Source organism: Aotus nancymaae, unplaced genomic scaffold (assembly GCF_030222135.1).
Source record: "Aotus nancymaae isolate 86718 unplaced genomic scaffold, 86718_ANA_hifiasm-v0.15.2.pri h1tg000017l, whole genome shotgun sequence".
Taxonomy (NCBI): domain Eukaryota; kingdom Metazoa; phylum Chordata; class Mammalia; order Primates; family Aotidae; genus Aotus; species Aotus nancymaae.
In genome coordinates this window covers 16,058,533-16,202,711 of record NW_026988429.1, presented here as the reverse complement: position 1 = coordinate 16,202,711, position 144,179 = coordinate 16,058,533, and the positions used below count along the sequence as shown (strand labels likewise).

The following is a 144,179-nucleotide window of genomic DNA, read 5'->3' as shown; positions in this document are numbered from 1 at the left end:
CTATATACCTTGATCAGAGGTGTCCTGCATTCACTGTCGAGGAGGTTAAGCTGGCAATTGTTGGTCACCAGGAGTTCTACCACTTCATATTGGCCAGTGGCACAGGCCAAATGTAGAGCAGTCCTGTGAGAATGAAAGGACTTTTTAAAACATGTAATTGACAGGGTGATGGATGCAGCCAACCACCATTGCATGTGTATACCTATGTAACAAGCCTGCATGTCCTGCACATGTATCCCAGAACTTAATTCACGTGTTATTTCTCTGTCTTCAAAAAAATATATTTAATTTTCTTGTAAAGAAAGTACAGTCTTTGTTAGCCCTTAATACTCACCATATTAATAAAAGAGCAGGCTATTTAACACAAAAAGCTTGGCCTTTGGATTCAGTTTAATTGGGGGCCTGAATTTTACTTTAAGCTCTTTTTAATAAATTTTACTTTATTTTAGCTAAAATTTAGCCTTTCTTTGCTTCAATTTCCTCATCAAGAAAATATATAAGAGAATAGTAGTTATCCCACAGAACAACACTGTGATGCTTACATGAGAATCTATGTATGGCATTTAGAACAGTTCCTCACACAAATGACAGCTCAATAATTTTTAGATATTACTACTTACAAAGACATTTTATTTAGGTAAGATGATACAATCATAACTACATTGAGGTACGTATTAAAGATTAGAAGTATCACTGCATTTCAATCATTTTCAGATGTTCATGTTCTCATTATTCTCTTATATAAGCTACTATTCTCTTATATATTAACATCTCCTGAAACTGGAATACCATTTACAATTCATTATTTATTACAATTATAACTGGCAACATTTTAAACATTCTCTTAATGATATATAAAATAATGTGGTATCACCCAATCCATAGTGCCTTACATTAAATGGGATACAGTACACAGAACAGGCAGTTCTACTCATGTAATTAGCACCTAAATAAAGTACTATGAAAAAAGAAGACCAAAATAAAAACAACAAATTAACACATCTTAGATATGTAATCAAAACAACAAATTCTTAAAACGAAGTAATTCTTACTTCAATTTTCAAAAAAAAAAATTAACCCAAAGAAAACTCAGGATTCAAATGAATAGGTGTGGCTCATTTTTTTCAATACTTAGATTTATAGACTGTTACGTAAATTAGGTATTTGCAATGATTAATAGTTGAGACTGTCATAGTTTTTGAAAAGGCAGTTAGTTACCTTTTACTATTTTCTAACTTCAGAAGTGCTTTTGTTTCAAAAAAAAAAAAGGAATAAAAGATTCAGCTGGGATTCAGTCCTAATACTTCCATTTTAAATCTCTCAGCTTGCTCAGGCTGGGAAGGTAAACATGAAGTTGTTCAACAAGAAGTTGAACAGTCCTGAGAGACAGTAGAATGAGTCTGCTACACAATAGGTATCAGATTATGTTTGATGAATAACTGGATTGAAAGAATGCACACATCAGTTGGGGAGTTTATTATGAAAGAAAACTATAAATTAAAGCAGTGGTTATGGAATAGTAATAATCACTTATATTTGCTCATTTTCATGAGGACACTGGTAAATGAACTTAAAATTGTTTGCATATATGTAATAAAACTATAATAAAAAACATTTATATACTAAAATCTATGCATAATAAATGAGCACAAATAAAAATATTCTCTCTACCTCTGAAGAGGCTAAAAGTTCACAAAAGATACCAATAAACAAAAATAAAAATGAGGCCAGGCACGGTGGCTCACCCCTGTAATCCCAGCCCTCTGGGAGGCCAAGGCGGGGGGAATCACTTGAGGTCAGGAGTTTGAGACCAGCCTGACCAACATGGTGAAACCCCGTCTCTACTAAAATATACAAAAATTAGCCAGGCATGGTGTGTGCAAACCTATAATCCCAACTACTCAGGAGGCAGAGCTGGGAAAATTGCTTGAACGTGGGAGTGGAGGTTGTAGTGAGCTGAGATCATGCCACTGCACTCCAGGCTGGGTGACAGGGCAAGACTCCACCTCAAAGTAAGTAAATAAACAAATAAATAAATAAAAATAAAATAAAATAGAAAGTGAGAATTATTTTTCTTCTGTGCAAGATTTATATTTCTTCTCTTCCCAAGGATAATTTCCTTAATAAAAAAACATTTACTAGAAGTTTTATACATGGTCATCATTTATACATCATAACAAGAAAAAATCACAATATACCTGCCAGAAAAGAAAAAATGTTATATTTTGTACACATACTTGGCTTACAAACACCATAGACTGTGTATATGTATAATCAAACCAATTTTTTTTGATTATACATATACACAGTCTTTGAGCCTGGGTGCTCACCCCTGCCGAGGTTTCCACATCCCAGGTGCAGCTGAGCCGGCCAGGGAAGAAAGTCCAGCCCCTTTGGTGAGAGGACTCGCCACCACCCTCACCCCTACACCCCCCCAACCCATCCACCCCCACCCTTCACCCCCAGCCCCAGTCCTCTACCCCAATGAACCCTCACCCCATCTCCCCACCCCACACCGTCCTTGCCCCTACCCCAAGCCTTCATTCCATCCATCTAAGTCCATTCAACCCCCCATCTCATCCCCTACTCCCCACTCTCATTCCCCAACTCACTCCCCACCCCGCCCACCCAATTTACCCCCACTCCCCAGGTCCCACTCCACTCATTCCCACCCCTGTCAGGCACCCCCTCTCCCCCAAATCCATACCTCGAGCCCCAGACCATCCATCCCGCAGCCCTCAGCCTGGAAGGGGCACTTGGCCCACATCCAAAGGCCTCCTCCCGCAGCCCCAGCTCCCAGCCCCCTTACCTGTTCTTCTTATCTTTTATATCTATGCAATCCTCCGTGATCAGAAGGGTATCCGTTTCTCTAGCTTACCGTAGACGGCAGCTCTGTGGATCCTTTTCAGATCACGTCGTTTAATATTGTTTTCAGCACATGAGAAGCCGTCGCCCCACAAGTGCCGCAAGGGATGGTTCTTCCGCTGCCAGATCGAACAGTCATTACTAGTCTGTAGGCGGTTCCTCGGCAGCAAGTTGTGGATGATGAAACCGCCTATGTTAAAGTGTCTGTCTTTAGCCATGTCTTCGATCGCCGCCTCCAAAGTGCACAACAACGCTCTCGGGCCACGGACCTTCGCACAGACGCTCAGCGACTTCCGCGTCTCCACTGAAACGGCCCAACAGAACCGTTAGGACCAGCGTGCGCGCGCACCTCAGCCGTCTCGGCAGAGAAACGGTGAAAAACGGCTCTCTAGCGGGCCACGTGCAGGCGGCAGTTGCTGCCGAGGCGCCTCAGGCTGGCTGGGCTCCTTGGAGCGCGAGGCTCCTCGCTGCCCCAGGGCCCGTCTGACTGTCGCCCCGCGCCCCCCTTACCTTCCTCCACCGGCTCCCGACACGCGGACCCCCCTGCGCTGGGCCCTCTGCAGCCCAGAGATGGGGCTGAGTGGCTTTTGCGTGGTGCAGCCGCCCAGGCCACAGCCCGACTTTGTGCTGCGTCGTCCCGGGGTCCGTGCTGATGGGCGCTCGGCTGGAGGGCGGGATCCGGGGTTGCCACCGCTGCAGCCTGCACCCCACTTGCAGGTGGCGGGCTGCAGCTCCGGCTCCGTCGCGGGCCGGCGGGGCTCCTGGTCGCTGAGCGTGCGGCCCACCCGGCCGAGGGTGTTTGCCTCCTGCACCAGGGGCTGAAGTCCAGGCCCTGCGCTCCTGCCGCTGACTGCCTGACGTGCCGCTCGCTGCCCAGCTGGCTCCGGGGTCCACCGCAGTCCTGGTGGGGGATTCCCAATCCGCGGCGACCGCTGGTCCATGTGCTGGTGGCGGCTGGGCACTCTGCAGGCTCTGGCGGCGGCGCCGGGTCCCGCAAGTCTGACTCCGACTGCCCCGTGGACCCCGGGACCTACAGCCCCACGGCTCTCCCCTGCCCTCAGGTACCTCCCAGGAACTTCAGGATGGAGCTCAGTCCCCAGGGCCCTAAGAGGCTGGGAGCAACCCCAGATTTGAGGCTGGAGCTCAGCATTTCAACTGTGGACATCAGGCCAGTCCTCAGTGCCTTGAGGGAGGGACTCCAACGCCCCCAACCCCCATTCCCCATCCTTTCCCGACTGCCCCACTGTACCTCCAGGCCACCTGCCCCTCGGTTCCCCAAGACCTGAACCAGCAGAAAGGAAGGATGCTGCATTGACCCTCCCAGCGGCTAGGCACCCTGACCATACCCATCTTGGACCTCAGAGATGCCACTTTGTGTCCAATGCTTAGGGTCACTTCTGCCAGCCAGGGGCTGCTTGGCCTGCCCTGTGCCACCGAGGGCACTACCAGCCCTCCCTGGGCTCGGATGCCTGCCTCCCACGTCCACCAGGCTTTTACTGCCTACATCCCGGCACCAGCACGCCCAGACTCTGCCCAGCACATGCCTATTGCCCAGCTGGTATGTCAGGAGCCCTCAACTCCACACATGTCCCAGGCCCTCTTCCTCCTCCCAACACCCCTGCCTGCCTGCCTTTCATTCATTTACTTACACCCTATGGACTGCCTACTGTGTGTCAGACACTGAGCTCACACCAGGACTATCAGAGGTAAAGCACACCAGCCTCCAGCCTCCCCTCACCTTGGCCCAAGTCTCCCACTCCCCCCAACCCTGTTTCTCTTCTTCTCTTCGTCTGACTTTGAGTCCAAGTGCCCTGCATGGACTTGGACACTGTGCATGAGCCACACTCACACACATGCTCACACACACATGCTCAGACACACACGCTCACACACACACACGCACATGTGCACCCACACACATTTTTATGCACATGCACACATTCATGCACACAGATGCTGTCCCCAGGCAGCGGAACAGACAAATAGGTGTCCACAAGAGTTCATAATGCTTGTCACATCTTAGGTAAACCTAGGAGGAAATCCTCCTGCTGGTTGTACATAGCCTTTGTGAGCATTTGATCTGTGGGAGATGTACATGCGTGCTCCCCCCATGACCATGGTGTTAGAGGTGTGTGTGCCCCTTTCAAGGGAGTGGGCTTTTACCCCAGAATGCTTAGAACATCCCAAGTTCAAGGAAGCTGGTTCATTGTCCCCAGGAGTCCCTGTTTTACTAGTTGGCCCCACTACTGACACCATGAACAGCTGGGAAAAGAGGGTGGCCCTGTTGAAGAAGTGGGGACTCCTCATTCTCAGCCTCCCCTAACCCCACATTCCCCTTCCAGTTTCTTACCTCCTTTCCTGGTCAGACTTTTTTTTTTAGTAGATTGAGCTGTGCCCTTTAAAACTTTTTCCCTGTCAGGGGCTTTCTTTTCCTGGCAATGTGTAGTTAGTGTGCATAGCCAGCCACAGGCACCGAGACAATGCTGAGGCTGTCAAAGCCCCACTCCCAGGGAGCAGAGCCACAGATGTGACAGGAGGAGCAGGGGCAGCACAGGCACATCCCTCCCTCCAAGTCCCTTGGCAGGCCCGAAGGAGGAGGGAGGAGGGCTAAAGGCAGCTCCCAAGTGAGACCCACTTACTTGAGGACCTACCAGCAAGGCTCCACCCTGTCCCAGAGAGCCCGCAGGGGTCCAGTGCACAGTGAGCTCCTCACTGAGCCTGGCTAGATACAGGGCCCCTCACCCCAAACCAGTTTTGCTGCTGTTTAAAAATCCTCCACTAGAGTTACCTCTCTGTGACAGGCACAGTTTTGTCCTCTTCCACTTGTAAAGGACAGTCATCCTAGGGGGAGAGATCGAAGTCCCCTGGCAGTGATTTCATTCATATCATTTGCCCTGAGAAAGCAGCACAAAAACCTAGCACCTCCTGGTGCAGTGAGATGCTGGGGACGGTGGGGGCCCGTCGTGGGTCAGACTGTGCGTGGAGGTGGCCAGTCCACACACGCTGATGTGACCTGAACCCCTGGAGGCCATCTTCACTCAATGTCCCCCCTCTTCTCCAGGGACGTGGTCTCCACCACAGTGTCCTCCAGGGACCTTCACTCTCCAGGATGCATCAGGTCTCCGGGAAGAGGGTGACTGTTCCATCTGTCCCCAGGGTCACTACTGCAGGTTAGTCACTGCCCAGAGCCATTCACCTCCTGCCACCGGGTCAGACTAGAGTGTGGGTGGGAGAGCAGGCTCGATGCTCTAGTTCAGGTGTAGGGGGTGGGGGTTGAGACCACTGCCCTGCCTGGCCACCCAGGCCTGAGTGGGGAGAGAAAACCTGACCATTAGGTAAAGGAGAGACAGGACAATTAGCACAGGACAAGTTTGAAAAAAAAAAACCACAGGAAAAAAAAAAAGACAAATGCATTCAAACTGAGAAAGGATCCGCATAAGGTGGAAAAGCTCTGCCCAGTTTCTGCCTTAACATGGGGAAGCTCCTTGCAGGCAGAAGTCTGGGCCTCCAGGGGACACCAGTGTACTGTATGCACATTCAGGGGACAGATGGACAGTTCTTCCTTCTCCTACTTCCAAATTTTCTTCCATATGCAAAGCACTTGTGGTTACTTGGCCAGGGAGAAACAATAAATGGTACCTTTAAACAGGATGATCAGACATTAGGCCTGAGGGCACCCAAATTCCACCTGAACACCCTATGCCCACTCAGTGTGGCCTGGCTTCTGCATCTGGATGGTAGGGACATTCTCATGGAGTAGAAGTCACTGGAGAACTCTAGACCTGGGTCAGAAACTGACAGCCTCTAGGGCTGGATGGATGGGGCAGGGCAGTTCCCTGACTCTCAAAATGACACTGGGCTCACACCCAGAGGGAGCCACAGCACGGGGGTCTTGGTCTAGGAAAGTCCCCAGCACTGGCTGAAGGCAAACACCTGCAACTCCATAGATGGTGTAGGGCTCATCCACAGAAGAGTTGCTTGATATTTCATGCAGAAGTGGACCTGCTGCAAAGCATATTTTTTTCTGCTTAAAAGCTGATTGCAGAGGATTCCTCAGGCTCTGTCTGGAGGTTGGTCTCCCTCGGCTCAGGAAGTCTGTCCCTAGGTCTAGCCTGCTCTCTCCTGCTGCAGAGCTGGAGATCAGACTCAGGTTGCCTTGAAGCCTAGGATTAAGCCCTTGGGGACCCAGCAGACCCCAGACATTCCAGGAACAATGCAGGATGCAGGTGCAATGCCTGCCAGTGCCCTCTGTCCCCATTTTTACCGCAGGTCTAGCAAGGCCACTGAGCTCTCCAGGAGCTGTCCGCTGCTGGCAGCCCTGAGTCCTGCTCCTGGTCCATGGAGCTCCATATACTCCAAAGAGGAAAAATGCGCAGGAAGCTACTGCTTGCTGGTGGAAGCACACAGTGGGGCTGTGAGCCTCGTGCTGGGCCTGGCCAGGGGTCAGCCTCCCGCCCCACTGTGCTGCGCACACATTCAAGGAATATTTGAGATTCCAAATATGAAAAAATGACCCTTATATGCTAAAATAAATGCATTTCAGGTAGTCTGAAAATAACATTGGTTGATCTATACCTTGCTGCTTCTTTCAATATCTGTACCATGTGAAAGTAGTCTTTCTATCATGTCTGTATCTTCATTGTACACAGCGTAGTGTAGAGCAGTCGTGCCATAGTAATCTGTAATATTTGGATTGGCGCCTTTTTCCAGCAGAATAGTTGCACAAAACACCTGCTTAAGTTGTATAGCCTGTCAATATTAGACCAAGAAAATGATTGTAAATACTGGAAAATAAAAATAAACACTCCACAGGATTTACCAACTAGTTACATAGTGGTATTACAATGAGACAAATTCATTTTATTCTATGTACTTAAACCAAATCCATCTCATGCTCAGAGTTGGCTTCTATATACCTTGATCAGAGGTGTCCTGCATTCACTGTCGAGGAGGTTAAGCTGGCAATTGTTGGTCACCAGGAGTTCTACCACTTCATATTGGCCAGTGGCACAGGCCAAATGTAGAGCAGTCCTGTGAGAATGAAAGGACTTTTTAAAACATGTAATTGACAGGGTGATGGATGCAGCCAACCACCATTGCATGTGTATACCTATGTAACAAGCCTGCATGTCCTGCACATGTATCCCAGAACTTAATTCACGTGTTATTTCTCTGTCTTCAAAAAAATATATTTAATTTTCTTGTAAAGAAAGTACAGTCTTTGTTAGCCCTTAATACTCACCATATTAATAAAAGAGCAGGCTATTTAACACAAAAAGCTTGGCCTTTGGATTCAGTTTAATTGGGGGCCTGAATTTTACTTTAAGCTCTTTTTAATAAATTTTACTTTATTTTAGCTAAAATTTAGCCTTTCTTTGCTTCAATTTCCTCATCAAGAAAATATATAAGAGAATAGTAGTTATCCCACAGAACAACACTGTGATGCTTACATGAGAATCTATGTATGGCATTTAGAACAGTTCCTCACACAAATGACAGCTCAATAATTTTTAGATATTACTACTTACAAAGACATTTTATTTAGGTAAGATGATACAATCATAACTACATTGAGGTACGTATTAAAGATTAGAAGTATCACTGCATTTCAATCATTTTCAGATGTTCATGTTCTCATTATTCTCTTATATAAGCTACTATTCTCTTATATATTAACATCTCCTGAAACTGGAATACCATTTACAATTCATTATTTATTACAATTATAACTGGCAACATTTTAAACATTCTCTTAATGATATATAAAATAATGTGGTATCACCCAATCCATAGTGCCTTACATTAAATGGGATACAGTACACAGAACAGGCAGTTCTACTCATGTAATTAGCACCTAAATAAAGTACTATGAAAAAAGAAGACCAAAATAAAAACAACAAATTAACACATCTTAGATATGTAATCAAAACAACAAATTCTTAAAACGAAGTAATTCTTACTTCAATTTTCAAAAAAAAAAATTAACCCAAAGAAAACTCAGGATTCAAATGAATAGGTGTGGCTCATTTTTTTCAATACTTAGATTTATAGACTGTTACGTAAATTAGGTATTTGCAATGATTAATAGTTGAGACTGTCATAGTTTTTGAAAAGGCAGTTAGTTACCTTTTACTATTTTCTAACTTCAGAAGTGCTTTTGTTTCAAAAAAAAAAAAGGAATAAAAGATTCAGCTGGGATTCAGTCCTAATACTTCCATTTTAAATCTCTCAGCTTGCTCAGGCTGGGAAGGTAAACATGAAGTTGTTCAACAAGAAGTTGAACAGTCCTGAGAGACAGTAGAATGAGTCTGCTACACAATAGGTATCAGATTATGTTTGATGAATAACTGGATTGAAAGAATGCACACATCAGTTGGGGAGTTTATTATGAAAGAAAACTATAAATTAAAGCAGTGGTTATGGAATAGTAATAATCACTTATATTTGCTCATTTTCATGAGGACACTGGTAAATGAACTTAAAATTGTTTGCATATATGTAATAAAACTATAATAAAAAACATTTATATACTAAAATCTATGCATAATAAATGAGCACAAATAAAAATATTCTCTCTACCTCTGAAGAGGCTAAAAGTTCACAAAAGATACCAATAAACAAAAATAAAAATGAGGCCAGGCACGGTGGCTCACCCCTGTAATCCCAGCCCTCTGGGAGGCCAAGGCGGGGGGAATCACTTGAGGTCAGGAGTTTGAGACCAGCCTGACCAACATGGTGAAACCCCGTCTCTACTAAAATATACAAAAATTAGCCAGGCATGGTGGTGCAAACCTATAATCCCAACTACTCAGGAGGCAGAGCTGGGAAAATTGCTTGAACGTGGGAGGTGGAGGTTGTAGTGAGCTGAGATCATGCCACTGCACTCCAGGCTGGGTGACAGGGCAAGACTCCACCTCAAAGTAAGTAAATAAACAAATAAATAAATAAAAATAAAATAAAATAGAAAGTGAGAATTATTTTTCTTCTGTGCAAGATTTATATTTCTTCTCTTCCCAAGGATAATTTCCTTAATAAAAAAACATTTACTAGAAGTTTTATACATGGTCATCATTTATACATCATAACAAGAAAAAATCACAATATACCTGCCAGAAAAGAAAAAATGTTATATTTTGTACACATACTTGGCTTACAAACACCATAGACTGTGTATATGTATAATCAAACCAATTTTTTTTGATTATACATATACACAGTCTTTGAGCCTGGGTGCTCACCCCTGCCGAGGTTTCCACATCCCAGGTGCAGCTGAGCCGGCCAGGGAAGAAAGTCCAGCCCCTTTGGTGAGAGGACTCGCCACCACCCTCACCCCTACACCCCCCCAACCCATCCACCCCCACCCTTCACCCCCAGCCCCAGTCCTCTACCCCAATGAACCCTCACCCCATCTCCCCACCCCACACCGTCCTTGCCCCTACCCCCAAGCCTTCATTCCATCCATCTAAGTCCATTCAACCCCCCATCTCATCCCCTACTCCCCACTCTCATTCCCCAACTCACTCCCCACCCCGCCACCCAATTTACCCCCACTCCCCAGGTCCCACTCCACTCATTCCCACCCCTGTCAGGCACCCCCTCTCCCCCAAATCCATACCTCGAGCCCCAGACCATCCATCCCGCAGCCCTCAGCCTGGAAGGGGCACTTGGCCCACATCCAAAGGCCTCCTCCCGCAGCCCCAGCTCCCAGCCCCCTTACCTGTTCTTCTTATCTTTTATATCTATGCAATCCTCCGTGATCAGAAGGGTATCCAGTTTCTCTAGCTTACCGTAGACGGCAGCTCTGTGGATCCTTTTCAGATCACGTCGTTTAATATTGTTTTCAGCACATGAGAAGCCGTCGCCCCACAAGTGCCGCAAGGGATGGTTCTTCCGCTGCCAGATCGAACAGTCATTACTAGTCTGTAGGCGGTTCCTCGGCAGCAAGTTGTGGATGATGAAACCGCCTATGTTAAAGTGTCTGTCTTTAGCCATGTCTTCGATCGCCGCCTCCAAAGTGCAACAACAACGCTCTCGGGCCACGGACCTTCGCACAGACGCTCAGCGACTTCCGCGTCTCCACTGAAACGGCCCAACAGAACCGTTAGGACCAGCGTGCGCGCGCACCTCAGCCGTCTCGGCAGAGAAACGGTGAAAACGGCTCTCTAGCGGGCCACGTGCAGGCGGCAGTTGCTGCCGAGGCGCCTCAGGCTGGCTGGGCTCCTTGGAGCGCGAGGCTCCTCGCTGCCCCAGGGCCCGTCTGACTGTCGCCCGCGCCCCCTTACCTTCCTCCACCGGCTCCCGACACGCGGACCCCCCTGCGCTGGGCCCTCTGCAGCCCAGAGATGGGGCTGAGTGGCTTTTGCGTGGTGCAGCCGCCCAGGCCACAGCCCGACTTTGTGCTGCGTCGTCCCGGGGTCCGTGCTGATGGGCGCTCGGCTGGAGGGCGGGATCCGGGGTTGCCACCGCTGCAGCCTGCACCCCACTTGCAGGTGGCGGCTGCAGCTCCGGCTCCGTCGCGGGCCGGCGGGGCTCCTGGTCGCTGAGCGTGCGGCCCACCCGGCCGAGGGTGTTTGCCTCCTGCACCAGGGGCTGAAGTCCAGGCCCTGCGCTCCTGCCGCTGACTGCCTGACGTGCCGCTCGCTGCCCAGCTGGCTCCGGGGTCCACGCAGTCCTGGTGGGGGATTCCCAATCCGCGGCGACCGCTGGTCCATGTGCTGGTGGCGGCTGGGCACTCTGCAGGCTCTGGCGGCGGCGCCGGTCCCGCAAGTCTGACTCCGACTGCCCCGTGGACCCCGGGACCTACAGCCCCACGGCTCTCCCCTGCCCTCAGGTACCTCCCAGGAACTTCAGGATGGAGCTCAGTCCCCAGGGCCCTAAGAGGCTGGGAGCAACCCCAGATTTGAGGCTGGAGCTCAGCATTTCAACTGTGGACATCAGGCCAGTCCTCAGTGCCTTGAGGGAGGGACTCCAACGCCCCCAACCCCCATTCCCCATCCTTTCCCGACTGCCCCACTGTACCTCCAGGCCACCTGCCCCTCGGTTCCCCAAGACCTGAACCAGCAGAAAGGAAGGATGCTGCATTGACCCTCCCAGCGGCTAGGCACCCTGACCATACCCATCTTGGACCTCAGAGATGCCACTTTGTGTCCAATGCTTAGGGTCACTTCTGCCAGCCAGGGGCTGCTTGGCCTGCCCTGTGCCACCGAGGGCACTACCAGCCCTCCCTGGGCTCGGATGCCTGCCTCCCACGTCCACCAGGCTTTTACTGCCTACATCCCGGCACCAGCACGCCCAGACTCTGCCCAGCACATGCCTATTGCCCAGCTGGTATGTCAGGAGCCCTCAACTCCACACATGTCCCAGGCCCTCTTCCTCCTCCCAACACCCCTGCCTGCCTGCCTTTCATTCATTTACTTACACCCTATGGACTGCCTACTGTGTGTCAGACACTGAGCTCACACCAGGACTATCAGAGGTAAAGCACACCAGCCTCCAGCCTCCCCTCACCTTGGCCCAAGTCTCCCACTCCCCCCAACCCTGTTTCTCTTCTTCTCTTCGTCTGACTTTGAGTCCAAGTGCCCTGCATGGACTTGGACACTGTGCATGAGCCACACTCACACACATGCTCACACACACATGCTCAGACACACACGCTCACACACACACACGCACATGTGCACCCACACACATTTTTATGCACATGCACACATTCATGCACACAGATGCTGTCCCCAGGCAGCGGAACAGACAAATAGGTGTCCACAAGAGTTCATAATGCTTGTCACATCTTAGGTAAACCTAGGAGGAAATCCTCCTGCTGGTTGTACATAGCCTTTGTGAGCATTTGATCTGTGGGAGATGTACATGCGTGCTCCCCCCATGACCATGGTGTTAGAGGTGTGTGTGCCCCTTTCAAGGGAGTGGGCTTTTACCCCAGAATGCTTAGAACATCCCAAGTTCAAGGAAGCTGGTTCATTGTCCCCAGGAGTCCCTGTTTTACTAGTTGGCCCCACTACTGACACCATGAACAGCTGGGAAAAGAGGGTGGCCCTGTTGAAGAAGTGGGGACTCCTCATTCTCAGCCTCCCCTAACCCCACATTCCCCTTCCAGTTTCTTACCTCCTTTCCTGGTCAGACTTTTTTTTTTAGTAGATTGAGCTGTGCCCTTTAAAACTTTTTCCCTGTCAGGGGCTTTCTTTTCCTGGCAATGTGTAGTTAGTGTGCATAGCCAGCCACAGGCACCGAGACAATGCTGAGGCTGTCAAAGCCCCACTCCCAGGGAGCAGAGCCACAGATGTGACAGGAGGAGCAGGGGCAGCACAGGCACATCCCTCCCTCCAAGTCCCTTGGCAGGCCCGAAGGAGGAGGGAGGAGGGCTAAAGGCAGCTCCCAAGTGAGACCCACTTACTTGAGGACCTACCAGCAAGGCTCCACCCTGTCCCAGAGAGCCCGCAGGGGTCCAGTGCACAGTGAGCTCCTCACTGAGCCTGGCTAGATACAGGGCCCCTCACCCCAAACCAGTTTTGCTGCTGTTTAAAAATCCTCCACTAGAGTTACCTCTCTGTGACAGGCACAGTTTTGTCCTCTTCCACTTGTAAAGGACAGTCATCCTAGGGGGAGAGATCGAAGTCCCCTGGCAGTGATTTCATTCATATCATTTGCCCTGAGAAAGCAGCACAAAAACCTAGCACCTCCTGGTGCAGTGAGATGCTGGGGACGGTGGGGGCCCGTCGTGGGTCAGACTGTGCGTGGAGGTGGCCAGTCCACACACGCTGATGTGACCTGAACCCCTGGAGGCCATCTTCACTCAATGTCCCCCCTCTTCTCCAGGGACGTGGTCTCCACCACAGTGTCCTCCAGGGACCTTCACTCTCCAGGATGCATCAGGTCTCCGGGAAGAGGGTGACTGTTCCATCTGTCCCCAGGGTCACTACTGCAGGTTAGTCACTGCCCAGAGCCATTCACCTCCTGCCACCGGGTCAGACTAGAGTGTGGGTGGGAGAGCAGGCTCGATGCTCTAGTTCAGGTGTAGGGGGTGGGGGTTGAGACCACTGCCCTGCCTGGCCACCCAGGCCTGAGTGGGGAGAGAAAACCTGACCATTAGGTAAAGGAGAGACAGGACAATTAGCACAGGACAAGTTTGAAAAAAAAAAACCACAGGAAAAAAAAAAAGACAAATGCATTCAAACTGAGAAAGGATCCGCATAAGGTGGAAAAGCTCTGCCCAGTTTCTGCCTTAACATGGGGAAGCTCCTTGCAGGCAGAAGTCTGGGCCTCCAGGGGACACCAGTGTACTGTATGCACATTCAGGGGACAGATGGACAGTTCTTCCTTCTCCTACTTCCAAATTTTCTTCCATATGCAAAGCACTTGTGGTTACTTGGCCAGGGAGAAACAATAAATGGTACCTTTAAACAGGATGATCAGACATTAGGCCTGAGGGCACCCAAATTCCACCTGAACACCCTATGCCCACTCAGTGTGGCCTGGCTTCTGCATCTGGATGGTAGGGACATTCTCATGGAGTAGAAGTCACTGGAGAACTCTAGACCTGGGTCAGAAACTGACAGCCTCTAGGGCTGGATGGATGGGGCAGGGCAGTTCCCTGACTCTCAAAATGACACTGGGTTCACACCCAGAGGGAGCCACAGCACGGGGGTCTTGGTCTAGGAAAGTCCCCAGCACTGGCTGAAGGCAAACACCTGCAACTCCATAGATGGTGTAGGGCTCATCCACAGAAGAGTTGCTTGATATTTCATGCAGAAGTGGACCTGCTGCAAAGCATATTTTTTTCTGCTTAAAAGCTGATCGCAGAGGATTCCTCAGGCTCTGTCTGGAGGTTGGTCTCCCTCGGCTCAGGAAGTCTGTCCCTAGGTCTAGCCTGCTCTCTCCTGCTGCAGAGCTGGAGATCAGACTCAGGTTGCCTTGAAGCCTAGGATTAAGCCCTTGGGGACCCAGCAGACCCCAGACATTCCAGGAACAATGCAGGATGCAGGTGCAATGCCTGCCAGTGCCCTCTGTCCCCATTTTTACCGCAGGTCTAGCAAGGCCACTGAGCTCTCCAGGAGCTGTCCGCTGCTGGCAGCCCTGAGTCCTGCTCCTGGTCCATGGAGCTCCATATACTCCAAAGAGGAAAAATGCGCAGGAAGCTACTGCTTGCTGGTGGAAGCACACAGTGGGGCTGTGAGCCTCGTGCTGGGCCTGGCCAGGGTCAGCCTCCCGCCCCACTGTGCTGCGCACACATTCAAGGAATATTTGAGATTCCAAATATGAAAAAATGACCCTTATATGCTAAAATAAATGCATTTCAGGTAGTCTGAAAATAACATTGGTTGATCTATACCTTGCTGCTTCTTTCAATATCTGTACCATGTGAAAGTAGTCTTTCTATCATGTCTGTATCTTCATTGTACACAGCGTAGTGTAGAGCAGTCGTGCCATAGTAATCTGTAATATTTGGATTGGCGCCTTTTTCCAGCAGAATAGTTGCACAAAACACCTGCTTAAGTTGTATAGCCTGTCAATATTAGACCAAGAAAATGATTGTAAATACTGGAAAATAAAAATAAACACTCCACAGGATTTACCAACTAGTTACATAGTGGTATTACAATGAGACAAATTCATTTTATTCTATGTACTTAAACCAAATCCATCTCATGCTCAGAGTTGGCTTCTATATACCTTGATCAGAGGTGTCCTGCATTCACTGTCGAGGAGGTTAAGCTGGCAATTGTTGGTCACCAGGAGTTCTACCACTTCATATTGGCCAGTGGCACAGGCCAAATGTAGAGCAGTCCTGTGAGAATGAAAGGACTTTTTAAAACATGTAATTGACAGGGTGATGGATGCAGCCAACCACCATTGCATGTGTATACCTATGTAACAAGCCTGCATGTCCTGCACATGTATCCCAGAACTTAATTCACGTGTTATTTCTCTGTCTTCAAAAAAATATATTTAATTTTCTTGTAAAGAAAGTACAGTCTTTGTTAGCCCTTAATACTCACCATATTAATAAAAGAGCAGGCTATTTAACACAAAAAGCTTGGCCTTTGGATTCAGTTTAATTGGGGGCCTGAATTTTACTTTAAGCTCTTTTTAATAAATTTTACTTTATTTTAGCTAAAATTTAGCCTTTCTTTGCTTCAATTTCCTCATCAAGAAAATATATAAGAGAATAGTAGTTATCCCACAGAACAACACTGTGATGCTTACATGAGAATCTATGTATGGCATTTAGAACAGTTCCTCACACAAATGACAGCTCAATAATTTTTAGATATTACTACTTACAAAGACATTTTATTTAGGTAAGATGATACAATCATAACTACATTGAGGTACGTATTAAAGATTAGAAGTATCACTGCATTTCAATCATTTTCAGATGTTCATGTTCTCATTATTCTCTTATATAAGCTACTATTCTCTTATATATTAACATCTCCTGAAACTGGAATACCATTTACAATTCATTATTTATTACAATTATAACTGGCAACATTTTAAACATTCTCTTAATGATATATAAAATAATGTGGTATCACCCAATCCATAGTGCCTTACATTAAATGGGATACAGTACACAGAACAGGCAGTTCTACTCATGTAATTAGCACCTAAATAAAGTACTATGAAAAAAGAAGACCAAAATAAAAACAACAAATTAACACATCTTAGATATGTAATCAAAACAACAAATTCTTAAAACGAAGTAATTCTTACTTCAATTTTCAAAAAAAAAAATTAACCCAAAGAAAACTCAGGATTCAAATGAATAGGTGTGGCTCATTTTTTTCAATACTTAGATTTATAGACTGTTACGTAAATTAGGTATTTGCAATGATTAATAGTTGAGACTGTCATAGTTTTTGAAAAGGCAGTTAGTTACCTTTTACTATTTTCTAACTTCAGAAGTGCTTTTGTTTCAAAAAAAAAAAAGGAATAAAAGATTCAGCTGGGATTCAGTCCTAATACTTCCATTTTAAATCTCTCAGCTTGCTCAGGCTGGGAAGGTAAACATGAAGTTGTTCAACAAGAAGTTGAACAGTCCTGAGAGACAGTAGAATGAGTCTGCTACACAATAGGTATCAGATTATGTTTGATGAATAACTGGATTGAAAGAATGCACACATCAGTTGGGGAGTTTATTATGAAAGAAAACTATAAATTAAAGCAGTGGTTATGGAATAGTAATAATCACTTATATTTGCTCATTTTCATGAGGACACTGGTAAATGAACTTAAAATTGTTTGCATATATGTAATAAAACTATAATAAAAAAACATTTATATACTAAAATCTATGCATAATAAATGAGCACAAATAAAAATATTCTCTCTACCTCTGAAGAGGCTAAAAGTTCACAAAAGATACCAATAAACAAAAATAAAAATGAGGCCAGGCACGGTGGCTCACCCCTGTAATCCCAGCCCTCTGGGAGGCCAAGGCGGGGGGAATCACTTGAGGTCAGGAGTTTGAGACCAGCCTGACCAACATGGTGAAACCCCGTCTCTACTAAAATATACAAAAATTAGCCAGGCATGGTGGTGCAAACCTATAATCCCAACTACTCAGGAGGCAGAGCTGGGAAAATTGCTTGAACCTGGGAGGTGGAGGTTGTAGTGAGCTGAGATCATGCCACTGCACTCCAGGCTGGGTGACAGGGCAAGACTCCACCTCAAAGTAAGTAAATAAACAAATAAATAAATAAAAATAAAATAAAATAGAAAGTGAGAATTATTTTTCTTCTGTGCAAGATTTATATTTCTTCTCTTCCCAAGGATAATTTCCTTAATAAAAAAACATTTACTAGAAGTTTTATACATGGTCATCATTTATACATCATAACAAGAAAAAATCACAATATACCTGCCAGAAAAGAAAAAATGTTATATTTTGTACACATACTTGGCTTACAAACACCATAGACTGTGTATATGTATAATCAAACCAATTTTTTTTGATTATACATATACACAGTCTTTGAGCCTGGGTGCTCACCCCTGCCGAGGTTTCCACATCCCAGGTGCAGCTGAGCCGGCCAGGGAAGAAAGTCCAGCCCCTTTGGTGAGAGGACTCGCCACCACCCTCACCCCTACACCCCCCCAACCCATCCACCCCCACCCTTCACCCCCAGCCCCAGTCCTCTACCCCAATGAACCCTCACCCCATCTCCCCACCCCACACCGTCCTTGCCCCTACCCCCAAGCCTTCATTCCATCCATCTAAGTCCATTCAACCCCCCATCTCATCCCCTACTCCCCACTCTCATTCCCCAACTCACTCCCCACCCCGCCACCCAATTTACCCCCACTCCCCAGGTCCCACTCCACTCATTCCCACCCCTGTCAGGCTCCCCCTCTCCCCCAAATCCATACCTCGAGCCCCAGACCATCCATCCCGCAGCCCTCAGCCTGGAAGGGGCACTTGGCCCACATCCAAAGGCCTCCTCCCGCAGCCCCAGCTCCCAGCCCCCTTACCTGTTCTTCTTATCTTTTATATCTATGCAATCCTCCGTGATCAGAAGGGTATCCAGTTTCTCTAGCTTACCGTAGACGGCAGCTCTGTGGATCCTTTTCAGATCACGTCGTTTAATATTGTTTTCAGCACATGAGAAGCCGTCGCCCCACAAGTGCCGCAAGGGATGGTTCTTCCGCTGCCAGATCGAACAGTCATTACTAGTCTGTAGGCGGTTCCTCGGCAGCAAGTTGTGGATGATGAAACCGCCTATGTTAAAGTGTCTGTCTTTAGCCATGTCTTCGATCGCCGCCTCCAAAGTGCAACAACAACGCTCTCGGGCCACGGACCTTCGCACAGACGCTCAGCGACTTCCGCGTCTCCACTGAAACGGCCCAACAGAACCGTTAGGACCAGCGTGCGCGCGCACCTCAGCCGTCTCGGCAGAGAAACGGTGAAAACGGCTCTCTAGCGGGCCACGTGCAGGCGGCAGTTGCTGCCGAGGCGCCTCAGGCTGGCTGGGCTCCTTGGAGCGCGAGGCTCCTCGCTGCCCCAGGGCCCGTCTGACTGTCGCCCGCGCCCCCTTACCTTCCTCCACCGGCTCCCGACACGCGGACCCCCCTGCGCTGGGCCCTCTGCAGCCCAGAGATGGGGCTGAGTGGCTTTTGCGTGGTGCAGCCGCCCAGGCCACAGCCCGACTTTGTGCTGCGTCGTCCCGGGGTCCGTGCTGATGGGCGCTCGGCTGGAGGGCGGGATCCGGGGTTGCCACCGCTGCAGCCTGCACCCCACTTGCAGGTGGCGGCTGCAGCTCCGGCTCCGTCGCGGGCCGGCGGGGCTCCTGGTCGCTGAGCGTGCGGCCCACCCGGCCGAGGGTGTTTGCCTCCTGCACCAGGGGCTGAAGTCCAAGCCCTGCGCTCCTGCCGCTGACTGCCTGACGTGCCGCTCGCTGCCCAGCTGGCTCCGGGGTCCACGCAGTCCTGGTGGGGGATTCCCAATCCGCGGCGACCGCTGGTCCATGTGCTGGTGGCGGCTGGGCACTCTGCAGGCTCTGGCGGCGGCGCCGGTCCCGCAAGTCTGACTCCGACTGCCCCGTGGACCCCGGGACCTACAGCCCCACGGCTCTCCCCTGCCCTCAGGTACCTCCCAGGAACTTCAGGATGGAGCTCAGTCCCCAGGGCCCTAAGAGGCTGGGAGCAACCCCAGATTTGAGGCTGGAGCTCAGCATTTCAACTGTGGACATCAGGCCAGTCCTCAGTGCCTTGAGGGAGGGACTCCAACGCCCCCAACCCCCATTCCCCATCCTTTCCCGACTGCCCCACTGTACCTCCAGGCCACCTGCCCCTCGGTTCCCCAAGACCTGAACCAGCAGAAAGGAAGGATGCTGCATTGACCCTCCCAGCGGCTAGGCACCCTGACCATACCCATCTTGGACCTCAGAGATGCCACTTTGTGTCCAATGCTTAGGGTCACTTCTGCCAGCCAGGGGCTGCTTGGCCTGCCCTGTGCCACCGAGGGCACTACCAGCCCTCCCTGGGCTCGGATGCCTGCCTCCCACGTCCACCAGGCTTTTACTGCCTACATCCCGGCACCAGCACGCCCAGACTCTGCCCAGCACATGCCTATTGCCCAGCTGGTATGTCAGGAGCCCTCAACTCCACACATGTCCCAGGCCCTCTTCCTCCTCCCAACACCCCTGCCTGCCTGCCTTTCATTCATTTACTTACACCCTATGGACTGCCTACTGTGTGTCAGACACTGAGCTCACACCAGGACTATCAGAGGTAAAGCACACCAGCCTCCAGCCTCCCCTCACCTTGGCCCAAGTCTCCCACTCCCCCCAACCCTGTTTCTCTTCTTCTCTTCGTCTGACTTTGAGTCCAAGTGCCCTGCATGGACTTGGACACTGTGCATGAGCCACACTCACACACATGCTCACACACACATGCTCAGACACACACGCTCACACACACACACGCACATGTGCACCCACACACATTTTTATGCACATGCACACATTCATGCACACAGATGCTGTCCCCAGGCAGCGGAACAGACAAATAGGTGTCCACAAGAGTTCATAATGCTTGTCACATCTTAGGTAAACCTAGGAGGAAATCCTCCTGCTGGTTGTACATAGCCTTTGTGAGCATTTGATCTGTGGGAGATGTACATGCGTGCTCCCCCCATGACCATGGTGTTAGAGGTGTGTGTGCCCCTTTCAAGGGAGTGGGCTTTTACCCCAGAATGCTTAGAACATCCCAAGTTCAAGGAAGCTGGTTCATTGTCCCCAGGAGTCCCTGTTTTACTAGTTGGCCCCACTACTGACACCATGAACAGCTGGGAAAAGAGGGTGGCCCTGTTGAAGAAGTGGGGACTCCTCATTCTCAGCCTCCCCTAACCCCACATTCCCCTTCCAGTTTCTTACCTCCTTTCCTGGTCAGACTTTTTTTTTTAGTAGATTGAGCTGTGCCCTTTAAAACTTTTTCCCTGTCAGGGGCTTTCTTTTCCTGGCAATGTGTAGTTAGTGTGCATAGCCAGCCACAGGCACCGAGACAATGCTGAGGCTGTCAAAGCCCCACTCCCAGGGAGCAGAGCCACAGATGTGACAGGAGGAGCAGGGGCAGCACAGGCACATCCCTCCCTCCAAGTCCCTTGGCAGGCCCGAAGGAGGAGGGAGGAGGGCTAAAGGCAGCTCCCAAGTGAGACCCACTTACTTGAGGACCTACCAGCAAGGCTCCACCCTGTCCCAGAGAGCCCGCAGGGGTCCAGTGCACAGTGAGCTCCTCACTGAGCCTGGCTAGATACAGGGCCCCTCACCCCAAACCAGTTTTGCTGCTGTTTAAAAATCCTCCACTAGAGTTACCTCTCTGTGACAGGCACAGTTTTGTCCTCTTCCACTTGTAAAGGACAGTCATCCTAGGGGGAGAGATCGAAGTCCCCTGGCAGTGATTTCATTCATATCATTTGCCCTGAGAAAGCAGCACAAAAACCTAGCACCTCCTGGTGCAGTGAGATGCTGGGGACGGTGGGGGCCCGTCGTGGGTCAGACTGTGCGTGGAGGTGGCCAGTCCACACACGCTGATGTGACCTGAACCCCTGGAGGCCATCTTCACTCAATGTCCCCCCTCTTCTCCAGGGACGTGGTCTCCACCACAGTGTCCTCCAGGGACCTTCACTCTCCAGGATGCATCAGGTCTCCGGGAAGAGGGTGACTGTTCCATCTGTCCCCAGGGTCACTACTGCAGGTTAGTCACTGCCCAGAGCCATTCACCTCCTGCCACCGGGTCAGACTAGAGTGTGGGTGGGAGAGCAGGCTCGATGCTCTAGTTCAGGTGTAGGGGGTGGGGGTTGAGACCACTGCCCTGCCTGGCCACCCAGGCCTGAGTGGGGAGAGAAAACCTGACCATTAGGTAAAGGAGAGACAGGACAATTAGCACAGGACAAGTTTGAAAAAAAAAAACCACAGGAAAAAAAAAAAGACAAATGCATTCAAACTGAGAAAGGATCCGCATAAGGTGGAAAAGCTCTGCCCAGTTTCTGCCTTAACATGGGGAAGCTCCTTGCAGGCAGAAGTCTGGGCCTCCAGGGGACACCAGTGTACTGTATGCACATTCAGGGGACAGATGGACAGTTCTTCCTTCTCCTACTTCCAAATTTTCTTCCATATGCAAAGCACTTGTGGTTACTTGGCCAGGGAGAAACAATAAATGGTACCTTTAAACAGGATGATCAGACATTAGGCCTGAGGGCACCCAAATTCCACCTGAACACCCTATGCCCACTCAGTGTGGCCTGGCTTCTGCATCTGGATGGTAGGGACATTCTCATGGAGTAGAAGTCACTGGAGAACTCTAGACCTGGGTCAGAAACTGACAGCCTCTAGGGCTGGATGGATGGGGCAGGGCAGTTCCCTGACTCTCAAAATGACACTGGGCTCACACCCAGAGGGAGCCACAGCACGGGGGTCTTGGTCTAGGAAAGTCCCCAGCACTGGCTGAAGGCAAACACCTGCAACTCCATAGATGGTGTAGGGCTCATCCACAGAAGAGTTGCTTGATATTTCATGCAGAAGTGGACCTGCTGCAAAGCATATTTTTTTCTGCTTAAAAGCTGATCGCAGAGGATTCCTCAGGCTCTGTCTGGAGGTTGGTCTCCCTCGGCTCAGGAAGTCTGTCCCTAGGTCTAGCCTGCTCTCTCCTGCTGCAGAGCTGGAGATCAGACTCAGGTTGCCTTGAAGCCTAGGATTAAGCCCTTGGGGACCCAGCAGACCCCAGACATTCCAGGAACAATGCAGGATGCAGGTGCAATGCCTGCCAGTGCCCTCTGTCCCCATTTTTACCGCAGGTCTAGCAAGGCCACTGAGCTCTCCAGGAGCTGTCCGCTGCTGGCAGCCCTGAGTCCTGCTCCTGGTCCATGGAGCTCCATATACTCCAAAGAGGAAAAATGCGCAGGAAGCTACTGCTTGCTGGTGGAAGCACACAGTGGGGCTGTGAGCCTCGTGCTGGGCCTGGCCAGGGGTCAGCCTCCCGCCCCACTGTGCTGCGCACACATTCAAGGAATATTTGAGATTCCAAATATGAAAAAATGACCCTTATATGCTAAAATAAATGCATTTCAGGTAGTCTGAAAATAACATTGGTTGATCTATACCTTGCTGCTTCTTTCAATATCTGTACCATGTGAAAGTAGTCTTTCTATCATGTCTGTATCTTCATTGTACACAGCGTAGTGTAGAGCAGTCGTGCCATAGTAATCTGTAATATTTGGATTGGCGCCTTTTTCCAGCAGAATAGTTGCACAAAACACCTGCTTAAGTTGTATAGCCTGTCAATATTAGACCAAGAAAATGATTGTAAATACTGGAAAATAAAAATAAACACTCCACAGGATTTACCAACTAGTTACATAGTGGTATTACAATGAGACAAATTCATTTTGTTCTATGTACTTAAACCAAATCCATCTCATGCTCAGAGTTGGCTTCTATATACCTTGATCAGAGGTGTCCTGCATTCACTGTCGAGGAGGTTAAGCTGGCAATTGTTGGTCACCAGGAGTTCTACCACTTCATATTGGCCAGTGGCACAGGCCAAATGTAGAGCAGTCCTGTGAGAATGAAAGGACTTTTTAAAACATGTAATTGACAGGGTGATGGATGCAGCCAACCACCATTGCATGTGTATACCTATGTAACAAGCCTGCATGTCCTGCACATGTATCCCAGAACTTAATTCACGTGTTATTTCTCTGTCTTCAAAAAAATATATTTAATTTTCTTGTAAAGAAAGTACAGTCTTTGTTAGCCCTTAATACTCACCATATTAATAAAAGAGCAGGCTATTTAACACAAAAAGCTTGGCCTTTGGATTCAGTTTAATTGGGGGCCTGAATTTTACTTTAAGCTCTTTTTAATAAATTTTACTTTATTTTAGCTAAAATTTAGCCTTTCTTTGCTTCAATTTCCTCATCAAGAAAATATATAAGAGAATAGTGGTTATCCCACAGAACAACACTGTGATGCTTACATGAGAATCTATGTATGGCATTTAGAACAGTTCCTCACACAAATGACAGCTCAATAATTTTTAGATATTACTACTTACAAAGACATTTTATTTAGGTAAGATGATACAATCATAACTACATTGAGGTACGTATTAAAGATTAGAAGTATCACTGCATTTCAATCATTTTCAGATGTTCATGTTCTCATTATTCTCTTATATAAGCTACTATTCTCTTATATATTAACATCTCCTGAAACTGGAATACCATTTACAATTCATTATTTATTACAATTATAACTGGCAACATTTTAAACATTCTCTTAATGATATATAAAATAATGTGGTATCACCCAATCCATAGTGCCTTACATTAAATGGGATACAGTACACAGAACAGGCAGTTCTACTCATGTAATTAGCACCTAAATAAAGTACTATGAAAAAAGAAGACCAAAATAAAAACAACAAATTAACACATCTTAGATATGTAATCAAAACAACAAATTCTTAAAACGAAGTAATTCTTACTTCAATTTTCAAAAAAAAAAATTAACCCAAAGAAAACTCAGGATTCAAATGAATAGGTGTGGCTCATTTTTTTCAATACTTAGATTTATAGACTGTTACGTAAATTAGGTATTTGCAATGATTAATAGTTGAGACTGTCATAGTTTTTGAAAAGGCAGTTAGTTACCTTTTACTATTTTCTAACTTCAGAAGTGCTTTTGTTTCAAAAAAAAAAAAGGAATAAAAGATTCAGCTGGGATTCAGTCCTAATACTTCCATTTTAAATCTCTCAGCTTGCTCAGGCTGGGAAGGTAAACATGAAGTTGTTCAACAAGAAGTTGAACAGTCCTGAGAGACAGTAGAATGAGTCTGCTACACAATAGGTATCAGATTATGTTTGATGAATAACTGGATTGAAAGAATGCACACATCAGTTGGGGAGTTTATTATGAAAGAAAACTATAAATTAAAGCAGTGGTTATGGAATAGTAATAATCACTTATATTTGCTCATTTTCATGAGGACACTGGTAAATGAACTTAAAATTGTTTGCATATATGTAATAAAACTATAATAAAAAACATTTATATACTAAAATCTATGCATAATAAATGAGCACAAATAAAAATATTCTCTCTACCTCTGAAGAGGCTAAAAGTTCACAAAAGATACCAATAAACAAAAATAAAAATGAGGCCAGGCACGGTGGCTCACCCCTGTAATCCCAGCCCTCTGGGAGGCCAAGGCGGGGGGAATCACTTGAGGTCAGGAGTTTGAGACCAGCCTGACCAACATGGTGAAACCCCGTCTCTACTAAAATATACAAAAATTAGCCAGGCATGGTGGTGCAAACCTATAATCCCAACTACTCAGGAGGCAGAGCTGGGAAAATTGCTTGAACGTGGGAGGTGGAGGTTGTAGTGAGCTGAGATCATGCCACTGCACTCCAGGCTGGGTGACAGGGCAAGACTCCACCTCAAAGTAAGTAAATAAACAAATAAATAAATAAAAATAAAATAAAATAGAAAGTGAGAATTATTTTTCTTCTGTGCAAGATTTATATTTCTTCTCTTCCCAAGGATAATTTCCTTAATAAAAAAACATTTACTAGAAGTTTTATACATGGTCATCATTTATACATCATAACAAGAAAAAATCACAATATACCTGCCAGAAAAGAAAAAATGTTATATTTTGTACACATACTTGGCTTACAAACACCATAGACTGTGTATATGTATAATCAAACCAATTTTTTTTGATTATACATATACACAGTCTTTGAGCCTGGGTGCTCACCCCTGCCGAGGTTTCCACATCCCAGGTGCAGCTGAGCCGGCCAGGGAAGAAAGTCCAGCCCCTTTGGTGAGAGGACTCGCCACCACCCTCACCCCTACACCCCCCCAACCCATCCACCCCCACCCTTCACCCCCAGCCCCAGTCCTCTACCCCAATGAACCCTCACCCCATCTCCCCACCCCACACCGTCCTTGCCCCTACCCCCAAGCCTTCATTCCATCCATCTAAGTCCATTCAACCCCCCATCTCATCCCCTACTCCCCACTCTCATTCCCCAACTCACTCCCCACCCCGCCACCCAATTTACCCCCACTCCCCAGGTCCCACTCCACTCATTCCCACCCCTGTCAGGCACCCCCTCTCCCCCAAATCCATACCTCGAGCCCCAGACCATCCATCCCGCAGCCCTCAGCCTGGAAGGGGCACTTGGCCCACATCCAAAGGCCTCCTCCCGCAGCCCCAGCTCCCAGCCCCCTTACCTGTTCTTCTTATCTTTTATATCTATGCAATCCTCCGTGATCAGAAGGGTATCCAGTTTCTCTAGCTTACCGTAGACGGCAGCTCTGTGGATCCTTTTCAGATCACGTCGTTTAATATTGTTTTCAGCACATGAGAAGCCGTCGCCCCACAAGTGCCGCAAGGGATGGTTCTTCCGCTGCCAGATCGAACAGTCATTACTAGTCTGTAGGCGGTTCCTCGGCAGCAAGTTGTGGATGATGAAACCGCCTATGTTAAAGTGTCTGTCTTTAGCCATGTCTTCGATCGCCGCCTCCAAAGTGCAACAACAACGCTCTCGGGCCACGGACCTTCGCACAGACGCTCAGCGACTTCCGCGTCTCCACTGAAACGGCCCAACAGAACCGTTAGGACCAGCGTGCGCGCGCACCTCAGCCGTCTCGGCAGAGAAACGGTGAAAACGGCTCTCTAGCGGGCCACGTGCAGGCGGCAGTTGCTGCCGAGGCGCCTCAGGCTGGCTGGGCTCCTTGGAGCGCGAGGCTCCTCGCTGCCCCAGGGCCCGTCTGACTGTCGCCCGCGCCCCCTTACCTTCCTCCACCGGCTCCCGACACGCGGACCCCCCTGCGCTGGGCCCTCTGCAGCCCAGAGATGGGGCTGAGTGGCTTTTGCGTGGTGCAGCCGCCCAGGCCACAGCCCGACTTTGTGCTGCGTCGTCCCGGGGTCCGTGCTGATGGGCGCTCGGCTGGAGGGCGGGATCCGGGGTTGCCACCGCTGCAGCCTGCACCCCACTTGCAGGTGGCGGCTGCAGCTCCGGCTCCGTCGCGGGCCGGCGGGGCTCCTGGTCGCTGAGCGTGCGGCCCACCCGGCCGAGGGTGTTTGCCTCCTGCACCAGGGGCTGAAGTCCAGGCCCTGCGCTCCTGCCGCTGACTGCCTGACGTGCCGCTCGCTGCCCAGCTGGCTCCGGGGTCCACGCAGTCCTGGTGGGGGATTCCCAATCCGCGGCGACCGCTGGTCCATGTGCTGGTGGCGGCCGGTCCTGCAAGTCTGACTCCGACTGCCCCGTGGACCCCGGGACCTACAGCCCCACGGCTCTCCCCTGCCCTCAGGTACCTCCCAGGAACTTCAGGATGGAGCTCAGTCCCCAGGGCCCTAAGAGGCTGGGAGCAACCCCAGATTTGAGGCTGGAGCTCAGCATTTCAACTGTGGACATCAGGCCAGTCCTCAGTGCCTTGAGGGAGGGACTCCAACGCCCCCAACCCCCATTCCCCATCCTTTCCCGACTGCCCCACTGTACCTCCAGGCCACCTGCCCCTCGGTTCCCCAAGACCTGAACCAGCAGAAAGGAAGGATGCTGCATTGACCCTCCCAGCGGCTAGGCACCCTGACCATACCCATCTTGGACCTCAGAGATGCCACTTTGTGTCCAATGCTTAGGGTCACTTCTGCCAGCCAGGGGCTGCTTGGCCTGCCCTGTGCCACCGAGGGCACTACCAGCCCTCCCTGGGCTCGGATGCCTGCCTCCCACGTCCACCAGGCTTTTACTGCCTACATCCCGGCACCAGCACGCCCAGACTCTGCCCAGCACATGCCTATTGCCCAGCTGGTATGTCAGGAGCCCTCAACTCCACACATGTCCCAGGCCCTCTTCCTCCTCCCAACACCCCTGCCTGCCTGCCTTTCATTCATTTACTTACACCCTATGGACTGCCTACTGTGTGTCAGACACTGAGCTCACACCAGGACTATCAGAGGTAAAGCACACCAGCCTCCAGCCTCCCCTCACCTTGGCCCAAGTCTCCCACTCCCCCCAACCCTGTTTCTCTTCTTCTCTTCGTCTGACTTTGAGTCCAAGTGCCCTGCATGGACTTGGACACTGTGCATGAGCCACACTCACACACATGCTCACACACACATGCTCAGACACACACGCTCACACACACACACGCACATGTGCACCCACACACATTTTTATGCACATGCACACATTCATGCACACAGATGCTGTCCCCAGGCAGCGGAACAGACAAATAGGTGTCCACAAGAGTTCATAATGCTTGTCACATCTTAGGTAAACCTAGGAGGAAATCCTCCTGCTGGTTGTACATAGCCTTTGTGAGCATTTGATCTGTGGGAGATGTACATGCGTGCTCCCCCCATGACCATGGTGTTAGAGGTGTGTGTGCCCCTTTCAAGGGAGTGGGCTTTTACCCCAGAATGCTTAGAACATCCCAAGTTCAAGGAAGCTGGTTCATTGTCCCCAGGAGTCCCTGTTTTACTAGTTGGCCCCACTACTGACACCATGAACAGCTGGGAAAAGAGGGTGGCCCTGTTGAAGAAGTGGGGACTCCTCATTCTCAGCCTCCCCTAACCCCACATTCCCCTTCCAGTTTCTTACCTCCTTTCCTGGTCAGACTTTTTTTTTTAGTAGATTGAGCTGTGCCCTTTAAAACTTTTTCCCTGTCAGGGGCTTTCTTTTCCTGGCAATGTGTAGTTAGTGTGCATAGCCAGCCACAGGCACCGAGACAATGCTGAGGCTGTCAAAGCCCCACTCCCAGGGAGCAGAGCCACAGATGTGACAGGAGGAGCAGGGGCAGCACAGGCACATCCCTCCCTCCAAGTCCCTTGGCAGGCCCGAAGGAGGAGGGAGGAGGGCTAAAGGCAGCTCCCAAGTGAGACCCACTTACTTGAGGACCTACCAGCAAGGCTCCACCCTGTCCCAGAGAGCCCGCAGGGGTCCAGTGCACAGTGAGCTCCTCACTGAGCCTGGCTAGATACAGGGCCCCTCACCCCAAACCAGTTTTGCTGCTGTTTAAAAATCCTCCACTAGAGTTACCTCTCTGTGACAGGCACAGTTTTGTCCTCTTCCACTTGTAAAGGACAGTCATCCTAGGGGGAGAGATCGAAGTCCCCTGGCAGTGATTTCATTCATATCATTTGCCCTGAGAAAGCAGCACAAAAACCTAGCACCTCCTGGTGCAGTGAGATGCTGGGGACGGTGGGGGCCCGTCGTGGGTCAGACTGTGCGTGGAGGTGGCCAGTCCACACACGCTGATGTGACCTGAACCCCTGGAGGCCATCTTCACTCAATGTCCCCCCTCTTCTCCAGGGACGTGGTCTCCACCACAGTGTCCTCCAGGGACCTTCACTCTCCAGGATGCATCAGGTCTCCGGGAAGAGGGTGACTGTTCCATCTGTCCCCAGGGTCACTACTGCAGGTTAGTCACTGCCCAGAGCCATTCACCTCCTGCCACCGGGTCAGACTAGAGTGTGGGTGGGAGAGCAGGCTTGATGCTCTAGTTCAGGTGTAGGGGGTGGGGGTTGAGACCACTGCCCTGCCTGGCCACCCAGGCCTGAGTGGGGAGAGAAAACCTGACCATTAGGTAAAGGAGAGACAGGACAATTAGCACAGGACAAGTTTGAAAAAAAAAACCACAGGAAAAAAAAAAAGACAAATGCATTCAAACTGAGAAAGGATCCGCATAAGGTGGAAAAGCTCTGCCCAGTTTCTGCCTTAACATGGGGAAGCTCCTTGCAGGCAGAAGTCTGGGCCTCCAGGGGACACCAGTGTACTGTATGCACATTCAGGGGACAGATGGACAGTTCTTCCTTCTCCTACTTCCAAATTTTCTTCCATATGCAAAGCACTTGTGGTTACTTGGCCAGGGAGAAACAATAAATGGTACCTTTAAACAGGATGATCAGACATTAGGCCTGAGGGCACCCAAATTCCACCTGAACACCCTATGCCCACTCAGTGTGGCCTGGCTTCTGCATCTGGATGGTAGGGACATTCTCATGGAGTAGAAGTCACTGGAGAACTCTAGACCTGGGTCAGAAACTGACAGCCTCTAGGGCTGGATGGATGGGGCAGGGCAGTTCCCTGACTCTCAAAATGACACTGGGTTCACACCCAGAGGGAGCCACAGCACGGGGGTCTTGGTCTAGGAAAGTCCCCAGCACTGGCTGAAGGCAAACACCTGCAACTCCATAGATGGTGTAGGGCTCATCCACAGAAGAGTTGCTTGATATTTCATGCAGAAGTGGACCTGCTGCAAAGCATATTTTTTTCTGCTTAAAAGCTGATCGCAGAGGATTCCTCAGGCTCTGTCTGGAGGTTGGTCTCCCTCGGCTCAGGAAGTCTGTCCCTAGGTCTAGCCTGCTCTCTCCTGCTGCAGAGCTGGAGATCAGACTCAGGTTGCCTTGAAGCCTAGGATTAAGCCCTTGGGGACCCAGCAGGCCCCAGACATTCCAGGAACAATGCAGGATGCAGGTGCAATGCCTGCCAGTGCCCTCTGTCCCCATTTTTACCGCAGGTCTAGCAAGGCCACTGAGCTCTCCAGGAGCTGTCCGCTGCTGGCAGCCCTGAGTCCTGCTCCTGGTCCATGGAGCTCCATATACTCCAAAGAGGAAAAATGCGCAGGAAGCTACTGCTTGCTGGTGGAAGCACACAGTGGGGCTGTGAGCCTCGTGCTGGGCCTGGCCAGGGGTCAGCCTCCCGCCCCACTGTGCTGCGCACACATTCAAGGAATATTTGAGATTCCAAATATGAAAAAATGACCCTTATATGCTAAAATAAATGCATTTCAGGTAGTCTGAAAATAACATTGGTTGATCTATACCTTGCTGCTTCTTTCAATATCTGTACCATGTGAAAGTAGTCTTTCTATCATGTCTGTATCTTCATTGTACACAGCGTAGTGTAGAGCAGTCCTGCCATAGTAATCTGTAATATTTGGATTGGCGCCTTTTTCCAGCAGAATAGTTGCACAAAACACCTGCTTAAGTTGTATAGCCTGTCAATATTAGACCAAGAAAATGATTGTAAATACTGGAAAATAAAAATAAACACTCCACAGGATTTACCAACTAGTTACATAGTGGTATTACAATGAGACAAATTCATTTTGTTCTATGTACTTAAACCAAATCCATCTCATGCTCAGAGTTGGCTTCTATATACCTTGATCAGAGGTGTCCTGCATTCACTGTCGAGGAGGTTAAGCTGGCAATTGTTGGTCACCAGGAGTTCTACCACTTCATATTGGCCAGTGGCACAGGCCAAATGTAGAGCAGTCCTGTGAGAATGAAAGGACTTTTTAAAACATGTAATTGACAGGGTGATGGATGCAGCCAACCACCATTGCATGTGTATACCTATGTAACAAGCCTGCATGTCCTGCACATGTATCCCAGAACTTAATTCACGTGTTATTTCTCTGTCTTCAAAAAAATATATTTAATTTTCTTGTAAAGAAAGTACAGTCTTTGTTAGCCCTTAATACTCACCATATTAATAAAAGAGCAGGCTATTTAACACAAAAAGCTTGGCCTTTGGATTCAGTTTAATTGGGGGCCTGAATTTTACTTTAAGCTCTTTTTAATAAATTTTACTTTATTTTAGCTAAAATTTAGCCTTTCTTTGCTTCAATTTCCTCATCAAGAAAATATATAAGAGAATAGTGGTTATCCCACAGAACAACACTGTGATGCTTACATGAGAATCTATGTATGGCATTTAGAACAGTTCCTCACACAAATGACAGCTCAATAATTTTTAGATATTACTACTTACAAAGACATTTTATTTAGGTAAGATGATACAATCATAACTACATTGAGGTACGTATTAAAGATTAGAAGTATCACTGCATTTCAATCATTTTCAGATGTTCATGTTCTCATTATTCTCTTATATAAGCTACTATTCTCTTATATATTAACATCTCCTGAAACTGGAATACCATTTACAATTCATTATTTATTACAATTATAACTGGCAACATTTTAAACATTCTCTTAATGATATATAAAATAATGTGGTATCACCCAATCCATAGTGCCTTACATTAAATGGGATACAGTACATAGAACAGGCAGTTCTACTCATGTAATTAGCACCTAAATAAAGTACTATGAAAAAAGAAGACCAAAATAAAAACAACAAATTAACACATCTTAGATATGTAATCAAAACAACAAATTCTTAAAACGAAGTAATTCTTACTTCAATTTTCAAAAAAAAAATTAACCCAAAGAAAACTCAGGATTCAAATGAATAGGTGTGGCTCATTTTTTTCAATACTTAGATTTATAGACTGTTACGTAAATTAGGTATTTGCAATGATTAATAGTTGAGACTGTCATAGTTTTTGAAAAGGCAGTTAGTTACCTTTTACTATTTTCTAACTTCAGAAGTGCTTTTGTTTCAAAAAAAAAAAAAAGGAATAAAAGATTCAGCTGGGATTCAGTCCTAATACTTCCATTTTAAATCTCTCAGCTTGCTCAGGCTGGGAAGGTAAACATGAAGTTGTTCAACAAGAAGTTGAACAGTCCTGAGAGACAGTAGAATGAGTCTGCTACACAATAGGTATCAGATTATGTTTGATGAATAACTGGATTGAAAGAATGCACACATCAGTTGGGGAGTTTATTATGAAAGAAAACTATAAATTAAAGCAGTGGTTATGGAATAGTAATAATCACTTATATTTGCTCATTTTCATGAGGACACTGGTAAATGAACTTAAAATTGTTTGCATATATGTAATAAAACTATAATAAAAACATTTATATACTAAAATCTATGCATAATAAATGAGCACAAATAAAAATATTCTCTCTACCTCTGAAGAGGCTAAAAGTTCACAAAAGATACCAATAAACAAAAATAAAAATGAGGCCAGGCACGGTGGCTCACCCCTGTAATCCCAGCCCTCTGGGAGGCCAAGGCGGGGGAAATCACTTGAGGTCAGGAGTTTGAGACCAGCCTGGCCAACATGGTGAAACCCCGTCTCTACTAAAATATACAAAAATTAGCCAGGCATGGTGGTGCAAACCTATAATCCCAACTACTCAGGAGGCAGAGCTGGGGAAATTGCTTGAACGTGGGAGGTGGAGGTTGTAGTGAGCTGAGATCATGCCACTGCACTCCAGGCTGGGTGACAGGGCAAGACTCCACCTCAAAGTAAGTAAATAAACAAATAAATAAAAATAAAATAAAATAGAAAGTGAGAATTATTTTCTTCTGTGCAAGATTTATATTTCTTCTCTTCCCAAGGATAATTTCCTTAATAAAAAAACATTTACTAGAAGTTTTATACATGGTCATCATTTATACATCATAACAAGAAAAAATCACAATATACCTGCCAGAAAAGAAAAAATGTTATATTTTGTACACATACTTGGCTTACAAACACCATAGACTGTGTATATGTATAATCAAATCTCCACTGAAACGGCCCAACAGAACCGTTAGGACCAGCGTGAGCGCGCACCTCAGCCGTCCCGCGTCACAGGCCCGAGGCGGAGAAACGGTGAAAACGGCTCTCTAGCGGGCCACGTGCAGGCGGCGGTTGCTGCCGAGGCGCCTCAGGCTGGCTGGGCTCCTTGGAGCGCGAGGCTCCTCGCTGCCCCAAGGCCCGTCTGACTGTCGCCCGCGCCCCCTTACCTTCCTCCACCGACTCCCGACATGCGGACCCCCCTGCGCTGGGCCCTCTGCAGCCCAGAGATGGGGCTGAGTGGCTTTTGCGTGGTGCAGCCGCCCAGGCCACAGCCCGACTTTGTGCTGCGTCGTCCCGGGGTCCGTGCTGATGGGCGCTCGGCTGGAGGGCGGGATCCGGGGTTGCCACCGCTGCAGCCTGCACCCCACTTGCAGGTGGCGGCTGCAGCTCCGGCTCCGTCGCGGGCCGGCGGGGCTCCTGGTCGCTGAGCGTGCGGCCCACCCGGCCGAGGGTGTTTCCCTCCTGCACCAGGGGCTGAAGTCCAGGCCCTGCGCTCCTGCCGCTGACTGCCTGACGTGCCGCTCGCTGCCCAGCTGGCTCCGGGGTCCACGCAGTCCTGGTGGGGGATTCCCAATCCGCGGCGACCGCTGGTCCTTGTGCTGGTGGCGGCTGGGCACTCTGCAGGCTCTGGCGGCGGCGGCGGCGCTGGCGGCGGCGGCGCAGGCGGCGGGGGCGGCGGCGCAGGCGGCGGGGGCGGCGGCGCAGGCGGCGGGGGCGCAGGCGGCGGCGGCGGCGCTGGCGGCGGCGGCGGCGGCGGCGGCGGCGCTGACGCTGGCGGCGGCGGCGGCGCTGACGCTGACGCTGACGCTGACGCTGACGCTGACGCTGACGCTGACGCTGACGGCGGCGGCGGCGCTGACGCTGGCGCTGACGCTGACGCTGACGGCGGCGGCGGCGCTGACGCTGGCGGCGGCGGCGGCGCTGACGCTGACGCTGACGCTGACGCTGACGCTGACGCTGACGGCGGCGGCGGCGCTGACGCTGGCGCTGACGCTGACGCTGACGGCGGCGGCGGCGGCGCTGACGCTGGCGCTGACGCTGACTCTGACGGCGGCGGCGGCGCTGACGCTGGCGCTGACGCTGACGCTGACGGCGGCGGCGGCGGCGGCGCTGACGCTGACGGCGGCGGCGGCGCTGACGCTGGCGCTGACGCTGACGGCGGCGCTGGCGGCGGCGCTGGCGCTGGCGCTGACGGCGGCGCCGGCGGCGGCGCTGGCGCTGGCGCTGGCGCTGACGGCGGCGCTGGCGGCGGCGCTGGCGCTGGCGCTGACGACGGCGGCGGCGGCCCTGCAAGTCTGACTCCGACTGCCCCGTGGACCCCGGGACCTACAGCCCCACGGCTCTCCCCTGCCCTCAGGTACCTCCCAGGAACTTCAGGATGGAGCTCAGTCCCCAGGGCCCTAAGAGGCTGGGAGCAACCCCAGATTTGAGGCTGGAGCTCAGCATTTCAACTGTGGACATCAGGCCAGTCCTCAGTGCCTTGAGGGAGGGACTCCAACGCCCCCAACCCCCATTCCCCATCCTTTCCCGACTGCCCCACTGTACCTCCAGGCCACCTGCCCCTCGGTTCCCCAAGACCTGAACCAGCAGAAAGGAAGGATGCTGCATTGACCCTCCCAGCGGCTAGGCACCCTGACCATACCCATCTTGGACCTCAGAGATGCCACTTTGTGTCCAATGCTTAGGGTCACTTCTGCCAGCCAGGGGCTGCTTGGCCTGCCCTGTGCCACCGAGGGCACTACCAGCCCTCCCTGGGCTCGTACAGTTTCAAGAGATGAATACACAGCTCAGAGGGGGCGGACGGGATTGCTGCCTCATTTTAATGCCTTTCTGGGCCTGATCATCTAAAAGGACTCACATTCCTCAGATAAAATTCTTTTCTTTTCTCAGGGCCCATTCAAAGTTCTCTTAGGGCACAGGCAAAAGCACGTCACCCTGTGGGCACGGAGAAAACTAAGACCCGGGGCAGGCTCCCCCCAGCCCAGGGCCCGGGCTCCAGGACTCATAGGGGGCCCTCCTTCCTGGCTTCTCACTCTTCGCCCTCTCCTGGTCTATTAGAGTTGGACAGGTGTTGGGGAAATGTCCTGCTGGTTACTTCTGTCCACCTGGGACCTCTGAGGTGAGGATGCCAGGACCCAGGCAGCCCCAGATGCTGTGTCCCCAGAGACAGTGGTGCACAGAGCTGTGTCCGACAGGTGACCACCCTCGCATCTCACCTGTGGGTGTGAAAGAAGCCCAGGACCACCTGTGCAGGGAGTTCTTTAATTGTCACTGACAGACTAAAAGCAGGTGACCCCAGTCTTCCTACATTTACCGTGTGTGCACACGTGTGTGCACGTAACATGAATCTGCTCCCAATGCAATTTGGATGGTGGCTGATTTGACAAACATACAAAGCAAGTTGGGGCAGGACTAATGCCCAACCCTCTCGGCTCCAGGCCGCCCCTGGACAGGGTCCCCCACAGTCCTGGCACTGTGCCCTGCCTGCCTTCACAGGCACCAGCATGTCCCCTTTGTTCTCTAGGATTTTACTGCCCTGAGGGCAGTGAAGAGCCCATTCCTTGTCCACCTCACACACCAGCGGCTGACCCTGGAACCAAGCAGAAAGAATACTGTGGGCCTTGCCCCCCTGGGCGCTGGTGCAAAGCAGGTGAGGCGGAGGGCAGTGGGATCTGTGTCACAGCCCGGAATGTGCTGCTTCCTGAGGGGAGCCTGGGGAAGCCACATCTGGGGAGGGAAGTGAGGGCAGCCCTTGCTCTGCAGGCACCCCAGCCACTCAGGCCTGCCCCTCTGGCCACTACTGCCCTGGAGGGAGTGAGACCCACCCAGGAGCCCCCCAGGCCTGCCCTGAGCATACCTACCTGGCAGGAGAAGGAGGCCAGAGTCAGGCGGAGTGCTTCCCCTGCCCTGCCGGGTACCACTGCCCATGGCCAGGTGAGAGCCTGTCTGCAGGCTGGATGTGTGGGGGCCTTGGGGAGGAGAGGGAAGAGCCTATTGGGGGCCCCATCAGGCAGCCTTCTTAGCCTGATGCTTTTGCTCCCAGGTCTCTCTTCCTTTGAAGACCACCCATGTCCTCCGGGCCACTGGTGTCTAGGTGACCAGGGTGCCCTTCTCTGCCCACCTGGCACCTTTCAGTCAGAGCCAGGGGCATCAGCACAGGAAGACTGTGAGCTCTGCCCTCCAGGCTACCACTGCCCAGACCCTGAGCTTCAGGGCCATGCAAATGTGTTTTCCATCCCCTTCCGAGCCGGATCTGAGTGTCCAGCAGGTGAGGCTGCAGGATGACCCCAGCCCCTTGCCATCACTCCCCTCATCCCTGAGACTCAGGCCTGGGCTCAGCAAGAAGCCCTGATTGAGCTCAGGCCACAGATATGGACCAACCCCCACAAGGCCCGCACAGTCTCTGGTGGCATCCACATCACCTGGATGTCCCCAGACCAAGGTGCCTTCAAGCCCCCTCTTGCTCCTCATTTGAGTCAAGGAGGAGGCTGGCCAGAGGTTTAACTAGAAATAGCATGCCCAGTACAGAGTGTCCAGTGCCTGCCACAACTCAAGGCACAACCAAAGTCACCCTCCTGTCGGCTGCCTTCAGGGGAGCTGTGGCCTCAGTGCCACCTGCCCTATGCGTCCTCACCAGAGCTCCCACCCCCACCTCATGAAATATATCCTCCTTCCTGCCCCGGCCACTGGCTCAACAAGGACAAAGGAACTGCCTGCCATTGATTACTGTTTGTGACGTCACCACCCGCAGGCGTTGCCTTCCCTGACCACATGAGACTCCTTTCACCCACAACTTCCCACTCCTTCCTGCTTCCCACACTGCTCCCCAGCACCTCAGAGGCCTTACACCACTGCTGTCCTCCCTGCCCAGGCCCCACCTGGGGAGCCCAGGGACCCTCTTGGGTTCTCCTTCAGCTCTGGACCTCCCCTGGCTTCCAAGTGCTGCTGATAGGTGAAGAGGGGGCTCGGTGTGTTTTCCCAACCACGCCCACATTGTGGCCTGCTCTCCCGCATCCCGGCCCTGTCTCCTCAGGTGCTGTGACTGAGGTCCCATGCAGACCCAGCTCCTACTGCGGGCCTCAGACGGGGGTGCCCCCGCTCTGTCCGGGGGGCTGTGCCTGCCCAGCCAGCTCCTCCACCTACAGTGGCCCAGGACAGCGGTGAGTTCCCTCCCCCATCCCCCGAGAGCCTGAGCCCCAACCCCAGCCCCTGGAACTGCTGTCAGCATCCTACATGAGGCCCCACCTTGACAAACCTGTGTGCCTCAGAAATCCAGCCAAGGGGCAGGGTCCAGAGGCAAGCCCCTGTGACCCACTGCCTGGGCTTCCCAGCTAGGGCCAGCCTCTGCCTGCCCCAGGAAAGGGGGTCGGGGGGAAGCACATTGCCCTGGGATGCCCCTGTCAGAGTGCAGGCCCATTCTGTGTGAGGCAGCCAGATGGAGCTCACAAAAATACAGCAGCCCAGTTACATTTGAATTGCAGGTAAAGGATAATACATGTTTACTATAAGTATGGCCCATGCAGTATTCAGGGTGCACTTCTACTAAATCATGCCTCTCTTGTTTATCTGAAATTTGAATAGGACTGGGCATGGAGTATTTCATCCAGTAAGGGCCATCCCATGTCTGGGACTGAAACTCTGACATGATATCCACTCCACAACACCACTCTGCCCAGGGTGAAATGGGCAGGCAGGGCCGGCCTGGCCACCTGGGCATGGCTTATCCACCAACAGGAAGGCAGCTTGGTGCTGTGGCCCCACCAAACTCAAGGCAATCCCAGGACCCCTGACTGGGACAGAGTCCCCCTCCCCCAGCAGCTGAGGCCCCAGGCTAGGGAAATTTGGCCCCTGCTAGTGAGAGGAGAAACCACTGCACACACTGGCCTGGCTCTGTCTCTGCAGCTGTGTCTTTCCCCACTACTGCCCCCCGGGCAGTACCCAACCTCGTGCCTGCCCCGGGGGCTCTGAGGCCCTAAACGGGAGCGGCCTCAGGGTCTCTGAGGAGATGGGCTGCCGCCTCTGTGAAGTGGGCACCTACCAAAGCTGGGTTCTGGATGCCCTGCCCTGCCAGCCCTGCCCACCTGGATTCAGCTGCTCCCAGGGTGAGTCCCAGATTCCAAATTGTATATATTTTATGGATTCAATTCATTCAGTAATTCGGCAAATAACAAACAAGCAGACATAAAGTGAAAATATGTCAGTTAGTGATAAGTGCTGTGAATAGACAAACTAAAGGTGGAATGGTAGAGGAATATTGATGTGTGTGAACATGTATGTATTTGCACTTGGGCAAGCCTGCTGTGGAAGACTTTCAGCAGAGTGCTCAGGGAGGACCTGTACATTATAACTTCATGTCAGCAAACTATAAGGGAAATACAGTACTATTTAAGTGACAATAAAGAAGTAATTAGTAGCTCTCTGAGGAAAGTAAGTTTAGTCACACTCTATCTTCGTGTCAAACAAGAAAATTAATTGTTTGTGGATAAAAAAAGTTAAACGTAAAAACAAAACAGAACAATATTGAGCCATAAAATTGAGGACAATATATAAGCATCTATTTGACCACCGAGAGGAAAGGATATTCTACACTTAAAAGTAATGAAAAAATCATGGCTGGGCACGGTGGCTCATACCTGTAATCAGGCAAAAGAATGATGGGTTTGACTACATCAATATAAATATTTTCATCTATTAGCATAACAAAAGAAAGTAAACAACAAGTTAGACAAACATCTGAGAACTGGACAAAAGACAAGAGATGGTTCATAAACATGAAAATAAAATGACTGATAATAAGTGATTAATATGTGTCTCATTTATACCCAAATAAATGCAAATTCAGAAAACAACGAGATAACATTTTTCTATTTTGGCTGTCTAATTAGATTTTAAAAGTAAAGTTCCTCAGTGATCTCCTGGGTGTGGTTGATAGCTACTGTCTTGTGCTATTGAGTGAGAGAATATGAATTATTGCAGCACTTCTGGAATGCAGTTTGGGAGCATGCATTTGCCGGGTTTAAATGTAGTCTTCAATCACTGTTCTGCCATCAAGTAACACCCAGGAAATAATAAGAAATGTAGACAACATTTAAGTGGTATTCACAATTCACCAGACACTTGCAATAGTAACTCATTTAACCTTCACATCAGCTCCAGGAGATGGTATTATTATCCCTTTCTGTGGATAAGGAAATTGAGGCACAGAGCAGGTAAGTCAGTTGCCCACAGTTGTTCAGCTGGTAGAGGGTAGAATGGAGATTCAAATCCAGCCAGGCTGGCACCTGAGCCCATGTTGCAAAAAAACCGAGCCATCCTGCCTTACCCATGAAGATGATCATAGGATTATCTCATAATACAATGCATCTGGTAAATGATAATATATCCACACGAAATAATATTAGGTGGCAATTAGAATGGTTTTAACAAAGAGTTTTATGACACAGGAAAGATGCTTATTATATCATAGTAAGTGGAAATGCAGGATATGCAATCATTTAAACATCTTAATTATGTGACATTTATAAAAAGTTCAAGAAAACATGCTAAAATATTATGCATGTTGAGAATATTTTCTTCTTCCAGTCTTCATTTTGTAAATGTCCTACATTGTATTTAAATTGCTTTAGAAATCAGAAAAATTAAAAAAAAAGAAAGAAACTTGAGTTATTATGTAAGAGCAAAAATATTGATATTAAACATAACAATCAAAAAACCCTTAAAATTCTTACATGTAAGGCACTTAATATTTATATTCTTCTGTATCTATTTTATTAATACTTGCTAGAGTACCTTTACATTTATTAGAATAGTTCTTTTTCTGGAAATGAATTTATTATTTAATATAACCTTAATCTTTTAAATTCACACGTAAAACTTAAGTACATTAAAAATTTTATATACACACATCCACATTTGCAGAATGCTGTGTAAATACCAACTATTTTTTGTATACTGGGATCCTATTTTTCGTATACTGAAATCTTAATATGTTTCATATTGAAACTCAGAGTTAACTTAGTTTGCTGACACATCTTCTAATTTTAACTTTGTATCTTGGTAGATATTGAATTTTTTTTAAAGTGATGCTTTTTTATAAGGTTATATCAGCCTTAACCAGAGTAGTGACATAAAGGAAATAACATTTTTTATTCTATCCAAGATAAAAGAAAAGGCAGAGTTAATAATAAAACGTGTGTGGAGGTAGTGGGGGAGGTTTCAAACCATAGAACTGGTCTAATTTGATTATGCACAGTTGGTACTTTCCATTCATACTTGTCCCTTTTGTCTTTACATTATTGATTATTATCTCTTGGAAATTCCACCAAATATTTGATGATTTTCCCATAAGTCTGGACGTGAATGTTTTGGCAGCTTAGCCATTAAGCTTTATCCTGGATTTAGGCATTGATAACACTTTTTTTTTTTAGGATGGAAGGTGAGTAGTCATTGGTGAGAGGAAACTATTCTGGGCTGAGAGGCTGCCATGCACTCAGGAAGTCTGCATAAGCCTTAGATGGTTTAATCACTGGATAATTCCAGAGGCAGGCCTTCTTATTATCTCTGGTTTGGTAATGAGCAAACAGGCTCTAAGACTTGCCCAAAGTTGTGCAGCTTGTCAGGACTCAAACTGGAGTGGCAGCCCAGGTTTGTGTGTTTCTGAAACCAGACTCTGCCATCAGGCTGTGCTCCCTGCACTCAGGATGGTTAAACGAGGAACATGGTATTATTTATGCAGTATTTAGACTCTGAATCATCTCCACTGTGGGAGATCCTTCCTCCAATGGGCTCTCAAAATTGTAATCAGAAGTGTGAAGGCAAGGTTGTAGTAAGATCAAATTTTAATGCAGATCTTTGTTCCAAGGGTTATGGTCAATGTAAAGGAGGGGTCTGGAGTGTAGGAGACTGTAATTTTGTTTTTCCATTTCCCTGAAGTAAACTCATATGGGCAGCCACAGACACATGGACACACATACACACACCTATGCTTCAGTGACACGTTAGCGAGTGCTGGCGATGTGCTAGGTGTCATGTTGGATTTTAGTGATACAATGAAGAACAAAATAGACTTAGTTACTAGACTTATGAAACCTACGTTCTGAACAAGGAAGATAGAGTTTTAAAAATTCAACCCCTGAATGAAGATCTCATTACAAGTCATGATGAGCATTTTGATGTGAAAACACACGCACATTCTCTTACGTGGGCAGAACTGCCATACATAGCTCAGCATGTCACAAATTTTTTATTCATAGTATGGTAATATTTTTAACAGTACTATTGTATTCAACTTTGACCTTGGAGGCAGGATTTAATAGACCAGGGCAGAAATTCATCAGGTTCTGTTGTGTCAGAAAAATGAATTATTAAGGATATCTTCCAGAAGCAAAAATTCATTGCCTTGAAATTTTATTTATTTTATATGGCTGAAAGTTCTGAGAATTGGTTACTATGAAAATCTTCTAAGTTGATTTTCAAAAAATATGTGTGCCAGAAGATTTTTAAACCTTCATAAGATAGGTATGCTTTTGTCTGAAAGCTTTGGCTGAATCTGTTTTATTCTATTTTCTAGAGAAGCCATTTGAAGCAGAATCCAAACCATGAATTGTAGAGAATTAACGTTGACCCTTTGGGTGCTTATATTTGTAAGCACCACAGGTAAGTGATTATAAATACTCACAAACATATTTTATTAGTAATTGAGAAATGATGCTCAAGTTTTTTCTTTTAATATAAAGATGGCTACTGAAGATGCTGAATTTATTAAGATTAGTGACCTAATTTATTAAGATTGGTGACGTTGCCAACCATTTGGTATCCCAGACTTAGAGATAAGAGTCACAGGAATGGGATCAAGTAAAAAAGACGTACATGGTGTTATCAGAAAAGAAAAGATTCTGCAGTCCAAGTTTATGTAGTGAGAGCAGAGTGAAAAACTTGCATCTTGAAGTAAATTACATTTGTCTGAGGTGAAAATTTCTTTCATGTTACTTGAAATTGAGGAGGTGATAGCCATCTTTGTTATTGGGTTTTAGAAAGTTTGAAACACTCTCCTTCCTGAGAGGAGGCAAATATTCATCTCATTATTTAAGTAATAATGAAAAATGTAAATGAAAAATATATTAGAGAGGTTTAAAAAAATAAAATGAGAAGGCATATACAAAAAAGAGTCTGGCTAGACCAGGGAGTTCAAGTAGGCTTCACAGTAGATGTCAAATACCAATTTTAATTTATTAGCAGTGATTGTCTAGAGTTCTTTTTTTTTTATTGAGAAGGATTCCGAGACTCCATTCTTTAGAGTTCCATAATTGAATAGCAAGACATTCCTTAGGCTTTGGGAAAGAAAATGGGAGCACAAATATTAATTTGCCTTGCTGTATTATCTGGGAGAGGGAAGCACATGGGCCTGTGTTCCCTGCTTTGAGAATTACTGCTGAAGAGATAGCAGAATTAAGCTTTTAGTACTTTCAAATAACACAGGTCCAATCTCAGGGTATATTTACTTATGTGGATCCAATTATTGTTGAGATACCTGCAATACAATCCTACCCAGATGATAAAGGAATGAGGTAGATATTTGTTTTTTCATATGCAATGATCTGTCAGAAATAAGTGGAAAAGCAAGGTGAAGGAAAATGTGTCATGAGTCCCATGTCCTGTGGACATACACTAACAGCCTTGCACCTCGTTACAATGACAGCATGATTCAGGCACAGAAACAGCCATGTAGCCTATTGTGCAAGGTTGCCAAATTCCTCGCTGTCTGCCCTGGAGAGCACTTTTCATGAATGGTTTCCTCTAGGGAGACATGACAATGTTCTACATATAGGATTCACTGAACCTAGTTGAGTTTAAGTGACAAAATTTTATGATTGTTCAAACTGAAGACAGTTTCAAACACAGACTTTATTGTTGTTGGCCCTGCTGGGTTCTTATACTGTGTTCAAAGAAAAATAGGAGTGCCTATTTTGGCACTTGGAACTCTGCACACCTTGAACTCCTCTCATTTATCCCAACAAGGACCATTTCCAACAAGCATTATGGTAATCAAAAAGTCTCTAATGGTAAACACATAATTAGATATCCAAAGCTACTAGCTGCCCAGGGGATGAGGTGTGGACTTTTGACTATCAACCTCCCACCTCTGGAGAGTGTGTAATTCAGATTAGGTTTTTTCAAATGATAATACTTCCAGAGAGCACATGTCCATCCAACACAGTCATGTGTTTATAGAAGCTTTTTAAGACCCGCCAAAACCTGGAAACCCAGAAATAACCCAATATGCAATAGACATTTGTTTAATAAACCAAATCCCCAAAATGTATCCCTCTATAAAATGGATAAATTGCCAAATAATGACACAATTAGATACTACATGACAATGAGAAAGGAACACATCACTGCTATAGCATGAATGCCTTTATAACTTAATCATGTCAAAATAACACAGACATAAAGGAGCACATATTGTATGGTCTATACATTTTATCATATTAAGTCTAAAACAGGAAAATAAATGAACTGTTAATGACTCATCATGGTTTTCAGTGTCAATTGAAATTGACACCCACATATACAAATGTATCACACCTTCTATGTTAAAGTATTAATGTAAAATAGCGATTGCATAGCAACCAGAAAACATAAAGTTGGCGCTCCATAACTCTTGTTCTTTGAGTTAGATTTGACATCCATGTCTTCAAAGAATGTGTATTAGTTCATTCTCATGCTGCTAATAAAAACATACCTGAGACTGGGTGATTTATAAAGAAAAACAGTTTTATTGGCTCACAGTTCTGTATGGCTGGGGTGGCCTCAGGAAACTTACAATCATGGTGGAAGGGGAAACAAACACATCCTTCTTCACATGGTGGCATCAAGGAGAAGTGCTTAGCAAAAGGGGAAAAACCCCTTATAAAAACATCAGATCTCATGAGAACCCACTCACTATCAGAAAAGCATTAGGGTAATTACCCCAATGAATAAATTACCTTTCACCAGGTCCCTCCTATGACACATGGGGCCTATGGGAACTACAATTCAAGGTGATTTGGGTGGGGAGACAGCCAAATCATATCATTCCACCCTTGGCCTCTCCAAAATCTCATGTCCTCACATTTCAAAACACAATTATGCCTTTCCAACAGTCCCCTAAGGCCTTCACTCTTTCCAGCATTAACTCAAAAATCCAAGTCCAAAGTCTCATCTGAGACAAGTCAAGCACCTTCCTCCTATGAGTCTATAAAATCAAAAGCAAAGTAGTTACTTCCTAGATACAATGGAAGTACAGGCATTGAGTAAATACACCCTTCGAAATGAGAGAAGTTGACTAAAATGAAGGGGCTACAGGCCCCATGCAAGTTCTAAATTTAATAGGGCAGTCATTAAACCTTCAAGTTCCAAAATGATCTCCTTTGACTCTATGTCTCATATCCAGGTCATGCTGCTGCAAGAGGTAGGATCTCATGGCCTTGGGCAGCTGTGTTCCTGTGTCTTTGCAGGGTACAGCTCCCCTTCTGGCTTCTTTCATGGGCTAGTGTTGAGTTTCTGGGCTTTTCCAGGTGCATGGTGCAAGCTATCAGTGAATCTATCATTCTGGGGCCTGGAGGATGGTGGCCCTCTTCTTTTAGCTCCACTAGCAGGGTCCCAATGGGGACTTTGTGTGGGATCCCCAACACCACATTTCCCTTCCATAGTACTCTAGCAGAGGTTCTCCATGAGGGCTCCACCCCTATGGCAAACTTTTGCCTGTACATCCAGCATTTCTATACATTCTCTGAAATCTAGGCATAGGTTCCCAAACATCAATTCTTGACTTCTGTGCACTTGCCGACTCAACCCCATGTAGAAGTCCAGGCTCAACACCATGTAGAAGCTGCCAAGGTTTGAGGCTTGCACCCTCTGAAGTCACAGCCCGATCTGGTATCTTGGCCTGTTTTAGCAATGGCTAGAGGGCTGGGATGCAGGGCACCAAGTCCCTAGGCTGCACACATCAGAGGGCCCTGTGCTCAGCCCAGGAAACCATTTTTTCCTCCTAGGCCTCTGGGCTTGTAATGGGAGGGGCTGCTGTGAAGATCTCCGACATGCCTTAGAAACATTTTCCCCATTGTCTTGGCAATTAACATTTGAGTCCTGCATAAGAACATTTCTTATGCAAAATTATGCAACCAGCTTTAATTTCTTTCCAGAAAATGGGTTTTTTTCTTCAACCACATCCTCAGGCTGCAAATTTTCCAAACTTTTAAGCTCTGTCACCTCTTGAATGCTTTGCTCTTAAGAAATTTCTTTTGCCAGATAATCATCTCTCAAGTTCAAAGTTCCATAGATCTCTAGGGCAAGGGCAAAATGCAACCAATCACTTTGCTAAAGCATAACAAGAGTCACCTATGCTCCAGTTTCCAACAAGTTCCTCATCTCCATCTGAGAACACCTCAGCCTATACTTTATTGTCCATGTAATTATCAGCATTTTGGTCAAAGCCATTCAACAAGTCTCTAGGAAGTTCCAAACTTTTCCATATTTTCTTATCTTCTGAGCCCTCTGAACTGTTCCAACCTCTGCCTGTTACCTAGTTCCAAAGTCACTTCCGCATTTTTGGGTGTTTTTACAGTAGTGCTCCACTCCTGGTACCAGTTTACTGTATTAGCCCATTCTCACACTGCTAATAAAGACACACCTGAGACTGGGTAATTTATAAGGGAAAGAGATTCAATGGGCTTACAGTTCCGCAGGGCTGGGGAGGCCTCAGGAAACTTACAAAAGGGGGAAAAGCACCTTATAGAACCATCAGATCTAGTGAGAACTTATTACCTTCCACTGGGTACCTCCAGTGACATGTGGAGATTATGGGAATTACAATTCAAGTTGAGATTTGGGTGGGGCCACAGCCAAACCATATCAGAATGCTTCTGCCACAACACTTCCTCTTTATGCTGTGGTTAACAATTTTGAGTTAAAACCAGATTGCTGCTTTGAGAAATAAACCCTGACTACACAGAGGGCATTCTGTTCATGTCTGAGAGAAAATGTTTCATTCAATTTAAATATTCTCATCCTCAAAATGTGATAAAAGTGCACCCAAGAGCCATCAGAAGATTGATTATGAGAAAGACCCATTAATGCTGACCTTGAAGTACCAGAGCACAGAAAGAGGGGAAGGAGCACCTATCCTGTGTAGATGAGGGTCAGGTATATTTTCAAAGCCAGACAATCTGGGTCAATCGAGAAAGAGGGAAAGTGACACATATGCAAATTTGGATTGATATTATATAAATGAACTCTTGATTATCCACATGGTGACCTACAGCAATAACAAATGTACACACACCCTAAGTTACATAGGCACGCCTTTAACCACACTTACACGTGCTGGGGAATGTTAGATAGGCAGGGTGAATGCAAGGTGTGTGAGATTTCTGATGATGCAGAGGAAGAACGCCAAATTGCTAGGTTTCTTGTTTTTCACTGAGACTCCTCAGCTGGGTATGTTTTGAGGTAGGTATGAAAACGCTGTGACTTCTGAGGCTTTCCTTATGAAGAAGTTAAAATGTGTAATATTTTCTTTTAAAAGATGACACATTTATCAGTCTTCTAGCTACGATTATTTAAATTCTGATACCCTCCTGTTGGGGAGAAGCTGTCAGAAGTTGTGTTTTCATCTATGTTCTGAAAGTGCCTTATCCCTTCTAGTGTTGAAAAGGTTGATGAAAAAATAAAAGAACCCACAAGAAAGTGACACCAAGATTTCTCAGGGCTTTCTTACTGACTTTGCTTCTTCACCTAATACATTAGGAGACAGAAAGTTACCTTTGTCATTTTGGTTTTTGTTTTTATTTCTTTTTACTTTACTAATCTTTTGAAGAGTCTTCTTGTACTTCACGTCCCCACATTACTGCGGTTGAAGGGGAGCCTTTCTATCTGAAATATTGCTCGTCTTCACATGAACATAAGATTGAAGCAAACACCAGAAGATGGCAAAAAAGCAGTGGATCACAGAAACGTGTGGAGCTGAACCCAAGCAGTTCACCAAGAATTGGTTTGCAAGATCATGCTTTGGAGTTTTGGCCTGTTGAGTTGAATGACACGGGATCTTACTTTTTCCAAATGGGGTGAGTAACGGTTTCTTTTTAGAGTGTATTTTATAGCCCTCTTGTCCTTTGTTCAGCAACTCAAATATGCATTAATCTGAAAGGTCAAATAATCAGCACATCTTTTTCTTTCCTACTCTTCCTACAACATGAAATACGTTCTTTGTTATAGAACAAAATAAATTTATCTCTCTCTGTTTATTTTCTTAATGACCTTAGTAAAAGGAGGTTACCTTAATAGGATTTCTTTTTAGGGGATCCTTGTCAATAAGAAGTCGCAATTGCATGAAAGTCAGTTTTAAAATTCAGCTGCTCCTATTGTCTAGATGCCCCCAGTCAAATGAAATCAGTGGCTCAGACTTCACAGTAATATTAATGTATTGTGAAGGGGACAGTGTCAGCTTCCTGGGTGGCATCCTTGGTGGGGAACAGACATGGGGTTGATGCAGACACACATGAGTCCAGTCTGCAGTGGTTCAATGGGAGCCAGAAGGCAGTGCTAGTGGAGCGTGTGCATCTGGCAGCCAATCACAACCCACAGCTTGGGGCAGTGAGAGAGTGCAACATGGAAATGCTTTGAAGTTTACTCATGGGGTGTCCCTAGATTTTGCCAGGATACTCATAATTTAGTTGCGTAACTTCCATGAAATGAGTGCAGTCAACTGAAAGCATCACCTACACTTACTGAATGCGTTTCTCTTTAGATGTACCTACCTACATATGTAGGTATTGTTATAGAGACTTGAGACTGACCTGCAGGAAATAGCTCAGGGCCAGCTGAAGGATGATGGTGTGCAGATTTCATATGTAGCAGATTTCTTTTAGAAGCACTTCTAGACTGAGTCTTGATCATTATCAACCATGCTGTTGAGAGCAGAGTGAGCTATCACTATGAAAGCTTGGTAGCAGTCCTGTGGTTTTGCACCAAATTAGGTCATTTTTGTTTGTTTTTATACATAGGAAATCCCAGGCCTTAGAAAAAATTAAATAGATCTTTTGATAAACACCAATACATCTTCAGGTGACCTTTGAAAAACAATAATTACAGAAATGGGTCACAACTGGGATTTTTCATAACTCTAAGGACGAATGAATACTCACAAATGGGGTAAAGGAAAAAGAACAACAAACACATCTGCCCCCGCTTTTGACTCCTGATTGAATGAAATTTATTTAAAGGAATAAAGTATTCTGGACAGGGCATAGAGAGCACATTGAAAGGAACAGCCAGGCATCTATGATCATCACTTGGAAATAACAGAAGTATTGGTCATCTTTCTGACATAGGGAGTAGAGAATACAGCCTGACTTAGGAAACAACAATGGAAGCAAAAGATTGAGGTAGGATTTCAGAGAGGTGTGGAGAGACAGGGTAGCAGACAGGAGATGCTGAGAAAAATGAGGTGTCCCAGAGTGGATATTGGAGACTGATCACTGTGAGAGTGAAGTGATGAGGAGAGAAGCAGCTTTGACGATGGCTTTGACGATAAATGGGATTCTACATGGAAGCAGGTTGTTTTAGACACCTAGGAGCATAGAAGATACAGACATCTTCAAATATAGTGCAATTGGTAAGCAGTATTTACTGCAGATGTGTGTGTGTGTGTGTGCACATGCATGTACAGACACGTGTGTTGTGCAATTGGTAAGCAGTATTTACTGCAGATGTGTGTGTGTGTATGTACACATGTGTGTTCTAACTTAGGTGTGTAAGCCTTTGTAGTTTGATGTGGAATCTATCACTGAACAGACTTTACACCTGAAATTTTCCCATTAGAACAGTAATTCTTTAATTCTTAGGAGTCCATTGCTAATGATCAAATGCCACTAAAGACTGATAATTCAGTCCTGCAGTGAAAATCACTTTGTCTCACCAAATTTTAAGAAAAAAAACAACTAAGAAGGAAGGGGATATAGGAGTTTTCAATGATAGAGGTGAAGAAATGAAGGTGTAGAGAAATGCACACACAGAAATGTAATAATCAGATCCTAGGCTGACAGGCAGCAAGTTCAGCTTGGTGAGCAGCCTCAGAAGAGGGGGCTGGTGCTTATCCCCTGGTGTGTGTGGACAAAAATGAGTGGCCTTCATAACCAGGATGGGCTGGGCCTGTGGCAGGAAAGTGTGGTCACAGCCTTGGGCCAGTTGGCCTAAGTGTTCACCAGCCTTGGAGTTCCTGGATGGCAGGTGCAGTGTGATGTTGCTTGTTTCAGCATTCCCATTGCAGTGTCCTGCACATGGAGTATAATCAGTCCTCTAGCATTTGTTGAGCATTAGGAATTGAGGATTACAGAGGTAGAGAACAATGCAATCTGACAAGATGGGAATATTCATGTACTCTATTCCTTTTAAGCAACAGGTCAGAGAGATCCAGAAATCTCTGTCTCTCCAGTTCATCAAGGCTGGGGAGACTTTACAAAAATACACTGGAGAAGAAGATTCTGCCAATGGGATTCTGAATCCATTTCAAGGACCAGATAGCTCTATCATGTCCCATGGCTGCTGACCCATTGTCTCTAACCATGACAACAGTCTGCCACCTTCTCCAGTCATGGCCAATCTTTCATAAAGTCATGCCCAAGGTGAAGGGGCCAGATTCATTGGATTGTGAAAGTGATTAGAATTGTGCAAAGCACTTCTGGCCTTTGGGGCCAAATAGATGTGCATTTGCATCCTGGCCCCATCTTGTAGCAAGTGTGTGCCCTGAGCAAGTTGTTTAACCTCTCTGAGATTTAGCATTCTCATTGGAGCCTAAGGAAAATAGTCATCTCCCTTGCACTTACATAGTCTAACACTTGGAACTCAGTAAGTGCTAGTCCTGTTTTCCTTCTATCCTATTGAAGGGGAACTGGAAGAGCCTAAAGTGAGCACACATGTGTCAGGCATATAGGATAACTTAACAACAAGTGTCTGCTGTGTTTAGTAAACGAATCTACATATCCCAGGTGCAGGGTAAGCTAACATCAAATTGGAAACATTTTCTTTTTAAGAACTTCATTTAAAAAATACTGTATCTTTTTCCAATTCTAGATCACTAATTTATTTCTTCCTTCCCTTCCCTCCCTCCCTCCCTCCCTCCCTCCCTCCCTCCCTTCCTTCCCTCCTTCCCTCTCTTCTTTCTTTCTTCTTTTTCTTTCTTTTCCTTCCTTCCTTCCTTCCTTCCTTCCTTCCTTCCTTCCTTCCTTCCTTCCTTCCTTCCTTCCTTCCTTTCCTTCTGTCTGTCTTCCTCTCTTTCAACAGAGTTTTGCTGTTGTTACCCAAGCTGGAGTGCAACAGCACAATCTCGGCTTGCTGCCACCTCCGCCTCCTGCCTCAGCCTCCCAAGTAGCTGGGATTACAGGCACCCACCACTACACCCAGCTAAGTTTTGTATCTTTAGTAGAGACGGGGTTTTACCATATTAGTCAGGCTGGTCTCAAACTCCTGACCTCAGGTGATCCACCTGTCTCAGCCTCCCAAAGTGCTGGGATTACAGGAGTGAGCCACTGCACCTGGCCTAGTGATAGTCCTGATCACTAATTTCTGATCAGGAGGAAAAACAACTATAAAATCTACTCATACTCACTTTTGGTCAGTAAGGCATTTAAAGAGCTAATTCAATTACACTGAGGGCAGCAACTCCAGACTTTGGTTTATTCAACAGTAAGAGAAGGGGATTGGAACAAATTGCCTTGAGAAACATGAAACCTAACGCATATACACACACATTTAGAAAACAACATCAGGAGTTTATAGACTTGGTGAAACCAAAGCCAACCTCCAATCCTGGACTAAGACTCTCTAAACTTATCCATCACCAAAGATCATTGACATTGTAAACATCTCCTGTTCTGACATCCATAATATATTGTCTGCAGTAGGATATGTACGTGTGTGTGTGTTTGTGTGTTTGCGTGCATGTGTGTGTTTCTCTGTGTGTGTAGACTGCTCAGGTTTTCATTTTTTACCTCCTGCTCCCATGACAGTTGTTAAATTTCTTGCTCCTCTGAACCAAAAGGAGGCAGAGCAGGGTTTGCACATCAATGAATCGATCTCTTTAAAAAAATAAAGGAAAAATATAGCATTGGTTACTAAAGGGAAGAGGGTGACATTTGCAAAGTTTCTGTAGCATTATAAAATACATTTACATCTTTATTCCATAGAAATCATACTCAGGAATGGAACTTAAGTGTCATCAGAAGAAATAAACACAGCTGTTTCACTGAGAAACAAGTAACTAGTAAAGCTGTGAGAGTTAAAAAATTTTTGCAGATAACCTGTGAAAACAGTTACTATCAAAAACTGGTCAACAGCACATCATTGTATAAGGTAATGCTTTTTATAATATTTTAACTTTAAGACTTGATGGAAAAGATAAAATTCCCAAATCAGGGGCTGAGGGCTACCATTTTGGTCTCATAACAAAGAAGCTGCCTGACCCCACATGGCCTACTGGCCCTGTTTGAGCCAAGTTCCTCACTGGTTTGTTGCCAAGAGCTGATACATAGTATTGATATGTGTTCCACAGTAGTTTCCCTGGATTTGGTGTTCAATAAATGATCACAGCTTCCTCTCCCACACCCTTCCTTCATTTTCCTTCTCTTTCAATAAGTTAATTTTTAGGAATGCTAATTTAAGGATTTCCATTTCTCCTGTCACACATACTTAATATTTAAAACTCGATTGTATATGTTTTTCTGAATATATTAGTTTATTTTATAAAATTAGAAGATGGAAAACTGAAAAATGAAGAAAGCAAAAATCACTCATAATTTCATCAGTTAGAGACTTTGTGGTTTTTTTCTGTGAAGCATCTGGTTTTTAAAAGCGGTCTTTTTTTTTTTATTGCTTTTTTCTTCTAAAAATCATGTTGTGACTATCCCTTCACATCTTTAAATAATCTTCGAAGCATGGGCTTTCATTTTGCATGTGCCTGGTTTCATCTAACTTATCCCATTGTTATTGGACATTTGTGAATTTCCTATTTTTCACCATTATTTAAAGATGAAAATGATTACCATTTCCACAAATCCTTGGGTGTTTATGTAATTTGTCGTTCAATCAAATCCCTAAATGTAGAATTATTGGATCAAAGGCTGAGAGCATGTTAGCATGTTTATGTGGCTTTTTCTCCACACAATCAAATTCATCTCCAGGGAGTTATGCCAATTTTACCCACACTTGATAAAAGAATTCCAATTTTCTGTCACCTCCACAACACTGGGAAATAATACTCCTAGAATGTTTAAAATTTGATATGAGGCCGGGCGCGGTGGCTCAAGCCTGTAATCCCAGCACTTTGGGAGGCCGAGGCAGGTGGATCACGAGGTCAAGAGATCGAGACCATCCTGGTCAACATAGTGAAACCCCGTCTCTACTAATACAAAAAATTAGCTGGGCATGGTGGCACGTGCCTGTAATCCCAGCTACTCAGGAGGCTGAGGCAGGAGAATTGCCTGAACCCAGGAGGCGGAGGTTGCGGTGAGCTGAGATCGTGCCATTGCACTCCAGCCTGGGTAACGAGCGAAACTCCGTCTCAAAAAAAAAAAAAAAAATTGATATGAAAAATTTCTAAACCTCCTAGTGGTTTTTCACTTTTCTTAGTAATAAATTAAACTTTTGTATATATTTATTAGATCTTAACCACAATAAGGCAATTTTGTGGATTGTCTGTTTATTTTCTCTGTTTTCTTCAGTTGAATTTTTAAAGCTCTTATACACCATTAAAAAGCATACCTCTTACTTGTTGAATTTTAAAAGCTCTTATACACCATGGAATACTGTATAGCCATAAAAATTGATGAGTTCATGTCCTTTGCAGGGTCATGGAGGAAGCTGGAAACCATCATTCTCAGCAAACTAACACAGGAACAGAAAACCAAACACAACATGTTCTCACTCATAACTGGGAGTTGAACAATGAGAACACATGGACACAGGGAGGGGAACATCACACTCTGGGGGACTAGGGGAAGGATAGTATTAGGAGAAATACCTAACATAATAATGGGTTGATGGCACGTGTATACCTATGTAACAAACCTGCACGTTCTGCACATGTATTCCAGAACTTAAAGTAAATAATAAATAAAAGCTGTTTTAGACCATGCTATAGGAATTATATATACACATATATATAGTGTGTGTGTGTATAGAGTGTGTATATGCATAAAAAACATACACATTCCTATCCATGCACACACACAACACGAATTGTGTAGTTCAGGGATCCGCAATCCCCGGGCCACCCCACCATCACTCACATTGCCACCTCCTGTCAGATCAGCAGTGGCATTAGACTCTCATAGGAGTGCAAACCCTATTGTGAACCAGGCATGAGAGGAATCTAGGTTGCACACTCCTTGTGAGAATCTAATGCCTGATGATCTGTCACTGTCTCCCTTCAACCCTAGATAGGACCATCTAGTTGCAGGAAAACATGCTCAGGGCTCCACTGATTCCACATTATGGTGAGTCATATAATTATTTCATTATATATTACAATATAATAATAATAGAAATAAAGTGCACAATAAAAGCAATACACTTGCATCATCCCCAAACCAACCATATCCCTTCAACCCCCCCACCCTCGGTCATGGAAAAATTGCCATCCATGAAACCAGTCTCTCTGTCAAGACGGTTGGGGACAGCTGATGTAGTTTATATTGAATAACAAGTATGAATCATGTGCTTCTGTCATGGAAACTTTAAAGAGCTGTAAGAGAGAGTGGTCTGAACAGAACTCAGGAAAGCTGAAACAAGTGATGATGATTTCCCTGAAACCTTTGTTTGTACCTTATGCTTGAGCACTGTTTACTTGTGGTTTTCAAAAACAGCTCTTATTCTGAAATGTTTTCTAAACATTTGAGTCAGTCCTGAGTTGACTTGACTCTATGTCCCATCAATGTACTAATGCATTACAGTACATTTAAATTAGTGAGGCTTGGTGTGCCAAGTTTTAAGAAATTCCAAAATACAGATATTTAAATTAAGAACATTGGTGCATCAAGGATGTTTAGCTAAACAATTGACTACAGGGCTAAGTATTCTAAGCCTGTTGACTGACCATGACTTTACCTGAGAGCAAGGAGGGTAAATCAGTAAACCATTAACTGGAAAAGAAAATGAAGAGTCTTTCATCTTTTCCACAGCTTGGAAAAATTAGTCTGGTTTTATAAAACTTTGACTTATACATAAATAAGTTACTGATGTGAGGTACACATGTGGGTGCTTCATGGGCACATTCTATGCACAATGGGGTCTAGCCCCAGTGGCTGCCAGCTCTGAGGAAGAAGTCTGTGGGCAGTAGATTCTCTTTGCCTGGTGTTTGCAGAAACAGTGTCCATTGCTCAAGGATGGTCATTCAGCCCTCAGCCCTCCTATGTGGTCCTTGGATGGCTCCGGGACCTACGTCTGGATATCAGATGTGCTGGATTGAAGAAAGTGATTTTATTTATTACAATTAGTATTAATTCCTGTGACATGTATGGAAATGTGTGTGTGTGAAATAGAGATGTTTGGGTGTACCTATGGATTTGAATATTGTTGATGCATTTCTAATCAGCTTGCTGGCTTCTGGCGAAGGGTGTTAAGGGCATGGGTGGTCTGCTAGCTACTCAGTTCTCTGAGTAATTCTCCTCCCACCCCACTACCCACCTCTGGGACGTGTAGGGTGGAATACACAAAATTGGACTGAACATGTGGGAAACAGAGATGTCACTCAAGCAAGGATTTTTGTTGTAGTGTTTTCTCTGTCTCTGTCTCTCTGTTTGTATCTCTGCATGCGTTTAAAGGAGAGGTGAAAGGAAATTGACAAAAGCAGCTACAATGCTTCTATTTCCTCATGCTGTACTTCCCAGTATGTATTAATAACGACAATCATAACAACAGCAATGGGACTGCTTTTAATTCTTTCAGTAAAAGTAGTATCAAGTAACAGACATATACGCAGGAATTGCTTCTTTCCATTCTTTTTTCCTTTTTCTCTAAAGATATTTAACTCAAAAATTTGGATAATTGTAATATGAATTCGGCTTTTACTTAAAGTATTTTAACTTGCTTTCTTAAAAACAGAACTGTAAAAAACTACTGGAGCACAAGGAAAACCCAATGATAAAGAAGAATGCTGAGTTTGAAGATCAAGGGTATTACTCCTGCGTGCATTTCCTTCATCACAATGGAAAACTATTTAACATCACCAAAACCTTCAATATAACAATATTGGGAGGTAAGGGAAATCTTAGAATTGGGAAGAAACAGATGTATTTTAGTAAAGTGGAATTTTTTTTATTCTTGAAAACTGCGTAGGAATTGAGAAACCACTTAGTTGGGGTTATGACCACATCACTAGTTCAAATATAAGGGTCAAAATCTTCATTTTGGTGAATCTCTACTTGGCTGAAAAACAACCTCTTTTTGGGAAGGAAATGAAAATCTATATAAATAAACCACACGTAAGTCAGCTCTTTCTCATATATTTGAGTAAATTCTGGAATCTTTTGTTGTTAAATTTACATTTTCACGCCATAAATATTTATTGAAGACATCTGTAGTCAATAAACTGTACTCAGCACAACGAGGCAGGGAAGCAAGGAAATATGAGATGAAGTGAGCACTGTACTATTCTCAAGGGATTTGATTGTAATCAGGAGAGGCAATAAGCTACATGAAGGTGCCACCGTATCAAACAGCATCACCTGTGAGGCTGCAAGAGTGCAAGGGGAAGCTGGAGGAAGGACAGATGCAGGAGACTCAATTTGACCTTGGTCTTGGAGGGGGAGCTTCATGAATGAGGGAAGACCTGCTGAGGAAAGGGCTGTCGGCTGAGAGAGTGTAAGGAACACTGATGTGCTGATGGGAAGGGAGCCATGCTGGGCCCAGGCTGTGTGTGATGGAAGAACAGAATCCTGGGACATTAAAGGTATTTAATTAAACCTCACCCAGTGAAGATATTCATCATAAAGCACAGTCATTAATTGATCATCCAGTCCCTTCTTAAAAACTACCAAGGAAATGACCAAATCACACAGCAGCGTAATCCAGATTTTAGTATCTGATTGTCGAAGTCTTTTTTTCTGTTGAGTCCAAATATTCCCTTCTCGTAGCTTCCAACCACTGATTTTGGTTTGCCTTCAAGAATTTCATAGATTAAGTCTGGCCCCTTCTTAAAATGACAGCTCCTTTGATGATTTGAAGACAATGGTTTATCCAGCCTAGACTTCCCCCCGCCATCATCCTGAGGAACTGGAAACTGTAACACCTGTGTGGGTGGCTTGTTTAGCAAAATCTGTGGGCTCGCATTCGGTACAGCCTTTGCTTTAGCAGCATCTTTCCTCTTCACTACAACTGTGTAGCGATATACACCCACGTATTGCCAGGGTAACAAATTGCCCCAAGTTTAGGGACTTTGCTAAAATCAAAGTTTTGGCAGGATTCGCTACTTCCAGAGACTCTAGGGGAAAATACATTTTTTTTGCCTTTGCCTTTTCCCATTTCTAAGAGGCCACCTGCAGTTCTTGGCTTGTGCCACTTCATTTCAGAGTCAAACACATTTGATTCCCTCATCCCATCTCCTTTTTGACTCTGACCTTTCTGTCTCCCTGATGACCTTGAGACTACATTGTGCCCACCTAGATAACCCAGGGTGATCCCCTTGTCTCAAGATCTTTAATTTAATCACATCTAGAGGTTCCTTTTGCCATGTAACGTATCTTATTCACAGGAACTCGGGAGTAGGATATGGGAAACTTTGGGGTCTATTATTCTGCCTGCCACAGCCCAGAGCCTAGGAAACCCAAAACTGAATTTTTAAACTCAAAAACTTAAATTCTATGTATAATCATCTACCTTGGGCCGGGCCAGTGGCTCATGCCTGTAATCCCAGCACTTTGGAAGGCTGAGGCAGGTGGATCACAAGGTCAGGGGTTCAAGACCAGCCTGGCCAACATGGTGAAACCCTGTCTCTTGTAAAAATACAAAAATTATCCAGGCATGGTGGCAGGTGCCTGTAATCTCAGCTACTCAGGAGGCTGAGGCAGAGAATTGCTAAAACCCAGGAGGCAGAGGTTTCAGTGAACCAAGATCACGCCACTGCATTCCAGCCTGGGTGACAGAGTGAGATTGAATCTTAAAAAAAAAAAAAAAAAATCATCTACCCTAAAATCTCCAATTTTACTTTCTTACATGTATTTTTATCTTATATGAATCTCTGTTCCTTTGATTCTTTCAGAACCTACACCCTCTTTCCCACCATCTTTGCTTTTGCTTTCCACCCATCAGCAACTCTTTCCTTCCTTCTTTGACGAAGCCATAAGAGTATCCATTATTAAAAGGGTACTTGCTATGGGCCAGGGATTGTGCCAAGTACTTGAGTTGAATCATCTCATATCATCCTCACCACAGTTCTGTGAGGCTGTGGCCTTGGATGAGTTAATTTCCTTAGTTCCTCTCTGCCTCAGCTTCCTCATGATGAAATGGGACAGTAATAGTTCATCCCTTGTAGGGCTGGTTGATGACGACCAAGTGAGTGAGTGTGTGTACAGCTCTAGGATGGCTCCAGGGACAGGAAGAGCTCTGCTGTAATGACCATATCCCACTGCTGGGTTCCCATACCTCACCTGCAGCACAAGATATTCTTCTCCCATAATTTTCCCTCTTATTTTTCTTGTCTCCTTGGAGAATGTCAGCTGAGTCTCTAAGGACTCCACTAAAATGTCCCTCCTCCTTCATGCCCCCATGACCTCTTGTTTGTATTTCTGATTGCTGTCAGAGTTGCATTACATGTGTGTCTCAGTCAATAACTTTATAAGTGTCTGGAAAGGTTTGCACTGAGTTCTGTTCCTCATCTTTGCATCTTGAATACCTATGACTGGCACTTGGCACATAATAGGTGCTCATTACATGTCTGTTGTGTGCATTATTGAGAGAGCAACAACTCCTTCGATGCTACATACAACAAAAGGTCTAGACACTTCACCATCCTAGCTATGTTTTTGGATTTGGTAAAGTTGCCATCAGTTTACAGAAATTAGAGCTTGTAGTTGGAGAGGACCGTCAGGGGGTGTTCTGGCCTGTATTGAGGACAGTGGGGCTCTGAACTCCTGCCTTCTCCATGTTGTGTCTTTATTATGGTACACTTGCCATCACAGATGGAGATCTCTTACCTGCCACATGGTGACCGCTGTAGTGGTGGAAAAGTGTGATACCTCTCCTCCCCATGATAAGGGTCATGACAATGCTCCCATAAAAAAGACAGATTAACAAGAAGCAAGCAAAACGAGTTTATTTAATCAAACTTTTCTGTGACATGGAAGCCTTCAGAAATGAAGACGCCAGGGCCGGGCGCTGTGGTTCATGCCTGTAATCCTAGCACTTTGGGAGGCTGAAGTGGGCGGATCACCTGAGGCCAGGAGTTTGAGACTAGCCTGACCAACATGATGAAACCCAATCTCTACTAAAAATATAAAAATTAGCTTGGCATGGTGACAGAACCTATAATCCCTGCCTCTTGGGAGGCTGAGGCAGGGAGAATTGCTTGAACCCAGGAGGCGGAGGTTGCAGTAAGCTGATAGTATGCAAGCCTGGGTGACACAGTGGGACTCAATCAAAAAAAAAGAAAAAAGAAAAGAAAGGGAGGAAGAAAGCAAGGAAGGGAGGGAGGAAAGGAAGGAAGGGAGGGAGGAAAGGAAGGAAGGAAGGAAGGAAGGCACACCCCAAGACTCAGGGAAAACTGTTTTTTAAGTCCTTAGGCTCTAGAAGCATGGACAGCCACATAGAAATATGATTGGACAAAAGGGTATGACCTAATGCTAATAGACTCAGTGGGGAAACCCACCAAGACCTGTCTGCTCAGATTCTTCTTGGCCTCTCTGTTGCATTTCTTTTTCCTGGGTAATAGACTGAGTGGCAAAACCCAGCAAGACCTGTCTGCTCAGATTCTTCTTGGCCTCTCCGTTATATTTCTTTTTCCTGGATAGAGGGCAGAGGGTATTAAGATCTACTGTCAGACCAAAGAAGGTCAAAGAATTTTTGACCAGCTCCTAGACAGAAAGGCAGAAGGTTAGAGTCATGCTTCTAGGTTCTATGGCTTATTTTGGGGAAAGGATTTTAGTTTTTATGATCTGCTTTGGGAAGAAGTCTGGTTTCTATGACTTGCTTTGGGGAGAATGGGGGCATGAAGCAGAAGGGCAGGAGAAGGTCACAGAGATCTTGATTTTGAGGCTGCTTTGAGGCCTTCCAATGTCCTTTAGTTTAAAGTACTCAACCTGCCAAAACGCCATACTTTGGGCACTGTTTTTGGAACCCAGGAGTACCATTGCCTTCAGCTCATGCCCGTGAATCACAGTCACCCGAATTTCCACCGGGCATCTGCCACTTTCCTGGTCTCATGCTATGGCTGATCTGGTGGCGTCTCCTCCTACTGCTGACGACCTCTGTGCCATTTTGATTCTGATGCTAGCCTCCTAGGTAGACTGGTCACGTCAAGGGTATGCACTAAGGTGCTGTCTTCCTTTTGTGACCTACATGGGACTGCTTTCTTCACTTTATACCAGTTGTACAAACTCAGGGCTGATCTGGATTTCCTATGATTTCATTTGAGTGTTAGTAGACAGCACCCTTTGCTTAAGATGTTCTTCACAATTCCCCTTCTCAAATCTTCCATGCAAGTTTTTTTGGGGAAAAAAAAATCGATCCAGAGAAAGGTAGTCAGTAGCAGTTTTCCCCTTCATACGGAAATTGCTTCCTGCCTCTTTGTCTTTGAATTCAAGTCCATGTTGCTTCATGCTGCCAGATCTGAAAGTTAGTTCCTTCCCTAGATACATCTCAGCTCCTCTTGCCTGTCTGCCAGAATTTCAGGCTTGCCCAGAGACTCTGAATCCCGGGGAACCCAGTCCTGACTGTCAACCCCAGGGTCTACTGTGCTGGTTTCATTCTCCTGTTCCTGCTCACATATCTGCCCACTGCATTCTCCACTGCTCACTCTGTGGCACTGCACTTTCTGAGAGGGCTCAGGGAGGTGTGGAAGCTGCAGGAAAGCTTTTGAGTCCCACTATACTCCACTTGACCAGGCATTCTGCTTGCTGAGCACCCGCAAGTCCCAGAAGCGCTGCTCTGGACATTGCTTGGAAACGCCCCCAAAGCACCGTGGTTACTAGAAGGGAACAGTCCTGGTCATGAGGATCATTACCAATGCAGATATCAGGGTCAACAATAACTTAATTATGTACCAGTTTAAATTTATGACCACAGCTGCTCTTAGGGCTTGCAGTTGTCAGCTGCCTTAGGCAAGAGCCTGCTGAGTGATGATTTACTTCCCAAGCATCACCAGATGGGGACTGAGAAGACAGGATTTATGTGCAATCCTTCCAATCGAGGTCAGAAGCCACTCAGGAGCAAAAGTAGAACTTGGCCTATAGGCATGGACTTAACCAACAGGGCCAGGGCTGAGGTGAGGTCCCTGGGGCACAATATGGAAGGGACACTGCTCTTAGCATCCTGCCAAGGAACAGTGGGCACCTAGAAGGATTTGCTTTTTTTACCCTGTCTTGGCCCCATGCCCTGTAAATCCATCACAGGCCAGCTGAGGAGGACAGATGGAGGGAATCACGACAGAGCAGAAAGGCTCTTCCCAGTGATTTTGCATGGTCCAAGTCCTGCTTGTTTGATCATCTGGGAGTCAGGCAGCAGTGGAGGGGCATCTTCCTCTGCCTTTTAGTTAAAGTGAGCAGAAGCTGCAGATCTGAGTGAGAGGAAACCACGTATAAGGTGCTTTAAGCATCTCTGTGAGTAGGGAGTTGATGGAAAATGAAACAACAAACAACATATCTACAACCTTTAGTTAATGCAAATAGGACTCAAGTGAATGCAAACTGCTGACTACTGGAATCTTTGTTACATGAAATGAGCACATTCTAATAGATGCTTGTCTTAGAGAAGCTCAAGGCAACACTAATATATTTGTCTTTTCTTTTGTCACTTCTAGATAGCGGTTATATAGTTCCGGTTCTTCTTGGATCAAAGCTTAACCATGTTGCAGTGGAATTAGGTATACTCCAACAGACGTATATTCTGTATTTATGAGTAGGGGACATAATACAGTCTTCCAAGGGTAAATATGATTCATTATTGAATGACACCAGATACACATTTCATATTTAGCAAATAACATTACAAAACTAGAAAAAGGGTGGCATTTTTTGAATGTTGCCACTTTTAACCTGACTTAAAAGAGGCAACATTTTGAAGTTCAAGAGACAGTGGAACTGCCTGTGGTCTATAGACTGTTTTTGTTGTCCTGTGTGTGGCTTTTATTTAACCGTCTCCAGGGTCATTTCTAAATATGAAAATTCAGGCTGGGCATGGTGGCTTACACTTGGAATCCCAGCACTTTGGGAGGCCAAGGTAGGCAGATCACTTGAAGTCAGGAATTTGAGACCAGCCTGGCCAGCATGGCAAAACCCCATCTCTACTAAAAATACAAAAATTAGCTGGGCATGGTGGCATGTGCCTGTAGTCCCAGCTACTCAGGAGACTGAGGCAGGAGAATTGCTTGAACCTAGAAGGTGGTGGTTGTAATGAGCCAAGATCATACCACTGGACTCCAGCCTGGGAGACAGAGCAAGACTCTGTCTCAAAAAAAAAAAAAAAAAAGAAAGAAAAATTCAATGAGAACATTCTGGAGAGATGATTCAAACTAATTTAGTGGTTTGAATGTTTGATTAATTGATTGACTTTGAATCAATTTACTGATTTGACTGTATGTATATTTAGGGTTTGTCTAGCTAGATCCTATGAATCAGCATGTCCAATTGAGTAATTTCTTTCAAAAGAGGAAAAAAAGAAGGAAAGGAAGAAATTCACATATACTAAATATGCTAAGCCAGGTATTGTGCTAGGTCATTGAAATATATTATTGAATTAAATCCTCCAAGCAACACTGAGGCATGTATTCTCATTTTATGAATTAAATAACTGAAGTACAAAAAGGCTAAGTAACATGTCCAAAGTTGAATCACTGAAAAGTGGCAGTCTCTGTTGATTGCTTCCAAAGTCCACACCTTATAACCACAGTTGGAGCCACAGTGGTTTATATGACCGTATGTGCCCAGTGCAGCTGGGGTCCTATGCCATTTGTACCTGAGGTTTACCTGCTTTATATTTTTATTTATTTATTTGTCTTTATTATTTTTTCTTCTACTCAGTGGGGCTTAACCTGCACCTTTTGTTCTAGTTTGTACACCTGAAGAGTTAGATAATTAATTTTAATTATCCACTGGTAGTATATACATTCAAGTTTCCCAGTAAGCACTACTTTAGCTGTTTGTCATATTTTCATACTATTCAGTTTAAACCATTTCTTCAAGTTTCCCTTGTAATTTGTTTTTCCACCAAAAAATATTATTGTTTTAAAATTTCCAAATATTTGGGAAACTTTCTAGTCATTGTCTCTTGTTGATGTCCACTTTAATTTCATTATAGTCCAAGATTATACACAGTGTCATTTCAACCTTTTGGAATTTGTAGTGACTTACTTAAGACCTACAATATGGTATATTTTGCTGAATGTTCCAAGGGCATTTGAAAAAAGATATAGTCTATTGGTTTTGGTTTTATTATTCTTTAAATGTCAATTTGGTTAAGTTTGTTAATGGTGCTGTTCAAAAAATTTATATCCTTACCAATCTCTTATCTGCTTGTTCTATCTGTTGCTGAGAGAGGCATGTGAATATCTCCAACTATTAAGGTCAATTTGTCTCTATCTCCTTTTGTTCTGTAAATTTTTGTTTTATATACGTTGGAGCTATCTTATATGCCTACACAGATTTATGCTTGTTGAATTGACACTTTTATCATTATGAAATATTTCTCTTTATCTATCATAATATTTCCTTTCTCAATGCATTGCTGTGTCATATGAAATAGCCACTAGTTTTCTTTTGCTTGGAATTAGCATATTTGTCTTTTTTTTTACATCCCTTTACTACTAACTTTTTTTTGTTCTATACATAAGTGTCTCTCATAAACTGCATGTATTTGGATCTTTCTTGAAATCTGGTCAGCATGATGTTTAGTCCATCTGTATATTTAAAATTACTGTTATAGTCGGTATATCATATATGCATGATATAAAAATATTCATTTTATTCTTTTTAAAATAAATTACATTTTGTTGAAAATGACCATATTTCCATCCACTTGTTCTTCTTTTCTCTGTTTTCTTTCAAACAGTTATTTCGAGTTTTTATCTACTAAATTCTGCCTCTGTAGGCCTGCTTCTATTATCTATCTTTTCTATTGATTATTGTGCACATTTTCTGTCTCTTTGTGTGTCTCTTAACTTTTTATTGTTGATATTTGTGTATCAAATAATTAAAGTGAATACGGTTTGTATTATTTTTTCTTACAAGTAGGTAGTCTGAGAGTTTGGGTATCTCAGTTGACTCAGAACTGAGCTGGGGTGGCTGGGATGTAGGTACATTAGATCCAATCTGCCTTGATCTCTGATAGCTGTGGGGAGAGGGATTGCTGCGGTCATGTGTTTGTTGCAGCCATTTTCTCTGATAGGACTTGCTCTCCCGATTATCATGGAACTCATGGCTTATCCACCAACAGGAAGGCAGCTTGGTGCTGTGGCCCCACCAAACTCAAGGCAATCCCAGGACCCCTGACTGGGACAGAGTCCCCCTCCCCCAGCAGCTGAGGCCCCAGGCTAGGGAAATTTGGCCCCTGCTAGTGAGAGGAGAAACCACTGCACACACTGGCCTGGCTCTGTCTCTGCAGCTGTGTCTTTCCCCACTACTGCCCCCCGGGCAGTACCCAACCTCGTGCCTGCCCCGGGGGCTCTGAGGCCCTAAACGGGAGCGGCCTCAGGGTCTCTGAGGAGATGGGCTGCCGCCTCTGTGAAGTGGGCACCTACCAAAGCTGGGTCCTGGATGCCCTGCCCTGCCAGCCCTGCCCACCTGGATTCAGCTGCTCCCAGGGTGAGTCCCAGAGAGGCCTGGGCAGGAGCAGGGGGACTGGGCCTGGAGGGGATTCTGAGTGGAGCTCGGTGAGGTGGGTAGAGGCGCAGACAGGGAGGGACCCTAAGGGCCTGGGGACACCTGGGGTGTGCAGGAGAAGAGGCCTGGAGCAGTCCAAGTCACAAACCCAAGAACATGGGGAGGATGGGGACACAGAGCAGGTGTGTCAGCTGCCTCCGTGTCAGGTTTAAAAGTCCTCTAGATGCAGAGCAGAGCAGCACGCACACAGATGTGTTGCAGCCAGTGGCCCAGGCACTCTGGAGACTAGGGCAGCCACTGCCCAGCGTTCTGCAGTGCCCAACACCCTTCCCTACACCTGGCTGAGATGGACAGCAAGGGCTGTGGGGGGTGAGGGGGTTACAGGGTACAGAGCCCTCCACTGCCCCCACAATCTAGATCCTTCCCCCATTTTCTGTGTGGTTTCCCCCTCTCCCTCAGCATGTATATCCCTCCCCTGGACACCCCCAGCCCACGCTCAGTTGCTGCCGTGGCTGGGGCAGAATTTCTTCTCTGCGTTCCTCCAGGGTCAGAGTTATCAGGGCCAGCCCTGCCTGGTGGGCCACTACTGCCCTGCAGGGACTCGAAGCCCCAGGCCCTGCCCAGCAGGGACCTTCAGAAGCAGCAGCAGAGCCAGGGCTGCTGAAGAGTGCCAGGGGTGCCCTGTGGACACCTTCAGTGCCCTGCCTGGCCAGGTGGGCTGCCTTACCTATGGCAGTGCTGCTTTCTCTCCACCAGGTGAGTGTCAGGCCTGCCTGCTCCAAACGGCTGACTGCCATCTGGGACCTGCAGCTCTGAGGGTCCAAGATGTAAGGTTTCAGGAAACAGCCACCTATGGCCGAGTGGAGCTGTTCTAGGAGAGCTGCAAGTGAGGGCAGGTGCCTGTCTGTGACTCCCAGGCACTGGGTTGGATTATATGGATGGAACCAGCGTGCATGCAAGGACTCTAGCAGGCAAGGGGGTGGGTGTGAGGGAACCAGCTCAGACCAGGCTCAGCCACTTGCTCAAGATGGCTCAGTGGATGGGGCCAGCTCTGCTGAGGGCCGACTGGACACTGTGGCATGTACAGGTGGAATGTGTGTATGCATGGGAATGTACAGCAAACTCACAGGGCTGAACTTTAATTGAGTGTCGTCAGGCCTCCCTGAGCAGATTCCAACCCCAACAGTGGCAAACAAGCCAGAACTGCAGGAACCACCGTTGGCCACCAGGTGCCAATCACCACCTCAGCCCCGTGCCTCTCCCAGAAGAACAGAGCCCCTTTTTGTCTCCCAACTAAACCTGTGTTTTCCCCTGCCCACCTTCCTGTCCTGCCAGCTCTGCCTGTCAAATCCAGTTCACCCTTCAGGCCTTGGTCTCTGCAGACCTCGCCTCTCCCGCCATCAGGAGGCAGCCTGTGCCATGCTGCAGGACCGCCCCACACAGCTTTGTGGGGTCGTGGATGGGAACGAGGCCTTACATCCAGTGTCTAGTGCATCCACAGTTCTCAGCCCAGCACCTACAGGGCTTTAAAAAGGCAGATGCGCTGACCTCATCTCATACTTTTACCTAATTGGCCTAAAGGGGGCCTGGACACCAGTGTTTCTTAAAAACCTCTCATGAAAAGTCAGGGTTGACAATGACTAAGAAGATCTCATTCAATCCCTGTAAAGCCATCTAGAGTCAGAACTTTGGTCAAACTCAGTGTCTGATCTCCCCACTGAGGCCATAAATTCCCTGAGCACAGGGACAGAGCTGGCCCCAGCCAGGCTCAGTGCTGGGTGCCTGTGAGGCTAAGGGACTTCTCTATTCCCAGGTGCCTCTACCTGCACATGTCAGGGCCTGAACAGGATCTTCCAGAAGTCAGATGGTTCCTGCATCTGTCAAGCAGAACACGTGTCCTTCAACAACAGGGGCCTGGAAAGTGAAGAGGAGAGCAGCGGCCATGAGGACTGCCAGCCCCAGGAGAGCCCCTGCAGCCTCTAGACCAGCAGGCGCAAGGAGAGGGGAAAGGAGAGGTCTGGGGGTGCTGGTGGGCTGCGCCCAGGCACTTTGGCTTAGGTATTTGGTTTCTGCTTGGTCCTCTGAGCCAGGTGCATTACTCCTTTGCCAGTGAGAACGAGTTAATTCCTTAACATCTAACAGCAATGCTGGCTTCGCCAAGCATCTTAGAGAGTAATTCGTGAGTGTGCTCCCACTGCTGCCTGTGCAAAGCTCGCTAGACTCTGAGGAGTCCTTTGGAGCAGCCTATGGGGATGCTGAAGCTTCAGGTGGGCTCACTCCCTGTGGCAGTCTCCCCTGGGAGGGGGGTGACCTTGCCCTGTGCCCATGCCTGGGGCAGCTGGCAGGAAGGGCCACATTCCATGTGGCTGGGAGGCCAGCAGAGGAGCACAGAGCCCCTCCCCAGGCATACGGCTCCCACAGCAGCATCAGAGACCCTCCTTTCACGACTGGAGGCTCTGGAGCTCATTGCTTTTGAAAAGGCAGCAACTTCTTTAGAGGGAGCCATTTTATCCCATCAGTCATTTGGTGCAGAAAGTCTTGTGCAGGCCCACAGCTCAGCCAGCCCCTCCTGGACAGAGCACAGCCCCCTATCCCCCTTATACCCACTACCCACCAACTGCAGGCCCCACTTCAGACAGCTCATGCCTGTTCAGAGGTTTCCCCTTTGAACCTAAATCTCCAGTTACTGGTGGGTTCCAATCCCACATTTCAACCACAGAGTCATGACCCCAAGGCCAGCCTGGCCCCCTCAGTCATGTCTCGGAAGCCTCAGGTATTCTCTGCCTACCCTTCTCATTTGCATTCTGATTAGGCAGCTCTACCTGCCCCTGGGAACCCAGCCTCTGGGAGGGGGCAAAACTAAGGGACTGTGTCCTGCTGCTTCATCTGTGCCACAGAGAGGCTGTTGCCAGCCTCTGGCTGTGGCCCCTCCACTTCATCCTGCCCTGGCTGGTGTCCAGCACCCTCAGGGGCCCTAACTCACCTGGCGCTCACTTTCCAGCAGCCTCTCCTCTCTGGCCCTGCTTCTGCGTGCAAAATGGCCTGCATCCTGCCACCTTCCAGCCTAGCAGTTCTCAAAGCAGGGCCTGTGCACCAGCAGCATCAGCATCATCTGGAAATGTGATGGAAATACACATTCTCAAACCCTACACCAGGCCCACTGGGTCAGAAATGCCAGGGGTGGAACCCAGCCATCTGCACTTCCACAAGCTCTTCAGGCACCTTTGAAACCCATTCAACCTAGCCCCCCGCCAAGGCAACCTCAGCCGAGAGCCCCTCAGCTTGGGTGAAGGGCTGGCCCCAGGGGATATCCTTGGAGTCTATCCCTCATGCCAACAGCCCTGCCTCAGGCCAAAGCTAGGGCCCCTGACAGGCCCTAGGACACAAGCTCCCTCCTCCTGGTAGCCAAGAACACCGAGTCCCTGGCGTCTGTCTCATCCTCTAGCTTCCCTCTGTCCCTCGGGGCTGAGCTGCTGGGACTGGGATGGCTCCTAACTGCTCCTTCCACTCCAGAGACCAGGACATCCTCAGAGCAGCCCCAGCACTCACTCTTCCTGACCTCCAGCCCCAAATCCCCCATCACTCCTCCAAGCCCTGTGAGCCTGACACACGCCAGCTGGCCCAGCTTCTCACCCCTGCAGGTCAAACCTGCCCCCTTCACACCTAAAGAAGTTGAGATGCTGACTAGTCATGCCATCACAGACAGCACAGGAGGCACAGCAGGGGTCACCACTGAAGTCAGATGTTCCTCAGTCAGAGGCATGGTTACTTCACGGAAACCATCTCAACTCATCTCTGATTGGAATAGGCAGACTCCCTCATCCCCAAGAGGCCAGGACTTTTCCCAGGCAGAGGGCAGTCCAGGCCTGAGACCTCCCAGCCCACCCCAAAGTGGGTGTGACCAGCCCTAGGGTACAGAAAAAAATATCCAAACTACCCAGATTCATGTTTTCTTCTCATTCATTTTTCATTTATATTTTATTCTATCTTTTAAGTATAGTAAAATATATGCTATAATTTTTTTACAACAACCTTTTACTCTTGATGGAGCATGATCAAGTTTGGCTACCACTGGCCTAAATACTCGGCCTGCTCCAATGGGCCTGTAGCATCCGTGACTTGACCCCCAGGGAAGAGGCTGCAGTTCCCCTGTCCTCCCTGATCCTGGATCCACACTCTCAGGAGGGTGTCATGGAAACAGCCTCATTTGATGCTGTGTCCTCTGGTGGACACAGGTCCTGGTGATCGGCCTGTTCTCCTGAAACACTGGCCATTCTGACCTGTAAACTGCAGTGTCCTCCCCACACCTACTTCACAGCCAGTCTCACCACTACCCTCTCCAGGAAGCCATCCCTGACTAATCCCGAACTAGAGCCCCGGTCATCTCCCCAAGGCAGCCCATTGTCCTCTGTTATTTGTGGGTTTCTTCTACCCCCAAGTCTAACTCTAGTCTTAGCACAGTGAGTTAATGACCTCCGGAGAAGAGTCTCATTCTCCCGAGGTTCTGCCCTGTGTCTCTGGAATGTTCCGTTATACTGACAGCGCCCCCCCCCACACCTGGGCCTGCAGAGGTGCCAGGGCCAACACTGTTCTACGACCCCCTCCGCAGGTCGCCAAGCGCCGCATGCCTGGAGAAGTGCGCCTGGCTGCCACCTGGGAGTGTGTGTCCCCGCAGCAGCATGACTGTACCTCCTCCTGCCACCCGGTGGGCGGGGAGCTCAGCGCTGAACTGGGCATGTAAGTGAGGAAAGAGAATGAATCATCTCCTGGCAGGCCCTCACTGTCCCACAGGGCCTGTCCTGAAGGGTGTCTGTGGACCCAGCCCTGATGGGAACTTAAGCCAAGCACAAGCTCCTTCCAGAAGCTTCCCTGGGTCAGCATCCCCAGGGGTCCCCGCCAACACCTGCCAGGCCAGAGCCGCCCAAGGCTGAGGAGTTGCTGGCCCCATGGAACAGTGGTCTAGGCCCTAGGCCCTGATCCAAGTCCAGGAGCTGACTCCTATCACATGGTAAGCCCAGAGGGGGCCTCCAGTTCTGTCCTGAGCCCCAATCCTGCTGCCGACTTGTGGACTGGGCAGAGAGGGGTTGCCTCTGGATCAAAAGGACTATTCCAGGCCAAGCAGCTTTCTTCCCACACCTGCCTCTGCAGGACACCAAAGCAGTAGTATATGTCCCAGACCTCCATTAGAAGTGCAGTGGCTGTTTAGGAAGCAGGCAGCCTGCCCTCCTTGGGGAAAGGCTGACGACTCACCCATCCCTCCTGAGGGGCCTGCCTTGGCTGCAAGGATCAGGGCCAGGGAAGCCTCTCCACACCCACTAGGGCAGCCCCCCACCCCTCCTCTTTTGCAGCTGCCAGTGTCACAAGTATGTCTCAGCAGAGGAACTCTGTGACACCCAGTGTCTGGCCCAGGCCCTCCAGCTCTCCTTGGCCTGGGGCCCCAGCAGGGAGCTGATCCTCAGCGTGAAGAACGAGGCTGGGGACAGCATCCAGATGGTGAGCCTGACTCAGGGAGCCTGGGTGGGAGGCCACCTCTGCCCTCTGGGGATCGGGAGATGGAGCCACCCAGGCACCACGTCTAAGGAAACTAAGTGGCAGAGGGAAAAGCCCATGTGGTGACTGGTCTTCCCTACCCAGCCCTGCTGTTTGCATGGCTTTCCACTTGTAAGCTGAAGGCAAGGGCAGGAAGGAGGTAGCAGGTGGTATTTTGTACATTAACATCAATCATTCTGTTTAAATGCCAAATGAGACCCTGCCATGGCCAGTAAATGGTGTGCACTCTGCTGGAGCCAGCTCTGGGCCTCCCTTGTTCTCAGTAGGACCTCTAACCACAGGGCAGGGCCATGTGTTGGCCTTCAAGGTGATAGCTGTAGCTGTCTTCAAGGCCTTGATGCCTCCTTGGGGTAGAGGGTGCAGGGGGCCAGGGCCTGGGCCAGACCGGGCCGGTACATGCAGAAGGCAGGTCAGGCTGGCCCTGCATGGATTGCATCTGCCAGGGGGTTCTGGGTGGTATGCTGTCTGCAGCCACTGAAGGACCACGGAGGATCATCTGGCTTGGGACTGAGCAGCAGATTGGGGGTGATAGGGAGATGTTTCCAAGTCGGTCTCTAAATAGGATGTTAGTAGGTGGAGGGAAAAGGGCACGCAATGACCCAGTAGAGGGTCCGGATTGAATGATTGAGTTTGGGTGTGTTCTGAAGAAAAGGAGGGAGATGGGGCCCAGGAGGCCACACTGGGGAGGCTGAGGGTGGCTGTCACTGCATCCCAAGGAACACCAGAGCCTGGCTTGGGTCTTTGTCTGTCCACCTGTGCCTCCCTTCCTCCCAGGCCTCATAGCTCATGCTGCACTTTCTCAGGAAGTATCAAGCACTCTGAGCCCAGACCAACTTTTCCAAGGGAGTGCCAGCATCCATCTGGTCCAGTTTAGCCCCCGTGGCATCTTTGGCTTCATCATCTCCAGGGCAGATGTGCTAGACTCCTTTCTCCTCGGTAAGTGGAGGAGGAGGCACCAAACCCAGGCCTTCCCAGAGAACGTAGGGGGTGTGGGGCATGGCTGCATTCTCCTGGCAAGGGCAAAGCATGGGAGCTGCAGGGCCCACCTACAGGTCCTCGGAAACGTCTCAGCTGTGTCCCAGGTGCTGTGGAGAGGAGAATCTGGCAGAGGTCACAGAAGATCACAAAGGAGAGACCTTTCGATGGAGAGGGACCAGCAGGGAAGGGAGGCGGGTGGGGCTAACAGGTGAGCACGGGCTTTCCCCAAAGCCCAGGTCTTCAACAGGCCTTCCCCAAACTCTCCCAGGACCACCTGAGGCCAGCCCCTAGCTGCAAAGGCGTTATCAGACCTCAGGCCCAGAGCAGACTGGTCCCCAGTTTCATGGCATCAATCCTCGTGCTCCAAACCCTGTGGTCTGCTTGGGAGCAGGGGACGTGATCCTCTTCCAGCTTCATATCCTTGCCCACAGTGAGTGCTGCCCACTGAGCTCCATTCGGGCCCTCTGATCCTTCTCCTGGCCTTCCAGGTGACTTTGCCTAAGACCAGGACTTGTCCCCAAGTACTCACTTCACCATGGGCTGCGTTTCCATATCCATACATTCAGGGAGTTGGGACAGATGTTCCTGCTCCGACGTTCTGCAGCATTGAGACCTCTGTGCTTCAAGGTGGTGGGGATTCACCCAGGCCAAGCATACCCCTGCCTGGGGCCCCAGGCCTTCACAGACCTTCCCAAAGCCCAGCAACCCTTGCAGTGGCAAGCACCAGCTGTGCCACACTGTCATCCTACAAAGCTGGACCCCAAAACACCACAGACTGCTCTGTTTGGGGGCACCTCAGTTGATAAGGAACATCTTCCTTGCATTGAGCTGAAACCTGTTCTCCCTGTGGCCCCAGCCCTGGGAACCTGCAGAGCAGGCCTTAGCCCTCCTCCTCTGACAGAACGGGGCACTCAGACTCTCCTGGTTGTGGCTGCATCCTCTCTACACGTGGCATTTTTATTCCATCCACCAAACGCTGGCCCTGGAACCCTCAGCAACCCAGCTGCCTCCCATTCTCCTCACGCAGCACTGGTGATCTGCAGCCAAGAGGGAACTGAACCCCGAGAAATGAGCTCTACGTCGGGCCTGTGCTCTCCGTAACCCACTGGGACCTGGGCAGCCCCTGCCCCTCTAAGCCTTGGTCTTGTCATCTGTGAAGTGAACCCAGTCACTTCCTCTTTCTCCACACACACAGCCCCATGTTGGACAGGAGCTGGGGCTCAAGAAGAAGAATTGACAGCCATGCTCAGCAAAAGGCCTCCTTGTGTGGAAGAACTGCCAGGCCAAGCCACTTGGGTTTCTGTCAGAGGCCCTACCACTCCCTTGGCAGCCCGTCACTCAGCCACTTGACAGCACACATTTAGCACCTGCTGCATGCCCGCACCATGCCACGTGCCGGGGGCAGAGAGAGGAGCAGCCTCTCTTAGGAGAGGGCCAGGTGCTGACTGCTCACCCCCAAAGGCATGAGTCCTGGTGGCTCTGCTCAGGACATGCTCTCTGTGTGCTGGTGGCCTCTGTAGGCAGAGGGAGGAGGGCTTGCCCTAGCACCAAGATCATTCAATGCACCATCATGTGCATGACAGGGTGAAACATGTCATCACATGGGAAGCACGCCTCAGTTCCCCTCACTCTTCTGAGAACAGGTACTGCGCAGTGTACCCATTCTGAGAACCCATTCTGAGTCCTGCTGAGACTAACCCTGGATCTGGGCTGCTCAGGGGTGGGATTGGGACAGGCACTGGAACCCAGCCCAGCCCCACATTCACCCCCAAGACCGCTCGGCCAGCCACTACCCCATGTACCAGAAGCAGCATCTGTTCAACAGCAACCTCCACTGGGACTCCGGGGCCTTCCGCAGACTCAGCCACCTGGTGCAAGAGACGCACCTCAACTTCTCAAGGTAACTTCTTGAGTTACCTTCTCCTGCCGGGAGCTTGGGAGGTGGGAGGGGAAGGGGCGAGGTTCCTCCATGTGGCTCACAGCCTTTCCCTCGACGGGCCAATAGGAGAACACGGGAACCTGCAGACCATGCAGGTGGCCAGACCAGAGCCCAGGGTGAGGAGAGGCCTCCTGTCTGCGGGGCGAGGGGAGCTTGGCAGGTGGGGACTCCTGGTGCCCAGCAGGGGTCACGGTGGCTTCTCTGGACAATGTTGTTCATACGCAGGGAGACATCTAGACTCGGCTTGGTGTGAGTGGCCCATAATGGCTGAACCCCCACATTCTGACTCCTGATCTCTGCTTCTCAGGTTTGCCCATCAGTTCCTAGATCCAGGCACATACATGTTTCAAGACAACGGGCAACCAGAGAACCTGGCCGTGGTGCTGGTGAAGGAGGAGGGGGTGGCCTGTGGTCCCGGCCAGTCCCCTGTGCAGCCCTCATCCCCGTAACAGCTGGGCAGACACGGCATCCTCAGGCACAGGCTGCCAAACCTGGGCCCAGACTGGGTGATGATCACAGGTACTGACTGACAGGACGTAGCAGCGAGGACTGGAGCAGGCAGGGAGGAGTGCCGTGCCCGGCTCCGAGTGTGTACTGTGTGTCAGCCTTGTCTGAGGCTCTGGGCATGGCTTCCAAACTCCAGATATGTCCACAGTGACAATAGCATGGTGCAGTTTGTCCTCGACCTGGGACTTCATTTGCAGACAAAGAATTTTCTCCATTTGGGCCTCCTTTCTTGCCTCCCCTTTCCCACTTCCCATGCTCCGTTGATCTGGAGAGCTGCCCCAGTGGACAGGGTCCTTGAGTGGAGTCACAGGATCACAGACACCCTAGACTAGCCCCCACTGTGGGTTTCCTGTCTTCCTTCCTTCTTTTCTCCAGAGGTCAGCACTCTACACTAAGCTCTTTAAGCTGGCGCCTGCCCAGTGGGCAGAGAAGACACAGCCCTTTGATGGCTGAGACTGAGAGCCCTGAGCACAGGGCAGCAGCTCTCTCTCTCTCTCTCTCTCTCACACACACACACACACACACACACACGTGCATACATGTGTGCATGCATACATACACTCAGAGCACAGGCTTCATGTGGGGCTGTCCCAGGAGAGACTACACAGGGAAGGGCACAGGGTAGAGGGGAGGGCCTCCCAGTGGGAGACTAATGGCAGAAAGCCCAGAGGCAGGAAGGGAGCTGTGAAGAGTTAAAACTGCAAGGGTAGCAGGGCAGAGGCCAGGGCCACCGAAGCAAATGCAAAACAGCAGCTCTCAGGGTCCCAGGCAGCCTGGAGGGGCTCTGAGTGGCCACTATATTCTCCTCTCCCGTCCACCTTCCAGGGGTGCTGCTGGCTGTTGGCTTAGCGACTGTGCTGTTGACAGGCCTGGGCCTCCTGCTGAGGCCCTCCCTGCCCCACACCTGTCCCATGCAGGCTTGGAGGCCTTGGTGGAGAAGCCTGGGACAGCCTCAGGTGCCTGCTGAGTGTGTGCTCCTCAGGGAGAGGTGAGTCCTCCCTGCCCGCTACACACTAGGCCCAGCCCTGGCCCAGCCCAGGGACTGCTGTGGTGGGTCTGGACACTCCCCGGGCACTGGCCAAGCTCCCCCTGTCCCTGTGAACTTGAGACAGATGTCCCCCAGAGTTAACCCATGGTGTGGGCTTCATGTGGGGTTCAGCACTGCTGCTCCTGTCTGGGCACTGAGGCCGACTCTTCCTTTTAGCCTCCCATTCTATGAAGACCTTGGCCCTGGGGATCTGGGGAAGGAGCTGACTCCGAGAAGGCCATGGGCCGGGGCACAGGTACCATGCTGGTATGCAGCCAGCCCCACCTCGACAACACTTGTTATATTCCTTTTACTAGATAGTAGCTATCCTATTGGGGGCATATACAATGATATCTCCTTGTAGTTTTGATTTGCATTTGTGCCTAATGATGAGTCATATTAAGCATCTTTTTATGTGCTTATTGGCCATTTGTATATCTTCTTTTGAGAAATATCTATTCGAGTTCTTTGTCTAGTTTTGAATTAAGTTGTTTGGTTTTTGTGGTTGTTGTTGTTGAGTTTTAAGAGTTCGCTATTTATCACATGTATGATTTGCCAGTATTTTCTCTGATTCTGTGGGTTGCCTTTTTACTCTGTTTATAGTGGGTTTTGAGGCACGAAATTTTTTAAGTCGTGAAATTCGTGTATTTTTTCTTTTATTGCCTGTGCCTTTGGTATTGAATTTAAAAATTTGTTGTGATATCCAATGTCGTGGTGTTTTTGTCCTGTGTTATTGTCTAAGAATGTTATTGTTTTAGGTCATACATTCAGGTCTTTGAGGCATTTTTAGTTAATTTTTGTGTATGGTGTTAGGTAAGGGTCCGACTTGTTCTTTTGCATGTGGATCTCTAGTTCCCTCAGCACAATTGATTGAAAAGACTGTCCTTTTCACCCCTGAAGTCTTCCTTGTCAAAAATGATTTAACTGTATCTGGAAGGGGTTATTTCCGGCCTCTCAATCCTTTTACTAGTTATAGGTCTATTCAGATTTTCTGTTTCTTCATGATTTAGTCGTGGTGGGTTTTGTGTTTCTAGGAACTTGTCCATTTCATCTAGGTTATCTTCATTTGTTGGCATACAATTGTTCATAGTACTCTTAGAATCATTTTTTATTTTTGTGGACTTGTCCTCATTTTCATTTCTCATCTTAGTAATTTGAGTCTCTTCCTTTTTTTCTTAGCTCATCTAACTAAAGATACGTCAATTTTGTTACTCTCTCCAAAGAAACGACCTTTGATTTCCTTGATTTTCTCTATTTTTTCTATTCCTTTTTTTGTTTATCTCTGCTCTAATCTTTGTTATTTCCTTCCTTCTGCTAGCTTTAAGTTTGTTCCTCTTTTTCTAGTTGCTTAAGTTGTAAAGTTAGATTGTTGATAGAGATATTTTTAGTTTTTTGATGTAAACATTTATAGATACACATCTTCCCCCTTAGTGCTGCTTGAGTTTTGGTAAGTGGTGCTTTTTTATGTTCATTTGTCTCTATTTTCTAATTTCCCTTATGATTGCTTCTTTGATCCATTGGTTGTTTGAAAATATGTTGTTTAATTTCCAGCATATTTTTGGTTTTTCAGTTTTTCTTCCATTACTAATTTCAGCTTCATCCCATTGTGGTTGAAGAAGATACTTTTTATGACATCCATCTTTTTAAATCTATTGAGACTTAATTTGTGGTCTAACAAATATTCTATCCTGAAAAACATCCCATAAGCACTTTAGAAAAATGTACATACCGTTTTTGTTGAGTAATGTTTCTGTATATATCTGTTAGATCTAGTTGATTTATTGTGTGTTTAAGGCTCCTATTTTCTTACTTATATTCTGTCTGGTTGTTCTGTTACTAAGAAGTGGGTACGTATGTATCATGGAACACTATGCAGCCATAAAAAAGAATAAGTTCATGTCCTTTGCAGGGACATGGATGAAGCTGGAAGCCATTATTCTCAGCAAACTAACACAGGAAAAGAAAACTAAACACCACATGTTTTCCCTTATAAGTGGGAGTTGAGCAATGAGAACCTATGGACACAGGGAGGGAAACTTCACATACTGGGGCCTCTTAGAGGGTGTGGGCAAAGGGAGAGAGAGCATTAGGACAAATACCTAACGCATGCGAGGCTTAAAACTTAGGTGATGGGTTGATAGGTACAACAAACCACCGTAGCCCACATATACCTATGTAACAAACCCGCACATTCTGCCAATGTATCCGAGAAATTAAAGTAAGATTAAAAAAATAAATAAATAAATAGGCATTAAAGTCTCTAATCATTATTGTAGAACTATTTCTCCCTTCAATTCTGATAGTTTCTGCTTTATATAAATTTTAGTGGTCTGTCATTCAGTGTGTCAATGCATATCACTGTTATATCTTCTCGCTGCACTGAAACTTTTATTAGTATTAATATATAGTATACTTCCTTGTCTCTTATAAACTTTTTTTATTGAAAGTTTATTTTGTGTGATACTAATATAACTATCCCTGCTCTCTTTTGGTTACTCTTTTTATGGAATATCTTTATCTGTTCACTTTCAATTTAGTTGTGTCTTTGAATGTAAAGTGAGACTTTGTAGATAGCAAATCTACAAAGTTGATCATGTGTTTTTATGATCATGTGTTGGATCATGAGTTTTTATTCATTTTGCCAATCTCTGTTTTTTGATTGGAGAGTTCAATCCATTTACATTTAAGGTAGTTACGATAAGGAGAGCTAAGAATCATTTTGCTATGTGTGAGAACAGGTGGACGGCTGTTACAAAGTCAAAAACAACAGATGTAGGTGCAGTTGCAGAGAAAAGGGAATACTTATACACTGCTGGTGGGACTGTAAATTAGTTCAGCCATTGTGGAAAGCAGTTTGGAAATTTCTCTAGGAGCTTAAAACAGAACTACCATTGGCCCAACAATCCCATTATTGGATATATACCTAAAGGAATATAAATCAAATACCATAAAGACACCTATATGTTCATTGCAGCACATTTACAAAAGCAAAGACATAAAAACAACCTAGATGCCCATCAATGGTGGATTGGATTAAAAAAATGTATATATACATCATAGAATACTATGCGGCCATTAAAAAACAAAACAAACAAAACATGTCCTTTGCAGCAACATGGATGCAGTTAGAGGCCATTATCCTAAGTGAATTAACATGGGGACACAAACTGTTTTTATTTACAAGTGAGAGCTAAACATTGAGTACATATGGACCTAAAGATGGGAATGCTAAACATCAAGGCTCGCTTGAATAGGGAAGGTGGGAGGAGGATGAAGGTTGAAAAACTACCTACCTGGGTGACAAAATCATTTGTACATCAAACCCCAGCAACATGCAACATGCAACTTACCCATGTATCAAACGTGCACATTAACCCCTGAACCTAAAATAAAAGTTGAAACAAAAGACTTTAAAGGCAACAGAGGCTGGGCATGGTCCATAAATAAGGACTCATATAAAATATATAATAATTAACCCAAATGTTTTTTTTAGTTCACATGACATAAGTAAATCTTTGATAAATTAATTATTTTCAAACTTGTTGACAAAATAAAATTACAGATGGCTTCAAAATTGTCAACATACATTATTGCCTGGGTTTGCTAGTTTACATAAACACCTTATATAAAGCTACATATATATATATGTATATGTATATAAAGTTACATACATATATATGTAACTTTCTCTATTGATATGTGCAGTGACATTATCTCAGATCAATGCAACCTCCGTTTCCTAGGTTCAAGCAATTGTCTAGCTTTAGCCTTTCAAGTAGCTGGAATTACAGGTGCCCACCACCACGCTAAGCTAATTTTTTGTATTTTTAATAGAGATGGGGTTTCATCATGTTGGCCAGGCTGGTCTCAAACTTCTGACCTCAGGTGACCCACCCGCCTCAGCCTCCCACCGTGCTGGGATGACAGGCATGAGCCACCGTGCCCAGCCTTAAAATTCTTTAAGCAACATGAAAGCCAAACACCGAAAGCCAAAGGTGAGTTTGCAAAATTCAATTATTTATAACTTCTATGCATTGAGTTACTGTAATCTTGGATTTACTGACAGACTTGCAGCAATTAGCTATACAATACACAAGCATTTTGTTAAAACCATTTAAGCTAAAGAATTCAGAGACTTTCGTTGTGTTGTAATGCTTTTTGTGGTATTTTTAATAATTTGTCCTAAAGTGGCTGGCAAAAAATATTTTATATATATCTGCATAAATCTCAACTGACAGCACCATACCAGGAGACTTTGTCACCAGGTATATGGATTTCTTTTAATTCCATAGGAAGCAGAAAAATCTTTATGGTTGGAATGGATTGAAAAAGCCACCTAATGTCCCAGGAGGTAAAGTCCCTCATTTTGCCAGCTGTTTAGGCATCGTATGCCCATCCTTGATTTGGAGGGTCCAAACTCATTCTATTCCTCAAAATCAGCCCTTGAAATCTTACATGCCCAGCTTTTCTGCAGTAGTCCCTGGGCCTCTTAGAGGAAAGGTGCTTTTATAGTTTTGGCAGGAGGGCATTAGTGATAAAAATAGAATGGTAGGCCCAGTGGGATTCTAAATCATTTTTAAGTTTTGAAGCTATCAGGTAGAGAGAGAAAATGTGTTTCATTTTACCCAATTTTGTAACCTATAAATAGCTCAAAAAGAAAAAGACGCCCCCCACCCCCCACTGAAAACAAAGAATAGGTGACATTTTAAACAAGAAGAACGTAAGTCCTGCTTAGCTCTAATCATGACAGGAAAAGGAAACTGACAGACAGCTAAATATTCCAACTATTTAGTATTAAGGCAGAGAACAAGTTATACTAATTCAGATAGAGGCAAAATCATTACATGAGTATTTGTGACTTTGTATAGAGGGCTGATCCCATGTCACATGATAGGAGTTTATCTTGGCTGTCACCTTCTACCAGGCCTGAAGATGAGGCTTTGGTTAAATTGAATTTGGTGCCAAATACCAGCTCAAGATTCAGTAGGATTTGAGGCATCCTTATAGATGAGATAAGTGTACCCAGGAGTCAAAACTCTGAAACTTAATAGCACAATGATTGCTTAACAATACTGATGAAGTCCCTTTCCAAAGGGGCTGGAAGGGGTTTCTTTTTTTTTTTCTTTAATAAATCTATAGTTTTATTAAGACAAAAACTGACAGTGTAGTATGAAATTTACATTTAAACAAAGTTTTCACAGAAATCTAACACATGCCTAAAAATATTTTACAATGTAGTTCTAGATCCAAGTCTAGACAATATCAAGAACTGATGGATCTCATGACTCAAGAAAGAGCATTTTGGGTATGTTACTTCTTAGGATTTCTTCAAAAAAGTGTGTGTGTGTGTGTGTGTGTGTGTGTGTGTGTGTGTGTGTGTGTGTTTTAAAGTGAACCACTGCCCCGTATGAAAGTTTAATCTTCTCCTGGGACCAAGGTTTTTTAAGTGACCCAACTCTTGAATCAATTCAGTGAAACTGTGCTGTCAGTGACTGAACCCTGCCACCAATGGTTTCAGAGTTCAAATCTCAAAAAAAGAGAACGGCTCCAAGAGTTCTCCCCACTAAGAGCATAGGCCCTTGTCTTTCCCTACTGTCTTATCTCCTCTACCACCCTCTTCCTCTTCCCCAACACCTCAGCCAGTGGCTTGGATGAACAAGCTGATATTTATAATTTTGGTACTGGAAAAGAAAGGTCTTCTAATTTCAGGAATTAGCACCTCTGAGACAGAATGATCTGCTTGTACTGTATACTCTCCAATAAAAGACCTTCCCTCCTCAGTCAATTTCCATTTCCAAAATGGCAACTTTGATAACTTAGAAACTGGCTTAGTCCTTTGTGGGGAACAGCAGTAAGTTTAGGCAGGGAACACCTTGGCTTATAGGTTTCAGACATTCACAGCTTTTAAACAGTCTCTCACAGTCCTTATTTATGGTGCCAATGACATTTTTTTGAAAAGTAAAATATTCTGGACATAGAAGCATATCATTAGTTGTCTGTTCTTTCCATTGCTTCACCATTTCCCCTTTCAGGCCCCCAAATTTAATCAAAATGATAATACCCATCTCCCTTTCTCCCCTCCCCATCCCTCCCTCCCCCAAGTAATACACCGCTGATAGCCAAAAACTACACACATGCTATGCTGTTAAAATGCAGAGTTAACTCTATTGGGAAGAAGGCTGTGGGTTGTGGGGATGCTCTTGGAAGATCTACAGTATTTTTTTGCTCTCCCACACACCCAATTCTGCAAGTTTTGTCCTTCATAGAAGGCCCTTTGCTTTTCTCAGCAAAGTGCAGAAAAGGTTGCCTTGAAACACTTATCCCCCTTCCCCTCCACTGGGATGGGTGTGCAAACTGTATAGCTTGGAACGGCTTTAAAGCACTTGGGCTGCTGCAGGGCACAGAAACTATACTGGCCCTTCAAAGGACATCTTCTCAAGCCACCTCTGTGGTGTCAAGACAAGTAGAACTCCTTCCCTTCCCACCTGAAACCCACAGTCAGATGTGACAGGGGCTGGTACTCAGGAGAGTTAATTCTTGTCATCTTTTTTGTCATCATCCTCCGAGGGGTAGGAATGCCATGTGAGCCTTTCCTCATAGAAGGATATGACAACCTATGGGCACTTGACATTGGCTTCCTTGGCAGGGTCCAGGTCAGCCTCATCAGAGTTTTTGCATTTTATTAGGAACATGAGCTCTCCACTGGAGTCTGTAGCTCCAATAATCCACTCCAGCTCCAAACCTCGAGCAAAGCCTCGTGGCTTTTCTGACTCTTCTTTCTTCTTCTTTGCTTTGCTCTCCTCTCCCTTGTCTTCAGAATCAGAATCAGCTTTGAGCTTGCCTCCCTCCGATTTATCTGTCTCATGTGCTGTTTTCTGTGCCCCAGAGGTCAGGGCAATCCAGATTCCCTTCTGGCTCCCATGTGTTGTCCTCATCTGAGAAGCCCTTCCACTTTAGGAGGTACTCCACTTTGCCCTTTACCACTCGGCGGTCGAGAACTTTTTCCACCACATATTCCTCTTCCTCCTCTTCTGGCACCTCCTCCACTTTCTTCTTGTTTTGTTTTTTCCCCATAGTGCCCGCTAGCTTTCTGGTATGAAGGGTGAGGCTGCTCAGAGCAGCACCCAAGAGCCGGAGAGGAATCGGAGCATGGGATTACAGGCATACGTCACCTCACCTGGCTAATTTTGTAATTTTAGTAGACATAGGTTTTCACCATGTTGTCCAGGCTGGTCTCCAACTCCTGACCTCAGATGATCTGCCCGCCTTGGCCTTCCCAAGTGTTGGGATTACAGGCATGAGCTACCAAGCCCAGTCAATTTTAACCATTTTAAAAAACATTTTTAAATGCAGCTATAGAAAATTTAAAATTATTTAAGTGGTTTGCATTATATTTCTTTTGAACAGTGCTACTCTAAAGTGTGTCTATTCATTTGTATCTTATGTAGCCCAGGAAAATGGATGGTTTCTACTTCTCTGCATTTACTATAATCATTCTTAGGCATTTTGTAACTTTGTAATTTGGGTTTCTGTCATGGATGGAGTTCCCCTTTATTTTTTCTCCAATATATTATTTCCCTTCTCATTCACCAGATTGGGCCCAGAAGTACAAATACAATTAAATAAAAATCAAATTACAACTTTATTATTTAGATCAGAGATTGGCAAACTATAGCTTACAGGCCCAATCTGGCCCACCACCTGTTTTTGTCAATAAAGTTTTATTGGAACTCAGCCATGTCCATTCATTTACATACTGTGTATGGCTTTGGCAGTGTTGAGTAGTTGCTACAGAGTCTGGCCTACAAAGTCTAAGTGGCCCTCATAATTGTTTTGGAGTAAATTGTGTCCCTCCAAAATATATACTAAAGAACTAACCTCCTGGACTTGTGACTGTGACCTTATTTGGAAACAGGGTCTTTGCAGATGTAATCAAGTTAAGATTAAGTCACTAGTGTGGGCCCTAATCCAATATAACTGGTGCCCTTATAAGAAGCTGAGAGACAGAGACACACAGAGGGAAGGCAGCCAGGTGAAGATGTAAAGATGGAGATATTTACTGAGTGGCCCTTTGCAGAAAAAGTGTGATAACCCTTGATTTAGATACAGTCCTAAAGTTGGTTAAAACAATAGAGGCTCTGAAAAAGAAGTCAGAAAACGATTTTTGAGTGATGGTAGCATTAATGGAATGAGCCTAGAATTTTCTGAGATGACTCTTTTGAAGGGGACAGCATGCATATAAATGATTAAGTTCTAGGCTTTAGTTATAAAGTAAAACTACTTGGATGGATATCAAGGGAATCACGCTGAATAAGCACACCAATCCCACATGGTTACATACTGTATAATTCCATTTATGTAACATCCTTGAGATGACAGAAGATTATACAAATGGAGAACAGATTAGTGGTTGGTAGGTATTAGGAAGTGGGTGAGGAAAGATGTGGTAATAGAAGGCCAACATGAGAGGTCCTTGTATTGATGGAACTTTCTGTAAGTGTGGTGTGATTATAGGAATCTACACCACATACATGTAAAACTGGCAAAATCAGAGTGACATCAGTGGATTGCTTCAATGTTAAATTTCCCAGATGTGTTATTGTACTATAGTATTGCAAGATGTTACCATTGCAGAAAAAAACAATACAAGGGAGATCTCTGTATTATTTCTTTCCTTTTCCTTTTTTTTTTTTTTTTTTTTTTTGAGACAAAGTCTTGTTTTGTCACCAGGCACCAGGCTGGAGTGCAGTGGTGCAATCTTGGCTCACCGCAACCTCCACCTCCCAGGTTCAAGCAATTCTCCTGCCTCAGCCTCCTGAAGTAGCTGGGACTACAGGTGCGTGCTACCACACCCAGCTAATTTTTGTATTTTAGTAGAGATGGGGTTTCAACATGAGGGCCAGGATGGTCTCGATCTCTTGACTTCGTGATCTGCCCACCTCGGCCTCCCAAAGTGCTGGGATTACAGGCATGAGCCACCATACCTGGCCTATTTCTTAAAATTGGATATGAATTGTTGTCTCAAAATAAACCATTTAAAAAAATAAGAAAGAAAGCCAATCATATTACTTCACTCTAATACTTCTTTGTGCTACTAAACATCTATAAAATACAACAAACATGGTAGATCATAAACAAGATTCATCTTATGCAGACGCTGTTCCTCACATGGTACTGACACCTTCCATGGATGCTCACTGCCTACATAGAGTGCAGGCCTGGACTCTCTGGAGTGAGCTGGTGTTGCCTCACTCAGCATTCCCTGCCAGGCATTATGTCAGTATTTGTGAGTACAGGCATTGCACCTACTGAAGGGACCTTATAGTTCTGGTTTTTTTTTGAGATGGAGTCTCACTCTGTTGCCAGGCTGGAGTGCAGTGGCGCCATCTCAGCTCACTGCAACCTCCGCCTCCTGGGTTCAAGTGATCATCCTGCCTCAGCCTCCTGAGTAGCTGGGACTACAGGTGCGCGCCATCATGCCTAGCTAATTTTTTGTATTTTTAGTAGAGACGGCGTTTTACCATGTTGGCCAGGATGGTCTCCATCTCTTGACCTTGTGATCCGCCTGCCTTGGCCTCCCAAAGTGCTGGGATTACAGGCGTGAGTCACTGGGCTCAGCTGGAACTTATAGTTTGTGATCTTTTCAACACTCACAGAATCCCAGCTAAACTAAGCTGCATGACATGGAATGAAAATAGGCTCTGCCATCAGACAGACCAAAATTTGTGTCCTGGGTGTCTGGCAAGCGTGGGAGCTGTTTCCCCATATGTTAAATGGGAACAAACAATACCTACTGCCCAGGTGGATATGAGAATTAAATAAGGTAAGGCATTTCCAAAGGACTCAATATAGAAGAGCTATTATTAACTGCGGCGCATCCCAGGCTGAAATGCATTTCTGCTTTGAGTCTGAGTTAGGATTCAGATGCTGAATAGAGCCCTGGCACCTGCCTGTTTTATGGAAATGCTGTGGCAGCCTCTCCGCATCAACCCTAGGGACTCACCAAGGAGCCCATGTTCCAGCCTTAAGCCCTGGTAGGTAGCAGCTCAGCTAACTCAGGGAAGATCACGGGAACTTCCTGTTTCCTCACTCCCCGGAGGCAGAGCCCTCATATACCAGCAAGCACCTGCTTCTTCTCTGCAGGCCCAGGAAAGATGAGCTTGCTGTGGGAATGCAAGGAAAGGGATGCACCCATGTTTAACACAGTTCCTTGCTTGAACCAAAAGAGAGCCCTGCTGACTTCATGGGACCAGTGTCAGGGGTAAACTCTGAGAGATGAGAGCTTGGCTTTTTCCTAGGGGGCCAATACTGACCTTGATGGCTCCCCATGCCTGATGTGAGAGGAACTCTACGGGGCTCGTGGTGCCTGTCTGCACTGGAGATCGAAGCAGGAAATCCAACTCTGCTGCGTTGACTTCTCGGTTCATGAGGAGAATCTGCGATGTGGAGAAATGACACTGCATTTCTTTAGCTTGTAGCCAGAGTCTTAGAAATCTTAGGGGTTGTCACTCAGAATAATGATTGCTGCCTCTAATACTAGAGTTTTCCCATCAATTTTGGTAGTTTAGTGAGGGTAGAATGGAAGGAAGTGTGTATTCACATACATTATTTCTACGTCCATCTATTTTCACCCCAAATATCAGAGTAACTTAACTGCACACAGTGAGTGACTGTATCTTGGTTAATAAGCATTTATTATATATCAATCATAAATGCCACAGAGTATGTTTCTGCAATCTAATTGAGCAGATGACACATACAAGTGGCATGATCTGAGAAGAGTGTCAAAGTGATGTATGAATATATGCCAGATAGAAATGCAGATAGGAATCAATAATGCTAAAGGAGTTACAGAATAGAGGAGTTACCAGCAAGTGAGGGGCAGAAAGAAACTAATTTGACTAACCTTCCTATAAGTAGTTTTTAAAAAAAATTTTAAGTTCTGGGACACATGTGCAGAACGTGCAGGTTTGTTACACAGGTATACATGTGCCATGGTGGTTTGCTGCACCTATCAACCTGTCACCTAGGCTGTGAGCCTCGCATGCATTAGGTATCTGTCCTAATGCTATCCCTCCCCTTTCCCCTCACCCCCTGACAGGCCCTGGTATGTGACGTTCCCCTCCCTGTGTCCATGTGTTTTCATTGTTCAGCTCCCACTTATGAGTGAGAACATGCAGTGTTTGGTTTTCTGTTCCTGTGTTAGTTTACTGAGAATGATGGTTTCCAGCTTCATCTATGTCCCTGCAAAGGACATGAACTTGTTCTTTTTATGGCTGCATAGTATTCCATGGTATATATGTGCCACCTTTTCTTTATCCAGTCTCTCATTGATGGGCATTTGGGTTGGTTCCAAGTCTTTGCTATTGTAAATAGCAATGCAATAAACATATGTGTGCATGTGTCTTTCCTATAAGCAGTTTTGGACTGGGTCTTGGAGAAGCTAAGAGACGGGGATATTTTCACAGGAAGGGAAGACATTCCCCGGAGTGGGAAATGGAAAGTGCAGAGGCTTGAATGGGGAATTAGAGAGCTGTGTACAGGGAGAGAAAAGCATCTGGCTTGGTTTGAGCTCATCATTCACACTGAGGGTGGGGCCCACGTGTTTTTTTTTTTTTTTTTTTTTTTTTTTTTCTGCAAAGGCCAAGCTGTCTTCTTGGCTGGAGTGGGGAATACAGAGGATAAGAGGGATGAGGCACAGCAACACTCACCCATGAACTCAGGCAGGCCCTGACAGGTGCAAACAGAGTCAGCACAGAAGTGTGATTAAATATCTGACTTTTGGAACTGGAAAGGGCCTTCGAGATAGTCTGTGCTCCCAATTTACATACTGGAAAAAATTCCAATTCTAAATGATTAGAGAGATATGTAAAAGGAAGTAAATTAGGCCAGATGCAGTGGCTCATGCCTGTAATCCCAGCACTTTGGTAGGCTGAGGCGGGTGGATCACCTGAGGTCAGGAGTGTGAGACCAGCCTGGCCAACATGGTGAAACCCTGTCTCTACTTAAAATACAAAAAAAAAAAAAAAAAAAAAAAAAATTAGCTGAGTATGGTGGTGCACATCTATAATCCTATCTACTTGGAAGGCTGAGGCAGGAGAATTGCTTGAACTGGGGAGGTGGAGGTTGCAGTGAGCCAGGATCATTACACCACTGCATTCCAGCCTGGACAACAGAGTGAGACTCCATCCCAAAAAAAAAAAAAAAAAAAAAAACCAAAAAGGAAGTAAATTGTCATGGTTTTTTTGATGTTGAGAATAACTAGAAGACAAAGGTTTCTTCTTAAAGATGCAGCAAAATCAGAAATTCCTGCTTCCCAAACCCTTGAGAACAAGTTATTGAAAAGTCTCAAAAGCCAAGGCTGCTATAGCTGTGGAAAGACCTGTGCAATTTCTTATCCCAGGGGATGACTGCATCAGTAAACTCACAATCTAAAGGTAAATACACAATGATGGATACTCTAACAAATTTCTCACTATATTTCAAAAGCATCTAGTTATTGGTATGGTTTCACCTAGTTTCATATTCAGTGCCAGTTTTGATTGATTGGTAGTGGCTGCTGGAGGGCTGTGCTGAAGAAGATCTTAGATCATCCAGGATCAGCAAGAAAAAGTACAATGATTGATTAAGTATGTCTGCCATGAGTGGGAAATGGTGGGGGCAGATGCATATACCATATTGGACCTTCTTGTCTGATGCCTCTATCCAAAGACAGATAGTCTAAACATGCTGTGGGAAGTGATGTTGAAAGAAGAAAGTCTCTTAACACCTGTTGGCTGGGCACTAAAAATAACCTGTTTTCTGGAAACTTCTTTAATCCACTTTTACCTGAAAGGTAAGCTGGGCAAGGTAGGTCAGCTTATCACACTCAAAGAGCCCACGGGTGGTGTACTGGTACACAGAGAAGGTTATGCTGTCTATTAGGTTGGCCACCCGCTCCCTGAGGCTCTCATTGGGAGCAGCCCTCTCCACAGCTTTCTGGAAGACGATACTGAAGGCCTGGGGACAGAAGGAAGGAAACTGGTAAGGTACACAGCTCTCTTACTATATACTAGTGGTCTTACCTGCGAAGAATGCAATAGTGTCCCAGCTTGTGGAAATCTTGAGGCTGGGTGTGGTGGCTCATGCCTGTAATCATAGCACTTTGGGAGCCGGAGGTGGGCAGATCACCTGAGGCTAGGAGTTCGAGACCAGCCTGGCCAACGTGGTGAAATGCTGTTTCTACTAAAAGTACAAAAGTTAGCAGGCATGGTGGTGCATGCGTAATTCCAGCTACTTGGGAGGCTGAGGCAGGAGAATTGCTTGAACCTGGGAGGTGGAGGTTGTGGTGAGCTGAGATGGTGCCACTGCACTCCAGGCTGGGTGACAGAGCAACTCTGTCTCAAAAAGAAAAAAAAAAATGTTTTTCCAAAATATCCTGCCAAGAAGGACAATGATAACAAGAAAACATGCTATTATCTTTTCTTAGTTTGCTCATGTGAATTATTACTTTGCTATAAGGCATATATATCCCTGCAGTCATATGATGAGTCCTTGCAAGCAGCCTCTTTTCTCATGGACCCTTCCTGCAATGCAGGGAGCATAGCCTGCTTTGGTTACATCTTCTGAACTACACATTACGTGTATAATATAATATGAAAATCATGTGAATCAGTTTTCCATTGTTTTAAACTTAGATATTGACTATTTAAAAAAGTAAGCATTTGGAATGTTACATTTGAAATGTGATATGAATAGAACAAACAAAGAAAATAAAAGCCAAGGCCAGGTGCAGTGGTGCATTCCTGTAATCTCAGCACTTTGGGAGGTAGAGCTGAGAGGATCACTTGAAGTCAGGGGTTCAAAACCAGCCTGGGCAAGACAGTGAGACCGTGTCTCTATAAAAAATTAAATTTTCTGGGCATGGTGGCACACACCTGTAGTTCTAGCTACTTGGGAAGCTGAAGTGGGAGTCTGAGGCTACAGTGAGCTATGATGGTGCCACTGCACTCCAGCCTGGGTGACAGAGTGAGACCCTGTCTCAAAATAACCTAAGAAACAAAACAACAACAACAACAACAAACAAAAAACAAAAACAGAACAAAAGAAAACACAAGCCAAGATATAATTGAAACTTTTCAATTTTGGGTTACGCAGATTTCCAGTCTTTTCTCTATTTTCCTTTTGTGGCTTCAATAAGAAAAAAAAAATCTTAAGTCTTTCTAACACCAAGTATTTGAACTTTAATGGAAACCATATAAGATTTGAGGCTCAATATCTCTTCATTTGCAAAGTAGGAAAATGTGAATTTCTCTCTCCATTCCATGGTTCCAGGGTGTTTTTTATTAACAAAGCCTTTGCAGTCTTCCTTCTTTATTTAGTTTTAATGATCTTTGCAAAATCTTCTGCCCATGTTCAACCCAATCCATTGTGATGGTTACCTTCACTTGATAGATTTTAGATAGAAATAATAGCTCATTAGAGGCTGATAATGTCCCCCTAGCACCACAGAGAGCAATTTGGGAAGATTCCAGAACAGTTCCATAGAGACAGAGTGGAGAGCCTTCTCCTGGCAGTTCCTATGGCTTTTCCCTAAAGCTCTCTCTTTATCAAAATAATAGTGATCCGCAAAGAATCTCTAGTTATTTAAGTTTAAACAAAGTGATTCACAATTCAGGAAAATATCTAAAAAAAATGTAAAAACCTAGGTGCATTTAGCATTTTCTTTATATTAAACTAATTGTGGCTCTCTTTTTCTTTTCTGTCCTAAAACAAGAAACAAAAATCAAAAAGCTTCTTCCTTTTTGATTCAAAGTTTCACTCTGTCACCCAGGCTGGAGTGCAGTGACATGATCTCAGCTCACTGCAACCTTTGCCTCCTGAGTTCAAGCAATTCCTGTGCCTCAGCCTCCCGAGGAGCAGGATTACAGGCGCGCACTACCACGCCTGACTGATTTTTTTGGTATTTTTAGTAGAGACAAGGTTTCACCATGTTGACCAGGCTGGTCTCGAACTCCTGACCTCAAACGATCCACCTGCCTCAGCCTCCCAAAGTGCTGGGATTACAGGCATGAGCCACCATGCCTGGCCAAGCTTCTTCCTCTTACTTCTGGTGTCAGAACATCTCTGATGCTGGGCCTGATCCCCACTTCCACAGCTTCCTCCAGAAGGTCTCATCATTGACTCAAACTACCCTTGTAGATAGATACTCATCAGCTTTTGTAACTTTTTTTGTAATTGTCTTGTATCTTTGGTATTTTTAATCTTTTTACCATGTTATGAGTACAAAGGGTGCATCCTGGGCCTTACTCACTGTCTTACATTTCCCAAAATCTAGCCCATCTCTTCACATATAGTGAGCATTAAAAATTATTTGTAATTTGGAGAGAGATCCAAGATGGCTGATCACTAGCAGCTTGGGCTCACAGTTCCCAGTGAAAGCACAGAGAACGAGAGGACGTCACACTTTCAGACGAATATTCGTTGCTCACGGACCAAGAGATTCCCAGCGGAGGAGCCCCACGGATCGCCAGGGCGACTCTTGTGGCCAGCGCAGCGGTTTTGCTGGTGCCTTAGCGTGGCAGTTCTTGGTGCAGAGTCCAGAGATTCCGGGGCAGAAAAGCACCATCAATCTTAACACCGCTGTTTTGGCTGGCGCAGTGGATTGCTCAGATTTCGGCACTGGGAATCAACAAGTTGGATGTCCGCTCAGAGACCTAGTTAGAAAGTCGGTAATTACAAAGATGACAGAGAGATAAATATATAATGAAGGGAAGAAATCAGCCTAAAAAGGCAGAGAATACTCAAAATCAGAATGCCTCTCCCTCTACAGGGGATCGCAATTCCTCATCAGTAATGGAACAAGGCTTAATGGAGAACGAGTGTGTTCCAATAACAGAAGCAGGTTTCAAAAGGTGGGTGATAAGAAACTTCTGTGAATTAAAAGAACTTGTTCTAACCTAATGCAAAGAAACTAAGAAGCTTGAAAAAAGGTTTGACGAAATGTTAACGAGAATGGACAATTTAGAGAGGAATATAAGTGAATTGATGGAGCTGAAAAACACAACACAAGAACTTCGCGAAGCATGCACAAGTTTAAACAGTCGAATTGATCAAGCAGAAGAAAATATATCAGAAGTCGAGGACCAGCTCGGTGAAATGAAACGAGAAGACAAGATTGGAGAAAAAAGGATAAAAAGGAATGAGCAAAGTCTCCAGGAAATATGGGACTATGTGAAAAGACCTAATTTATGTTTGATAGGTGTACCTGAATGTGACGAAGAGAATGAATCCAAGTTGGAAAATACTCTTCAGGATATCATTCAGGAAAACTTTCCCAACCTAGCAAGGCAGGGTAATATTCAACTCCAGGTAATACAGAGAACACCACAAAGATATTCTTCAAGAAGACCAACCCCAAGGCACATAATTGCCAGATTTATTAGGGTTGAAATGAAGGAGAAAATACTAAGGACAGCCAGAGAGAAAGGTCAGGTTACCCATAAAGGGAAACCTATCAGACTTACAGCAGATCTCTCAGCAGAAACCCTATAAGCCAGAAAAGAGTGGGGACCAATATTTAACATCCTTAAAGAGAAGAACTTTCAACCCATAATTTCATATCCAGCCAAACTAAGCTTTATAAGCGAAGGAAAAATTAAATATTTTGTGAACAAACAAGTACTTAGAGACTTCACCACCACCAGGCCTGCTTTACAAGAGCTTCTGAAAGAAGTACTATACATATAAAGGAACAACCAGTATCAGCCTTTCCAAAAATATATCATAAAGCAAAGAGCATTAACACAATGAAAAATTTACACCAACTAATGGGCAAAACAGCCAGCTAGCATCAAATGCCAGTATTAAACTTATATATATTCTAATTGGATAAAAAGCCAAAACCCATCGGTATGCTGCATCCAGACCCATCTCACATGCAACGATACACAAAGACTCAAAACAAAGAGAAGGAGGAAGATTTACCAACCAGAGAGTAAAAATAAACAAACAAAAAGCAGGAGATGCAATTCTCGCCTCTGATAAAGTAGACTTTAAAGCAACAAAGATCAAAAGAGGCAAACAAGGACATTACATAATGGCAAAAGGATCAGTGTAACAAGAAGAGCTAATGATTCTATAGATCAACGAGACAGAAAATTAACAAGGACATCCAGGACTTGAACTCAGACCCGGAACAAGTAAACTTAATAAACATTTATAGAACTCTCCACTTCAAATACACAAATCATACATTACCACCTCACACCTATTCCAAAAGTGACTACATAATTGGAAGTAAATCACTCCTCAGTAATCGCATAGCATTTCATAGGTTTAAATGAAATATTGGTTGGCTGCTTGTTTGTTATTTTCTTCCCTTATTCCTTCCTGTCTACATTATTAAGTATAATTATTGATATAAAAGAGGTTTTCAATACCCATTACTAAACTGCATTCTAGCCTGGGCAAGAAAGCAATACTCCCACTCTCTCTCTCTCTTTCTCTTCCTTTTTCTTCCTTTTCTTCACTCTTTTTTTTCTTTCTTTCTTCCAAAAAAAAAGTAAAAAAAAAAATTATTTGTAATATTCTTCAAGATTTAACCAAAGGCTAGGGAAAGGTTAATAAGACACGTTCATAGGGTGCCTCAGAGTGAAAGACACCTCACTGGGGTCTCCTGCATATTGATGGGAGGCCCACCTTTCTGTATTGTGGGCATTCTGCAGAGAGGCATGGCTGGGGGTTAGAAGGTTACAAGAAGCAGCATCAGATAGATGGCAGGACACAGTCCTGCCAATGCCTAAAAGAAGTTAGGCAAAGTGTGAGCAGTGCTCTAGACCAAGGGTATCAAACTCAATGCCTTCAGAGGCCAGGTGTTTAATACCAAGTAGGAAGGCATAAGGACTGTGGCAACACAGGAGGCACAGGCCAATCTAGGGGGCAGCATCCCTTGGTTCCAGCAAAGCTGCACCACGTGGGACGTGAGCTTAGTGATGTCAATCTTCCGAACCTTCATGAGAAGCCATAATTTGGAACTTACATAACTTCTCCTTATTTTTAAATGTTGGCAACCAATTAAAGTACTTGAAAAGTCCTCCAAGGACCAAAGAAAATGGGACAGTACTCTCTTGGGCTTCTGGTTTGAGACCAATGCTGTGTTATTTTCGCCTTTGCCTATCCGATGCTGTTTCTTCTAACCTCTTTGAGAAATGTTATTCCCCCAGCCGAGCCTCTCTGCAGAACGCCCACCATAGAGAAAGCTGGGCCTCCCTTCAATCTGCAGGAGACCCCAGTGAGGTGTCTTTTACTCTGAGGGACCCTGTGAATGTGTCTTATTAGCCTTTTCCTAGCCTTTGGCTACATCTTGAAGAAAAATTACTGCCACTTAAATTCCATCTTAACCATGTTATAAACTTCCAAGTTTAAAACCTGGCTCCTGAGTTTTTGCATGCGTAAACACACACACACATTTTAATATATTTCTGCTAAAAACACTGTTAGAAGCTGGGATGAATGGTTCCTGCCACGTTGGCCTATCTGGGGTTTCCATATGCTGAGAATGTCTCTTCTTTCTCTGCCAGGAAGGGGAACTGTAAAACCCAACCTCAGACAAAAGCCAAGAGCGTGAAAACTACAATGGCTCCTTTTTCTTCAAATCAGAGAAGGCTTCTAAAATGCATTGTGGTTTTCATATTTTTTAATACCCTTACTTCAGCTACTTATCATTAAGCAGTTAAATCTGCTTTTAATGATCAAGTTGGTCACTGAACAGCTGTTTTTGCAATTCTTAATATCAGTAAGGTGACCCAGACTCCATCTACTTTAAAAATGGAGTTTCGGAACTTTCTATCAGGACACTGTTGCTGCCAAACATCGTTGTTTTTTGTTTTTTGTTTTTTTTTTTTTCTGAGATGGAGTTTTGCTCTTGTTGCCCAGGCTGGAATGCAGTGGCACAATCTTGGCTCACAGCAACTTCCACCTCCTGGGTTCAAGCGATTCTCCTACCTCAACCTCCCGAGTAGCTGGGATTACAGGCATGTGCCACCAAGCCCGGCTAATGTTGTTTTTTCAGTAGAGATGGGGTTTCTCCAAGTTGGTCAAGCTGGTCTCAAACTCACGACCTCAGGTGATCCTCCCGCCTCGGCCTCCCAAAGTGCTGGGATAACAGGCTTGAGCCACCGCGCCCGGCCAAACATCTTGATTTTGAGCACATATTATCATGGGCCTCATCTCATTTCTTGTTTTCCGATAGAGGCACTGTGGTAGGCTTCTGATGGGTACCTATAGTCACTTTCAACTATTCTTGGAAGTAGGGAGGTGATCCTGTGGTTATTAGGCTTATCATGCCAGCTTTTATGCTGCTTTAAAAGATTTTATGATTCTTTCCTATGTTGCCTTGAACTAAATATGAGGCCAAGTATCAGATTTCTTTTAAAAACATAAAATACTATAAACACAGTTCATCCAACCTGCAGAGACTCTAAGTTAAAAGAAAAAGGTTGGGAAATGGTAAAATGCCATCTTCAATCAAATGAGCCCCAGGAACTGGAGGCCCCCTGATTTCTCATCTGCTCATCACCATCCCCACCATCTTGGTCTCCACATGGTGGTTTAGCTGAAAACACTGGATCTGAAGTGTGCTCTCTCTCTCTCCCCTCTGTGTGTGTGTGTGTGTGTGTGTGTGAAATTTCCATTTGTCTACATACATACATATGTTCTGTCCTTCTCTCCTATCTCTCTCTGTATATGTGTGTGCATGTCCTCTTTGTTGGTTCAAACCAAAGAAGTTTAGAAATGCTCCACTAGCTCCTAATGCCTCTTCAACTGTGGTCTTTTGATGAATGCCCTAGGGGAGAAAGATGTACTTTCAGAGATGCACTAAAAATTTATAAGTCTTTATTTTTTTCATGAGTAAGGTAAGTTTAGTCAGCACTTACAATTTGCTAACATCTTTGGTTTTAGGAATATTTCAACAATCATAAAGCAGGAGTTTTGGGGATATTAGGGCCATAAGAAAAGTAATTTAAAGTTGATGTATTATTATTGCCTGCTTTGGATTTTAATCAATACAAGTGACATATTTGATTGTCTATTATATTTTAAGCTCTTGGGGGACAGGGATCCCTTCTCCTATTTCTTTGGTATCATCTTCCACACATTCAGTAAGCATAGTACCCACCATATCATGTGTGCCTACTGAAAGAATGAGCCAAGACTTGCTGTGGTGTCCCCTTCTGTTCCAGTCAAAGCACCCGTGAATCATGTAAGACCCAATTAAAGAGAAGAGGATGGTAAGAGAGGTCTCAAGGTAACACAGCTGTTCTCCTGGCTTTGATCTTTCAGACCTGCCGCAGCTAATGATATTACATGGATACGTTTTCACAGAGAGCTGCATTGGCAATATTACACTGCTTTATTATGATCAGGCAAGAAACTCCAGGTATAAGTCACCTTGAGAGAAAACTGGTACATCGGATGGATCTTGCTGAGGTCATTCATGATGAAGTAGAGCAGTGAGGCCCTGGCAGCTGCTGGCCGGTAGTGCTCTCGGGCCTCGTTGATTTTCACTTCAGTCACCTTGGCCTCCTGGACCTGTTGGAAAAATAAATAGCAGCCCACTGTTCCAACCAACCAGGGCTTCCTGAGAATCAACTTGGCCTCTCTGTGTGAGTAGACATGTGTCTGCTTAGGGGATGGAGTGAACAGGGATGGGGGTGATGGGTAGAAAGTTGAAAAGCTACTATGGTATTCCTTCCTAGAGCTGGGATGAAAAAGGAGATGGTAAACTTCTAGTCCTTTCTGAGGGTGAGCTGTCAGCTCTTCCAGCTGGGAAGTGTGAGCTGTGCAAGCTGCCATGCTCCATCTCTAATGAGGAAGAATTCGTGGAAATGCAAAAAAATATGTAGGACTCAAAACTGAGCCAAGCAGTGGAAATCCAGGGAAAGAAACATAGTATAGTCTTTTTTCTTAATGTTTATGAAATAGTTCATATGTAAATTCACAAAGATCTCTCTCAGTTGGAATATTCTATTTTCAGAAAATTTCTTATCACAGGTAAAAATAAGAAAAGAGACCTTGGCATCAGGAAGAGGGATTTCTTTCTTTCTTTCTTTCTTTTTTTTTTTTTTTTGAGATGGAGTCTTGCTCTGTCACCCAGGTTGGAGTACAGTGGCGCCATCTCGGCTCACAGCAACCTCTGCCTCCTGGGTTCAAGTGATTCCCCTGCCTCAGTCTCCTGAGTAGCTGAGATTAGAGGTGCGTGCCACCATGTCCATCTAATTTTTTGTATTTTAGTAGAGTCGGGGTTTCACCATGTTGGCCAGGATGGTCTTGATCTCCTGACCACGTGATTCGCCTGCCTCGGCCTCCCAGAGTGCTGGGATTACAGGTGTGAGCCACCATGCCTGGCCCTAGAAATAGGGATTTCTGTTAGACTGTGCCTCTAAATGCAAACCCCAATATGCTCTGCCCTTATGCTCCAAAATAGAGGAAAGTTACTGATAATTTGTGGGAGCACCACAGGAAAAGACAATGATCCTTACTGAAGATGTTCTCATAATAAACAATTACAAACTGCAGGAGTATTACCAAAGGGAACAATAGAAGACCCCTTTCCAAAACAGAACCAAAACCCAAAACACCCCAGAAGGATTAGCACCTCATGAACTGAGAATGACTGAACAACCTAAAACTCACCATTAACAAAGTATGTTTTAGAGCAGTAGGTACAAAAGAAAGCATAAAGCAAGGACCTTATGAAAAAGAACAGGCATATCTGGAAAAGAACTAACTAGAATTTCTAAAAATAAGAGTATAGTTATTTAAATTTATAAAGCATACAGTTTAAATAATAGACTGGAGTTGAAAAGAAAATCAGCAAACTAAAAGAGAAATCTCAGGAAATTGTTACAAAAGCACATCAGAAAGAAACAGAGATGGAAAATGTGTAAAAGAGGTTCATGATCTTTGATGCCCATCAGGACAAAGCCCAATTTCCCCAGCATAGTTTACACAGCCCTATACGATGGAAACCCAGGGTACCTTTCCTGCCTCATTGCCAGTGACCACTTCCAGCTCCCACCCCCTCTACATTCCAGTTACACTCAAGTGAAGCCCCTCCTCCCTCTCACCCAACATGGGTTGAGTGTTCCTCCTTTGTGTGTTCACCCTTCCCTGTGCTTTCTCGACCTCAGCCACCAGCCCTGTTTTGTAACTGCCTGTTTACTTGTCTTTCTTCCTCCGAGGGCCAGGTCCTAGAAGCCTAGGATTATAGCAAATTCCTTGCTGTATCTACAACTTCCATCATGGACCTGGAATACAGTAGCCTTCAAGTACGTATTCCATGGGGTGAATAAGTGAGAAAGAGAAAGAAGACAAAAAGAAAAGGAACAACAAAAGGAAAAAGAAAGCTTCATACACCCTTGGCACACAGCAGGTACTCAGTACATGTTCATTGATTTTAAAGAAAAGGATTAAAAGAAGAGATGAAGGGGCAGGGAGAAGAGATCAGTGCGGTGGATCCCATCCTCTGACCTACTTCCTGTAAGTAATTTGGGTCTGTCTCCCATCTCTCTTATCCAGGACAGTGGCAGGTCTACCATAATTACTTTACAAACTCTCACATCCCCAACCAGAGATATGGAGGCCACAGATAACTGGTAGTGAAACCTGGTGGTCCCATCGCAGCTGTTGACCCAGCATTAGGCTGGCTCTTCCTCCTTTCAATCTCATCACTCCAACCTGAGTTGTCCATCATCCCAGGGTGGGTATGACCTGGTTTATCTGTCTTACCATCATTGCTTTTTATATTTCCTACCTTGTCTCTACCCAGAATGAAGTCTTTCATATTTGGAGAAATCCCAATAATCTGGCAATAAGCATCTTCCCTCAAAGTTATATTGTTCCTGGATACTGTTACAGATATGCCCTGACCTGCTCAGAGCCAATATGTCCAATACTCTTCTGATCCAAGCACAGGACTGAGACTGCAGAAGACCTTGTTGGAGGTTTGGTGGTCTGCTGGGATAGAGCAGGGGGTGGGTCCCTTTCCCATCACATCCCGTCTTCTAGTCCCTACAGTGGGGAACAAGGGCCTTCCAAACATTGTAAAATAAAGGAAGCTATACTCAGTATGGCACTGTATCTTTGCTCCCCAGGATGATACACTTTTTGAGAGCTGAGTTTCCTAGGAAGTCATTGATGTTTTCTCATTAAAATCAGAATTCTGAGATTGTGCAGTCAGGTGGGTTTTAGTCAGGATGCAATCATGCCCAAACCAGTTGGCTTTTCCAGCAATGTGATTCCTTAGGTTCAGGCCAATTCCACACACTATTGAGGTATCCATTTTGAGCTACCATTCCCTGTGCAGAATACCAGGCCCTGCAAAGGCTTAAGTGTTTATCAAATGTGGATGGAGTTGAGACATCAAAAGTATTTTCCAGAAGGTGGGAACTACATAATACAGGATGTACAAGGTCACTTCAGGAATCCTGCCTAGGTAGACTTTCTAGAAGAACTTTGCTAAGACAGAAAAGCCATATGTTACTTTGATTTCTTTCTAAAAGTCAGACTCTTTGTCTAAAAGGAGAGAAAACTGTGGAAGACTCCAACCTAGGCTGCCTTCTCAGACTAGCCAGAGGAGTTTTACCTTTCTCTCAACTTCGGCAGCAGTCTGCTTGGTGATCTCTAGGTTTTCCACCAGCGCTGTTTCTCCCAGGAAGTTCCCAGAGGCAGAGGAGAGGCGAGAGAGAAGACTGTCTTCCAATGTTTTCAGGGTAATTTTGAATCCATTCTGCTGCTTTGTGAGATCAGACTGCAAATATCAAGCAACAGAGAGTCAGGTGCAGATGCCCAGAGCATCCTACCATAGGGATAGGTCTGAATAGGGACAGAGTCCCTTCCCTTAGAGATAGTAAATTGCAGGCAGAATGGCAAAGAGCTTCAGACCATGAGCAGGGGACAAGCAGAGGAGTCAACATTGGTGCCCAACTGCACAATATTCTAGCCACATGACTTTGAGCCAGTTTACCTTCTTTGCTTTTCTGTAATCCCAGTCCCTACTTATAGGATTTCTGTGCTATGCTTAATGCACAATGCACAACACACTGCATTGTCAGTGTTCACTAAGTGGAGCTTATTCTTTTTTCATTTTTTGAGATGGAGTCTTGTTCTGTCCCCCAGCCTGGAGTGTAGTGGCGTGATCTTTGCTCACCACAACCTCCTTCTTCTGGGTTCAAGTAACTCTCCGGCCTCAGCAGCCTGAGTACCTGGGACTATAGGCACGCACCACCACGCCCAGCTAATTTTTGTATTTTTAGTAGAGATGGGGTTTCACTATGTTGGCCAGGCTGGTCTCGAACTCCTGACCTCATGATCCACCTGCCTCCGCCTCCCAAAGTGCTGGGATTACAGGCATGAGCCACCGCGCCTGGCCAACGGAGCTTATTTCTCTGACTAGGGGGTACGGTCCAGTTTTAGTTCTCTGGAGAGTTCTATCACCAATTTACTTTCCCCAGATGAACAACTCTCCTGTGGCTTACTTTAAAAAAAAATTCAGCAAAATCTGTCTTACACAGTTCAGACTGCGTAAAGCATGGCAGACTGTGTAAAACCTTCGTCAAGGCTGGAGTGGGGTGCTTGTATCCAAGCAGATCTCATCTCATCTTCCCTTTCTGCTTCGTATTCTAAAGCACTGGCTTCAGGCAGCTGTGAAGAACAGCCACAGCCACCCTGACCTTTCTACTCTTTCTTAAAACCACATATCTTGATCCTGCCTTAAGACCAGGATTTGCTGTTGTCTGTGCTGGGAATGCTCTATGCCCAGAGGCTTTACAATTATTTAGGAATTAGTTCAGATGCCAACTCCTCATAGAATCTTCTTCTGACCACCACTGTTTAAATTTGCTCTCTGGCTTTCCGGTATTACCCTGTTTGATTTTCTTAAAAATTCTTCTATCTGAATGACATTGTTTATCTGTTTACATTGCTATTTTCTGTGTTCCTCCACTAGAGTGCAGATTCCATGAAGGCTGGAACATGGTTTTCTTTGTTTACTGCTGAATCCTTCATACCTTGAATCCTGCCTGTTACAGAGTTGGTGCTCCATAGGTATCTGTTCAATGATTGAATGATTGCAGGAAGCAGAATCCCAGGGAGCCCGGAACTCAATCTCTCATGCACTGGAATTCTGCCCCCACCGCGAACCCGCATGTTATATAATCTAATCATATTTAAAGAGAGGACAAAAAGCATATTATCTGCTATGGACTGAATTGCGTTGTCCTAAAAGTTATATGTTGAAACCTTAACTCCCCACATGACTATATTGGAGATGTGGCCTTTAAGAAGGTAATTAAGGTTAAATGAGGTCATCAGAGTGGTGCCCAGCCATAGCAGAGATACCAGGGAGGTGTCTCTATTTCTTTATGCACAAAGAAGAGGTCACGTGAGGTCACAGTGAGAAGGCCGCTGCCTCCAAGGCAGGAAAAGAGGCCTCATCATAAACTAACATGATTTCAGACTTCCAACCTTCAGAACTATAGGAGAACAAATATCTGTTATTTAAGCCACCCTGTCTATGGTATTTTGTGATGGCAGCCCAAGCTGACTAAGACATGACCCTAACATGGTTGGACCTAGTTCTGTTACCCTGGTAGAATTTCATTCCACTTAGTTCTGGCACGTGGACATGTGTGATCAGCAGCACTCATGTTCACATCCCATGCCAGGCTCTGCTGTTGGTCATAGGAGTGTCCAGTCTCCAAGCTGTTTTTGCTTCTGTCTTTCAGCTCACCCATCCTTCTTTTCCCAGTATGTTGTTCCCAGGTTGCTACATGGGGTTGGCACTCTTCCAGGGTCTAGCAGAACCCACCCTATTCAGTCCAGGAAAAACAGCCCCCTTCTGCAACCTCTCCCAGAGTGAGGTGCACTGCAGGCTCTAGTGGCAGAGCGTTTTCTCCCTCCTGTCCTCACCTTCAGCTGCTCCAGGTCTGGCCTCTCCATGTTGACCACGGCGGCCAGCAACTGGTCCTCCAGGCCGTCCCTGGTCACGGTGAAGTTGATCAGGGTGGCCTGAGCCTGCAGCTCAGGTTGGTAGTGAGGATTAGCCAGCTTGGTGTGGAGGATGAGCCGGAACCTGGGATTGTATTCACACTCTTTGTCTCCAATTTTAATGAATCTGGAACATAAAGGCTCATGTGAAGGTGAGGTGCCTTCCTGCAAAATTTGGTCAGGGTCAGAACTGGAGACTTTTTTTCAAACAATATTGCCATATTTCGATGGATACCTCCTAAGTATGTCTCACATGAGTCCTAGGGTTCTCTTCTGCATTAATGTGGGGAACAGGTGTGGAGGGGGATAGACGTTTTCCCATGGCCACCACGGCCATTCCTGTTGTATCCATGCAGATGAGCACATTATGAGAAATCTCCAGCAGATGGCAGTGGAGTGTTTGTAGGAAGGGGAGCCACCTTGCGTTTTCCACAAAGGTGTTTTCTAGGCTAGCAATAGGGCTTACTTTTTCTCAAGGCTGACAGGGGAATGACATCTGGGCGGGGCGGGGGGGTGGGTGGTGGTGGTGGAAATGATTAAGCAAGTAAATGAGCACAGCTTAAGGACAGTAAAGTCAACTATGGCTCTGGCAGTGGGTAAGGCTCCTGAGTCCAGCACCCCTTCATGATAATTACTCTGCCCCTCACATGAACCGACTGTCCATCTCCTTCCTCTCTTTTCCTCTCCACACTACCCCTTGCTTGGCCTTACGCTTGCTAAGCCCTCATCATGCCAGCACTCAAAGTAGCAGAGGCTCATCAAACTGACAAGGAACCGAGTTGTCAGAATTTAGATGACTGGCTTGTATAAGACGCTCACACTTAAAAGTCAGTCTGCTTTCTGAATGATTTCCTTTTCAAGTTTCTCTAAAATTGTGCACTGTGGCTATTTAGAAGGAAGTCAATGGGACATTGGCTGATGGAAGCAAAGTTATTCCAGGAAACTTTCTCTAGGAGGCAAAGGCCACTAAATAGACTTCTGCTGGAAGAAAGAAAGGTGGATGTGCTGCAGGGAGCTATTTGACATGAACTGAAGAGACAAAATTCTAGGAAGAGCAGACCTCTCCATGGTTCTAACTGGGGCCATGAACCAGCTCCTCACAAAGGGTCAGCAACACAGCTGCGTCTTACCGTCCCTTTTTAATGACTTCTCTCCCAAGCAGGGGTCCTAGAACAGGATCAATGGACTCCTCTAGGTTTTCAATCAGCACCGCATCTCCAGCTTCCAGGGCATGCTCTATGGTTTGAAGGTAGCTGGGAAAGCAAGAATGAGTCAGCTGAATGAGCCTGTGGCAAGCTATGGAGTCAGAGACCACTTAATGAGACAAGCATGACCTCTAAGACATGGTGGTATACGTGGAGGCACAGCTATTTGGAATGTTTTCAGTGGCCACATTTTTTCCCTATGTAAAGTGATATTTATGTGATTCTATATACTTTTAGAAATAGGGAGAAATTACAAAATACAAAAAAAGATAATGAAAACCATAATCTGTCTTTTTTCTTTTTTTTAAATTTGAGACAGTCTTGCTCTGCTGCCAAGGCTAGAGTGCAGTGGCATGATCTCGGCTCACTGCACCCTGTGCCTCCCAGGTTGAAGCAGTTCTCCTGCCTCAGCCTCCTGAGTAGCTGCGGTTACAGGCGTGCACCACCACGCCCAGCTAATTTTTCTATTTTTAGCAGAGACTGGGTTTCACTATGTTGGCCAGGCTGGTGTTGAACTCCTGACCTCATGATCCGCCTGACTCGGCCTCCCAAAGTTGCTGGGATTACAGGCATGAGCCACCGTGCCAGGCCATCTGTCTTTAATATATTGGTGTAGACTGTGTATGTTTGAATATATTATATTGTCAAGTTTAGCTTTGATAGTATGAGATTCATATGGCAGTTTTTTTTTCTAACCTAGTTTTGGTACATAAAATATATTGTAAACATTTCACCATGTCATTAAGTATTCTTCCATGTAATTTTAAATGACTGGGTATTAGGCCATATTGATACACCTTAATTTATCAATCAATTAACAAAGATCTAGGTTACTTTTACCTTTTCAGTGTTATGTAGAGTTTATAAATATGCAAGTAGGTTGATTTTCTTAAAGTCTATTTGTAAGACTGATATAATACAATTCAAACAAACAATAACAATAAAACTTTATGGAACTCACCAAAGATCTTAAAGTTCATCTAAAAGAACACAATGAGGCTGGCAAGGAGAAAACCAGTAATGAAGAAGAGGAGGGACTTATATGATCTAATACTAAGTATTTTATATACTTCGACAATATAGAAAGGCTTAAAGGACAGCATAGACCAATAAGTTAGCAATGTTTTTGAAAGATGAATTATAGAAGTTCTTACTTCTTTGTTTTTTATTATTTTTTTGGTAACTCCTACCCCACCCCCTCACTTTTCTTTACAATGATGATACATTACCTCCGTAATGAGAAATACCACAATAAATGTTACTAAATATAAAAGTAAATAAGGGTTGGTATAGTATTAGATAAATAGAAAAGAATAATGAACCTATTTAATAAAATAATTTAATATATAGTAAAATGACATTGCTAATTAATTGAGGAAAGAATGGAAATTTTAATAGATGGTACTGAAACAATAGCTAACCACTTGGAAAATTAGTCTGTACCACATATAGCTTAAAATATATTCAAATTGATTGGAGTTCTATGTAAAAGGAAAACTCAGAAAAAACTCAAAAAATGGGCCAGGTCTGATGGTTCATGCCTGTAGTCCCATAACTTTGGGATGCCAAAGTCGGTTGATTGCTTGAGGCCAGGAGTTCTAGACCAGCCTGGGCAATATAGTGAGACACCCTTTCTACAAAAATACAAGAATTAGCTGGGCATGGTGTTGCACACCTGTAGTTCCAGCTACTTGGGAGGCTAAAGTAGGAGGACTGCTTGAGCCCTGGAGGTTGAGGCTGCAGGGAGCCATGATTTCACCACTGTATTCCAGCCCAGGTGACTGAGTAAGACCCTGTCTCAAAACAAAACAAAATAAAACAAAAAATGTAGGTGAATATTTTAAAAATTCTTGGAAAGACTCCTCTAGGCATTATTTATAGAATAAATGGATGACAACTCTGATCAAATAAAAACTAAAATAAAATGAACTGTAGTAGGCAAAACCTCACAAAATTAAATTGTTTAAAAAGTAATGGAGCCAGTCAGGTGCGGTGGCTCAAGCCTATAATTCTAGCACTTTGAGAGACCAAGGTGGGCGGATCACTGGAGGTCAGGAGTTTGAGACAACCTAGCCAACATGGTGAAACCCCATCTCTACTAAAAATATAAAAATTAGCTGGGTGTGGTAGTATGTAAAACCCCACAAAATTAAATTAAAAGACAAATGAGACACTTGAGCAAATTTTCATTCATATGATGAAAGAAGACTATACACATTATACATAATGCAACATTTCTATTCAAATAATATACAACAAATCTAGAGAACCACCCAACAGGAAAGCAGTTAACGGACATGAACTAAGAATTGATTAACTGTATTTATTAAGGGCCTAGAGTGTGTCAGGCAGTGTTTTAGACACTAGAGACACAGCAATGAGCAAAAAGAACATACATCTGCCTAAAATGCCTTATTAGTTAACTGGAAAAGAATATTTTAATTAAAGTTTGGGGAGAAGGCCAGGGTTGGATTATTATGTCACTGAAGACTCGAATAAAAATATATCATATTGACTGGGTGTGGTGGTTCATGCCTATAATCCCAGTAATTTGGAAGGCTGAGGTGAGTGGGTCACCTGAGGTCAAGAGTTCGAGACCACTGGGCAACATGAGAAAACCCTGTCTCTACTAAAAATATAAACATTAGCCAGGCATGGTGGTGCATGCCTGTGATCCCAGCTACTTGGGAGGCTGAGACGAGAGAATTGCTTCAACCAGGAAGGTGGAGGTTGCAGTGAGCTGGGATAGTGCCACTGCACTTTATCCTGGGCAAGAGAGTGAGACTCCACCTCAAAAAAAGAAAAAAATCTATCTCTCTATGTATCTATCTATATGTCATGCCTTTGCGTTCATTTCTCAACAAAGTTTGCTCTATAACATAAATAATTCTAATATTTAATATTTGCTCTGTTTAACTATTATTTTTAACATTATATGTTTGATTTGAACAACCCCGAGTAATCTGGACCTCTGTACAAGCATGCTTGGGACATGAGGCCAGAGCAATAAAGCTTACTTTGGTGGCTATGAGCTAGAGTGGATAAATCTTAGGTTTCTAAGTGAGGATGGCCCGGGTTCAAATAGTGCCTCCATTACTTTTTTTTTGAGACGGAGTTTTTGCTCTTGTCCCCCAGGCTGGAGCACAATGACGCAATCTTGGCTCACTGCAACCTCCACCTCCTGGGTTCAAGTGATTCTCCTGCCTCAGCTTCCCGACTATCTGGGATTACAGGCTCGTGCCACCACGCCCAGCTAATTTTTTTATTTTTAGTAAAGACAGGGTTTCACCATGTTGGCCAGGATGGTCTTGAACACCTGACCTCAAGTGATCTGCCAGCCTTGGCCTCCCAAAGTGCTAGGATTACAGGCTTGAGCCACTGTGCCTGACTGCCTCCATTCCTTTTTAAACAAATTAATTAATTTATTTAAATTATGGTAAAATATACATAATATATAATATACCATCTTTTTTTTTTTTGAGATGGAGTCTCATTCTGTCACCCAGGCTGGAGTACAGTGGCGTGATCTCGGCTCACTGCAACCTCTGATTCCCGGGTTCAAGTGATTCTCCTGCCTCAGCCTCCCAAGTAGCTGGGACTACAGGCGCACACCACCACACCTGGCTAATTTTTTATTTTTAGTAGAGACAGGGTTTTGCCATGTTGGCCAGGCTGGTCTCGAACTCCTGACCTCAAGTGATCCTCCCACTCGGCCTCCCAAAGTGCTGGGATTACAGGCACGAGCCACCACACCCAGCCTAATGTGCCATCTTAAAGTGTACAGTTCAGTGGCTTTAAGTACACTGTTGTACATCCATCACCATCATCCATTCACAGAACTGTTCTTGCAAAGCTGAAACTCTGCACCTGTGAAACACTAACTCTCCATTCCCCTCTCAATCCCAGTCCCTGGCAAACGCTGTTCTACTTTCTGTCTCAGTAAATTTGACTACTCTGGGTACCTTGGATGAGAGGAATCATACCACATTTGTCTTTTGTCACCGGCTTATTTTACTTTGCATAACACTTTAAAGACTCACTCATGTTGTGGTATGTGTCCAAATTTTTTTCTCTTCTTTTTTTACTTCAATTTTATTTTATTATTTTTTTTCTTAAACAAATTTTTTACTTTTAATTTTTTTGGGTACATAGGTGTATATATTTATGGGGTACATGAGCTATTTTGATACAGAAATGCCATGTATAATAATCACGTCATGGAAAATGAGGTATTCATGTCCTTAAGCATTTCTCCTTTGTATCACAATCAATCTAATTATACTCTTTTAAGAATTGTTTTCCTGAAGGGCATGGTGGCTCATGCCTATAATCCTGGCACTTTGGGAGGCCGAGGCGGGCGGGTCATGAAGTCAGGAGTTCGAGACCAGCTTGACCAACATGGTGAAACCCTGTCTCTACTGAAAATAACAAAAATTAGCTGGGCATGGTGGCACATGCCTGTTAGTCCCAGCTACTCAGGAGGCTGAGGCAGGAGAATCACTTGAACCCAGGAGAGGGAGGTTGTAGTGAGCCAAGATCGAGCAACTGCACTCCAGCGTGGGCGACTGAGTGAGACTGTATCTCAAAACAAAACAAAACAAAAAAAGAATTGTTTTCCTTTTAAGGCAATAATATTCCACTGTGTGTGTACATCACATTGTTTATCGTTTATCTGTCAGTGAACACCTGGGTTCCCTTCACCATTGTCTATGTTGAACAGCACTGCTATAAACACCAGTGCAAAATTTCCATCACTTTTAAAATGATGTGCTCCTGGGGAAATTACTTAACTTGTGTGAACCTCTGCTTCCTTGGATGTGAAATGGAACCAATAACCTTACTGGTTATTACCAATGGGTTACTAATCTTATTAACTCTGTGGATTAAGGAAGGCATTTGAGATAAAATCCCTAACACCAAGACTGACGCATATCAACCTCCCAACGAATGATGTCTGCTTCACTTCCTCTTCCATGTTGCCCCATCCTGTTTCCCCAGGTGTCCTAATGACTCAGAACAGGATGAGTATGGAAACTGCAAGGCTAAAATGAAGGGATGCCTGAGGGATGCTGAGGCCCAAGCCGCTGGAGCCTAGTGGGTGCTGGCCAGACATTCTCTGTGCCCTTCACATCCCTTCATGTGGTAACTCTCCCACAGGTAAGTCCAAGGCCACATGGCAGGTACCAAGGGCTCTGATGGTTTCATAACTAACTCAGCTGCTCCATGAGACCTGCTGAAATGTCCAGTTGTGTCTCAGGAGGAGAGTTTAGGTCGTTCTATGTGGCTCCAGGGCAGAGATAGAAATAGTGGGTAGAGGAGAGATAAAGGAGGCAGCTTTTGGCTAAGAATGAGAAAGACTTGGCCAGGCATGGTGGCTCACACCTATAATCCCAACACTTTGGGAGGCCGAGGCAGGTGGATCACCTGAGGTCAGGAGTTCAAGACCAGCCCGGACAACATGGTGAAACCCTGTCTCTTTTAAAAATACAAAAAATTAGCCGGGTGTGATGGTGGGTGCCTGTAACCCCAGCTGCTTGGGAGGCCGAGGGAGGAAAATCGCTTGAACTCAGGAGGCGGAGGTTACAGTGAGCGGAGATCGTGCCATTGCACTCCAGCTTGGACAACAAAAGTGAAACTCCATCTCCCAAATTTAAAAAAAAAAAAGAGAGAGTAAGGAAGGCTTTATAAAGCACAGAGCTGTGTGACAATGGGATGTGAGGCTTGGGGAGGAAGTGTTTGAGGGGCGGTGGTGATGAGAGGATGAGCTCCAGGGATGGTGAAGAAAGGACCCCAGAATGGGTCAGGAGGTTGCAGCACATGATTTCTGATGGGGATGAAAAGCAAAGACTTAGTACCCAGGCATCTTTCTTTGAGCTGTTTGCAAAAATGGGAGGAGAAACCTGAGAACCCTCATGGAGAGACTGTACAAACCATTGAATGGGGCTTAAAATCTGCTCATGATACATACATTTTCCTGCACAAGTGGCTAAAGTGGGAACTTTCATGCTCACCAACTTACCCTTTCTGACCAATCTGCGTGACCCGAAGATCTTCACCATATTTATTCTTGATCCATTTGATGCCTTGTAGCTGAGGGTCAACCATGAGTGGCCAACGCTCACAGTTGATGAGGATGGTGGCATTCTCTATGGACATGCGGTCGGCTGGGAGGCCCTCGTTCTGCCAGGCAGCCACGTCAGCATCATCCATCAGCATCCTCAGGGGGTCCAGGGTCGGCGTGACTGGAATGGGAGTCTGGTGAGGAAGAAACACCACCCCGAGCTCAGAAAAGAAGAAGGCATTCTCAGCTGGGGGTGAATGCACAGTTTCTAACCAAATGACACATCTCCTTTAAAAGCAAGATCAATATCCCACTGAAGAATGCTTTTCTGGCTGTGTGATTATTTCTGAAAGCAGGCTCTATTAAAGATGGAGAACTGTAGAAATTCAGCTCGTGTGGCTGATTCTTCGTTTTTTGGTATCTTTACCTAAATCAATTCTACTAGATTATCTGTATTTTAATCTATGACCTCCTGCACTCTTACCCGTGTTAATAGTGGTATTTCTCTGCTATATGTCTGTGTTATTTATGCGCACGCTGTGAACCAGCACCAGGTCCCATGCCTAGTTGGTTCGCTCCTGTCTATACCAGCCAGCACAAACCACTCTTTCCTCTCATCTGTTTCACCAGCTTGCAAAAGGCTGGATGGGTTTTCTTTCCCCTTTCCCCAAACACCCGACTCCCAGGCTGCATGCAGGACTCTTTCCTGCTGGTACCTGTGGGGAAGCTGGCGAGCATTTATCATTCTGAGAACTTGCCTGTGGCCTCTCTTGTGCCACTTCAGGGCTCCTGTGTCCCTTCAGGGCTCCTGTGTGTGTCTTAGACACTTTTTTGTTAGCCTTTCTCTGCTCTGCTCACTTAATTTTTTTTTTTTTTTTTGGGATGGAGTCCCACTCTGTCACCTGGGCTGGAGTGCCATGGCATGATCTCGGCTCACTGCAACCTCCACCTCCCAGGTTCAAGTGATTCTCCTGCCTCAGTCTCCTGAATAGCTGGGATTACAGGAGTTTGCCACCACACTCAGCTAAATTTTTCTGTTTTTAGTAGAGATGAGGTTTCATCATGTTGGCCAGGCTGGTCTTGAACTTCCCACCTCTGCGATCCACCCGCCTTGGCCTCCCAAAGTACTGTGATTACAGGTGTGAGCCACCATGCCGGGCTCACTTAATTTCTTTACAGGCTATCTTTTTCATTGATGACCCATATATATTTTTTTTAATTAAGGGAACATTCATACAAAATAAATTAACCATTTTAAAGTGCACATTTCAGTGGCATTTAGTCCATTCACACATTATGCAGCCATCAGCTCTACTTCCAAAACATTTCATCATCCCAGATATCATACTCATTCAACAGTCCCCCCTGATTTCTGTCTACCCCCAGCTCATGGAAACTATGAATATGTTTTCTGTCCCCTTGGATTTTCTTATTCTGGATATTTACTATAAATGGAATCCTACAATATGTGACCTTTTGTGTCTGGTTACTTTCACTTAGCATAATGCTTTCAAGTTTGTTAGACAAATCTTACTCCTCTCTCAAATTTGTTTTGCCCAGTTATCCCAGGGAAACCTCTCCACACCATCTTCCATCCTCTTAATTGTATCTACCAAGGGCACAGATGGCCAGTTACAGCATCAAGCAAACCTCTGAAGGGAAATCAGTCCCTTGGGGATTCTTATCTGGGACCAGAAATGTGTTCCAATATATTTTTTCCCTTTGTAATCTCATGCATTCTATTTTACATGCTCAAAACCATTACTCTGAGAAGGAATCCATAGGCCTTACCAGAGTGCCGAAGAAGTCCTAAGAAGTCAAACAAAGCCAGAAAAATCCTCACTAAGCTGCTACTGAGCTCTTCATCTTCATTCACTCAGTTAACGATGGTTCCTTCAACAATTTCCTTTTTTTCAAAAGTGTTTAGGATGAGTAAAATAGCTGCTTTATTTTTTGTTTATTTGCTAGCACTGTAACTTTTTTTTTTTTTTTTTTTTTTTTGAGAAGGGTCTTGCTCTCTCACCAGGCTGGAGTGCAGTGGCACGATCTCGGCTCACTGCAACCTCTGCCTCCTGAGTTCAAGCAATTCTCCTGCCTCAGCCTCCCAAGCAGCTGGGACTACAGGTGCACGTCACCACGCCCAGCTAATTTTTGTATTTTTAGTTGAGACGGGGTTTCACCATGTTGGCCAGGATGGTTTCCATCTCCTGACCTTGTGATCTGCCTGCCTCAGCCTCCCAAAGTGCTGGGATTACAGGCATGAGCCACTGTGCCCGGCCATTGTAACATTTTTAAAACTACTGTTCAGCTAATCATCAGGTGAGCAGGGTTTTATGAGGTGATCTGGGAAAACAACCGTCACTATGTTCTAAGGTTCCACTTACAAACAGATTTGGAATACAGCTTTTACCTTATGTTGTGAAATCTGGGGCTGACTTTCACCCTAGCTGACTTTGATGAGCCTAATCTCCTCCACTGGACTGTGAACTTGCCAATGGTATCCTGGTCTTGAACGTTTTGTGTGCCCTGTATGGTGGAATAGCAGGACACCCTCAATACACAGGGAGTATGTGTGGGTTGCTATGAGTGATGTGAAAGTGCCAGGAAAATATTAGGACTTCTTCTGAAGATCAGGTCCAGGTACAACTTTGAATCCCCTTTAATGGGAAACCAGTATTTCCCCACTTCCCAGTTCATTAACGCAGGGGTGAGTGATGTAAGGGGGTGGGTTGGGATTAAAATCCACCTAGCTGCACGAAGAGGACAAGCTGCACAGCCCACATAAGAAGCATGTGAGCAGCTGTTCATGGGATCACGCAGGATAGAAGCCGACGAAGGGTATCTGTGAGTCATGGGCACAAGCTGTGTAGCTTTGGGGCTTAGTGACAAGCTGCAATGAAGGATCTGGGAAAGGGAATTTCCCCTGACTGCTCCCACAAAGTCCGGCTCTGGAGTGGGGAAATCAGAGAGGAAATTGGTTTGTTATTTTACTTCTTTCTCCCAGGTTTCACAGCCTTAAGGATCGCTAGGAGACAGCCTGCGGGGTAGAGGACTAGTGTCCCCACGGAGGACTGCATTCAGAGGTGAGATGCTGTCCCCAGGTGTCCTGGAAGGCAGCAGGCACCAGTGCAAGGCAGTGTGGAAGGACATGGGTATGCAGATTTCACGGCGCTCAGGGGGTGGTGGGGGTGAGTGTGCAGGAGGACACCAGAGGATGTGAATTATGACCGTCCTGTCTTCTCATTGGTGTCCAGAGGCTGATGTGATCCGGAGAAATTCAAGCCATACGTACCTTCAGCTGGCTCAGGTAGGGCCTCCAAGTTGTGTCCATGAGGCTCTGCCGGTATTTCTTTGTAAAGAAGCCAAGGTAGGAAATGAAAGCCGTTATGAGTAGAATGTCTCCACATAACGTCTGTTCCTGCTGTTTGAAGTTCTGCACGGCTTCTGCCCATCTCACGTTTTCAGAAGCGAGTCCTCCAACCTACCATTTCAAAAGGCAGAGAGGAGAGGAGGCGTGTTACCCAGCAGGCTACAGAGCCGTGATTCCATCATGGAGAATGCCCACTGCACGCTTCATAGCAGGAAGATGCAGAACATCACTTACATGGTCCTTTCCATCAATGGGGACTTGCACTGCCTGCAGCAAACCTTTCAGTACACAAGCTCCCGTTCTGTGTCATGCACCATATGAGCCACAGAAAGATGACAGGGTTTGACTCTGCTCTTTCTATGTGTGAAGACTGATACCACCCAATCAGAGGGTTGTTGAGAGGATGAAGTGTAATAATGCATGTTTATTATTTAGCACAATACCCGGTCTGTGGAACATGTTAGGAAATTAGGCACTTCTTTTTCCCTTCCAAATGCTGGGGAAATGAAAATAAACAAAATCAAGTCCATGCCCCATAAATAATACACAGCAGGCAAAGAGACAGACATGCTAATTGAGACACAGAGAAGTATGGTAAGGTCATGGGTGTGTACAAAGTCCTGCCCCCCCCAGCCCTCTTCTGGTTGGTACAATCTCCCTGGGAGGAGAGCTATCCATTCTACAGAGGACTGTGAATGGTATGGCAGAGCTTAGCTTCTGTGTTAAGACTCAGCCTTTATTTTTCCTTTGAATGATAACATCATAGAATGTCAGAGCTGAGAAAGACCTCAAGAGATTTTCCAACCCAATCATTCCCATGTCTGTTTTCAGATTACACAAAGGTCAGAAAGTCCAAGTATCTCACCAGAATCTCTAGGTTGGTAGAGACAGGGGTGGCTTCAGAACCTGAACATCCTGACTCCTAGAGCAGAGTGCCACACTGCCTCCCACAAGAACTGACTCCAAAAGTGCTCCTGCCAGGCAGAGAAGCTTGTGCTAAGTTCAGAAACCATGCAGGGAGCTGAATGGAAGGCAGGACAGCTAGAAGATCTGGAGGGCTTCTTGTACACTGGCAAAGAGTTGCTGTTCAGCTAAAGTGATCATCTCAAAGCTACATGGAAGCTGGTCCAGTGATAACTGCACAGACACACACGTGGGTACGGTTGGTCTTTGTTACATCACAGCTCAGTTCAGCAATGGCTATGACTCACTGCTCTCCAGATTAAAATCTGGCTTCATTGTATAATTCAATGGTGGCTGGAATAAATGTCAGGTGTGGATTGTACTTCCTTCCCTGGTGAGGAGGGTGCTGTAAAGTCTCTACCTTGAAGAGAAATCACATCCACTGGACTCTGCTTTGCAGAGTCTTAGCTAATATATGGGATGAGAGATACAAGCCATGGGAGATTTAAAAAGGCCACCAATTCTTTGACATTCCTGTCATTAAGAGTTGCTGTCTGTGCTCCCTGCCCTTTAATCTGTGACAGCTTTGACCTATAGAGTACAGCGGAAGTGATGGTGTGCCAGTTTTCAGTCCCAGCCCTTAAGATATTGGGACTTTCCACTTCCTGCCTCTTGGGACACTTGCCCTTGCTGAGTTACTGTGTAAGACGTCCAACTACCCTGCTAGAGAGAGTGTGCAGGGAGAGGCCCTGAGGCTACATAGAAAGGGACAGAGGCCCAGCTGCACCCTCCTTTCCAACCATCCCTGCCAAGATGCCCAGCATGTGGAGGAAGTCGTGTTGGGGCCTCCAGCCCAGCCACCAGCTGAATGTACTGAGTGACCCCAGTCATGACCACATAGAGCAGGAGACCTGGCCAGCTGAACCCTGCCCTCAACAAACTTGTGAGATATAAAGAAATGGCTATTGGGCAAAATCACTAAGTTTTGGAGTGATTTGTTATGCAGAAACAAACATTCATAACACAAGCACTGCTGCCCTGACCTTCAGACTTGTCTTCCCAGGAAGACCAGAGCATGTGTGTGTGTGTGTGTGTGTGTGAGTGTGTGTGTGTGTGTGTGTGTGTGTGTGTGTTCTGAAACACTCAGGATCAGTTGGTCTCATTCTTTTCTGTTTCTATCTCAGTTTCTAATTTTGGCCACACTCTTATTTATTTATTTATTTTTTGAGACCGAGTTTTACTCTTGTTGCCCAGGCTGGAGTGCAATGGTATGAAACTGGCGCACTGCAACCTCCGCCTCCCGGGTTCAAGCGATTCTCCTGCCTCAGCCTCCTATGTGGCTGGGATTGCAGGACCCTGCCATCACGCCCAGCTAATTTTTTGTATTTTTAGTAGAGGTTCAGTTTCACCATGTTAGCCAGGCTGGTCTCAAACTCCTGACCTCAAGTGATTCACCTGTGTCAGTCTCTCAGAGTGCTGGGATTACAGTCATAAGCCATCGTGCCCAGCTTGGTCACACCCTTATTATGAAACATTACATAGATAGGAACATCACAGTTTGCCTATAACATGCCATCTTTGTCTCGTAATGTTTCCTCTGGTCAATACACATGAATGTAAGCGCGTTCACATCTTGCATGGGCTGCCTGATAGATCCAGCGCTCCCATCCTCCCAACCATGTCTGTAAGAAAACGCCTTTGACCAGATCGGGGTTTATGCATCCACATTTTCCTCAGGGCTCAATTCCTGCATTTCAGCACATTTTAATACTTTCCCCCAAGTCAAAGTGCTGTTGTGCTGTGCTCATCTATCTTGCACCCCCGCGGCACTTGACAAGCCTGCTAATATAATTACAGCTCGGGCTGCTGCGGCTCACACTCACCAGGCGGTTGGCAAGGGAGATGGTGCCTGCGGTCACTTCGGCTTCTTGCTGACATTTGAGTTTGTCTGCTGTTGCTTTCTCAAACTTGGCTGTGAGCTTTGCCAGGTTTTCATTAAGGTGCTGTTTAGGAAAGAACACAAGGACTGTCAGTCATTTCAGCCCATGTCACTGCCAGTGTGCCTTAGATGAGGGTTCGCACGGAGGTGATTCTGAAGGAAGCACTCTGTGGGGCATTCCTACGGGACCAGGGAAAGCAGGGCAGAGAAGGAAATGAAGGCACATTTGGGGATGTCTTAGGCAGCGTCCTAGTGAGGACTTCATCTTGATCCGGCAGGGACAGTGTGGCACGGACAGCCAGAGATGTCCTGCTCCCAGGTGAGAGAGCTGACCTTCTGTACCCCACCACCGTAGTTGTCAAGGTGTTGAAAGCTACAAGGTGTGAGGGATGTGGAGGGGGAGAAGGGTGCATACGTTCTGCCTCTGCTTGTGTTGGAGAAAAATAGGTTCCAGTAGCCTGACAAAATGGTGCAGGTGCTGCTTTTAGAAGCAACAAATGTGTGCTTTTAGAAGCAACAAATGTGATCTGTGCTATTAGAACACACTAAAACTGGGGTTAGCATGAAAATGGTCAACAGGAACCCACGTGGGTCAGGGAGGACTACTGACAGGATCTGCTGCAGCTGGTCTGAGGTTGGGCTGTCTGGAATCAAAGTCCTCCTCTGGCTCTAAGGTCCTAGAAGTACAAGGTAATAGCTGGGTGCGGTGGTAATGCCAGCACTTTGGGAGGCCAAGGCAAGTGGATCACCTGAGGTCGGGAGTTAGAGACCAGCCTGACCAACATGGAGAAACCCTGCCTCTACTAAAAATACAAAATTAGCTGGGTGTGGTGGCAGACGCCTGTAATCCCAGCTACTTGGGAGGCTGAGGCAGGAGAATCACTTGAACCTGGGACGTGGAGGTCACGGTGAGCCAAAATTATGCCATTGCACTCCAGTCTGGGCAACAAGAGTGCAACTCCATTTCAAAAAAAAAAAAGAAAGAAGAAAGAAAAGAAAAGATAAGAAAAAAGTACAAGGTAACTTTTACTTAACCTCATCTAGCCTCTCCCATTATCACAATGTACAGGAACATAAAAAAGACATAATTTGAATTTTTAAAAAATGTATTAAGAATTTAAAATGGAAGCACATAGCCTTTGTCATCCTCCGAGTACATATTTTCACACATAAAGACATGTGGACACACAGCAGACACCTCCAAATACATCTCATGTCTGTGCAATAACTAGGGTCCAGGCTGCTTTGTTGGTCATTACCAAGGCACAATAGAAGTCGATTTAGGGCCAAGTTTAAACATCCAAGCAGTTTAAAAAGCAGATGGTGAGCCATCCAATTAAGGATGGCAGACTGGCCATGCTCATTTACCTCCTTCACTTCCCAACACTTCTCTAAAATGATTATGAAGCAATTAAAATAGTCATAAGCCCTTAACACCAAGCAAATGGGTGACGGCCATTTAGAGGGTGAGGGAGTCCAATGGATTTGTGGAGGACCATACTGATGAAGGAGGGGAGACTGCTGGAGCAGGACAGAGGACACGACAACTTAGAGTTGGCCATAGTTCACCAAAGAGGAAACTGATCAGCCTATGGAGTCCTATACAAACTGGAGACCTCAGAAATGTCAGGTGTGACTGAAAGAGATGAAAAAGGAGGGTTAATTGGAAGCCTATTGATTCTTGCCCCCATATATCCATCTACATGCCAAGTATGCAATGCCACCAGGCGCCTGTGTCACTATGTAGGAAAGTCAATAGAGGCAGAGAATAAAGGTGCCACATACTGGCATTTAGGATGTATCCAGCACAACTCATCAGATCTTGAAAACAAATTCTACCAGTCAACCAGCTCTGCCCTTGCCTATAGGCCTAGAATTAGCTTTTGATCGCTACTCTTGTAAACACGAAAGGACAAGAAGAGATTTAATGAAAGCCTAGATTAAGTTAAACAAGATGAAAAAAATGACCTAGGAAGAAGAGAGGAAATTTTGGTAACAACAAAAACAGCAACTGCAACAACAAAGCTAAAACGTTTCACAGTTTCTCGGAGAGATTCAAGATGATTCATGCACAAAACAAGAACAGGATGTTATTAAAAGGAAGAGAGAAACATATATGGAAATCACTATTGTTGTTAATATAAAAAATAATAAAATCAAGGGAAAGGTTAAAAGATGAATTTGAGGGAATTTCCTAAAACGTATAAGAAAACAAACAGCAACAGAAAGATGGGAGAAAATATACAACTGATATAGGAGGTCCATCATCTGACCGAGATGCATTCCAGAAAATAAGAGTAAAAAGTAAACAGAAGGGAATTTACCAAAGAAATAATACAAAATAATTTTCTAGAGCTGAAGAAAGTAAATCTTTACATGCCAAACACAATATAAGAAAAGAATGACAGCTACGCACATCAATGTAAAGTTTCAGACACCAAGAACTGAAAGGAAAAAGTTGGAAGACTTCAAGGAAAGGAGGGAAATAGTGCATCTATGAAAGAAACAGGACCTTGACTGTCCACAACACTTCTCACCAGACAAAAGCATAGAACATTCAGTGTTCTGGCCGGGTGCAATGGCTCACACCTGTAATCCCAGCATTTTGGGAGGCTAAGGCAGGCAGATCAGCTGAGGTCAGGAGTTTGAGACCAGCCTGTCCAACATGGTAAAACCCTATCTTGAATAAAAATACAAAATTAGCCAGGCATGGTGCCACATGTCTGTAATCTCAGCTACTTGGGAGATGGGGGCAGGAGAATCGCTTGAACCTGGGAGGCAGAGGTTGACATGAGCCAAGATCGCGCCATTGCACTTCAGCCTGGGCAACAAGAGCAAAACCCCATCTCAAAACAAAACAACAAAACATTCAGTTGTTCTATGCACAAAAAATTAGCAACTCAGAATTCAATTACTTTGCAGAATTGTTAGTTCAGTTTACAAATAAACTGAAGGCATTTCCAGACTGTAACAATGCAGAAAATTTACCTCTTCCTTAACATTTCTGAAAAAGTCCTTTGAGAATGAGCCATAGCAGAATAAGAGAGAGAAAGGTTGTGGCAGCAAAGAACGACAAAGAATATTTAATTGAATGGAAAGTTTAAAAGTAGTGGATGCTACGCAAAAGGAACTAATGCAAGAGAAAGAGAGAATAAAGGAATGTAGAAACTCTGGGGGGTGGGGGTGAAGAAGTTGTGTAAAAAAAGAAAATGTAATTCTAGTGTACCACTTAGATCGGTTATGAACAATATAGACATGTTCACAGAATAGAAATGGAATTGTTGATTTTTTAACTTTGCAAATCAGTCTATGGACAGAGCATGGGTCACTTAATTTTGTTTACAGAAAAGAATGTAGATGTTTTCAGTTTTTGATTACGAAGCAAAAGTAATGATAAGCAGTGATAACAGAAGTTGGGAAGTAGAAGGAAGGAAGCTAAAGGCAGGGGTAAGAGCTTCATCTTGTGATATGGTTTGGATGTCTGTCCCCTCCAAATCTCAGCTGGAAATTTGATTCCTAATGTTGGAGGTGGGGCCTGGTGGGAGGTGATTGGATCATGGAAGTGGATCTTTCATGAATAATTTAGCATTATTCCCTTGCTGGTAAATGAGTTCTTGCTCAGTTAGTTCAGAGGAGATCCGGTTGTTTCAAAGAGTCTGGGACCACCCTCTTCTCTCTCTTGCTTCCGCTCTTGCCACATGACATGCTGGCTCTGCGTTGTCTTCTACCATGATTGCAATCTTCCTGAGGCCTCACCAGCACTGTGCTTTCTGTAAAGCCTGCAGAACTGTGAGCTGATTAAAGGTCTTTTTTTTTAAAAAAATTGTACTTTAAGTTCTGGGGTACATGTGCAGATCTTGCAGGATTGTTGCATAGGTACACACTTGTCATGGTGGTTTGCTGCCTCCATCTGCCTGTTACCTATATCTGGCATCTCTCCCAATGTTATCTCTCCCCAACCTCCCCATCCCCTGCTGTCCCTCCCCTAGCCCCCAACCCCACAACAGACCGCAGTGTGTGATGTTCCCCTCCCTCCCTGTGCCCATGTGTTCTCATTGTTCAACACCCATCTATGAGTGAGAACATGCAGTATTTGTTTTTCTGTTCTTGTGGCAGTTTGCTGACAATGATGGTTTCCAGATTCATCCATGTCCCTACAAAGGACATGAACTCATTCGTTTTTATGGCTGCATAGTATTCCATGGTGTATATGTGCCACATTTTCTTTAACCAGTCTATCATTGATGAGCATTTGGGTTGGTTCCAGGTCTTTGCTATTGTGAACAGTGCTGCAGTGAACATACATGTGCATGTGTCTTTATAATAGAATGATTTAAAATCCTTTGGGTATATACCCAGTAATGGGATTGCTGGGTCAAACGGAATTTCTATTTCTAGATCCTTGAGGAATCACCACACTGTCTTCCACAATGGTTGAAATAATTTACACTCCCACCAACAGTGTAAGTGTTTCTATTTCTCCACATCCTCTCCAGCATCTGTTGTCTCCTGATTTTTTAATGATCGCCATTCTAACTGGCATGAGATGGTATCTCAATGTGGTTTTGATTTGCATTTCTCTAATGACTGGTCATTTCTCTAATGATCAGTGATGATGAGCATTCTTTTCATATGTTTGTTGGCCTCATAAATGTCTTCTTTTGAAAAGTGTCTGTTCATATCCTTTGCCCACTTTTGAACGAGTTTGTTTTTTTCTTGTAAACCTGCTTTAGTTCTTTGTAGATTCTGGATATTAGTCCTTTGTTAGATGGGTAGATTACAAAAATTTTTTCCCATTCTATTGGTTGCTGGTTCACTCTAATGACTGTTTCTTTTGCTGTGCAGAAACTCTTAAGTTTAATTAGATCCCATTTGTCTATTTTGGTGTTTGTTGCCATTGTTTTTGGTGTTTGTTGCCATTGTTTTTGGTGTTATACTCATGAAGTGCTTGCCTATTCCTAAGTCCTGAATGGTTTTGCCTAGGTTTTCTTCTACTTCATGGTGTTAGGGCTTACATTTAAATCTTTAATCCATCTGGAGTTAATTTTAGTGTAAGGTGTCAGGAAGGGGTCTAGTTTCAGCTTTCTGCACATGGCTAGCCAGTTTTCCCAACACCATTTATTGAACAGAGAATCTTTTCCCCATTGCTTGTTTTTGTCAGGTTTGTCAAAGATCAGATGGTTGTAGATGTATGGCATTACTTCCGAGGTCTCTGTTCTGTTCCATTGGTCTGTATCTCTGTTTTGGTACCAGTGCCATGCTGTTTAGATTACTGTAGCCTTGCAGAGTAGTTTGAAGTCAGGTAATGTGATGCTTCTAGCTTTGTTCTTTTTGCTTAGGATTGTCTTGGCTATGCGGACTCTCTTTTGTTTCCATATGAAGTTTAAAGTAGTTTTTCCATTTCTGTGAAGAAGGTCAGTGGTAGCTTGATGGGGATAGTGTTGAATCTATAAATTACTTTGGGCAGTATGGCCATTTTAACGATATTGATTCTTCCTAACCATGAGCATGAGATGTTTTTCCATCCGTTTGTGCCCTCCCTTATCTACTTGAGCAGTGGTTTGTAATTCTCCTTGAAGAGGTCCTTCACATCCTGTGTTAGTTGTATTCCTAGGTATTTTATTCTTCTTGTAGCAATTGTGAATGGGAGTTCACTCTTGATTTGGCTATCTGTTTGTTTTTGGTGTTTAGGAATGCTTGTGATTTCTGCACATTGATTTTGTATCCAGAGACTTTGCTGAAGTTGCTTATCAGCTTAAGGAGATTTGGGGCTGAGATGATGGGATCTTCTAAATATACAATCATGTCATCTGCAAATAGAGACAATTGACTTCCTCTTTTCCTAATTGAATACCCTTTATTTCTTTTTCTTGCCTGATTGCTCTGGCTAGAAATTCTAATACTATATTGAATTCCCTTTGAAAATTCCCAGTTTTCAAAGGGAATGCTTCCAGTTTTTGCCCATTCAGTGTGATATTGTCTGTGGGTTTGTTGTAAATAGCTTTTATTATTTTGAGATATGTTGCATCAATACCTAATTTATTGAGAGTTTTTAGCATAAAGAGCTGTAGAATTTTGTCAAAGGCATTCTGTGCATCTATTGAGATAATCATGTGATTTTTGTCTTTGGTTCTGTTTATGTGGTGAATTACGTTTATAGACTTGTGTATGTTGAACTAGCCTTGCATCCCTGGGATGAAGCCTACTTGATCGTGATCGATAAGTTTTTGATGTGCTGTTGCATTCGGTTTGCCAGTACTTTATTGAAGATTTTTGCATCTATGTTCATCATAGATATTGGCCCAAAATTTTCTTTTTTAGTTGTATCCCTGTCAGGTTTTGGTATCAGAATAATGTTGGCCTCATAAAATGAGTTAGGATGGATTCCCTCTTGCTCTGTCACCAGGCTGGAGTGCAGTGGCACAATCTCGGCTCACTGCAATCTCTGCCTCCTGGGTTCAAGCGATTCTCTTGCCTCAACCTCTCAAGTAGCTGGGACTACAGGTGCATGCCACCATGCCCAGCTAATTTTTTAGTAGAGACTGCATTTCACCATGTTGGCCAGGATGGTCTTGATCTCTTGTCCTCGTGATCTGCCTGCCTCGGCCTCCTGAAGTGCTGGGATTACAGGCGTGAGCCACTGCACCCGTCCAAAGGTCCTTTATTTATAAATTACCCAGCCTCAGGTATTTCTTTATGGCAATGCAAGAATAGACTAACACATCTTGAAAGCTGAGAGCTGCAAGGGAACTGCTTTTATGTGACAAAACAGGAAATAAAGGTTACCTCAACTATTGGGTTGGCACAAAAGTAAATGTATTTTTTGTTTGTTTGTTTTTTTAGACAGAGTCTCACTTTTGTCACCCAGGCTGGAGTACAATGGCGAGATCTCAGCTCACTGCAACCTCTGCCTCCCGGGTTCAAGCAATTCTCCTGCCTCAGCCTCGTGAGCAGCTGGGATTACATACGCCCACCACCACACCTGGCTAATTTTGTATTTTTAGTAGAGACAGGGTTTCACCATGTTGGCCAGGCTGGTCTCAAACTCCTGACCTTAGGTGATCAGCCCGCCTCGACCTCCCAAAGTGCTGGGATTACCAGGTGTGAGCCACTATGTTCGGCTGTAACTGCAGTTTTTGCCATTACTTTTTTTTTTTTGAGACAGAGTTTTGCTCTTGTGGCCCAGGCTGGAGTGCAATGGCGAGATCTTGGCTTACTGCAACCTCTGCCTCCCAGGTTCAAGCGATTCTTCTGCCTCAGCCTCCCAAGTAGCTGGGATTACAGGTGTGCACCACCACGCCCAGCTAATTTTGTATTTTTAGTAGAGACTGGGTTTCACCATGTTGGAAAGGCTGGTCTCTAACTCCTGACCTCAAGTGATCCACCCACCTCAACCTCCCAAAGTGCTGGGATTACAGGTGTGAGGCACCACGCCAGCCATTAAAGTAATGGCAAAAACCACAATTACTTTTGCACTAACCTAATAAAACTGGTTGCCATAACTGTATTGGGAAGACATGGAAATGAACAACTTATAGCCTCAGCTGTCTAGCAGAAAGTCAAGTATCTCAACAAAATACATCAAGAAATAGATACCAGCATAATACACAGACAGAAGTAAAAAATTCAGGTAATCAGAAAGTGGAAAGATAATGGAAAGTTGTCAGATGAGTCTAGTGTTGAAAAAAATACAAGTTGGTGGGGATTATGACAAAATGCAGCAAAACCATGTGTATGGGAAGCCATTACTTAACTCCAGGATCAATTAGTGACGTATGGGAATCTTTTGATTATTTGTAGACTGGCCTAAAATAAGACTTTTACATAAAGGCACCTTCTGTTTTAAATACTGGCAGTTAATCAAATCATCTGCAAATAGAATGCGTGGGCCAACTGGAACACAGTTAAACTGCTAGGTAGCAGGCTCTGATGTGATCTCAAGCACTAGAAACAGATATAAGAATTAAAGAGGATTGTTGTTTCTCATGAGAAGCCTTTGTTTACACTTTGATATTTCACTCTGTGTGTGATTACATGCTCAAGGAAAATGCCTTCCTTGTTCTGTTAGTTTTATAAATGTAACATTAATATATCTTCACTATAGAACAAAAGACAATATAGATCAAACAAAACAACCATCCAAAATTCATCACCCAGAGATAACCACCACTGTTCACATTTTTATGTATTTCCATTCTGTATTAGGTTGTTCTTGCATTGCTACAAAGAAATACCTGAGACTGGGTAATTTATAAGAAAAGAGGTTTCATGGACTCGTGGTTCTGCAGGCTGTATAGGAAGAATACTGCTGGCATCCTCCTCTGGGGAGGCCTCAGGGAGCTTTTATCACGGTGGAAGGCAAAGCAGGAGCAGGCACATCACATGGGCAGAGCAGGAGCAAGAGAGAGTTGTGGGGGCAGGTGCCACATACTTCTAAACAACCAGATATCACAAGAACACACTGTCATAAAGACAGCACCAAGCCATGAAGGATCCTCCTCCACGATCCAAATGCCTCCCACCAGGCGTCACCTTCGGCATTGGGGATTACAGTTCAAGATGAGATTTGGGCAGGGACAAATACCTAAACTATATCACGTCCTACATACAGTACTCAAATTGAAATCTATCTTGAAATATTCTTCCCCGCACCCCGACTTTCTGTATTCTGAATATTAAGTTCTTTACTTGGAATTATCCTAAAATCCTAAAAGTAAGACTTGGGTGTGTATGTGATTGGTCCTGGCTGGGAATGGCCTTGTAGTATATAGGAAAGAATCTTCTTGCCCTGAGTGGGTCTCTAGGTTAGGGATGGGTGTTAGCCTATCTCCTGTGTTATTAGCAGGGAGTGCCCACATTCCCAGGATGTTGACCGGCATATGTATAAGTGGAGGATGGAGTGGAGGTTGTTAAAAGCAAGAATACATTTTTTTTCCAGAAAATATTTTGGCAGAAAAGAAGTGCCTTTCAAAGGTAGCCAAGGATTTTTAAAATATTCTTATTGCTTTTGCAGGTTGAGTGGGCCCATCATGTGAATGTTGGCTACTGGAAAGGTATAAACATTTTGAAAACATTCTCTTTGCACCAACTGTTCCTTTAGTTAAAATAACTTGAGTCAAGAGTCTTTGAAAATGCAGTTCTTGTTATACTTTTCTTGGAGAGACTGAAAAATATAAAAATTATTGGGAGATCTTTTCATCCCCAAATGCAGGAATATGGCCTGGACACAGTGGCTGCTGCCCATAATCTGCCTGTAATCCTAGCTCTTTGGGAGGCTAAGGCTAGAAGTTCACTTGAGGCCAGGAGTTCAAGACCAGCCTGGGCAACACAGAAAGACCCTTTCTCTAAAAAAAAAAAAAAAAAACAAACAAACTTCAGGAATGGGGACGTTATGGTGTTTTGCATGTGATATTCCTTGAAGGGAGCCATTGTTGTGATTTTCATCTGTTTTAAGTAAAGTAGTCCATGATCATGTACATTTATAAAACAAGCATACTGAAAGGAGGAGAACTTATATTTTGTGAAAGTATCTTTTTAAATAGTGAGATTGGTCTCAAGGATCTTCGATCTAGAGTCTTGTCCCATAGATTTTAATCTAACAATCAATAAACCCATGTCACGTGAAGCATACAGCATGTTTACCATTTTACCTTTCAGGACTTGTAAAACCCTCCTTATCATCATGACAAATTTGCAGCAAGAATCTTATTTGCCTAGAATGCACATGTAGAAATTAAAGGCCCAAAACAGTTTTTGGATTGAACTTGATCACAGCTGTGATTGAGTCCATGCACGAGGTTGGATGTCCATGTGGTAGACAGCACATGCTGTCAAATGGGGTAGTAGTGGCTGAGCAGTTATAGTCACACTCACAGTAGTAACGGCAGCTCCTGCTGCTCCCTTCATCATGGGCCGGGCTCTAGTCTCATGGTTTATACACATCACATCCTTTAATCCTCACAATAGTCCCATGAAGCAGGTACTATTACTGTGTCCATTCTACTTCAGGAAGCTGAGGTTTGGGCATTTTGAAAAGCTTTCTAAAGGTCACACAACCAGTAAATATTACAGCTTGGATTGGAAGTAAGGTATGTGGATGGATGGAATTTTAGCTGCTATGCTATCCTCCGGGATACTGATTTCTATCTGTTATTTTGTCAATATAAATTTTTATGGGAAAGGTGAAGTTCAAGGGTGTGAAAGTGAGTAATTCAAGATCTAAGCTGCTGGAATTTTAAAATATTTTGAGCCTTAAGGTAATGTGATTATATGTCTTGAGTCATAGGACAGGCAGTTACAACCTAGGCAGTTGTAACCTTTGTTTCTCTGATTATAGACTGGCCTTTTTCCTTACCTGCATTGTCTGGTAAAAATTGTGAATAAGTAAAGGACACCAGGGAAGACCCCTTCCAGCTTCATTGCTGATCTTTGTTATAGATTAACCTTCCTCTTACCTTTCTCACACAAAGATTTCACATTTATCTAAGATGGAAGGTTAAATACTCTTTTAAATTGGAAAGGAAATGAAACAAGCTGTACAGAAAACTGTAACTAAATTGTTATAACTCATAAACCACCTATTAAGAAAATGTTACAATCCTACTAAATTTCTTTGTTTTCTGTCTATATAAGTAACACTTTAACTTTTTTTTTTTTTTTTGAGATGGAGTCTCTGTTGTCAGTCTGGAGTTCAGTGGCACCATCTTGGCTTACTGCAATCTCCACCTCCCGGATTCAAGTGATTCTCCTGCCTTAGCCTCCCAAGTAGCTGGGACTACAGGCACTTGCCGCCATGCCCAGATAATTTTTGTTTTGTTTTTTCTTTTTTTTTTTTTTCAGTAGAGACAGGTTTCACCATGTTGGCCAGGATGGCCTCGATCTCTTAACCTCATGATCCACCCACCTCGGTCTCCTAAAGTGTTGAGATTATAGGCGTGAGCCACCGCACCTGGCCTTAACTTTTTACTTTAGACCACTCATTCTATCTCCTTGGAGTTCATGTTTTCCAAATGCCCATTCCCAGTTTTTCACTTAATTCTTTAAAGCTGGATTCTGGGCTAGACTCAGTGGCTCATGTCTGTAATCTCAGCACTTTGGGAGGCTGAGGAGGGAAGATCACTTGAGCCCAGGAATTCAAGACCAACCTGGGCAACATAGGGAGACCCCGCCTCTACAGAAAAAGAAATGGATTCTGATCCTTTCAATTATTTCAGGTTGACAAAGGAAATCTCCCCAAATAAGTGTGAATCCAAGATCACCCCCATCTCCCAATCCTGGGTGAAGCAGACATAATAACAATAGCTACATGGGTTTATAAAAACTAATGACCATCACAGTTTTATATTTATGGACAAGTGGCCACCCACTAAGCCACAGTATATAACTTGCTTTAAAGAGCTTCCACAGAACAATGCAGATAGCTGACACATTTCCACACATCCATGCTAGTGAGAGTGAGACAGGCAGACAGCTGGCTAGAACTGAAGGAAATAGGCACAAAAGGTGAAGTAAGGTGGCTGAAACCTTCGTTTCCAAGGAGAAAAAGAAAAAGTCTCAAAATTTTAACCTTTTTTCTTTACCATCGAATGTGTAAAAATGTTAAATTCATAGGTGGCCAATAAATTCACAGCTGGCTCCCTGAATATAATTCCTCTACTATACACATCCGTCTGTCATCTTTTCTTTCCTTGGCAGAAAAGGAGAAAATCTTTTAGGACCATAGCTTGTAAGCCAGTGGTCCAGTGGAACTGTCTTGTTTGGCCTATACAGTGTTTGAGAAAGAAAGGTAAAAGGTTGCCTCTACTGAAAGATGAGATTTGGCATGAAAATGTGGTTTTCCCGCTTCTCTTTAAAAACCATAATGTTAGGTGTCGGGTGGTGACAGAAGAGTGTTGTTTGTATTGGAGGCTGACTCGCAGGGTGGGGGGCTCTGGGGTCACTCACAGCAATCTTGGCTTTGATGGTGGCCAGCTTCTCCTGGGCAGCTGCGAGGTCCGCGGTGGCTTTGCTTAGCGCCTGGCGCTTGGGTTCCACATCACAGAACACCTCGTAAAACCTCACAATATTGATGACCCAAGAGCAGAGGCCTGCAGCCGCATAGGACTTAGTGGCCACAAACTCAGGATTGAACTCGGGGTCTTGCAGATACGGCCTGATGGCTTTGAGGCAGTTCTCGTGAATGTTCTCTTTGTTGAAGTTGATTAGAGAGTCCAGGAAGCCATCCACTTTGGCCATGGTGACCTTAGCAGCCTTCCAGCTCCGGTCCTTGGGCACCCTGCCCCTGGGGGCCATCAGCACCATCACTGCAGCACTGACATTGCTGACGGCCAGAGGTGGAGAGCCAAATGACTTCAGCTCCGTCAGGTTGGTCTGAGAAAAGAGAAGGAGGTTGTTAGGGGAAAATGAATGGGCTTTCTTTGTCCTCCGCCACTGATGGAGTTAGGTTGTGGAGTGATCAGTTTGAAAGGGTTGCTTTGAAGCCTGCAGCAGCCCTCTGAATTTTAAATATCATGACTCATGAAAAGGAAACCAAAGCTACTCCCCAGTGGCTTCAGACTTCTCTGAATGGTTAGCCAAGACTCAGCTATGTTCTTTCAGCACTTTAACCAACTCACAGCCCATTAGAAATACACAATGATTTCACATTCAGCTGAGAAATGTAAGGATGCCGACATACTCTGAAATATGCAGCATGCTATGAATAAAAGATAAGGTTATTATAAATTAATTTCTATCTCAGATTGAAGAGAATAGCACTGTAACCCAAGTAATTTTTTTTCCCTTAATTAAACTGCTTTGTTCCATGAGCTTGTTCTGACTACACTTGACTGTCCTGATAGCAAAACAGCATTTTCCACCAAGAAATAATTCAGACAGAAAGTAAGGCACCGCCTATGAGTCAGCTTCTCTGCCTGGTCCTGGGTATGTCCTTCTCTCAGAGTTTTGCTTGTTCCAGAAAGACATAGCTGAAAGACTTGATCTTGGCAAATCACTTAAACCTTCCAGACCTTGCCACCTTTATCTGTAAATTGGGGGCAGAAGAACTCGCTACTCTGTAAGTAAAAGGGTGTCATAAATGCACAGGAAGTTGATTTAAGGCCTGCTATGACAGTCAAGGAGAAGCCTATAACCATGTGTAGGGAATTCTAATTTTCTGTTGCTTGGGCATCCAGGTTGAATATAGGTTTAACTTTCTCATACCAGAAGCAAGGCTCGGTCACCCCGGACACAGTTTCCAGTTCTACAACACACCCAAATGGCTCAAGTCAGTAGCCAGAGAATTTGGATCTCTCCTGCCTACCAGACAGGGCTCCCTGCTTTCCTGTCATTTCCTTTAAAGAGACCATTCAGGCATTTGCAGAAAACTTAAAGTGATCCATGCCATGCACTTCTCTTTCTCTCTGCCTCACTCTTCATTCCTATCTCTTGTGACCCGGGGACAGAGCACTACCCTCCCAATTCATTGTGTTCTCCCTGTCCAGGATCTGTAAGTAAAAATCTTTGAATATGTTTTCTATTGTGGTGGTATACTGAATTTGTGCCTTCCATCTGAAGAACCAGGGGCTGCTCTGGGCTGGGTTTTCTCCTGGTGCTGGCCTGAGCTCCCAACTCGGAGCAATGGTCAGGCAGGCATAAACTGGACATGGGTTGGACAAGAGTCACAAGGGCATCTGCCAGTATAAACAAGTTTCCCATGTGAGGGATCCCCTGGTCATGGATCAGACAACTAAGCATTAGGCTGTCTGAAGGGTGAAAGAAATATCCATGAGGGTCAGGCGCAGTGGCTCACGCCTGTAATCCCAGCACTTTGAGAGGCCAACGTGGGCGGATCACTTGAGGTCGGGAGTTCGAGACCAGCCTGACCAACAGGAAGAAACCCTGTCTCTTTTAAAAATACAAAAAAATTAGCTGAGCATGGTGGCTCATGCTTGTAATCCCAGCTACTTGGGATGCTGCGGCAGGAGAATTGCTTGAACCCAGGAGGCAGAGGTTGCAGTTAGCTGAGATCACACCATTGCACTCCAGCCTGGGCAACAAGAGCAAAACTCTGTCTCAGAAAAAAAAAAAGAAATATCCACGAAATGCATACTGCAGACTCCCATGCCCAGCTCGTCGTCACTTCCCATTAGGGCAGTGGAGCCCCAGTTTAGCTGGAGACTCGTAAAACGCTGGGAAACCACTTGCTTATGGTGCTAATTTTGTCTCTGGGGGAAAAATCTTGATTTCAAAAATTAGATCCTTGTGCCAGATTAATTTGAGGTGCTCTTTATCCACAAACAAGGGGAATTATTTCCAGCTCCTAATGGAAGTACTGTGGCAGATGCTCCATTCATTCTTGCAATGGTTTTCACATTTGGTTGTGATACACCTGTGAGGGCAGGGAGGAGGGCAGCACAGGTGTGAGAGGGATGCCAGCACACCTGTCGTCATAGCCCCCTGAGATGACAGATGGCAAAGTGAGAAAATATAAATGTAACCAAGGCATACCATGATTTTAAAACAGCATAAGTTAAGCAATGTACAGAGATGAAAATGAATTTTATAACCCAGATATATCACTGTCAATGTTTCAATGTACAGTAACTCCTTCCAATCTTTTTCATATTCATATATATCTATAAATTAATCATGATTCTTTTGGTTTTAGTGACAGAAATCCTAGATGAAGTACAGAGGGGGATTTTCTCATTCAAGTATCTGGCAAGGGCAGGCATGAAGCTGGCTGTGTGATGAGTGGAATCCCATTCTGAATGTTGTTGGCTCTATGGACTTTCTTTTCCTTCCTTGTCTCCCTGTGTGTGGGTTGCTTTTCTACACCCGTTTCTTCATGTTGGAAGGCACATTCTGACCGTGGCCCACTTTCTCCTTTTCTCACTAGGCTGTAGCCATGATCACTTTCTTTCAGTGCATTGACTTGCCAAGCTCATTGGCACCTCAGGTCCCTGCCCTGAACACTTCCTCCTAAGCCATTTGCATGGCTGATACCTCTGCATCCACCAAGATCTCAATTCTGGCAGGGCGTGGTGGCTCATACCTATCATCCCAGCACTTTGGAAGGCCGAGGCAGGCGGATCACCTGAGGTCAGGAGTTTGCGACCAGCCTGGACAACATGGTGAAACCCCTGTCTGTACTAAAAATACAAAACTCAGCTGGGTGTTGTGGCAGACGCCTATAATCCCAGCTACTCTGAAGCAGGAGGTTGAGGCAGGAGAAGTGCTTGAACCCGGGAGGCAGAGGTTGCAGGGAGCCAAGATCATGCCAGTGCACTCCAGCCTGGGCACAACAAAAACAAAACTCAATCTCCAAAAAAAAAAAAAAAAAAAAAATCAATTCAAATGACCCCCACCCTGTAAGACTCTACCCACCAACCTCCCCTTCTTAGTCATTTCCCATCCTAGCGCCATGATGATTTCCTTCAGAGAACCGGAAATGATTCTCAGTTTTTCCTTGTTGACTTACTATATCCCTCTTCTTCATGAGAGCAGGGACCCCCAACTATCTTGTTAACCATGGAAGCCTCAGTGCCAAGAACAGAAGAAATTATGTAGGAGATGTTTGTGCATATATGTGTCGAGTGATTGGCTGGAAAGAGAAGGGAAAGAGACTTTTTCTCCAATGCGAGTCAAAATTTTAAAAAGCCCTGGGAAAAGACCTTGTTTGTTAACCATGGGCCCTCAAGCCAATCCCCATGGGGCAGGCAGATATAGCAGTGTGGTGCAAGTGGAAACACAAGGCTGGAAGAAACTTTTTTTTTTTTTTGAGAATGAGTCTCACTCTGTCACCCAGGTTGGAGTGCAGTGGTGTGATCTCAGCTCACTGCAACCTCTGCCTCCTGCATTCAAGCAATTCTCCTGCCTCAGCCTCCTGGGTAGCTGGGATTATAGGCACCCGCCACCACGCCTGGCTAATTTTTGTATAGTAGTAGAGATGGGATTTCACCATGTTGGTCAGGCTGATGATCTCGAATTCCTGACATCAAGTGATCCACTCACCTCGGCCTCCCAAAGTGCTGGGATTACAGGTGTGAGCCATCGGGCCCGGCCTAGACAAAAGATTTCTCAGAAGAAGGCAGAAATTGTTAGGCACAGGTGTGCTGGGTTCCACTCCACTTCTGTCTTAGGACTATTGTTCTAGCTATGTGGCTGCCCTTCCCCAAATATCTGCCTGATGCAACTGTTCTTCTCCAAGTTTTTCTCAAATGTCTTCTTCCTAAGAAGGCCTACCACCTCTGCCTCCTCCCACCCATCCTGTCCAGATGCCCGGCGTCGGTGCTTCTCCGACTCTATTCCACATTTTTCTTTTTTCCCCACAGCATCTGTCATGCTCTACTACATTATATAAGTCACTTTTAAGTTCTGCTTATTATCTCTTGCCCCTTACTTCTGCTAGAGCATAAGCTTCAGAGAGGCAGGGTTGTATCACACGTACCCAGAGCAGTGCCTGGCAGGGAAAGGGCATTCAAAGTCTTTGTTGAGTGAATAAACGAATGAGTCAATATGTGTGCAGTCATCATTGGACAAATATTATTTAGCACGTATTAGGCATTCAGTTTGAGTGACGGGGATACAGTGGTAAACAAGAAAGGCAAAGTCCTTTTGATCATTCAGGTGAGGGAGACAGGCAGCAAAGAGATACATCTTTGATATTTTAAATGCTGAGAAAAACCAACAGAAGGGCTCATGAGATAGAGAATTCTTGGAATGCGATGATGCTATGTTAGCTAGGAAGGTCTCTTTGGGAAGGCCTCTTCAAGAAGCTACATTTCACTGGGATCTAAATGATAGGAAATGGGCAGCTCTACAGACTGCAGGAAGACTCTTCCAGTGCAATCATGCCATTGCACTCCAGCCTGGGCAACAAAAACAAAACTCCATCTCAAAAAAAAAATCTCAATTCAAACGGCCCCACACCGTAAAGCAAGTATAAAGGCCTATGGCAGAAGCAAGCTTGGCTGTGACATACAGAGAGGAGAGGACAGGCCAGAGAGTGGTAGAGAGAATGGCTGAGAGGCAGTCAGGGCCAGACCACAAGAGGCTCCGGAGGCCGTGGGGAGGACTATGGATGTTACTCCAATTTCACCGGGAAACCATTGGAGTGTTTTCGGTAGGGAATGGAATGATGTGGCTGATGCTTTGAGATACGCTTATTGCAGTGTGGACATACTGTGGCAGGGGAGGGTGGATGAGGAATAAGAGATTCAGGAGGCTGTTTGGTGGTCTAGGCAGAGAACTCAAGGTGGCTTGGTCCAGGTTTTTTGCAGGGGAGATGGTGAGAAATGACTGGATTTGGGACATATTTTGGAGCTAGTGTAGGCAGAACTTACGGATAGTTTTAAAAAGAGGTGTGAGAGGAGGTTACTGGTTATTCTAGAGCAAGATGTTTTAAAAGTCTGTTTATTGACAATCCATACTTTATCTAAAATTTATCTAATTTCTGAAAACGTAAGTCATTTCCCAGAATTTACCTCACAGATAATGCTTTGCTAAACATTTTTCTATATAATAAATCCCTGTGAAAATTTTAGTTACTTACGGCAAATCTTCTCAGAAGTGGGTTTGCTGGGTCAAAGAGTAAAAACATTTTTTAGTATTCTTTGTTTAGATTATAATTAATAATTACTAAATTATTTAATAATTATTCAATTTATTAAATTATTAGTAGTAATAACTATTATTTCTCAGAAATTTCAGTCCCAATCATCAGTGTTTGAGAGAACCTATATGTACTCCTATCCTTTTCAACATTGGGTAATATTATTTAAATAAAAAAATAGGACAGACTAAAAATAAGATCACAATATTGGTTTAATTAACATATGTATATTATGCATATATATGTGTATTTACTAGTGATGCTAAACTTTTTTTCATGTTTATAAACTATTTGAAGTTTTTGTTTTGTGAGTTGTTTGTTCTTGTCCTTTGCCTACATTTCTACTGGGCTATTTATCTTTTTCTTTTTGATGACTCTATTTGTTAGGGTTCCTGCAGGCAAAATGATGATATAATACACCAGCTCTTTTGAGGAAAGCTAACTAAAGAAACTATTTATTTATTTATTTGAGATGGAGTCTGGCTCTGTTGCCCAGGCTGGAGTGCAGTGGCGTGATCTCAGCTCACTGCAACCTCTTCTTCCTGGGTTGAAGCGATTCTCCTGCCTCAGCCTCCTTGAATAGCTGGGACTACAGGCATATACCACCACACCCAGCTAATTTTGGTATTTTTAGTAGAGATGGGGTTTCACCATGTTGGTCAGGCTGGTCTCAAACTCCTGACCTCATGATCTGCCTGTCTCAGCCTCCCAAAGTGCTGGGATTACAGGTATGAGCCACCATGCCCAATGAGGAAAGCTAACTAAAGAAACTGTGAAAGTGGAGATAGAAGAGACCTATGAGATAGTACATTACTCTGGGGTAGTAATGTTAGGGTGAGTGGAGCTGGGGTGGTTCCATTTCCACTCTCTGGGCTTGAGGAGACAAAGGAGAGGAGCTGTTAGCAGAACCTGGAGAGAGAGAGTGAGCCCTCTGGAGAAGCAGCCCTATCGGAGCTATAACCATTAACAGAGGGCAGGTGGAGGCGGAAGAAATGACTACCTGGATCTCACTCTCTTTCTCCTTCCTATGACCTTCTGGTATGCAGCATGGCCAAAGGTTACAAAAAGATAGAGGGCAAAGGCGGTCCATTGATATAATTCATGCAAATCAAGTCTCCCAGGTTAGGGAAAGAATAGAGTTGGGAAGGGCAAAGTGTAACTGTGTTGAGGGCAATAAGAAGAGGGGAACAGAACAAATGAGAGATTTCCAGAACAATTCTCAAGAGCTTTTCAGACATAGAGAATATTTACTCTTTTCATATATGTGTTGCAAATTTCTTTTAAAATTTTGTTTATGGCACTGGTACAAAAGCAGACACATAGACCAGACCAGTGAAAAAGAATAGAGAACCCAGAAATATAAGGTCACAAACCCACAACCATTTGATCTTCAACAAACATGACAAAAACAAGTAATGGGGAAAGGACTCCTTATTCAATAAATGGTGTTGAGATAACTGGCTAGCCATATGCAGGAGATTGAAACTGGACCCCTTCCTCACACCATATACAAAAACTAACTCAAAATGGATTAAACACTTAAATGTAAAACCAAAACTATAAAAACACAAGAAGACAACCTAAGTGATATCATTCTGGACATAGGAATGAGCAAGGGTTTCATGATAATTCACAAAAAGCAACTGCAACAAAAGCAAAAATTGACAAATGAGATCTAATTAAACTAAAGAGCTTCTGTACAGCAAAGAAAACTATCAACAGAGTGAACAGAGAACCTACACAATGGGAGAAAAGTTTTGCAAGCTTGGATCTGACAAAGGTCTAATATCCAGCAACTGTAAGGAACTTAAACAAATTTCTAAGAAAGAAACAACCTCATTAAAAAGTGGACAAAGGACATGAACAGACACTTCTCAAAAGAAGATATTCATGTGGCCAATGAACATACAGAAAAAAACTCAACATAGCTGACCATTAGAGAAAAGCAAATCAAAACCACAATGAGATACAATCTCACTCCAGTGTTGGGTATTAGGCTTAGTACCTGGGTGATGAAATAATCTGTACAACAAACCCCCATGACACAAATTTACTTATATCACAAACTTGCACATGTACCGTGAACTTAAATAATAAAAAAAGGTAATGACTAAAACAAAATTTCACGATAATCTTTCTTTATGTTGTAGTAATATATTAATCCACAAAATATTGAAAATACAATCTGGACTTTTCAAGATTATAGTAAATTATCAAACTTCTGTTTAATGCAAAAAAATTTGCTTATGGTATTTTGTGATCTACAGAAATTTAAAGCTTTCATGAAATAATATGGTTCTTTGTTTCTGCATTTAGAAAGACCTTTCACATACATAAAAACTGATCTGAAAACTTATGAGAAATTTTCTAGTTCTTTTACAGTTTTATTTCTTTATTATTATTAGCTGTTCTATAAGATAATACTGTTTTATCCATTTATTAAGAGTATATACTTATTGTAGAATGTTAAGCAAAGATAAAGATAAAAACAAGAATCATAATTTTACTAACCAGGGATAAAACATTATGTCATGGTGTGATTCATTTAGTAGCTTCTTTTTATGTCTCTCTATTATTCTCTCTCTCTCTCCCCCCCACTCTTTCTCTATATACACACACACATACATACACACAAACATATATACATGTATATATACAAATATACATGTCAATCACTATATTTTGAACTTACTTTTTTTTTTGAGACGAAGTTTTGCTCTTGTCACCTAGGCTGGAGTGCAATGGCATGATCTTGGCTCACTGCAACCTCCGCCTCCTGGCTTCAAGCCATTCTCCTGCCTCAGCCTCCCAAGTAGCTGGGATTACAGGCATGTTCCACCACGCCCAGCTAATTTTTTGTATTTTTAGTAGAGACAAGGTTTCTCCATGTTGGTCAGGCTGTTCTCGAACTCCCAACCTCAGGTGACCCACCTGCCTTGGCCTCCCAAAGTGCTGGGATTACAGACATGAGCCCCTGCGCCTGGCCTGAACCTACTTTTTTACTGAAAATAAAATCTTAAAGTTTTTCATGTTAATTATTTCTGCAAATATGATTTAAAATAAACATCTGCAATCCCAGCACTTTGGGAGGCCAAGGCGGGCAGATCATGAGGTCAGGAGATTGAGACCAACTTGGCCAACGTGGTGAAACCCCATCTCTACTAAAAATGCAAAAATTAGTCGGCATGGTGGCACGCGCCTGTAGTCCCAGCTACTCAGGAGGCTGAGGCAGGAGAATCGCTTGAACCTGGGAGGCAGAGGTTGCAGTGAGCTGAGATCGTGCCACTGCTTTCCAGCCTGGGTGAAAGAGAGAGACTTCATCTCAAAAAATAATAAATAAACAAACAAACAAATAAATAAATAAATGATGCGCAGTTTTCTTCCATCTGGATATACATAATTTATTTAGCTAACTTTATATTGTTAAACACATAGGTTATTAGATCTTCAATAGTTGGTTAAATTATAAGAACTTTTAATAACACGGGAGACAAATATGCCAGAAATAAAATTGGAGTTCAATTATAGTAGTATTTTACTTTTAAGCAAATTTGAGAAATAGTGACATCTTTGTAAAATTGAATCTCCCAGTACACAAACTTGGTATATATTCACATCTTTTAAAATATCCTTCAGTATGGATATGTAGTTTTCTTCACATTTTCAACAAATTTCTTTGCACTTATTTGTACCATATGTTTTGGTCATTATTTTGAAAATATATTTTCTAACTGGCTATTATGGATATTAGGAAAGCTATTGCATTTAAAAAATTATTTTTCAATGAGTCCTTAACTTTCCCTTTTATTTTTTACATCATCCACCATGAATAATATTATGTTTGATATTTCACAACATTTATATGATTAAGACTTTTTAAATTTATTATTGCATTAGGTAGAAATCTAGGACAAATATTTGAATTATAGTAGTGAAGGGGGCTGTCATTATGCTTTCTCTATGTTAATGGCAGTGCCTCTTGGGTTCTATCATTAGATGGAATATTTTGCTCCTAGATTGGGACTGGTTTCCATCTGCTAGCGAAATATCCAAATATTATTTTATTCCTACTTTACTGAGAGTTTTAACAAGAAATTTAATTGTGTTAAATACCATTTGACATTTCTCAAGGTGACTGTGATGGTTAATATGAAGTGTCAACTTGATTGGATTGAAGGATGCAAGGTATTGTTCCTGGGTGTGTCTATGAGGGTGTTGCTAAAGGAGATTAACACTTGAGTCAGTGTACTGGGAGAGGCAGACATTCCCTCAATGTAGGTGGGTACCATCTAATCAGCTACCAGCACTGCTAGAATAAAGCAGGCAGGAGAAGATGGTAGAAGCCGACTTGCTGAATCTTCCGGCCTTCATCTTTCTTTCATGCTGGATCCTTCCTGCCCTCTAACATCAGACCAAGTTCTTCAGCTTTAGGACTCTTGGACCTACACCAGTGGTTTGCCAGGGGCTCTCAGGCCTTTTGCCGCAGACTGAAGGCTGCACTCTCAGCTTCCCTACTTTTGTGGTTTTGGGACCCAGACTGGATTCCTTGTTTCTCAGCTTGCAGATAGCCTATTGTGGAGCTTCACCTTGCAATGGTATGAATCAATACTCCTTAATAAACTCCTTGATAAACTCCACTTCATATATCTATCTATTAGATCTGTCCCTATAGAGAACCCAAACTAATACAGTGACTATAAAGCTTTTCTTTTTAATGTATGGTTGGGTATGCATACATAAATAGCATTATATACAAAATTAACTTTACCAGTTGGTGGCATACTGTTTTAATAAATTGCTAAAGTCAACTTACCAGTATTTCATGTTGATATTTTACACCACTATTAATAAGTTAGATTAATCTGAGGTTTTATCTTCTTGTGCTATGTCTATCACTTTTAGTATTCAGCTTATTTGAAGACCCTGACTTCTCCTAGAATTCCCCAAGTTATTTAATTATAAAATCTATTTTTTATTATTTGTTAATATTAAGTTAGAGGACAAGTAACAGACTGGGAACAATATTACAACATATATACCAAGGGACTCACAGCAAAAGTTTAAAAGGAGAAACTGTATAAAAAGAAGGAAATGAAGGAAATAAAAAGAAGGAAAACTACCTTGTGAGAAAACAGGCAAAGGAGCTGAACAGGTAATGAACAGAAAAAGAAATCTAAAGATCTGAAAATATGCCCATGTGAAAGGAAAATAAATCTCAGGACCCCAAACTCACTAAGCCAAAGGGAAAAGTCAAGCTGTGAACTGGGTCACACAAAGTTGCCTCCCATTTGGTTCCTAAATAAAATAGCTACAGAGATTAAAAAAAAGCTACATACTTCCCTCACAATTTGCCCATGAGGAAATTCCTTGTGGGCCCCACAATCTTTATCCTAAAACAGTTCTGTTGAATTTCACCCTGACAATGTAAATTGACAGCTTATCTTCAGAGGTACGGGACAAAAGATAGAACTCAAAATCATACGTCACCTGAGACAGATAGGTGTCTGATTGCTTCCTCTGCCCTATGTTTATGTTATCTTATGTAAAAATGCAGATTCACTGAGCTAGATGGATACATAAGTGACTATTCCCCTACCCTCCTCTCACATGTGAAGGGCTGAACAAAGACTAGAAAAGGATGCAACCACTTGCCTCTTAACTTACCCAAACCCTTTGAAAACTTTTTTCTCTTTCTGCAACACCTGCTCCTTTCCTTTTAAACACTGAGGCTCCCAGGGCCTCTTTGGAAAAAGCACCGACCACATTGTTTCCAGTGGCTCTGTGTTCTTTCCTGGGCACATCCTTAACCTTGGCAAATGAACCTCCTACAATGACTGAGACTTGCCTTGATCATTTTCTTTGATTAACACCCAGTCTCATTAGAATGAAACCCACTTAAAGGTAAAATAAAAGTGGGAATTTAAAAAGTCATTTCACTGAGTAAAACTGAAGTGACTAAAAATATTTAAGGTTGGCAAGGATGTGGGAAAACCAGTGTTCAGAATTGTAAGAACGACTATTTTGGATAGAAATGTGGCAGAATATATTTTAAAAAAGAGCATATTATTTTAAGGGGTTCCAATTGTTTCCATAACAAATACAACAAACTTACTGACTCAAAACAACATGCACAAGTCAAGGGGTTGGCAGGGCCGATGCCTTCTGGAAGCTTTAGTGGAGAATCTGTTGCACGCCTTTTCCGCTTCCAGAGGTTGTCCTAGTCCTTGGCTCAGCCCCATATCACACAACATCTTCATATTACTTCCTTCTAATATTTTTTCTCCCTCTTCCATGGATTCCTGTGATTACTTTTAGGGCCCACCTGGATAATCCCAGATAATCTCCCTGTCTCAAGATCCTTAACGTAATGATATCTGCAAAGTTACTTTTGTTATATGAGGTGACATTCACATGCTTCAGAGATTAGGATATGGATCTCTTTGGGGAGAGGCATTATTTAGCCTATATGTTGTTCTGTCAAGCAATTGTACTTCTTGTTTGTCCAGAGAAATTCTCACATGCAAACAATGAAGATACATGTACAAGAAAAATTGGATTAAAAAAATAAGTGTTCAAAAATAGATAAATAATTAAATAGAATGCAATACTATTAGAAGACAGAGTACTACGAAGCATTAAGCAAAGGAGGTTTCAATACATGTACTGGCATGAAATAAAATAATCTTGTATCAAGGGGGAAAGTGAGATTCCACATGTGAGACCATACAATGTCCTTCTTTTACATCTGACTCATTTCACTTAGCATAATGTCTTCCAGGCTCATCAGTGTTGTTGCAAATGCAGGATGTCTTTCTTGTATAGTGTCGATGGACATTTATGTTTTTTTCCATATTTTGGCTTCTGGGAATGACGCTGCAGTGAACAAAGGAGTGCAGATATCTCTATAAGGTGTTGATTTCATTTCCCTTGGGCATCTACTCAAAAGAGGGATTGCTGGGTCATATGCGGTTTCTATTTTTAATGTTTTGAGAATCCTCTATATACTGTTTTCCATAGCAGCTGTACCAATTTGCATCCTCACGAACAGTGCACAAATATTCCCTTTTCTTCACACTTTCACCAATACATATTATCGTATATGGGAAATATGCTAAGAAAGCAGATTTTCGTCGGGTGCAGTGGCTCACGCCTGTAATCCCAGCACTTTAGGAGGCCGAGGCAGGTGGATCACCTGAGGTCAGGAGTTCGAGACCAGCCTGGCCAACATGGTGAAACCCTGTCTCTACTAAAAATACAAAAGTTAGCTGGGCGTGGTGGCACATGCCTGTAATCCCAGCTACTCAGGAGGCTGAGACAGGAGAATCACTTGAACCCAGGAGGCAGAGGTTACAGTGAGCTGAGATCGCACCATTGCACTCCAGCCTGGGCGACAGAGCGACACTCTATCTTAAAAACAAGAAAAAAAAAAAAGCAGATTTTAGGTTCTCTTACCATACAGAAATAAACGTAATTATGTGAGGTGATGAATATGTTAATTTGCTTGACTGTGGCAATCATTTTACTATGTATATGCATATCAAAAGTATCATATCTTAAATACATACAATAAAACAGGAGGGAAAGTGATTTGGTAATATCCATTTCTATTAAAGATTTGTTTTATATGAGCATTAATACAAATATAAATGTGTAGAAAAACTGCAGAAATAGACACATCCCAAATTATTACAGGAGCTGGCATTTAGGAGAGATCAGGGGCTGAAGCGGAAAGTAAGGGTGACTTTATATTGAGCCTATATATTCTATACTATCTGAGTTATTTTCAACAACAAAAATGCTGTTGCCTATTATTTGTATAAGAATAAATAAGTTCACTGTAAAAAAATGCATAGAAAATAAATAGAACATTCCAAGTATTCCTCTGTTGTGAGGGCAAGAAAGAGACCATGATTACTTTTATTTTTTCCATGTTGGTGCATTGATATTGAACAATGTTTAACTAAATTTAATCAAGAAAAGGGATAAAGAGAGATAGAACAGGCCACACATGATTGCAGGTGGCCCCCAGAAGCCAGTGGGAAGCAGCCCTCTCCGCGCCAGGCTGTGCTGGCCCCTAAACATCTATCCTTGAGGTGGTTCCAGTCCTTATTTCCTCTATTTTGGGGAATTTAAAAAGATCTCAGTGGCTCCCTTCAGTTAATCCTTCTGGGATACGAAAGAGATCTTGATTTTACTAAGTTGTAGCTTTTGGTAAATTATCCTTGCTGGTGGAATAAAATAAAGCCTCAGTAACTGAGTCCAAAAGAAGAAGGGGAAAGAGACGTGAGGTAGACTTTATGATATGCCCAGAATGAAGGCAGTACATAAAATGCTGAGTGCTGAATGGCCCCACAGTGTGGCCCTTCCATCCTGGGAGCTGCCTAGGGCTGCCCCAGCTCCTGAAGGGCTGCTGCCCATGTTGGGAGCCCCGACATCCCCATGCCACGCCCAGTCCTCCCACCACCACGGCTGGCTGAAGCCCAGGTACCAGGACGCATCCTCTCCTCCTCAGACTCTGAGCCATCAGGAACACCTCCATGGTCATCGCTCGAGTGATCCGGGTGATTCTGCTCTCCCCGTCCATGCTGCCGTCCTCTGGGAGGGTCTGGTTCAGCTCAGTGGGCAGTGCTGCTGTGGCTGAGGAGCCGGGGGACGGGGATTGGGGACTGCTTTGCTGCTGAAAGAAGACGGCGGGCTAGAACTCATAAATTTCTGACACTCAGGCCTTTAAAATACAACGGGGAAATCAATTGTCTTTTTATCTTTTTTTTTTTTTTTTGAGACATAGTCTCACTCTCTTGCCCAGGCTGGAGTGCAGTAGCGCGATCTCAGCTCACTGCAACCTCCGCCTCTTGGATTCAATTGATTCTCCTGTCTCAGCCTCCTGAGTAGCTGGGATTACAGATGCACACCAAGTGTGGCCCAGGGGCAAGAAGAGGCAAGGCTGCCAAGCGTCCTGATTTCTCACCCTTGACTGAGAAGTTGTCCTGATGCTGAGAACAGCAACCAGCGAGGTGCGTAAATGGAACTAGGTGAAGAGCATCCACAGAGAAGGCCTAACTGCAGGCTGCCTCCCTCTCCAACCACACAGTATCTACTTCCACATCAGGAGCAAATCTAAATCTCAGAAGCACTGGGAGAACCTCTGGGTCCAAGCTCAGCTCAGAGCTGTTATTGCCTGGGAAGTTCTTCCCACCCTCATTCGCAATTGCAGTCACATACTTCCTTTGAAGCTCAACTTAACACTGCCCTCCTTTTAAGAGACATTTAGACAATCTGCCCGTGCCTTCCATGATCATTTTTACCCCGATTCCAAACCTCTTCTGCACTTCTAGCCTGTCTTCAGCATCCTAGCCGGCACTCAAAATCTCTACTGTGCACCAGCAATATGTCAGATACTGTGCTTGGCGGGAAGGATCTAAAGAAGGAGTACGAAGGAATCCATAAAGTTCAGTCGCTGATAGTTTAGGCTGTCTGAGCTAGCACATATTGAGAAGTCACCTGGATTTGCTATTGTTTTTGTGTTGGCTTCTTCAGTTAATCGTCCCTACCATCTGACACTTTGCAATGTGTTCTGCTGCTGTTGGCCTTGTTCTAGACAGAATGGGATGTCCCCTGAATGCTCAAAGGGCTGAGCTGATCCCTCTTCTGAGGTGGGGCCAATCACCCCAGGGCCCAGCAAGCCATCAAGACGGGGCCCAGGCATAGGTGAAGAGAAGAGAAGGGGAGAGAAATCTGACACTAAGACTCAACTGCAGTGACCAAAGACCAAGAAGGGAGAAAACGGCAAATGTGATTTGGAGGTCCTTGAGCCAAGGGTTAGGAAACTAGAAAGTATTATTTTGAACTCATGTCTCATATTTAACTGTCAGCAACCTTTTAAGGTCCAAATCTAGAAATGTCCCCAGGCTCTTGAATAATGAAAGAGACCAAGGCCTGGGTATTGGAAACCCTCATAACTGGAATAAAGGATTTCCAGATGGTGACTTACAAGTGCCCAGAAGATACACAAACCCCCTTCCCAAATGCACAACCTCCCTCAGCAGGTTCTGATGGCTGTGCGAGGTGCTGATCTGGGTGGAATGGAGGCTGTGTCTCTGCACCACAGAAGCCCCAGAGAATGAGAGAGTGGGTCAGACACACCTTATGGATGGCGATTCTCCCACACACCTGAGGGTAAGCCCTCGAGGCAGAGTCCTTTCTCCTGTGGTTTTCATACTGGAACTGTGTGTGTACAAAGGCAGCGCTTCTCTGGGGTGGAAACCGTGGAATTGTGAGGCTTTGCTCTTCATCCAGAAGAAACCTCCGACGGGAGAGATAATGTCCATTCATAGACAGGAGTGGTAATGGGGGCTGAGCTTGCTGTTGTCTCCCGAAGCTGGATGGCCAGTGTCACCCTGCCCTGCACCTATGAGAGATGTTCCCTCAGCAGATTTTGATGAGAAGGGGAATGTATCAGGTGAACTGACAGAAACAGAATATGTTAAGTCAGTAAATCCAGTGTGGCTTGAAGTATGTGCCAGGAAGACCCTATGGAGAAACAGATAAGAAAAGCAGGAGTCTGCATGGCACCTGAATTCATGAGACCAGGATATATGGAGTGAGGCAAGCCTAGAAGATAGTTAGGGTCTGAGCACAGAAGAGTCAGGCTGCAGGGCAAAGGGAACTGTGCCTGCTCTCCTCCCTGCCCCTTTGGGAATAAGGTCCCTTCATATAGTAATGACATCGTATTGAGGCAAGTGAAGTGAAGTGCAACAGGGTGGAGAAACACATGCTCTGGTTGGTTTCATCTCAGGAGAAGGCCCAGGGAACAGTTGAGGGGGTCTATGCAGCCAAGCATAAGGCCATAACAGGGATAGTTCAGGTTGTGCATCAATTGCTGGGCTAAGCATGTCTGCCTGGGAACTTCTCAGCCACTGCCAACCTATGGTAACTCCCACTGACTTTTGTCATGGGCAAAAATAAGTAAATCAAATGTGTGGGACCCACAGTGCCTAAGTATCCTTTCTGATGCCCTGGAAAGAAATGAATGTGTGTGAATGGCGTTCAGTAGACCCAACATCCTTCCAATAAATCCTTTTTGCCTGTGCTGATTCAAGTTGGATTCAAACAACAGAACCCCGACTGAGGAGGGAGGTAGCATCTGCAGAGGTCAAGGTGGCACATAGCAGTTTGATCCAGAGGACGTCTGTGTCTGTCACAGCAAGGGAATCACTTTCAGTTAGAGTCATCATGAAAAACTTCATGGAAGACAGTAATAATTATAGCCACCATCTATACTTACTATATGCTAGGCAAGTGCAAATATTTTGCATGTTTTCATTAATTCTTCATCAGGAAATTATCAAAGCTCCCATTTTCTAGAAAAAATACTGAAGTCCCAAATGGCTAGAAAGCTTCTCTGAGATCTCACAACAAGGAAATGATAGAGGCAGGTGCAGCCCGGGCAGTCTCCTTCCCAAGTTTGGGCTCCTAAAGTCTGCATGTGCTGCCTGCCTGGTGTGAATTACACACATGGACACCAAGACCACTTTTTCTGGAACTTGGCAGGGTTCTTGGTTACTAGAAGGAGAACTGAGGTGGGGGTGAAGGAAAGACGCTGAGTATCCTACCATGCCTAGGTCCACTGTGGTTGTTCCAGCAATACAGGTCCTCAATGAGCTCCCTGGAGGAGTTCTGGGGGCAGCACTCTGAGAATCCACACTGCCCACTGCAGCGGCTCCTGCCACATCCTCTTCGCAGAGGAACAGGGGTTGGATAGGATCCTGTTCTGGGGCCCTTCTTGGCTCCTCCCCAGGTTTCAAGCACTGGGCAAGATGTCTCCAGGCCTTGGTGTGACCGCCTTTCCAGGCCTGCAGCTGGGCCACGGCATGGTGAGCCTTGGCTGCCCACTCCCATTGAAGCCAGTCTAGGATGTGCATTCCCCACTCCTCTGGGTGTTCTTGGAGCACAGGGATCCTCTGGGCCACCTCCTTGGTGAGGGTGAGAATGCTCTCCAGAGCCATAACGAGGTCTTCCTGGCAGGGCCCATACTCCTGACCTTCTATCACAATTCCTTGTACAGCTTGGATACCAGACACCATTCTTTCCAGGGAGCTTTCTGGTCCGGTCTGGGGGTCCTTGCAGACAGAGAGCCTTGGGCAGACAACATCTTGGAAGGCACATTCATAGTCTGCATTGATGGTGCTGAGGTGGCTAGTCAAGGCCTTGGCATGAAGGATGAGCTCCAGACAGAGAAGTTCAAAGCGTGTGGACAGGCTGGGAGATGGTTTGGGGGAGGAGGCCAGGATCTGTGCCACATCCAGCAGAGCATCTGTGAGTATGTGAACTTCCCTGCGCAGAAAGGACACCTCACCCTTTTCCTGCTCATCCCCACACAGTAGGCTGGACAGCCTGGCAGCCTCTTGTAGCCTCTGAGAAACATCTGCTGCCTGATCCAACCCTTCCTGCAATCCCTGCTGGTTTTTCATTGCCAGCCGCAGGGGCAGTAGGAACATGCCTTTTTTCCCACTGAGCTGCCCCATGTACTGGAGCAGGTCTTGGACAGCCACTGACCATAGAAGGCACCCATCCTCAATGCTCTCTTCCCATGACTTGGGGGCTTGGAGACCATCAAAGGCCAAAACCTTGTCCAACAA

At 45.2% G+C, this 144,179-nt stretch overlaps 2 protein-coding genes and 1 pseudogene across 3 annotated transcripts; 2 read left to right on the top strand and 1 right to left on the bottom strand.

The window, feature by feature from the left end:
• The first annotated feature begins 26,827 nt into the window (after positions 1–26,827).
• LOC135275601 (multiple epidermal growth factor-like domains protein 6) lies at positions 26,828–47,327 on the top strand. The gene is made up of 10 exons (XM_064377790.1): positions 26,828–26,948; positions 27,052–27,203; positions 29,204–29,312; positions 35,905–36,030; positions 36,144–36,314; positions 36,424–36,648; positions 37,414–37,540; positions 38,283–38,482; positions 41,950–42,035; positions 47,239–47,327. Exons 1-9 carry the CDS (start codon positions 26,828–26,830, stop codon positions 41,979–41,981), a joined length of 1,263 nt encoding a protein of 420 aa, XP_064233860.1. The 3' UTR covers positions 41,982–42,035; positions 47,239–47,327.
• Positions 47,328–60,819: 13,492 nt separating this feature from the next.
• On the bottom strand, positions 60,820–81,517 carry LOC135275628 (chromobox protein homolog 1-like; annotated as a pseudogene).
• Positions 66,363–108,399, top strand: LOC135275627 (uncharacterized). Of its 2 annotated transcripts, XM_064377983.1 has the most exons (14): positions 66,363–66,708; positions 69,051–69,178; positions 69,790–69,934; positions 70,795–70,927; positions 71,458–72,869; positions 73,216–74,698; positions 78,277–78,437; positions 79,681–79,747; positions 83,173–83,278; positions 84,099–87,470; positions 94,765–95,087; positions 95,579–97,457; positions 106,674–106,832; positions 107,766–108,399. In XM_064377983.1, exons 1-5 carry the CDS (start codon positions 66,688–66,690, stop codon positions 71,469–71,471), a joined length of 441 nt encoding a protein of 146 aa, XP_064234053.1. In that variant the 5' UTR covers positions 66,363–66,687; the 3' UTR covers positions 71,472–72,869; positions 73,216–74,698; positions 78,277–78,437; positions 79,681–79,747; positions 83,173–83,278; positions 84,099–87,470; positions 94,765–95,087; positions 95,579–97,457; positions 106,674–106,832; positions 107,766–108,399. The 2 variants fall into 2 exon arrangements, with proteins under 2 accessions (XP_064234053.1, XP_064234052.1); XM_064377982.1 differs by lacking the exons at positions 78,277–78,437; positions 79,681–79,747; positions 83,173–83,278; ... (3 more) ...; positions 106,674–106,832; positions 107,766–108,399 and having other exon boundaries at positions 70,795–72,869; positions 73,216–74,403; positions 74,620–74,680.
• Positions 108,400–144,179: the final 35,780 nt, after the last annotated feature.

Excerpts from the sequence above, each read along its gene's own strand:
- LOC135275601 (XM_064377790.1), top strand. The coding sequence starts at position 26,828 with ATGGGCGCTCGGCTGGAGGGCGGGATCCGGGGTTGCCACCGCTGCAGC. Across the intron at positions 37,541-38,282 it reads TACAGTGGCCCAGGACAGCG|CTGTGTCTTTCCCCACTACT; the intron begins GTGAGTTCCCTC and ends CTGTCTCTGCAG. Across the intron at positions 38,483-41,949 it reads TGGATTCAGCTGCTCCCAGG|AGAAGCCATTTGAAGCAGAA; the intron begins GTGAGTCCCAGA and ends TCTATTTTCTAG.
- LOC135275627 (XM_064377982.1), top strand. The coding sequence starts at position 66,688 with ATGGGGATGCTGAAGCTTCAG. Across the intron at positions 66,709-69,050 it reads TGGGGATGCTGAAGCTTCAG|GTCGCCAAGCGCCGCATGCC; the intron begins GTGGGCTCACTC and ends CCCCCTCCGCAG. Across the intron at positions 69,935-70,794 it reads CTGGGGACAGCATCCAGATG|GAAGTATCAAGCACTCTGAG; the intron begins GTGAGCCTGACT and ends GCACTTTCTCAG.